The sequence below is a fragment of the Hemiscyllium ocellatum genome, chromosome 16 (genome assembly GCF_020745735.1).
Source record: "Hemiscyllium ocellatum isolate sHemOce1 chromosome 16, sHemOce1.pat.X.cur, whole genome shotgun sequence".
Lineage (NCBI taxonomy): Eukaryota > Metazoa > Chordata > Chondrichthyes > Orectolobiformes > Hemiscylliidae > Hemiscyllium > Hemiscyllium ocellatum.
This window is the reverse complement of record NC_083416.1, coordinates 52,328,398-52,472,576: the sequence shown is the minus strand read 5'-3', so window position 1 is coordinate 52,472,576 and position 144,179 is coordinate 52,328,398. Positions and strand designations below refer to the sequence as shown.

General features: G+C 40.8%; 1 protein-coding gene across 2 annotated transcripts; it reads right to left on the bottom strand.

The window, feature by feature from the left end:
• Positions 1–53,927: 53,927 nt before the first annotated feature.
• LOC132823212 (core histone macro-H2A.1) lies at positions 53,928–97,296 on the bottom strand. 2 transcript variants are annotated; one of them, XM_060836819.1, is made up of 9 exons: positions 97,194–97,296; positions 85,896–86,089; positions 79,765–79,871; positions 77,590–77,790; positions 75,242–75,352; positions 67,714–67,813; positions 58,779–58,868; positions 57,287–57,461; positions 53,928–54,602 (listed from the first exon to the last, which is right to left on the bottom strand). In XM_060836819.1, the coding sequence occupies exons 2-9, from the start codon at positions 86,065–86,067 to the stop codon at positions 54,437–54,439; spliced, it is 1,122 nt and encodes a 373-aa protein (XP_060692802.1). In that variant the 5' UTR covers positions 86,068–86,089; positions 97,194–97,296; the 3' UTR covers positions 53,928–54,436. The 2 variants fall into 2 exon arrangements, with proteins under 2 accessions (XP_060692802.1, XP_060692803.1); XM_060836820.1 differs by lacking the exon at positions 67,714–67,813 and adding an exon at positions 66,592–66,682.
• Between the last annotated feature and the right edge of the window lie 46,883 nt (positions 97,297–144,179).

Here is a 144,179-nt window from a genome sequence, read left to right as displayed (position 1 = left end):
TGAAGTGGGATAGATTTGGGAATTCTCAAACTCAGTGCTTATTATAAAACTTTACTGTAGAATTATTGGTGCTCTTGTACTGCTTTGTGCTTAAACTGGAAGTATATTTCAGAGGCTATGACATACCTTGAAAAAATACACTTTCAACTAGATATTCACAGTTTATTCACAGAGGTTGTGGTTAGATTTCACTGTTCAGTCAGGAGAGCAATTTATTTGCAGTGTGTTTTATTTTCATAAAGTCATAAAGGTTTACAGAACAATGGAAGACCATTCAGCTCATAATGTCTATATCAGTTTTTGAAAGAGCTATTCAATTAATCCCACGCTTGTGCATTTGCCCCTGCAACTTTTCACTTTCAAGCATTTACCTAATTCCCTTTTGAAATATAGTATTGAATGTGTAAGCTTTAAATTTTCTAGCAGTCCGCAGAACTTGTAGTCTGAAAAGATACTTTTTCATTCACCTCTGGCTTTTTGGACCAGAATTTTCTATGTTTTTTTCATTTCAACACTTCTGTCACCCGAAATAGATTTCTCCTTATTTATTGTAGTAAATGCTTTACAATTTTCAAAACCACTATTAAATCACCCATTTAACCTTATCTGATCTATTGGGAACAATTCTAGCTTCTCTCATCTGTCCTAGTAACTGAAGTTCCTCAAGTCTGGCACTGGATAGGATGGAGATGAAGATCATCTGCATAAATCCTGAATGTCAGTCCAAATGGCAGGCACATCCTTTCCTAGTTCATGACTTCTTGAATCCTGTCAACTGACACATCAATAAAAACTGCTCCAAAGCGCGTACAATACAGATAGATGCTATTTGGCCCAATGAGTCTGTGCTGACCCTCCAAACAACATTCCACCCAGACCCAAACCCCCATAACTCCACCTTTACCATGGCTAATCCACCTAGCCTGCACATTCCTGGACATTTTAGTATGGCTGATCCATCTAACCGGCGTATCTTTGGACTGTGGAAGAAAACTGGAGCACCCAGTGGAAACCCATGCAAATACAGGGAGAACATGCAAACTCCACACAGTCACCCAAGATTAGACTTGAACCCAGGTCTCTGGTGCTGTGAGGCAGCAATGCTAACCACTGTGCCATCATGCCACCCATATTTATGCAAACAAGATCAAGGACATCTCCAAAAATTCCCTATGATTTCAAAAAACATGAAATTACAATTATTTTTTGACCATCAAATGCCAACAAACTCTGGACATTTCACACTGGTATTGGCCCTTAATTGACCCAAGTAATCTCATGTAAAAGATTCTGTTATTTTGCCCATGCCTTAAACTTCAAACGATATTATTTCTCTTTGATTCCTTTTCCTAAGATATTTCAATATCCCAATGTTCAGGAACTATCTTATTGTGCTTGTGCCACATTTTTCATCTCTATGTGCTAAAACCTTCAAACCTTTCCTAGCCAGAGATTCACTAAGCTTTATTTAGAACAGTACACATAGAACAGTACAGCACAGATACAAACCCTTTGTCCCAACATGTCTGCACTGATCATGATGGTTTTCTAAACTAATCCAATCTATTTCACATGGTCCATATCCCTCCATTCCCTACCTATTCATGTGTCGGTGTAAATGCCTCTTACACATTGCTATTGTAACTGCTTCAACCACCTGCCTGGCAGGACGTTCCAGGAACCTACCACCCTCTATGTAAAATGTTGCCATGCACATCTCCTTTAAAATTTCCCCCTCTTGCTTTAAACTTATGTTCTTGGTATTTCATGCCTTTCAGAATTTTGCATACTACTATCAGGTTGCCCTCTCAGCCACTTTTGCGCTGGTGAAAGCAACTTAAGTTTATCCAAACTCTCTGTATAGCTAACATACTCCAATCCAGGCAACATCATGTAAACCACTTTTGCACCTTCTCCAAGGCCTCCACATCATTCCCATAGTGTGGCGACCACAAAGACATGCAATGTTTCAAATGTAGCCAAACTGAAGTTTTATACCAATGAAGCATGCCATGTGCCTTCTTTACCACCTGTGTTCCACTTTCAGGAAGTAATGGATTTGCACCTCAACATCCCTCTGTATATCAATGCTCCCAAATATCCTGCCTTTTACTTTTTATTTTCCTCTTAAAGTTAACCTCAAAATGCATCATCTTACACTTGTCCAGATTAAACTCCACCTGCCACTTCTCCAACTTTCCAACTGGTCTATATCCTGCTCTATTGTTTGCCAACCTTCCTCATATCCACAACTCCCCCAACTTTCATGTCATTTGCAAATTTACGAATCAGACCACTTACATTTTCATCCAAATCGTTTATGTATATTACAAGCAACAGAGGTCCCAGCACTTATGCTTGCAGAACACTGTTTGTCACATATTTCCCACCAGAAAAACACCCCTACACTACTACCTTCTGCCTGCTTTGACCAAGCCAACTTTGTATCCAACTTACCGAAGCACTGTGCACCCCATGTGACTTAACCATCTGGACTAACCTACCATGAGCGAACTTGTCAAATGTTTTAGTAAAGCCCATGTAGATAACATCCACTGCCATGCCCTCATCAATCATCTTCATCACTTCTTCAAAAGGTTCAATCAAGTTTGTCAGAGAACACCTTCCTAGCATGAAGCCATACTGACTATCCCTAATAAGTCCATTCTTTTCCAAATGTGAATAAATCCTGTCCCTAAGAATCTTCTCCAATAATTTCTCTAACAATGATGTACGGCTCATTGGTCTGTAATTTCATTTTGCTCTTCCTAAACAAAGGAACAACATTGGCTATTCTCCAATCTTCTGGAACCTCACCTGTGACAAAAGAAGGTGCAAGGATCTTTGTCCAGGTCCCCAAAATGTCTTCACTTGCCTCCTTCAGTATCCTGGGATTGATCCCATCAGGCCCGAGGGAATTATCTACTATAATGTTTTTCAAGACACCCAACATCTCCTCCTTCTTAATATCGAAGTGCCCTAAAACATCATGTACCCTTTGCTAATTTTACCATCATCTATGATCTTTTCCTTGGTAAAGATCGATACAAAATATTCATTTAGGATCTCACCCACTTATTCTGGCTCCTTTGGGTATACCTACCCTTTCTCTAGTCACTCTCTTTCTCCTAATCTGTCCATAAAATGCCTTGGAATTGTCCTTCATCCTATTTGCCAAAGACATTTCACGGCCCCTTTTAGCCATCTTAATTCCTTGGTTAAGTTCTTTCTTGCGTCCTTTATATTCCTCAAGGGCCTTTTCTGATTTAATTTTCCTAAACCTTACATATGTTTTATTTTTCTTTTTGCCTAAACTTTCAATATCTCTTGTCATCCAGGATTTCTAAATCTTGTTATTCTTATCTTTTGTCCTCACAGGAACATGCTGTTCTGAATTCTGATCAACTTAAAAGACTCCCACATATCAGATGTGGAATTATCTGCTAACAGACAACCCAAATCTAATATTTCTGCCTCCTACCTCATACTGTTGTAATTAGCCATCTCCCTATTTAGCACTTTCACTCAAGGCCCAGTCTTATCCATAACTATCCATAACTACAATTAAACTTACATAATTATGATTACTGTTCCCAAAATGCTCCCCCACTGAAACATCGATTACCTGGCCAGGCTCATTTCCCAATACAAGGTCTAAGAGAAATGACGTTGATTATGTCTGCTGAGAGTTCATTTTATATTTTTACTATTATGCAATTAAAATCCTTCCAATTGATGAAGATTAGCAACCTTCTTCCTTTTATGTCTTCAAAGTCTAAGTTAAATAGCTTTATTGCCACTAGATATCATCAGGAAATCGAAGTTTAAGTGACATAAACAAAATAGACAATTTGATTGTCACATGTCAATATTCCCAACTGAATAGAAGTACCAACAGTTAGTTAATTGCTTTATACCTGTGACATCTACTGATTCATTCAGGTACATCAATCTTTGAAAGGCAAATGCCTGAAACTATTAACTCACTTCTACTTTCTTCCAGTTAAGTACCTTAACAATTCTGTTGGCCTTTTGTATTTTGTATGCACCTGGCATGAAGCAGAGGGTCTGCAGCTCTACTGGGTAACCTGCTTGAGGGATAGTTACTCCTGTCTGACGTTTGAATTATCTCTAATCCGTTAATTGCTTTGCTTCATCTACTTCTGCTTTGAAGATTTCTGCCATAAACTGAAGAGACAATTGAAAAGGCAATTTGATGGCTTTGGAGTTAGCAGCAACCCAGTGCTGGACTTGCTTAGCTTTCATTATCAAGTTGTAAATGGACTGCAACAATCATTAGTTCCCTTACGCGTCATCTTTGATCCGTGTAAGAAAGGCCACCAACCTAGATCACGCTGTCAATCAGTTGATCAGTGTTATTTTTTAAATACCTTTCTCCACACATATTTTCCTTAATCAACAAACTATGTAAGAAATTTTCCCCTCTCAGGAAGATTTTAGTCTATCCACTCAGGAGATATGCAATATATTCACCTGACTACATGCCAGGAAAATCTGAAAGCTGTTATAAATGCATTAAGCACTTCTAAAGGTAAAAAGAAAATTCATTGTGAAGCCTGAAAACTGCTGATGGATTGAAGATGGTCACAAGTTAGCAGTGATATGAATGTTTTTGGTTGACTACAGATTTCTAAACAGGCTTAGCTTCAAAGTGTACTGGTAACGTTGTTTGAGTACTGTGATAAGTAATACCTAAAGATAAGCGTCTTGTGCAGAGGTACGTCACGTCATATTTATTCAATATAGTCACAATTGAGACTTCCATGTGAAGTTATCCCTATTAATGATTAATCTGTCCTTTAAGATTGATAGCTGAATAGAACATCCAAATGTGGCTAACCATGGGAAATTACAGTACCAATGACTCTCAAACATTTGTTATGCTATCAACATTAAATCCTCATAGGTTCCCTCTATAACAAAGAGGGAGGAGACGGTGACAGCCCTTGATATCAAGGACACATTCAACCAGGCATCAAGGACCCCAGCAAAACTGGATTCAATGGGTACCGGGGGTGCGTGCAAACTCTCTGTTAATTGGAGTCACACCTGGTACACATGAGGATAGTCATATTTGTTGGAGGTCAATCGTCTTAACTCCATTATATGTTTGCAGGAGTTCCTCAGGCCCAACCATCTTCACCCACTTTATCAATAACCTTCTTTTCATTATATGGTCAGAAGTGGGGATGTTCACCAATGATTGTACAATGTTTAGCACCATTTGCAACTCCTCAGCTACTGAAACAGTCCATCTGACAATGTCCAGCCTTAGCTGATAAGTAGCAAGTAGCACTTGTGCCACACAAATACCAGGCAATGACCATATCCAGCAAGAGACAACCTAGTCACCATCCCTCAACATTTAATGATGTTACCATCACTAAATCCCCTTTAACAGCATCCTGGGGGGTACCATTAACCAGAAACTCAACTGGATCCGGTACATAAACACAGTAGCTACAAGAGCAGGTCAGACGCTAGGAACACTGCAGTGGGTAACTCACCTCCTGCTCCCCAAGGTCTGAATACCATCTACAAGACGCAAATCGGGAGTGCGGTAGAATACTCCCCTTTTGCCTGGATGGTTGCAGCTCTAATAACACTCAAGAAAAAACAGCCGGTATGATTGGCACCACATCCACAAACATCCACTCCCTCCACAACTGATGCTCAATGTGTACTAACTACAAGATGCACTGCAAAAATTTACCAAAGATCCTCAGACAGCACCTTCCAAACCCATGTCCACTTCCATCCAGAAGGACGATGGCATCAAATGCATGGGAACATCACCATCTGTAATTTCCCCTCTGAGTGACTCACCATCCTGACTTGGAAATAACTTGCTGTTCCTTCACTGTGGCTGGATAAAAATTCAGAATTTCCCTTCCTACAGGCATTGTGAGGCAACTGACAGCACATGGGCTGCAGTAATTGAAGAAGACAGCTCACCACTACCTTATCAAAGCCAACTAGGGACAGGCAATAAATACTGGCCAACCAGCGATCCCTGTGTCGCACAAGTGAATATACAGAAAAACACAGCCCCCTCAATCACAGTTCCTGTTTCTCGGGATTAAGGTGATTTCAGGGAATCATAAATTGTGCACAAGATGTTTCTTGTTCATCCCATTACAAAATGCTATAACTTTGCACACATCTGTATGAATTGAAAACATTTTATTGTCTACCTGAAACTGTATTTTAAACTATCCAGAGACCATTGTTTGGCATCTATCTTCTTATTTTCATCCTGATTGATCTTCAACCAATTTTCATTGTTCTGAGATTAAACTGCTCCATTGGTGTAAAATCAGATGAAGATTTTATTTAAAATTAGCCAGTATTTATGGTGCATGTACAGACAGCAGGTTGATACAGTTTCTTCCAATATTAATTATCTCATCTCTTCAGCAGTTATGTCTTTAGATAATATCTACATCTATGACTTGATACCAAAATTATTCAGCTAGTGTCATCAAACTTCAGTCAAATAGTATCAAGAAGATACATCTCTATCACAAGATTAAAAGTCTGGGACTATTGCGGTACATTATTAATTTTAAAAAGGGAAATGTTGCTGTAATGATTGTATTGCTGCAGGCTTGTTCAAAAATGTATATTAAAAGATATCATATTAAACAACAAATAAAAATTGTAGAAATAATAGCCAGCAGTGTGTTGCAGGGCTGTAAAACAGTTAAGCAAAGGGGGTCTTCTCTGACAGAAGATTCTGAATTGCCCTATTTTGAAACACGCATTATTCGTTTTGCTCTGATCTGTACCATGGCCAGAGGGATCAAGTCATGAGCACAATGGAGCAGTTTTTAATCATGCAATTGAGACAGTATCATATGATACAAAGCTTGTTCAATGTAAAATATTTTAGATTTTACAAGAAATACAATATATCATACACTACAATGTCAAATACATAAAGAGACCCAAAGTCAATAGTAATTTAAACTTTATTGCCCAAAGCACTTTAAGCAGCAAACATTTTGTGGAATGTAAACTGTATATGCCAAATAAAAGATAAACACGCAAAATAATTTACATAATTTATATGCTTTCTTATCAGATTCAGTACAGGTATTATCTCACACCAGACCTTCAATAATCTCACAGCAGTTACACTGAAGGAGTTAAGGAGAATGAAATCTGTTCTCTGGACTTTTGTTATTATTTTCATTGCCAGATACATGCTAGTGTTTGTCATTCCCTGGGGCCTGTTATCTGTCTGTTAGATTAGCATGGCTTCTTATTTGGTTCCATCAATCTATTTTGTTCTGATGAAGACAGAAAATGAAATTGTGATCTTTTAAAATTCAGCTTCTTTCATTGTTATGTTTTGCAGAAGAGGAAGAATGACAAGGTGTTGTCATCCTGCCTGATTCTGAGATTCTATACTTTCCAGGTCTCAAGCTGTGATAGTCATTCTTTATCAGGACAATGGAGTGCATTTTTATTTGGTATTGTCATGTGCCAGATCTGTTAGGATGGTGCATTTACAGCTCCATTACACTGTCTTTCCAGCATTCAGAATCTTAAAAGACCATGCCACACTTGTATAGGCTATTCCACCAGAGGGAAAGTAGGAGCCCATAATTAGAGTCACAAAAAAGTTGGACCAGATGAGGATAACAAATTATTTTCCTAAATAACAGCTCCCCTTCCACAATTTTCCTTTCAGTTTTCTAATGTCACAGTCACCCAACTGCATGACCTCTCACTTCCCCTCATTCTCCCCATGCCCCCTCATATTCTCCATTTCTCTCATAATCCACATGGCGCCTCCATGCCCCTCATATAAATATTCATCCTCCAGGGCACACCCCCCTTCCCACCCCTCACATATCCTCCATGGTCACTCAGCCAGGATCCACCATAGAAGACTTCACAATGTCTTTAACTTGACCTCCTAACTCTCACCTCCTGCCTTTAACCTTTAAATTATTTCCCCTTGTGACTGTCTGTTCAGCTAAGGGGAACAGCTGTTTTCAATCCACTTTTTCCATGATCCCCTTATTCAAAGCTAAAAATCTCTGAGCATTTAAATATAAAAGGGGAGTTTCCCAGAAATTTTGTTCCCCGGGTTTGAATGTGCTCTCGCACTTCCTCTAATGGTGAAATTTATAGAGCCAACATTTAATGCTCCAGACTTCTCAGTAGTTTTCTTCCAGTAGTCATGAGCTGTCAAACCTGGTGAGTTTTTTTTAGGATATCCAAAGTCTCTGTGAGTACAAGAATATATAATGGAGAAGGAAATTCACATTATATATGCTCATCACAGTCATGGCCCTAATCTCAGAAATGGTGCATTGGAAATGTATGTCCGAGTGTTTCCTGCTTTGTGATAAAGCCACACAAAAATGGTATATGACCATGTAGGCACTGCAACTTAGAATCCTAAATGTCTTATTTTCCAGACTCTATTCCTGCCTCCATTGGGAGATGAAAATCTGTTTCTGACAGCTCCATGCCGAGCTTCTTATCTCTAGTAGTCTCATGAAGATGGGCCGAAAACATTGTCCTGGAATGCTCCAAGTAGTTGGACTACACTATTCCAGCTCATGCTGATTAAAAAGGTTATATACCTCACCTCGTGACTTCCCAAAGCCTGTTACCTGTCTACAAGGAACAAGAGGGGGGTACGATGGAATATTTTCCAGTAACCTGGCTGAGTGCAGCTCCAAGAATATTGTTTTTCTATGGGGAGCTCCTAGAATGTTGACAGTGGAGGATTCCGTGATGGTAATGCTATTGATTATCAAGGGGTGATATCAAACTCTCTCTTGTTGAAGATAGTCATTGTCTGGCATTTGTGTGGCACTTCCCACTCTAAAACGGATATTGTCTAGATCTTGTTGCATATGGATTTCCATTGACTTCAGTTTTGATAAGGTTCCTTGACACCAGAACTTGTCAAATGAAGCTTTGCTGTCAAGGACAGGCACTCTCACCATATCTCTGAGATTCAGCTCCTTTGGCAATGATTGAATTAAGGCTGTAATGAGTTCAGGAGCTGAGTGAGTCGAGTGGATCCCAAAATAATATTTAATGAGTAAGTTATTTGTAGGTAAGTGCTGCTTGACAGCACAGTTAATGACAACTTTCATAACTTTTTTAATGATTGAAAACAGACAAAAGAGCCAGCAATTAATTGGGTTGGATTTGTTTTTTATTATGTACAGGATATACCTGGGCATTTCCCTAAAATATCAAATGTACATCAGTGTTGAAGCTGGACTGGAGAAGCTTGGTTAGGAATGTGGCAAGGTCTGAAGCACAAGTGTTCAGTACTATTGCCAGAACATCATCAGGACCCATAACCTTTGCAGTATCTAGTGCCTCTAGCTGGTTTTTGATATCACATGGAGTGAATCGAATTGTATAATGTCTGGCATCTGAAATGCTGGAGACCCCTTGGGAGAGGCTAATGTGAATCATCCACTCAGCACTTCTGACTGAGGATTATTGCAAATGCTTCAGCCTTCCCTTCTGCATTGACATAATAGGCTCCCCATCTTTAAGGATGGTGATATTTGTGAAGCTTACTACTGCAGTTCTTGAATTTTCTACCACCATTCATGGCTGAATGTGATGGAACACAGAGTTTTGATCAGATCCAGTGTTTTATGGTATCATCTCTTCCTGTCTATTACTTGCTGCTTCTGCTCTTTGGTATACAAGTAGTCCTGTTTGGTAGGTTCATCAGTTGTCACCTAATTTTTAAGGTTTCAACTTAGAAAAGAAAATTCTTGAGGTTAAAAAAAATCTGTAGTCTCTTGGTGCAAAGAGTTTTCTGCATCCAAATTTTGCAGACTGGCTCATTCCAATGTTTACATGATGACTGACGCAGTAAACCATTGTAAAGGACAAGGCAGAAATGCCAATGTCTACCATCCTCCTCCATTGTATAAAGAGAGCCTGGAAACAGTTGGAAAACAGTCAATTATTTTGTCGTTGAACATATGCTGTCAGTATCATATAATTGCAATTGATTTGAGGCACTTCACATGCAGCAGAAAATAATTAACCGTATTGGTAATTTTTGGTAATGTCCAACTTAAATTGATAAGAAATTAAATTTTACAATGCTTTATGAATAATATATATGCTTTGGACTTTAAAATGTCTTCTCTCCATTTACCCACCATTCCAAATTTTTGGTCTTGATTGTTTTTTTAACTGCAGTGAATAAATTTCAGTAGCTAAAAGTTTTATTGTCATAGCTGACCAATTAACTTAGTTAAATAAAACTGCTTGATCAATTGAGATGCATTAGTTTTGCAATGCATTGTTACAACTGTCAATGTGTCCAAGCCACGTATGCCAAGAATCAAACTTTCCATAGGGTGTTAGTATCATTGCAAGTAAATTAATAAATCTTCAGTATCTTCTTGTAATAAATTATGTATGCATTTTTGAAATTTATTACAAAAATATTTTGCTTTAAATTTAAATGTTATAGTCCTCCAACTCTTTTATAAGACTTCCTTGAACAAGCACTAATCTGCAGGTCATGAGCAAGTAAGTGACCTATCAATAGCATTCATTAATTTAGCACAGAGAAATGTTTGCAAGCAAATTAGGTATGACCCATTCTTTATTTTGTGGCATGGTGGCACAGTGGTTAGCATTGCTGCCCAGAGACCCAGGGACACCGGTTTGATAGAGTCGTAGAGATGTACAGCATGGAAATAGACCCTTTGGTCCAACCCATCCATGGTGACCAGATATCCCAACCCAATCTAGTCCCACCTGCCAGCATCCGGCCCATATCCCTCTAAACCCTTCCTATCATGTATCCATCCAAATGCTTCCAGGTACTCCAGTTTCCTCCCACTGTCCAAAGATGTGCAGGTTAGATGGATTATCAACACTAAATTGCTCATAGTATTCATGGCTGAGCAGGCTAGGTGAGTTAGCCATGGGAAATGCAGGGTTATGGGATGAAATGGGGCTAGGTGGGATGCTCTTCCGAAGGTTGGTGTGGATTTGATGGGGCAAATGGCCTATATCCACACTGTATAGATTCTATGATAATTTCAAGATGAATGCTGGTGGACAAGCCCTTTCATTTCATCACAGCTCATTTATCCACAATAAATAAAATATGCATTTCCCCATCATTTCATCTGACTGTGTTTTAGAATTAATCTTGAAACTTTTTTGTCAACATTATCCTACTCAGAAAACTAGAATGCCACATGAATTTATTCTGATGTATGTTATAAATATTTGATTGCACTGATTTAATCTACTCTCATTTGGTGCAACATCCTGGCATACCTGCTCCAGATGTATTCAATTATTCCAATAAGTAACCTGCAAATGTCTCTAAGACTAAAGAGCAAAATTTTATCCAGTCTTTCTGCATAGCTCAATTGGTCTATGCCAGAAATTGAATGTTTGATCTTCTCTGACATATCCTAGTTATGCTTTTTATCATTAAACAGGAAAGTGTTGCCAGGTGATGCTAAATGCCATGTTCCTACAATATGTTTCTCCAAGGCTAATGTAGATGAGGATAATCACTGTCTGGTCTAACTAAAAGAGTAACTTGTAGTAACAGGATATCATTTCTTGCATCTATGCAACAATTCACATGTTGCAAGGATATGAATAGATCATTTCAAAACTGATGGGAGGACCTAGTCTTAGGTTTATTTCCTTCAAGACCCTACAATCCTCATGACATCATCACATTAGGGAGTTTTTAATGTCACTCAATCAATGTTAACTCTTTCAGACCCATATACAACATCTCTCCCAAGCTTTTAGTTCCATTACATTTTTGTTATATATTTGTTTATATGATTACATTTGCCACTATCCATTATTTTCTCAGGTCTTTTACTTTATGAATTCCCCACAAACACTCTTCTCCTGTATTTTCAAGGCTGGTAGTTTGTAACATAGAAATAGTTGTCTCTTAGACTCCTGATGGTCTGAGGTTTGCCTCTGTTGATTAGTTCGCTGTTCAATTAATCCCAATCATTAATTTGCAGAATGAATTGAGGTACTGGCCCTCTTGGCTGGACAAATGATGTATGACCTTCACTGATTCACATCTCCATCAACAATTGTATCTTTTCTATTTAAATCCCTCATCTACATCTGCTTCCCCTTTCCTAACTCTGGCAAATTTCTTACATGGTAATGTTTTTCATAACGTATGGCCTGTTGAATTGATTGGTCTTTATCATTTACCCTTTGGAAGTCATAAAGGTGTAATTGTGGAGCCAATTTCTTAGGCAGATTAGAAGGCCGAGACTTCATCATTCTGCACATCAGTATCTCAGCTAGTGTTGGATCATGTTGGAGTGACAATGATACTGTTGTGATAATTCTTCCTCAAGAGTGACTTAACCAATTTAACCCCACATGTGCACCACCTCCCTACACTCCCCACCCCATCCCAGTTAGATTGTGGATACCATAGTGAGTTTGTGACATGTTCAAATTCTGAAGTGGTTGTGCTGTAGCTGAAGCACTCATTCATGAATGTTTAACATTTTGCTTAATGATCACATTAGTAATACTGTGTTTTGCAAACATGCCATGTAAGAATCATGTCTTTTATGGTCATCATATGCAATTTCTTAACCGCAATTCATTCAGAAAAATAACTGATAACTAATAACTGATGATTGATAGTAATGATTCTCCTTGTTCTGACCTGTTGATGGCTCATGTCAGGCAATTGACAATAATTTCGACAATGTCTCTGGAGATTCCAGGATATTATACTGTTGTCTGAACTCTAGTTCTGCACTTCATGATTCTCAAATGTCCTCTCAAAGTAAAACTAGGATGACCGGACATTTGTTATATACCGGCACACTACCAACGATGTTAAAATGATGCCTGTGTTTGAAGTATTTTTTCATGGTTAAACTATTCGATCTTTGATGCAATCAATTCTTGGTGCATCATTGCCCGATGCCGAGATGTTTCTGGCCTCTCTTGCTCTTGCTGAATCTGGTTAAACTGATTGTGGCCTGATGGCCATTGTGCATTTGGTGCATAATTCATTTTTTTTTGGATGAAATTGACATCATGGCTGCTAAGGCTTTCAATCATTGCTCTTGAGAGCAATTTTATCTGCACATAGGCTGTTTTGTGAGTGAACCTAATGCCTGGTTCATCCAGCAAAAAAAATAAAGGTTAATGCTTTGTTTCAATAAACATGCTCAGATAAATGATGTGATCTGAAAATCGCTTGCAAGTCTCCTTCTTAACCCCTATATATCCTGCTTGTGTAATTCATAACGATGTTGATGTGCCGGTGTTGGACTGGGGTGGACACATTTAAAAATCATGCAACACCAGGTTATAGGCCAACAGGTTTATTTGGAAGCTCTAGCTTTCGGAGCACTGCTCCTTCATCAGGTAGCTGTGGAACAGGATCATAAGACACAGAATTTATAGCAAAAGTTTACAGTGTATGTAATGTCATATTACAGTGTCATATATCATTTAAGTTGCATGATACTGAAATCTTTTGCTCTAAATCCTGTTATCTTGTGATCTTGCTCCACAGTTACCTGATGAAGGAGCAGTGCTCCAAAAGCTAGTACTTAAAAAAAAACCTGCTGGACTATAACCCGGTGTTGCGTGTTTTTAACATAACTCATAATGTTAGTGATCTGAAGATGACTGGTTGACAGCAAGTTGAATAGGTAGGAATATGCATAGCAGATGAAGTATAAAGTGAGTAAATGTGTTATCCACTTTATCATTAATGAATGGTGATAGATTAGAAAGGCGGGGGGGGATGGGGGGTGGGGGGAGGGGAGGGGATTCAATGAGACCTGGTATCCTTTTCCACAAGGCGTTGAAAGTAAGCAAGCAAGTGCAGCAAGTGGTGAAGAGGGCAAATGGCATGCTGGCCTTCATAAAGAGAGGATTCAGGTACAAAAGCAGAGGAGTCTTGCAGCAATTATACAAAGCCTTGGTGAGACCACACCTGGAGTATTGCGTACAGTTTTGGTCTCCTCTACCTGAGGAAGGATGTCTTGGCTATGAAGGGACTGCAACAAAGTTCTACCACACTGATTCATCGGATAATAGTATTGACCTGCGACCTGATTCAGTCAGGACTATGTTCACTGTAAATAGAAGAATGAGGGGGAGTTCTCCTAGAAACCTATAAAATTCTAACAGGACTTGACAGAGTAAATGCAGGAAGGATGTTTTTAATGACTAGGGAGCTCAGAACCAGAGGCAAAAGATTAACAATATGGAGTAGGTCATCTAGGACTGAGATGAGGAGAAATGTCCTAACTCAGAGAGTGGTGAGCCTGGAGAATTCTCTGCTACAGAATCTGGTTGAGGCCAAAATATTGAATGTTTTGAAGACAGGGTTAGTTAGATATTGTTTTTAGGGCTACAGAAATTAAAGTACACAGAGAAAGTGGGAACATGGTATTGAGTTGGATGATCAGCCATGATTATATTGAATGTTGAAGCAGGCCCAAAGGGCCGGATAGCCTACTCCATTCTTCTATTTTAACCAGCTGTTCCAGAAGAGTACTGTTCCTAGACCTACGATTGAGAATTAGCTGCTGCTACTATTCCAAATGAAGGCCTATAGTTTTTTAAGACATTTGTCGATGTCAGCATTTCCTTCGTATTCTGGAACGGATTCACTTGATGAGGATTCCAGCCCACTCCTTGTGTCTCCCTACAGTGTGGAATCAGGCCATTTGGCATATTGAGTCAACGCTGACTTTCCAAAGAGCATTCCACCCTGACCTACCACCCTACCCTATCCCTGTAACCATGCATTTCCATTCGTTAACCCACCTACCCTGCACAGCCCTGGAACTGTGGGCAATTTTGGTTTTCTTGAGGGATTGTCTCATGGGGGCTGTAGCATTTGCAGCTTCAAAGATCCTGGACTAATTATAGATTGGAGAACTCTGTAATGGCTTTCATCTACTGAGGATTGGGCATTTTGTCTTCACTGTTGACAATGAGTCCCAAAAAGCAAATGGTTTATTTGGAGAATTTATGCTTGTCATGAGATGTGAGGTCCTCTTCTTGAAAACATTGTAGTACTGGATGCATTCTCTGATTAAGCTCTCAATCTTTACTCCATGGATTATCCATGTGGCTCACAACTCTGAGAAGACCTTGAAAAGTGTTGTACATAATCCACTGGAAAATGTCTGTGGCATCTGTTATTCCAAATAGAATCATAGAGTTGTAAAGCACACTAACAGACCCTTCAGTCCAACACTGACCAGACATTCTAAATGATCTAGGATTTGCCAGCATTTGGCCCATATTCCTCAAATCCTTCCTATTCATATACCCATCCAGATGCCTCTGGAAGCTCATTCCAAACACACACCATCCTCTGCATGGAAAAGTTATCCCTCAGGTCCCTTTTAAATCTTTCCCTTCTCACCTTCAATCTCTGCCCTCTAGTTTTGGACTCTCCTACATTGAGAAAGAGACCTTGGCTATCCAATCTATCCATGCCACTCATGAGTTTATAAAGCTCTATAAGGTCATCCCTCAGCCTCAGCTCCTGTAAAAACAGCCCAGCCTATTCAGCCTCTCCCTATAGCTCAAACCCTCAAATCACAGAAAGATTCTTGGAAATCATTTCTGAAATTTCAGGTTGAACAACATCTTTCCTAAAGCAGGGAGACCAGAATTGTACACAGTATTCTAAAAGTGGTCTCACCAACGTCCTGTATAACTGCAACATGACCTCTCAACTTCTATACTCAGTGCACTGACCAATAAAGGCAAACATGCCAAATGCGGTCTTCACCATTATGTTTACATGTGACTCCACTTTCAAGGAACTATCTGCCTGCACTCCGAGATCTCTTTGGCAACACTCCCCAGGGACCTACCATTAAGTGCATAAGTTCTGCCCTGATTTGTCTTACGAAATGCAACACCTCACATCTGTCAAAGTTAAACTCCTTAGCCCATTGGCCCATCTGATCAAGTTCCCAAATTAATTTGAGATAACCTTCTTCACTGTTCAGTAAACTATCAACTTTGGTCTCATCTGCAAACTTACTAACCATTCCTCCAATATTCACATCTGAATCATTTATACAAATGATGAAAAGCAGTGGACCCAGGATTGATCCTTGCAGCACACCGCTGGTCACAGGCCTCCAGTCCAAAAAACAATCCTCCGCCACCACCCTCTGTCTCTTACTTTTGGGCCAATGTTATATCCAATTGGTCAGCTCCCCATGGATTCCATGTGATCTAACCTTGCTAGCCAGTCTATCATGTGGAACCTTGTCAAAAGCCTTGCTGAAATCCATATATATGACGTCTACCACTCTGCCTTCATCAATCTTCTTTATCACTTCTTCAAAAAAACTCAATCAAGCTCGTGAGACATGATTTCCCATGCACAAAGGCGTGTTGACTATTCCTGATCAGTCTTTGCCTTTACAAATACATGTAAATCCTGCATCTCAGAAGCACCTCCAACAACTTATCTATCGCTCATGTCAGGCTCACCAGTCTATAGTTTTCTTACAACTCTTCTTAAACAATGACACCACATTAGCCAACCTCCAGTCTTCCAGCTCCTCACCAATGGCTAATGATAATACAAACATCTCAGCAAAGGGCCCAGAAATTTCTTCCCTAGCTTCTCATGAAGTTCTGATCAGGTCCTGTGGATTTATCCACCTTTATGCATTTTGAGACATCCAGCACCTCTTCTTCTGTAATATAGTCACTTTTCAAGACATAACTATTGATTTCTCCAAGTTCTCTAGCTTCCGTGTACTTCTTCACAGTAAATACTGACACAAATTACTCATTTAGTATCTCACCCATTTGGTCGATACATAGACAGCTACAATGATCTTCAGGGGGCCCGTTTCTCCCCCTAGTTATTCTTTTGCCCTTAATGTATTTGTAGAATCTCTTTGGAATCTCCTTAATTCTATTTGCTAAAGCTAATGTGTTGGAGCAAAATCTTCCAAATGTAGTGGCAAAAATGGCCGGTGATGTTAATTATGCACCCAGGTACTGTTAGGAGGACCTTGTCTGGGGTCTGACATGTCAATATTCTTAGTTACTCACCCCACCTGTTCAAATGATATCATCACACTATTAAGTCATTCAGACACCAATGCAACAAAAATTAATGCCCATGACCTTATTAAATGCAAAGCCAACTCTCAAAAAAAAACTATTCTTTCTCCTAAATTGGCTGTTTGTATAACTAACTAGAGGATAGGCTACTCACGTTGAATATAAGACCATAAGACCATAAGACATAGAAGTGGAAGTAAGGCCATTCGGCCCATCGAGTCCACTCTGCCATTCAATCATGCCTGATGGGCATTTCAATTCCACTTACCAGCGTTCTCCCCGTAGCCCTTAATTCTACGAGACAACAAGAATTTATCAATCTCTGCCTTGAAGACATTTAGCGTCCCGGCCTTCACTGCACTCCGTGGCAATGAATTCCACAGGCCCACCACCCTCTGGCGGAAGAAATGTCTCCGCATTTCTGTTCTGAATTGACCCCCTCTAATTCTAAGACTGTGTCCACGGGTCCTAGTCTCCTCGCATAATGGAAACAATTTCCTAGCGTCCACCCTTTCCAAGCCATGTATTATCTTGTATGTCTCTATTAAGTCTCCCCTTAATTTTCTAAACTCCAATGAATACAATCCCAGGATCCTCAGCCGTTCCTCATATGTTAGACCTACCATTCCAGGGATCATCCGTGTGAATCTCCGCTGGACACGTTCCAGTGCCAGTATGTCCTTCCTGAAGTGTGGGGACCAAAACTGGACACAGTACTCCAAATGGGGCCTAACCAGAGCTTTATAAAGTCTCAGTAGCACATCTCTGCTTTTATATTCCAACCCTCTTGCAAGATTGGAAATTTACTGGTTGGAATCATAACAAAAACATATGTCTTTCTACACCATGCATTGATAGATTAATGAGTTTTAATAACCCTACTTCTCTTTTACCATGAGATATTTTTAATAATGTATTATAGCTTATGGTGATCAACTATTGTAACTCTGATACATGAGCGCAGAATATGTTACATTCAAAATAAAAGGCAGAATAAAAAAAGTACTTGCTTTTACTCAGTATTGTGACAAAGGGGTCAGAATAGAATTTATTTCAGTCGTTCTTCAACATTCAAAGTTCGAGTTTAGAACAGACTACAGTAGCTCCTATTAGTGGGCTGCAGGGCTTACAATTAAACAATACAATCCAAGCAATGTTGACTGTTGAAAGTTGACTGACAGCAGCTAATTATGTCGAGTCATTTCTTGCTTGGGTGATTAAACTCCCAGATGAACAAGAAATCAGTTTACCATGTTCTGCAGCTGAGGTCTACTTTGATTGTACCTTAATTTATTCCTCTAAGCCAGGGAACAAGGCGCTTAGAAAGCATAAGAATATCACATTTCTCATTTTCACCATTGCCTGCGCAACATTTTGACAGCGTGTATTTGTGGATTGTGATTACTGGCCTTCATTAACACTGAGGGATGAAAAGGCAAACTATGCTTTATAGACAATTGAAGGCTCACAATGTAATTTTCTACTTAAAAATAATCCTCACCATCAGAATAAAATAAAGCACGTTACAGGCTACTAAGAAGAGTATAAAATGTTTTACCATTTTTAAATATCAATGCAGAGCTAATACAAACTCGAAAGTTAATATTAGTTAGTAAACTTAAGTACTGAATTATGTACATGTCCGAAAAATACACCAAGCTATCCATTTCCTGATATACATGAATAGTATAGTAGATATAAGTTAATTACATTAGTAAAAAGAATTGCGAATATAATTTGACACCGATTTAAATAATTCAGGCCATGAAAATTAAAGAGCTGTTCAGACTTTTCACAGTTGAATCACCTCTTTCGAATTTGTCTGTCGATAGAATCAAAAATTCAATTGTACTAACAGATGTCTGAGTAAAACCAAAGGCTCAAATCACTCTGTCTGCAGTTTCAGTTGTGGATGAGGGACAGAGAATATTTTAGCAACAAAACAAAATGGTGGATGGTGCATTGTCGATGGCAGGGCTTTTGGAATTTAGGGAGCAGGAGAAGGATGAAGAAATGGAATGAAAATACAGCACTTAAGGATGTTGTCTCAAGTCATTAAAATTAACAATTTAAATTCTATTTCCATACTAATGAGATGGGATGTTAAGTTTTCTGAATATTTCCACTTTATTTGCATCCTAAATAAAACAATTAAATGAGTTATAAACAATAAGATTCAGTAAAGTTTAGGTGAAATAAAAAGTTCTAATTTAATTCATGGTGCTAAACTTAACTTTCTCCCTGATTTATCAATTTCAACGAGCCAATCCATATTTTTATAAACCTTAACAAAATCTCCACAATGTCTATTGCAGTTCTAGAGTAAAAAGCTCTGGCACTCTAAGCCTATCATTGTGGAAGTGTGTTTAAACTAATTATTGACCAAGTGATTTTTCTGTAAATCTATTCCAGAATAATTATCTGACATCTGAACAAGGCTAATACAGAAAATAGAGTGGGTTGGAAATTTACGTGCAACAGTCCAGCATTCACAGCTCCAGACCAAAGGGGTAGCCATGGGCACCCACATGGGCCCCAGCTATGTCTGTCTCTTCATCGGGTACATGGAACAGTCCATCTTCTGTAGTTACACAGGAACATTCCCCACCTTCTCCTCCGCGACATCAATGACTGTATCGGCACCATCTTGTTCTCCCCCGAGGAAGTTGAACAGTTCATCAACTTCATTAACACATTCCATCCCAACCTTTAGTTCACCTGGACCATCTCAGACACCTACACACAGGCACGCACACAGACACTCACCCACACTCCGACAGACACACACACTCCCATACTCACACATGCAGCCTCTCACGGACTTAGACCCCTTTACATTCACACACACACATACGCACTGTCTCTCACAGACACTCACAATACCCCCACCCCAGACACACACACACACAGTCCTATAGACACACACACTCCCACACTCACACATGCACCCTCTCACAGACTTAGACCCCTTTAGTCTCTCACACACACATATACACTCTCTCACAGACACTCACAATCCCAACCTCAGATACACACACAAACCCACATGCACGCATACACATATACATTTGTGGGGTGAATTTGTACTTGCAGAGTTACACTGAACTTTGCTCAAAAACTGCGTGAATCCTGTAAGACTGTTAACTCATTTTTTTAGATTAGAATCAGTCTAAACATTATGGCACAGACAACAGCACCAAGGAGAGAACATCTTCAACACATTATCTGGGCTGACACCAATTGTTAAAGTTAACCTGAAAATGTAACTTTTAAAAAAAAATTTGTGATTTATGTATGAACGAAGTGAAACTAACATGGTCATTCTAACAGATGAAAGACTTAACAAACAATCAAGGTATTTTTCAATGTATAATTCCAGTTACATCACACTGTAAACGTTTGTTATAAATTCTGTGTTTTACAATTTTGTACTCCACAACCACCTGATGAAGGAGCAGCGCTCCGAAAGCTAGTGCTTCCAATTAAACCTGTTGGACTATAACCTGATGTTGTGTGATTTTTAACTTTGTACACCCCAGTCCAACACCTGCATCTCCAAATCAGTTAATAAAGTACTCTAAATATGGTGAGGAAAGACTTTAATGAAAATAACTCTTTTTTATCATGATTGGATTCTGCAGAATAACAAGGCAGAATGTAAGTGCACACTCTACTGTGTAAATGTAGATTCAAGCAAATCAGTGAGAGAGAAAATTATGATCATTTCCTTTATGGATAGAGTTTATTGACTACGTGGTCTTTCAGCCTGGTATGACAGGTGCTCCCTACACACACGCTCAGACAATTAACACACATGTTCTGAAGAAGTCATATTGGAATTGAACATGAACTTTGCTTCTATCCTCACAGATGCCGCCATCTCAACTCCTTGTTGAGTGCTTCTAGCACTTTTGTTTTTATTTCATATCTCCTTCATCCACAGGACTTTGTTTTCAATTAATAGCCATGACCTGCTTCGTTTTGATCTTTAATAATGACATTATCAAACCAAACAATGTAATTAACCAGACATTAATCTTTTCTATAAATTCAAACTTTTGATAACAATCTTTCCAAATCCCATCAAAGAAATAAAATGTTTACAGAAGTTCCCCAATGTACAAACATCCAAATTACTAATGCTCGTACTTATGAACATAATATCATACAGGGCTGTATAAAAAATCTATACTGGAGATGCATTCTATTCATATATACAACCATTTTGGTCATTTATTGTGTGAGAAGTGGTTGAAACAGGCATACTGCACAACGATTATAAAAGTGGGATCTGTAGACATCGGTCAGCAAGGACTGACTTGACACTTTCTGTGTAGTAACTTGTTCTGTCTCCCTCTTCAACCAATGAACTGCATCCTTATTGGGGCATGGAGTCACCTCCCTGATGGTAGCCTATTTCCTCATCTTAGGATAGTAGTCTTTCTCCATGATCCAGTTGATGTTATTACATGCATAAAAAAAATACATTTGTGGCTTGTTACTGTTAGGTTTTGTTTTAATTCACTCTTGGGACGTAAACAGTACTGGCTGGGCTAGCATATATTGCCCATTCCTAATTGCCCTTCGGAAGATGGTGGTTGAGTTGTCTCAACTCCATTCGGGCATCATTATCATTCATTATTTCAGCCAGGTAATTCTTCAGCTGTATATTGCTGGTTGATTTGAAGGAGGGATCCAGAAAGATGATACAGTTGAACAACTTCACCATCTACAGGGATACAAACACCAGGCTCCATCTCACCAACTTGCTTATACTCATAAAACCTCTGCTGCAGCTGGGATAAGTGACTATTGTCCCCAAGTACCCTTGTCTCTACCTCAAGATTCATCATAGCTTTCTTGGCATCTGTATTTCTCTCACTATTTCCCAAAGAGCTTTTCCCCATAGATACCCCAATGTAAACATCATCTTCTCCCACTCATTAAGGTCCCTGGATGCCATCACTAGCTATATGTTCTCAATCCAGCTTTCAGCCACTGGGTCATTGGATGTCTCTGGTCTTTCCCTGTTCAGGTTGGCAGTAGGACACTGGTGATGAGATAGTCTAGGTTTCCTCAGCTGTGTCAAAGGAGAGCATAGTGGAAGCTGCATTTTGATCACCACTTTGTCTCTTAGCTTCATCAGCTGGAGCTGCAGCTTCTTTAGACTCTCTCCCTGATAGGACCAGTTCCAGTTCTTCCACCTTTGACACGATATCTACCAGGTGCCTTTTCTAATTCAACCACTTTGATTTGATATCTGCGCTGTGGAGTCCTGCTGACTGCATCAAATTATAACAAGTTGTTTAAACATACACGCTACATTAAAATTAGAAGAGAAGTGTTCTTTATTTCACTGACAATGAATCTTTATTAGCGTTAATGGAAAAGAATAGCTAACAGGAATTAATATTTACAATGGATATTCACCTGACATTGAGGAACCATCAGCTTCCTAGCCACTATTGGTGGCTGTAGTCTGCATTATTTATGGTTGTCCTGTCTCTTCTTCAGTGTGGAACTCTGTTTCAGTTCCTGACTACAGTCCTTCTCTCATATCCACACACTTTCAATTCTTTCTCTCTCTCTTTATCTCGCTCTCTGTGACCATCCTCTTGAGGTTGCTCCAGCATGCCTGCTCCAATTCCCCTTTCTGAAATTCTAGCCACCATCAGAGGCTTCCCCCTACAAATCCTGGTCTTCTCTGTCTTCTTTCTTTGTTCCATGTCTATGGCCTCCATCCTTACCTTCCCATCCTGCCAAAGACACTGCTTCCTGCAGGTGAGGACATAGCATGGAAGATAGACCATTTCTTCCGGGACACCTGGGTCCAGTCGTCCTCCACTCCCAACACCTCCCCACACTTCCATGACACCTTCCCATGCAATCGCAGAAGGTGTAACACCTACCCATTTACCTCCTCTGTCCTCAATATCCCAGGCCCCAGACCGCTTTCCAGGTGAAGCAGCAATCTACCTATACTTCACTCAATCTAGTCTACTGTATTCACCACTCTCAATGTTGTCTTCCCTACATTGGGGAGACAAAATATAGACTGATGACTGCTTTGTAGAATACCTGAGGTCTGCCCACAGAATTGGTCCTGACCTTCCAGTCACCTGCCACTTCAACGCACCACTGTGTCCCCACGCCAACAGCAGGCCTGCTGCAGTGCTTCAGTGAGCCTCAGCACAAACTCAAAGAACATCACCTCATTTTCCACTTGCGGACCCTGCAACCTCTTGGACTCGGTATCAAGTTCAATAGCTTTAGAGCCGATTCTATCCTTCCATGTTTTGTACCCATACCCATGTACAGTCCTGTCAATACATGGGTTGTTCTTAGCAGAGTCAATCCATTTTTCACTCACTCAGGCCTATTCCCACATGACATGCTTTGCTTTCAGCATAGCCTACCCACTGCTACTCTCAGTTTTCATTATCACTTATTCAGCTTCTCTTCTGTTCTGGCCTGTGATCCATAATTTCCTCATTTATCCACACTTTCCCAACTCTCTCTCTCTCTGTACTCCATTTCCACCTATCAGCTCACCTTTCCCTTCCCTACCCCACTCTTCAGCCCCTCCTTTAGTATAAATGCCACTTTTTCCCAGCTGCTATCAGTTCTGATGAAGAGTGACTGGATTTGAAATGCTAACTCTGCTTTCTTCCCACAGATGCTGCCAGACATGTTGAGTTTGGCAGCAATTTCCATTGTTGTTTTAGGTTTACTATTGCAGTTTATTGCAATTTGAACACATTTTTTATAATGGAAAATAGTCAGAAATGTATGTATTTATATTTGTAATGTGTTTCATTAGATGCACCCTAACCTGGTCAACATACACTTTGAATATAATCAAAAAATTACTTTAATAGTGTCTGCATTGTACATTAATTTTGCATTTTATGACAAACTTGAGTTATGCCCCAAGGGAAACCTTTTTTTATAGATACAACAAGAATTTAATAAAACTAAGTTTAAAATGAGAGGTGTAATGGGGAGGGTGAACTGTTAAGTAGAACAACAAAAGAGCAAATGCTTTAAATGTTGTTTCATTTTCAGGAAATAGCTGGGAAGGTGTTTCTATTTTATTGGGATTAGACAGCTGCGGGGCTGTATCGTTAGATTTTCTAGAGAAAAATGAAGATTTAAGAAGTTCTCAGCCACTCTGCAGCATCCTCACTTCTGGTTTACTTGTAGCTTTATTTAGATTGTCTCACCTAAGGGTTATATTTGCATAGGTTGCAATGGATAATAATATCCTTCTTGAGCAACAATGAAACATTTCCTGTGACTTCCAAGGTCACAAAACCATTAAAGGAAAGCTCTTGCTGCTGGCAACAATGAACAAGCTAACCCAACATTCTGATGAAAAAGATGTGATAAACTTGATTTTATGAACTCAAAGAAGACTGGGTTTTATTTTACTGTTTGTTACAATTAGTAAACCAATGTATTTGATTTATGTTGGGTGTTGTCTGCATTGTCTATCATATATCATATACTCAATAAAAACTTAAGCAGTAAATATAGACCAAAGATTCTTCAAATGCAGCATCTATTACAGTACTGAATGTTACTGACCTGATCTCATTTATCATCCCTGATGAGGTAGCTACTGAGTGAGTACTAAATGTTGTATGATTATCCCGAGAATATATGACAAAGAAGAGAAGGCCAGCAAAGTTTTATTTTTAACCAATATTCAATATTCATTTTGGTGCATGTGAAGAAAGAACTGGACTCAGCTCAGGTGGTTTATCAGCTAATCTTGATATCAAATCTATGTTATGAAGAATGATCATTGTGCCAAGATACTGCAGGGTGCTGGCACTGTTGAAGTTGTATTCCAGTATGATTCATCACCAAGGTGATTAATTTGCAGTAACTAAATAAGCAAATTGCACCTTCCATTACATGGGGCTCAAAGACCTCACAGTGCTTTGACTATTGCAATGACTGATTTCTTTCTTTTCCTTTTCAAGTTAAGGCCACTAATATTTGCAAACAGATGAAGGTGAACTTTCATTTCTTAGGATAACATTAGTCATCTGAATTTTACTGTTACTTCGATGATCATACGCTATGATTCTGTTCATTTTCCATGTAAATTGCAATTGACGCTTTTCTGGTCAATAATTGTCATAATTGTATTGAGATTAATTCAAGGCACATATTTTCAACCCAATGCCTGATTTACATCAAAAAGGCAATACAATCAATTTAAAAATATAAAAATATGTGGCAGTAACATAATTTAGCACATTCAGCAGACCACAGATATGGTGGACAGGATATTAAAAGAAGGACCATTGTCTTAAAATGATATCAAAATTACAAACTAATATATGATCCTGACATTACAGGTACTGAGGTACATAAAGATTTTACCATTTGTGAATTTCATTGAGGAGGTGAATCCTATAAGAAATAGGGTTACATCAATAACTCCGACCCTATATCTTACAGGATTGAATTTTGTTGTACTTCTGAGTTGCCTTTCTTACTATGGGGCATGCTGGTGAAAACCAGTTCTGAAATTGAGTAGACTGCATGTGAGATTTTCCAAATTTAGTTCAAATATTAACTCTTCGTACTTGTAGAGTTTCAAGCTTAGTAACAGAAAGGTGATATCATTTAACTGATAGTGGGGACTTAATACTAGTCTCAGTGCACACTTTGGTTATCTTACTGGTTTCATCATGTGCAAAGTTGGGCTGTCGTAAGCCACAATGCTTTCAGCTAAGGGATGGATGTAGCTCATGTTGATTGAATGTGAAAAGAAAATCTGAAAGAGATAAGATATCTGAGAAAGAACTTAGTTGTTTGTCTTTCAGAGAGTAGAAAAAAAACACTGGGATCATTACCAAAAATGTTTATTACCTATTTTACTCAATTTAGTCTCACACTGTAAAAAAGGTCTCCATCCATAGACATTTCATAACAGCTGTTTCTTTGCTCCTTTCACACAAACAATGCTTGTGCTCACCTGTGAATAGACGTCTTGCTTGTAATGCATCACTCATGAGGGCGTTGTCAATGCTAAGAACTGCTGAGCTAAATAACAAGGTATTAACTAAAGCAAAGCTGATGATGTTGGATATGTCATGTTTGTGTGAAAAGCATACAGGAATGGACATTCCCAAGTCAAATGACAGTTTTTACATTTTATTTTCATTTCTGTGTAGAGGCTTCCAAAATGCAGGAGCTAGACAGTCTACAATGATGAGCAAATATATATGAAAGAATAACTAAATAATAGATTCTGATTTGGCTGTCATTTAGGTAAAGATGCAATATTTTTAAATCTAGATTCAATTTTCATGGATGATTTAGTTATTGAGAAAATCATCAGATTTTCCAGAACTTGCTAAATCAGCAGAAAATTCTGTTGCGCTCACCTGATAAGAAACGCCATAACATCCCATGTGTCATGATCCTATTTATAATATTACAATGCAAAATACTGGATGACATTGAGTCTAATTCACATCATTGTCACTTTGAACCATAATTTAGCAGATTGATTTGTCTCTTCATTCCAGAGCCCACTGTTGAAATCAATGGGACACAACATTGACAAGTGCTACAATAAGTTGGCAACATATTTTTCCAAATTGCACATTGCAGACCAGATAGTGAGATCTGTATATTCCCTGATGGCATTCTGATTGAAGATCCATTTGAATATCTTTTGAGCTATTGATATTTAAATGTTTAAAACTGCAACTGAAATGCATTTGTAGAAAAGATAGCTTAGATCACTTGGAGTAACCAACTGCTGGAGAAACTCTGTAGGTCTTATTGTATTTGTGAAGAGAGAAACAGAGTTAATGTTTCAAATCCAAGCTGACTCTTCACTGAAGGGGGATGAAAAATGATGCCGTCCATGTTCTTGACAAAGGGGAGAAGGTGCAAGTCTAACAGATGGCGATGGTGCCCAGACCAAAAGACAAAGAGGGTGCTAATAGTAGCAGAGAAATTCAGAATAGATGTTAAAGGTAGACATTAATAGTAGAAAATAGGTGAGCTCTGCTGATAGCAAACCCATGCTAATGAAACAATGTGGGAAAGGGGTATTATCAAAGTGGAGCATAGTGTTCATGGTCTGAAGTTATTGAACGCAGTGTTATCCAGGAAGCTATAAAGTGCAGAAGTGAAGCGCTGGTCCTTCAGCTCGAGCACTACATCAGGCCTTAGACAGAAATGACAAGACATTCCTCCCATGCTAACATTTCTTTCCTCGGTCTGCTGCATGGGCTTGATTTCAGCACAGCTGACCTACGTCACCCACCATTAACATTTATTCTGCATCTAAATTACTCCGCTACTTCTTTTTTATTCATTCACGAGATGTGGACTTCACTGACATTTATTGCCCATCCCTAATTAGTCAAAGGGTTGTTAAGAGTCAGGCGTATTGCCGTGGGTTTGGAGTCACGTTTCGGACGGATATGGTAAGGACAGCAGTTTCCTTCCTTAAAGAATATTAGTGAACTGGTTTTGCACTCTCCTTATCTTTTGCTCTGGGCACCAGCACCACTTGTTCCTCTTGTCTCTCCCACTTTTTCAAAAGCATGCTTTCCAAAGAAGAGTCGTGTTGAATTTGAAACATTAAGTTTATTTCTCTCTTCATAAATGCTGCCAGATCTGATGAGATTCTCTAGTAGTTTGTTTTATTTCAGATCTCCAACATCCAGTATTCTTTGCGTTATTAACTTGAGTCTCTTGTTTACAATCAAATTTATATAGATATCATGCACTCACAAAACAAGTGAAGAAAATTTTAACCACAAAGTAACCAATTAACATTCTCTCGTTAAAAAAAAACGAAAGAGCTGCAGATTCTGGAAATCAGAAACTAAAACAGAAATTGCGGGAAAAGCTCAGCAGGTCCGGCAGCATTTGTGGAGAGAAATCAGAGTTAATGTTTTGGGTCCAGTGACCCTTCCTCAGAGCTCTCTGTCACACTGCTTTGTTAAGTGGTTTGCAGAAAAGGCCATGAGAACAAATCTCTCTAAGAAATTAGTAATTTATAAATATTTCATCATGATTTATCTTTTCTGATTATTGGATGTACTCTCCATTTTGTCAATATGATGGCAAAGAGAAATCTTTGTGAGCATGAAGAAAGTGAATGTACTATTCAAGATAAAGTTGAAAAATGGTTAATAACAGATGCACAAGTTTTAAAGTATCTTAAAAGAATTAATAAAGAAACCAAAGGCCTGAAGTTGTATTAATCTGCTTAACATGATTTGACCACAGTTGTTGAACTCAATGTTAAATCCAGAAAATTGTAAAGTGCCTAAGTGCATATATAAGTCAATTCACTAGAGATACTGGATACTTATGGGAATTTGAACCTATGGACAAGTGTTACAGCGGAAAGTGTTGCTCACAAATATTCCGCCAAAAGGAAAGTCAGTCTCAGACAGACTAATCTAATCTGATTACCAGGTAGCAATACCAGTAGTAGTTGCGCCAGAATTCAGAAGGGAGGCGCAATTGCAAGGCAACTAATTAAATTCAGTGATGGATCCCAAACCAAGGTAGAGAGCTTTTATAAAGTCTAGTGAGGGAATAGTAATGGGGTTGGGGAATTTGGTTTTGGTGGGCAGGTGGCAAGTGAGAAAGAGGAGGTAACATCTTGCAGGGACCAGTGCCTTCAAAGGACAATGGGCACCCTGCTCCCCTACCTTAAATGCCCTCAAATTCCTGTCCATTTGCCAACACCAACTGTTTTAGAGTGTGGGTAGAATAATGTCAATTGTCAGTTATGTTTTTTTCTCAATGACTGACCAGACTTCAAATTTGTTGTGTATTTGCTTACTGTTTTATACAGATGGTGTTGGAGGCAACAAGAAGGCAGTGAGCCAGCAGCTGATAACATGCTGGTAGGGAGGGTGAATAAAATTCGCTCCATGGGTACATTAACTCAAGATGGCTGTACATAACGATTCTGAGTTTACCTGAATTATTTCACTTATAACCTTTTCAGTGAGGAGAGGAGACCTCGCTCCATCAATCTGAAACAAATACACACAATGGGTAGAATAATATCAATTGCCAGTTTTTTTTTCTCTCAATGACAGACTGGCTTTCAAATTTGTTGTGTATCTGCTTACTGTTTTATAGGGATGGTGTTGGAGGTAATGAGAAGGCAGTGACCAGGTCAGGCAACATCTGTGGAGAGAAAAACAGAGTTAACATTTCAAGTCTGCTCTAACTCTTCTTCAGAACCTCAAACTCAACTGCTGGAACTGAAGAAGAGTAGGTCACTTGTCAGTCAATCATGCCAAAGTCCTACTTACCAACAGAAGTCAGTGGCTGATATTGGTTCATTTTTGGTTTTCTTTGTACCTTTTGAACCTTTGTAAACTTGTTTGAAATCTCAGGTAAATGAATGCTATATTTGGATTTCTGTCATTTCCTCAGATATGATCGCATATCTAGAGAATTGAGGACTAAGGGAGTGTTGCAATGTTGGAGGTGTGGTCTTTCAAATGAGACATGATGGGCTGAAGGGCCTCTTTCCATGCTGTGATATTCCATGTCTCTATTAAACTGAAGCTTTGTTCTGAATTTTCATGTGGACATAAATTATATCTTGACGCTGTGCAAAGAAGAACAATGTTGTCTCCTAACTTCCACACCAACATTCCTGTTTCAACCTATAACACCAAAAGCAAATGATCTATTCTTGATTTATTTCATGTCCTTGAGATCTTTACTGCTGCTTTATTGACATAACACCTATTGCCCTTCAATAGTAGTCGATTAGCTATAAAAAATGCATTGGGTAATGCAGAGGACCTGACAAAGCTCTAGATTTTTATTCCCTTCTGCTGAATGCCTTTGAGATAACAATTTATAGGCTGAATATGTGTACAGAATAAGCCTGAGCCTCGAAATGATTGTATTATAAACCTAAATGTTATCTTTCATGTTTCTTTGTAAGCATGGCTTCCAAGTAGAAAAAAAGATATTGTCAACAAAGTAATAGTTAGGCAACTAAAATAAGATACTGCATCTAAAAATAATATTGTCATAGCATTATAGAATGCTTAGTGGAAGCTGAAAAGAATTTTCAAAATAGAGCACTGCATTAGTTCATTGGGGAATGGAGAAATTAACAATAAAATTCCTGCATGGTTGGTGTTTAATTAGGAAAACATGAACTCTACAGAATGAGGGTATAGTTTACGTTATCTAATTATCTTCACTCCTATTGACTGAGTTTGAAGTCCATAAATACAAAATATACAAGATTCTGAAGTTTGGTGATAGATAATTTTTTTTATTCGAGTAAGCACGGGAAATGTAAGAGATATAGCAATTGAAAATAACACATGACCCCTGTCTGAACTTCAACTTCCACCATAATATATGTATTGGGACCTGTCTGCAGCAGGAGATGTAAATCATTAATTGTTCGGAGTACCCGCAGCTGTGATACTTGATAGGTGCTCAGTGCCAGCAATTGTCATGGACAAGAGCTGAAACCTGACACAGGCTTTATTTTTACGGTTTCCAGGGTAATCTTAGAGCACCAACACCATTGCAAGTTCAGTATACATTTATCTGAACTCACCTTAATTCTATAATGAGTAGTTGTGATTATTCAGGCACATTAATATTAATGTTGATCGGCCCATAAACCATAATAGTTGTTTCCCACAGTACAATTTCTTCCAGACAACAAAGCAGACTTCAACGTAGGTGGGAAGCTTAAATGATGGAACAAGCTTTAGCTGTAGGTGCATTTTTTGTAAGTTCAAAAAGTCAAACTGATGATTGCTAAATTGAACCCAAATTTGCTAAATTCCTTTTCAATGCAGAATTCAAGTGAACCATGGATTTCTGCCAAACTCTTTCATTGCATAAATCAGTCACATGAGGATTAGATTTAATAACATAAATAATCAGCTTTATATGATGCCAAAATATCACCAAATTATGCTTACTACAATTAGAGGCACATTGCACATCAAAAAATGATTGCACTCCCAACTGGTTACATAGCTGATACTGGATTTCAAGCTTATCCATGGTACCACAAAGAAAACACTTGCTCAGACATCAACTCTGAATCGCATCAGAAAATATTAATTGACGTCAGTCTCACTGCAAGCCACAAACCTTTTTCACAGAGGTAGCCTCAAATGTTCCAGAATATCTAGCAAAGACTGATGTCAAAATTTGGATGCATACAATTTTTAATATTTGCAGGGTGTAGATTCTGCACCTGAATAGTTTTAGGCTTTAGGCCTTTCTTTCTTGAAATAAGTGAGTTGTAGACAGTGATGGCAGCTCACCTAGAAAAAGAGTTTGGAAAATTAGGGTTGTTGTCACAATAGAAATGGTCACCAAGCACATGAGGAAAGGCTGGAGATTTGCTTGTTGCAGTAGGACGAATAATTGTTGGGGATAGTTAACATCTGGGGAGGGGATTTATGGGTAAAATGGAGGCTTTGATGGAAGGATCAGTCAATCAGGAGATTTTAATTTGGATTGGGAGGAGAAATAATGGGGAGAGGACAGAGTTTTTGGACCTCAGGCCAAGAACGTCACTAGAATGAAGTGTGATTGGATCTGATGGGAGGCCTTTAATGTAGACCAGGAGAAACACTTGAAATCCTTCTAACAGTGCGTTCATGGTAGTACAAGAGCCTTCCAGCCAGTTAGCATTACACTGTGCTGAACAAATTCTGCATAGGCCAAATGAAAAGCTTGGATGATCAAAAATAAGAGTGAACCTTGCAAGAAGTGCAGGGCCTTATATAAATGGACTGCTTCTGTCATGTAATGTTCCAGACATGTGCTCCTAACTCCAGCACTGCAAGATTATTTGATTTGGCAGCATTAAAAGTCCTGATTAATTCTTCAAATTAACCTGTTTTGGATACACCCACCACCTTAAACATTCACTCCCTCAACCACTGGCACACCATAGCTACAAGTGCTACCACCGACAAGATGTAATGCAGCAACTCACCATGGTGACTTTGCCAGAAACCTTCAAACTACCTAGAAGGACAAGGAGACTAAATGGATGGGAGCACTGCAGACCTGAAATGTGCCCTCCAATCCACACACCATCCTGACCTAGAACTATGTTACAATTCCTTCAATCATCAGATCAAAAGTTTGGAACTCCCTTTCTAATAACACTGTTGGTTTAACCTCTATTGTTTGGACTGCAGTGGTCGCAATTAGGAAGGGGTGATAAAAGTTGGCCTTGACAGCACTGTTCAATATATATTTTATTTTTTAAAAAGTTCCATTTCTCTCGCCAATGCAGTTTGGTTATGAAGCAGTCTGGGTCAACAGCATAATATCAGCAATAATTTAAAACAAAACTAACTTTCCAATTTTACTAAAATTTGAATGTGTGATGGAGGATGCTGAATTTATATGGAAAAAAGGTTTTTTTTGTGACAGGGAAGAGGGTATGATGGATAACCCATACCACATGACTTGAGAAATAAAACTCAAATACTGAAGCTGCAATATGAGTGAAAATCAATAAATGACAAAGAAAATACAAAACTATATAATTGAAATGAAAAGCAATCTTCATTGTTAAAATATTTTAGGTTTTGCAATGTCCAGGTTTACACAGACATGTTTAGCTGCCATGGAATTCAGTAATGCCTGCAATCGCCCTGCCACTTTATTTCACTCAATACTCGATCACAATCACGATCTGGACTGGTGGGTGAAGGTCTGAGATGCAATGGTTTAGGGAATTTGGGGGTTAGTGAAGATTCAGCTCCTTGTCCTCAGTGAGATAGGGAAGTGAGATGGCAAGTGACTGCTGAGAGCCTTGTATCAGTTCACTCTGAAAGCTAACAGCTTGGACTGTATTGCTCACTCACAGAAAGTGGGGAAATCTAAAAGTGTTATTAATTTTTATGATATTTCCAACAAAAAATTCAATAAAAATTCAAAGACACTTCTAAGTCAATTTTTGAGATAATATTTTGATCCAAATTTCTCTCTCTCTCTCACATACACACATACACACTTTCTTTCCCTCACATGCACGCACACACACATATAAGTCTATGGGGTGAATTTGCATTTGCAGGGACATTGTATTTTTCTCAAAAAGCAAACAATTTGCAGGTTTTTTTCTCAAAAAGCACACAATTTGTTATGTTTCTCAATTTTGGCGTATTGATGCAATGGTCTTTCCACACCCTGAAAATTATTTTGATATGTTATTTAGTTCTTTTCAACAAAAAATGTTGATCTGCCATGTCGTTGCTCACAGACTAAACAATTTTTAATGTGGTGCTTCTCTCCCTGTCTCTTTGTTTGTCTCCCATCCTAATTGTTTTGATCTCCATCTGACATTCCTTCTGTCTCATTTCTCTCACAATCTGAACCATATTTTATTTTTTTGTCCCTATCTCCATTTTCATCCACATATCTTTTTTGTGTACTTGCTCCATTTATGTTAGTTCACAGGATATGTCCTGTTTTTCTGGTGTAACCTCATTGGAAAATACGTAGAAATTCCAAAATGAGGGATCTAGATTTTCAATCACTTATGGGACTGAGGTTGGGTGTATGTGTGCTCTGAAAGTATGACACTTCTTGCCAGTGTTCTGATGCCTCAGTGACACATTGGAATGTTTAAAGGGAAGGTGTGGGTTAAATGGTGAACTGCAAACCTGCGCGCCTCCAATTATTATGCCATGCAATGCATTGATGGGCTTGCTAACAGAATAGTCAGGGACACAATCAAATTTTCAATGTTAGCAATGGTAAGGGTAAACTCTCTGCAACAGGTTGGTGACAATAACTGGGAGCAAAAAGGAAAATCATTCTTGATTGAGGTTGCTGATGAAAAATCTTAGTTAGAAGAGCAATATTCAACTAACATGCCCATGCATGACACAAAGTAACCAGCTCTTAAAAAGTGCAGCTTGAGTTTTTGGAATATGAGCATTTGGCCAGTTGTGTCAATTGAGATTCTACTGGTGTTCTGCTGTCATGTCTGCTCCACTCCTCAAAGCATTTACATGCCTACCAAGCATACATGTACGTGTGCACACATGTGTGCATGCACACACTTACACTCTCTCTCTCTCTCTCACAATCACACACACATGCACACTTTGTCTCCCTCACATGCACGCACACACACATATAAGTCTATGGGGTGAATTTGCATTTGCAGGGACATTGCATTTTTCTCAAAAAGCACACAATTTGCAGACCCTGTCAATGCAGGCAGTCAATCCATGTGACATTTTATAAATTCCTACTTTGGAAATAGAAACAGTCTGACTCAAGGTTGGAATACATACAGACTCTAACCTTACAAACATAATGCACTGTTTGAGTTCAGATGTCACCTTTTTCTACAAAATATTAAGTTATCTCAGAAATGTGACTTGAAAGAAGTTCTGGGATTTACATATTAATGAATCGAAACCTGCAACCCATTTTAAAAGATGAAAGACTTAACAGCAATCTAGGTTTGTTCAATATATCGTATCAGTTGCATGACACTATGATCTTGTGCTATAAAGTCTGTGTCTTATAATCCTGCCCCATTAGCTGCCTGATGAAGGAGCAGTGGTCTGAAAGCTAGTACTTCCAAATAAACCTGTTGGACTATAACCTGGTGTTGTGTGATTTTTAACTATGCCTAGTAATGGCTGCCAATTGCTTTTGTAAAATCACCATCAAGGATTAGTTTCTACCTCCTCCCTGTGTTTGCTCAGTTAGACATTGAACTTGCCAATTAGGGACTTGCCTTTTACAAATTAAAACACCGACGTGATGCTAGGTTAGGACCTAAAAATGATCTGACACTGGATTGAAATTCCAACCCATGATCTTTATATATTTTTGAGGGATTTTCATGACTCTTACATCAAAATTATAATTAATGAGCAGGAGACTACCTGGAATAGCAACCTCATTGAATTTTCTCTATTTGAGTTGACTAGTTTTACATATTTTACATTAATCAATATTAGGATTTTGTTAGTACTGCTGTGCTATTACCACAGATAATTTGAGGATCATAAAAATCATATAAAAAGACAAACTTACAAAGAATTAATATCATAGGTATGGGGCTCCATTTTGATGCTTTGCAATCATGCAATTTTGAATTTGGATTACTTGTAAAAATCAGTCAAAGCATATTATTTCATCAGTGCATATAATTGAAAGGCCATGCTAAATTAAGTATTTGATGTTTCCTTGCATTTGATCTTCACCTGATGTATCAATCAAGCTATATTTTATAACTATCTTTTCCACCTTCATTCCTTGAATTCCATCATACATCAGGGATAGTTAGTTATTGACAATAATTCCCTAATATTTATTTTTATTCATTCATGGAATATGGGCATCACTGGCCCAGTCAGATTCTTAATAGCCCTGGAAAAGTTGGTGGTAAGCTTCCTTCTTCAACTGCTGTAGTCCCTGGGGTTTTGGGGATACCATATAGTTTTTTAGAAAGAAGTTCCAGGATTTTGACCCAGCAAAAATAAAAAAGCAGCAGTTAATTCCAAGTCAGGCTAGTACATGGATTGCAGTGGAATTTGTAGGTTGGTGGTGTTCCCATGTATCTGCTGCCCTTGTGGTAAAAGTCGTGGGTTTGGAAGGTGCTATTGGAGAAGCCTTGGTGAGTTATTGTAGTTTAACTTGGAGACGGTACATCCTGCTGCCGCTGTGTGTCAGTGGTGAAGGGAGTGAATAATGAATTGGCTCATTTGCCCTGGATTTTATCAATCTTCTTGAGATCTATTGGAATTATACTCATCTAAGTGAGTGGAAATTTTCCAAGTGCACTCTTGGCTTGTGTCTTGTAGCTGATGGATAGACTCTGGTGGGATAGGATGTCAGTTGCTTGCTTCAGAATTTCTAGCCTTTGGCATGCTTTTGTAACCACCATATTTCTTTGGCCAGTCCAGTTGAGTTTCCGAACAGGATGCTGATAATGGATTATTCAGGGTCCATATGCCATTTAATGTCAGGGGAGATGGCTAAATTCTCTTTTGTTGGAGAGGTCATAGCCTGGTCCTTTCCTGTTACTTACTAGTTATCAGCCCAAGCCTGAATCCTGAATAGGTCTTGACGTATATGAACACAGGCTACTTCAGTATCTGAGGAGCTGTAAATGGTGCTGAACATTGTGCAGTTATCAGCAACATCCCCACTTCTAATCTTATGGTGAAGGTCTTGATGAAGCCGTTGAAGGTGGTTGGGCCTAGGGCACTACTCCAATAAACTCTTCTGTGAGATCTGTGAAAATGAGATGATTGAAGTCCAATAACCACAATCACATTCTTTTGCACGAGGTGTGCTTCCAACTAGTTTTCCCTCAACTCACACAGACTTCAGTTTTGTCAGGGATACCTGATGACACACTTGGTCAAATGCATTCTTGATGTTAGCAGCAGTCACTTTCATTCACTTCCGGAATTCAGCTCTTTTATTGATATTTGCACCAAGATTACAATGAGGCTAGGAACCAAGGTTCCCAACTAAAAGCCAAAACCAAGCCCACTTCACCGAGCGGTTCATTCCTTTGCAAGTGTGGCTTTATAGCACTGTCAATGAACCCTTCCATCAGTTTACATTTATACATATCTGTGGCTTGTTCACAAACAAGTGCTACCTTGTCAATAAAAGCAGTGCTGAAAATACCAAGCAAGTCTGGCCATATCTATGGATGGAGAAATAAAGTTAACATTTTGAGTCAAATATGACTCTTCTTTGGTCAAGATATCCCAATCAGGGTTAGGAACCCATTTCCGATGCTGGATGGATTAAACAACACCCACTCACCGTCAGATGAATTCTGTGCCAGAGATTCCTAGACAGGGGCCTTCCATTGCAAGTCTTTCCAAAAATCCAACAGCATAGAAGATTATCAAAGCCACATTCTCTTTAACAGCACCAACTGCAAAGTTTAAATGTCCAACAGATCCTTTAAAAGCTACAGTGACAGGGTCAATAAGGCAATTGAAAGGGTAGGTTTAAAGTGGCTGGGGTGGGGTAAGGTAGTTAAGAAGGTTAGAGTACAGGTGGGTAGGGTGCCATGTAGACAAGAGGATAGGGTGCCAGCCAGGTGAAGTAACTTGACTGCCAGTTACAAAAGGGACCAGATAAATGGCTGAAGGCTTGGGATAAATTGCAGATTTGGGTGTTGGGTGGTGCATGATGGGGTAATTGTTGAGTTGGGTTGGAGAGGGGTTGTCTGTTCTGGTGGAATCCCATTGGTGGTGGGAATATTTTCAGGCCTAGGTGGATGTGATTGATGTCATATTGATGGTATGTCAGGAGTCGTGGGGGGTGGGGGGGGGGTGGAGTTGGGGGCTGGGGTTTAGTGTTTAATTGAGGGTTCAATTTAATACTTGCCCAGGAATTATAGAAATCTTTTTAAACCTCTAACATTTCCTGATTAACTATTATTTTAAGTACAATGGCACATTTTGAAGTCTCTGATCTTAAGGGCTTTTCATGAAGGTTCCAGACACAGGGGAAGTGTAGACTGAAGTTTTCAATTTCCTGAAAATCAGCTGCATTAGGAATTCCATATGATTATGATGCACATCTCCAGTCTACACTGTTCCAATGACTATCTGGCCGTCAGAATATTTAACTCTGTTTCTTTGTCCACAGGTGCTATTAAATCTATTGAGTACTCCCAGCAGTTTCCATTTTCCTTATTTTGGATTTCCAGAATCTGTTGTATTTTATTTTTATTGTTGATAATGATGGAATTTTAGTGCCACCTGGTGACTGAGTAACATACTACAAGATTCTACATCTGAAGGTTCACAGCAACAAAGAAGAATCTGAATTGGCGAGATCCAACTAATCTTTGGCGAGGTGGAATTTTTACAGAAAGCGAATTTGAAATTAAGATAAACCTTAATCACATTTTTAGAAAAAAAACATAATTTTGAGATTTGCCTACAGTCCATTAATTGGTTCACTGGTGAGCTGGTCTGTTACTTACATCACTTCAGTGCTATGTGTACAGTAATTTAAACAGAGTATCAATGTAGTTTGTGAATAGCCATTAAACACTAGTTTCACCAGCACTGTATTAGCACCAATATTGATAGTACTTACCCACCTGTTTGTAAATGAAATTGTAAGATGAACATAGTTACTATGTTATCAGCAACAGAGAGCAATAAAACATAGGTTTGCTTTTCCTTTTACAGAATACCAGATCTGCTTTCCTTCCTCAAAGTGAGGTATAAAGTCAATGGGGATAACAGCTGAAATGATCAATGATCCAATGTTAGTGGTTTGGATTTTCCTGCAGGCACAATGTACAGTCTTTCTCCTTTGTCGAAGAGTGTGGTGCTGGAAAAGCACAGCCGGTCAGGCAGCTTCCGAGCAGCAGGAGAGTCGACGGTTCATAAGTCCTTCATCAGGAAGGGCTTATGCCTGAAATGTTGATTCTCCTGCTCCTCAAATGCTGCCTGACCATCAGTGCTTTTCCAGCATCACACTCTTTGACTCTGATCTCCAGCATCTGCAGCCTTCACTTTCTCCTAGTCTTTCTCTTTGTAGGATAAGTGAGGCTTTCTTGAGTTGCTCTTCAGAAAATTGTTAAAATTTCACAAGTGAAGGAAGGGTTATGTTCCCTTGCTTCCTTGGAGACCAAAATGGGGAGAATAGGCATAATTCTGCAAATACTTACAATCTGAAATAAAAACAGAAAATATTGGAAATACATGGCAAGTCAGGCAGTATCTGTATAGAGAGAAATAGAGGTAACATTGCGGCTTTCTGACCTTTTATAAGAATGATTTCACACAGCAAATGTCGCAATGAAAAGTCTACATTCTTATTTATCAATCAGAAAGTGATGGATTCAAGCCTTAAGGATATCTGATTACATCAGACAACAGGGCAAGATCTGATCTGTCCCACATTATGTTAGAATTGCAGTGATGTGCTTTTGTTTTCAGCAAATATTTGATAAGGTGATACTCCAGTTAGTTTCTGTAGATAAGAACTAAAATTTAGAATTGTGATACCAGAAGATTTATTAGGTATTTATTACAGGTCCTGGTAACTACATATACAGTACCGCAATCATAGGTACTTCCATGTCTGGGCTAGTATTGAGCAGTGGAAGTCATCCAAAAATTAAATAGTGAGAGTGCAGAGCCAACACGTTACTGTAAAAGTGAAGGGTGAAATCAACAAGTTGAGGGAGGACTGTATGGCAAGGAACGTGCAGGATTGAATAAGGGAAAAAATGGAAGTTTATGGCTGATATCAAGGATGCAAAACAGAAGGCTTTAAAGTGCTATTTGCTACTTCAAATTAGCAGAGTGAAAAGGGTGCATAATAAAACATTGGTGAGTAAAACAAAGAAAATACCAAATTCATTTTATAAATATAAAAGTTTAGGGACATGAGGATAACTAGAGAAACAGTAGGGCCCATAGAGTCCAAAGTAGCAACATCTATGTGGAGCTAGAAGATGAAGAAGAGGGTTTAAATGAATATTTTGCATCTGTATTCATTATGGAGAAGGTAGGTATGGGAATAGAAATCAGGGAGATGGACTGTGATTTCCATGAACAAATCAGTAATGGTTCTAGTCGGCTGAAAAGTGGATAAATCACATGCCCAGATAAATTGTATCTGATGTTACTGCAGGGAAGGCAAGGGGTTGTAGGGGTTCTGATGTTAATTTTCAAACTTCACTCAGAGGTGAGTTTTCAACCAAACATCAATCACGGGGAGGAGCGCGAGGGAAATCATTCTCAGATGCAAAGCTTACAAAGTGCAAAACAACAAAAAACAATTTGCAAACATGTGATTGGTTCCAATGAGAATATCACAGACATGTCCCCTCAGGACACCCTGTTAAAGGGGCATCACCGGCTTTGATCCTATCATTCTGTTCTGCTCTGGACAAATCATCAGTCATGACATTATTTCCACGGCTAGAAACAACATATTTCATAAAGGTGAGGTATCCCTAACCCACAAATTGACCTTTATGTGAAAAGATCAATTAACTCCTTCTATGATAGGGCTGAATGGATGTTGCCTGGAGTTATTGATTGTGACAACGACCATTTCCATTTCTTAATTAGATTTCCTGATAGTCATCCGATGTCAATGCTGTAATATCCTAAATTTGCCTAAATTGTAGATAGGTGCTTGATGACTGAAACAGACACACTATTGTTATGAAGTTGAAGGCATGTGCTGTACCTTTAAGAGAGAGTGAATGCTCTGGATGTAAGCTTTCTTGCGGAACTGGAAGGTTCGTTTTCAGATGTTTTGTCACCATACTAGGTAGCATCATCAGTGAGCCTCTCGTGAAGCACTGGTATTGTAACCCACTTTCAAATTATGTGTTTAGGTTTCCTTGGGTTAATGATGTCATTTCCTGTGAAAATGTCATTTCCTGTTCTTTTTCTCACACCTTATAGAACGCCACCCATGAACAGCTGTACCTCCTGCATGAATGCCTAAGGAAACAGGTACTACCTAAATGCCTTAAGTACAAACCTCCCCTTAACACCCTACTAGGGAAAAGTATAGAAGAGCAAAACAGCTGAAGAATGCTTAGAGAAATGAGTAACGGTACCCATGACAGCTCTGTAAATACAACAGGGAAATTTTGCACCAAACATTTTATTCACTAACGCAACAGACCTTGAATGGACAGACACAGTACAACAAGCCACAGACATTAGACAGGAACAAACACAGCAAATGAAACAAAAAACTAGACCTACAGAAAAACTAGACAAACTCACACTAAATAACCCTCTGAGAAAATGAACAGGAAATGACATTACCAAGGGAAATGACATCACCAACCCCAGGAAACTTAAACACATAAATAGAAAGCAGGTCACAATACCAGTGCTTCACCAGAGGTTCACTGATTATGCTGTGAGAAAGTGAGGACTGCAGTTGCTAGAGATTGGAGTAAAGAATGTGTTGCTGGAAAAGCACAGCAGGCCAGGCAACATCCGAGGAACAGGAGAATTGATGTTTCAGTTATAGAGTCATAGAGTCATAGAGATGTACAGCATGGAAACAGACCCTTCGGTCCAACCTGCCCATGCCAACCAGATATCCCAACCCAATCCAGTCCCACCTGCCAGCACCCGGCCCTCATCCAAACGCCTCTCAAATGTTGCAATTGCACCACCCTCCACCACATTCCCTGGCAGTCCACCCCATACATTTACCACCCACTGCATGAAAAACCTGCCCCTTAGGTCTCTTTTATATCTTTCCCCACTCACCCCAAACCCACGCCCTCTAGTTCCAGACTCCCCGACCCCAGGGAAAAGACCCTGTCCATTTATCCCATCCATGCCCCTCATAATCTTGCAAACCTCTATAAGGTCACCCCTCAGCCTCCGACGCTCCCGGGTAAACAGCTCCAGCCCATTCAGCCAGCCTCCCATAGCCCAGATCCACCAACCCCGGCAACATCCATGCAAATCCCCCCTGAACCCCCTCAAGCCTCACAATATCCCTCTGACAGGAAGGAGACCAAAACTGCACGCAACATTCCAGCAGTGGCCCAACCAATGTCCCGCACAGCCGCAACACGACCCCGCAACACCCGCACCCAATAATCTGAGCAATAAAGGAAAACATACCAAATGCCCTCCCCACCATCCTATCCACCTTTATTGGAATGAGGCTTGTGAGCTGAGAGGTTAGAGAGATAAATAGGAGGGGGGGGTGGGGCTTGGAGGGAAGGTAGTTGAGAGTGCAATAGGGAGACAGAGGTGGGAGTAATGGAGAGGAGGGTGGAGTGGATAGGTGGGAAGGAAGATGGACAGATAGGACAGGTCATGAGGGTGGTGCTGAGTTGGAAGGTTGAAACTGGATAAGGTGGGGGAGAGGAAATGAGGAAACTAGCGATGGTGGCTGGACCGGATGCATGGCTGATGGCAGTCAAGTGGTTCTGGAAACCGGGAGAAGCTACTGGAATGGTTGAGGAATCTGGACTATTGAGGTAGGTACATGAAAGTACCTATTTCACCTGGGCAACTTCTGACACCTCCCTCCCCTTCCTGGACCCCTCAATCTCCATCAATGGTGACCAACTCAACACTGATATCTTCTACAAACCCACTGACTCCCACAAATACCTGGATTACACCTCCTCCCACCCTGCCTTCTGTAAAAACGCTATCCCTTATTCCCAATTCCTCTGCCTCTGCCGCATCTGCTCCCAGAAGGGCCATTTCCACCACAGAACACACAAGATGGCCTCCTTCTTCAAAGCCTGCAATTTCCCCTCCCACGTGGTTGATGATGCCCTCCAATGCATCTCATCCACTTCCCCCGCACCTCTGCCTTTGAACCCCATCCCTCGAACCATAAAAAGGACAGAACCCCCGGTCTTCACCTTCCACCCCACCAATCTCTGTATATATCGCATCATCCTCTGCCATTTCTGCCACCTACAAATGGACCCCACCGTCAGAGATATATTTCCCTCCCCACCTCTAACCGGTTTCTGTGAAGACCATTTCTTCTGTGAATCCCTCATCAGGCCCATGCCCCCACCAAGCCCTCCCGGAACCTTCCCTTGCAAAACTTGTGCCCACATCTCCCCCCTCACCTCCGTTCAAAGCCCCAAAGGAGCCCTCCACATCCATCAGAGTTTTACCTGCACTTCTGCACACATCATCTAGTGTATCCATTGCTCCCGAAGCGGTCTCTTCTACATTAGAGAGGCAGGATGCCTACTTGCAGAGGGCTTCAGAGAACATCTCCAGGACACCTGCAACAACCAACCCCACCGCCCCATGGCCGAACACTTCAATGCCCCCTCCCACTCCACCAAGGACATGTAGGTCCCGGGCCCCCTCCATCACCACACCCTAACCACCCGATGCCAGAAGGAAGAACGCCTCATCTTCCACCTTGAGACCCTCCAGTCACATGGCATCAATGTGGACTTCACTGGTTTCCTCACTTCCCCTCCTCCCACCTTATCCCAGTTCCATCCTTCCAACTCAGCACTGCTTTCATGACCTGTCCTACCTGTCCATCATCCTTCCCACCTATCCGCTCCACCCTTTCCTGTGATCTATCACCATTACCCTCCCCTCCATCCACCTATTGCACTCTCAGCTACCTTCTCCCCAGCCCCGCTGTGCTCCCATTTATTTCTCTAACCCCTCGGCTCACAAGTCTCATTCCTGATGCAGGGCTCTTGCCCAAAACATCGATTCTCTCGCTTCTCAGATGCTGCTTGACGTGCTGTGCTTTTCCAGCAACACACTCTCTGATGATGTTACCTGGTTTGGAGACAAAATGTCTGGAAGCAAATCTTCCAGCTCAGTGAGCAAATTTACATCCATAACTTTAACCTCAGCTAAAAATCATCTCAAAACTTGCACAGAGTGAATGCTGTTCTTAACTGAGAGATTACAAGCACCTGTGTATATGACTAGTTGGCAGTCTCAGAGTGTACTGGAAAATTGAAAATATATAACATTTGGCTGTGAAATGGATACCTGAGTTTTGGTTGCTGTTTTGACAACAATTTGAATTTAACCAATCAGTTTAAATTATTGCCCAGGATACTAAAACCCGATCAAGCTTGAATTTATTATTTTGCCAACATTGAACTAATGAGACGATCCGATGTTGGGGATATAAAAATGTGGCTATTTTGAAAATTAGAGAGAGAGAACAACTGCCACTGAGATAGATCCAAGGAATTTGGAAACACTTTCTATCAAAGGTACCTTTCTCATATGAAACATACTTGCAGTAAAAAGAAAGATGGCCCAGTGAATTCAGCAGCTTGAAGAGTGAAGCCACAGAAGATCAAGGCGGCTGTGTGGTTTTGAAATTGAGTTGATATAATTTTAATGTGTCTTAATGGAACACCACATTGTCATTGATTGGAGTTAAGCAGTTAAGAGAAAGGTGGGGGGGGGGGGGCTTAGAGATGAGAATAGTAGTTGTTTAATATTCACTTTTAGAGTTAAAAAAAATATTTTCTTTAAATTGTATAATTTGTGAATTACTGTCACTCATATTTTAACAGATTGGGGCAAGATGAGCTTTTCTGTGTGTTTGGTTCTAATTAACAGAGGGGTTCACTGCCATATTGTAACACTATGGACTGAAAGGCCTCTTTCCAACATCAATCTTTTACAAAAAAAGACTCACAGTTACATAATTGCATATAAACACTTTTTCTCAATTCAATAATTATGCAAACAAGTAGTACAAAGTTGACATGATTAGTATTTTAAATTTTAATAAAAATGTTCAGAGAATTGACAACTTGGCCTGATCTAGAGAGTTTTGTGCTCTAGTATCAGTTACTGTTAGTTGACGAGGTCATTGCTGTCAGTGTTATGGGCTTTCTTCCTCACTTATTGCACGTACTATATCATGTATTTGTCTGGGGTGACTTCTGTTCCTTTGCAATGTAGCACCATGATCAGTAATTACTTTGTACAAACTGGCTTGGTTGCATATTTTAGAAATCTTTATTTGTATCCAGGGATCTGTAAGTGGATTTTTGACTCTATGCCCAGTATGTAGTTGTATGGAGTACATATCGCTCAACTCACTTGCTGATTGTGCTCCTTTCAGTTTCCTCTAAATTGAAGAGCCATGTGGAGAATCAGAATGTATAAACAATTGGTTGCTAGTCAAGGTAATTTGCATTGTCTTCCAGGTATAAATTGTGCTGCAGAAGATAGTCCCTTAATTTTGTTCATCTCCACTCAAAACTTCTCCTGAATGTCCAAACTGCACTTTGTTGAGAGATCAATAAAGGAAAGAGCATTATCTCTGAGATGTGCTGCTGCATGATACATGGTATTGCTGATCATGTTAAATCAGTCTAGGTAAATGTGCTTGAAATCATTGAATTACTTGATTGTGCTATATCTGATCTGTTCCAAAATAGTAGGCACTGGTTGGATCTTAAGAATTGTGGTTGTATTGAAATCTGTGCATATTTGTAATCCTAACACTGTTCAATTGTTGTTATCTACCAGGTAGAAGCTTCCATGAAGTCAAGCTGATTTTTGGTTGGCATTGCAGTGTGATCCTGAACTGCACGGAACTGTGGTGATTATATATTTTAAAATCATTTCCTGTGAGCTGTATCATGAAATGCCACTTGTTGTAGTATGTTGGCACTAGCTCCTGTGTTGATTTTGGCTTTTAAGGTTAGCCTTTTAGAGGGCAATGACACTAATGGTCATACCATTGACATTGGGTGTGAAGTTGTCAGTCTGAAAATCTTGGTCATCTTTCAGAATGATGCTTTTACTTTGTTGACTGTGCTCACTTTTGTCTATGTGCATGTTAAAACTGACCTTGCTACTAGTGGTATCTTACATCTTAATGGTCTCCTGTGTCTTGTTGGAGGATAGACCTTGGCTTATGAAATGAGATTTTCATATATGTAGGCCCACTGTTCATTGGTGCCAAATGCTTTGCAGATATGAAGAAAGAGTGGACTATTTTGGATTGGTGTGACAAATTCTCACATCTTTGACAGATCTTGCACCTTTCTGACCATTGCATAAGGTGTTGTTTGCACCTTAAAATATATATTAACATACATCTTCAAGAAAGACATTAATGATGCGGTGATTAGCCTGCCTGTCAGTTCTCCTTGAGAGAAATCACATCATGCCCTTTGTTTCAAGATATTGTTACAAACTGACCAATAGACTAGGCTTTTTGTTTAGAAGACATGAACTGGAGTCCATTAATCCTGAACTAACACATTTGAGCTGGTTTCCAAGGGCTTTGCCGATCATCTTTGGGTTTGTTTATTGCCCTCAGAAAGACCAGATGTGTTAATTCTGCAAATCCCATCCATGCCAATAGCAAGGAAGATCTCCACTCAGGATCATGCATTGCTTCACCCATTAAGTCGATAAAAACTGCATGTGTTGCTCAAATAGCCGTAATTCAGTGAAGACATCATTTGCTGCCCAATCCATAATTAATTGTTTATTCTTGAAAGTCTTTTTAAGTAGAATACCTGGGTTCATTTGCTCCTATCCTTATTTTTCAGTGCTGCCCTTTTATTTTGCTGCCTTTTGTTTCGTTCTTGCTTTATTTTACTCTGGGGTAGCCACTACTATTAGTTTTGATGACTTTGCAATTGTGTCTTTCAGAAACATGGGGTCTCTAATCGGTTTCAGCCACTAAGGATGTTTGCAACAAATATGAAATCATGACATGACATAATCCCTCAGCGTTTGCATTGAATTGGGGAGATTTACAAGAATGATCCTGGAGATGAAAACGTCAGTAGAGGAGCGGTTGAGGACCCTGGGTTGATATTCAATGGAGTTTAGAAGGATGAGGGAGATTTCATTGAAACCTGCAGAATACTGAGAGGCCTGCATGGACATGGAGAAGATGCCTCCACTAATAGGAGAGACTAGGACCTGAGCACACAGCTTCAGAGTGAAGCAATGATCCTTTTGAACTGAGGGGGGGGGGGGGGGCGGTTGGATTTCTTCAGTGAGAGGCTGGTCAATCTATGGAACTCTTTGCTGCAAATGATTGTTGAAAGCAGGTCATCGAGTGTATTTAAGAAATACTTAGATAAGTGCTTAATTAGTAAGGGCATTAAGGAATACGTGGAGAAGGCAGGGGAATCTGATAGAAAAACATGTCAGCCATGATCAGATGGTGGAGCACATTTGATGGGCCAAATGGTCTAACTCTGCTCCTATGTCTTACTGTTGCGGTCAGCATAGAATGAAATCTGTGTATCTGTTTTGAACATATATTTTAAAGTGTTTGAGAGCTAGTGATAACTGAAGTTTCATTCTGTACCCTGGAATACCAGCTCTGATGTTTGTTTTGAAAGTTTTGAAGAATTACCTGATTGATCGATATGAATTTGTCTCTCTGATAAGAGAACAGCCCCATAACCAATGTTACTGGCATCAATGGCTACTTTAAGTGCTTGTTTCAGGTTTTGAGCTGAAACACAGGTTTGTTTGTTAAAATAGCCTTCAGCTTTCCAAAAGAAGTTTGGTATTTCTCATTCATCTACCTTTGCTTTCTTCTCCAGGTCTGTCAGTGGTATGATCACTATATGGACATTTGGGAATGTGGCTTTGTGAGATTTTTTCTGAAGCATCTCCTGATTTCTCACATTGTGGGAGTGGGCGGCTGAGACTGCTTCTACACTTGCTATCCTGGGCAGTGCATACCCACAATGCGCCTTAGGTAGAGCAATTGTACATTCCAATGATCTGACTTAGTGATCAGTCTTGAGTTCAATGAGGCCCAAATGAACTAAGTCAATTTTCCAGATGTGAGCACACATTAGATGTCATTTAAGTACACTCAGCGATTATTTAAGCCTGCCACTATCTGGTTGATCAGACTTTGAAAGTTGCCAAGCCTTTTGGAGTCCAAATGACACTGGTTTAACATGTCTGGAGTCATGAAGGTAGAGTCTTCCTCATAAAAGCAAATTACTACAGATGCTGGAATCTGAAACCAAAAGAGAAAATTCTGGAAAATCTCAGCAGGTCTGGCAGCATCTGTAAGGAGAGAAAAGAGTTGACGTTTCGAGTCTAACTGACAAAGGGTCAGTTAGACTCGAAACATCACCTCTTTTCTCTCCTTACAGATGCTGCCAGACCTGCTGAGATTTTTCAGCATTTTCTCTTCTGGTTTCAGAGTCTTCCTCATGCTGATAGTCAACGCAACCTGCCAGTGCTTTTAAGTAAACCTGAGGAGGCTGACCTTATTAAGCAAACTTCAGGCAGGAATTGGTTCTGGTCACTGCATTAACTTTTCACTAGCTCCAGTTATTGCTGTTAGACTCTGTCAGTTGGTGCTCCATCATGTAGTTAATCACTGCCTGAACCAGGACCAAATTTTCTGGGCCTAGCCAACTGGGGTGTCACCTTATGGGAACCTCTCTCACATCCACATGTTGTGGATGCAGGGCGATGCTGTCTGTAACCTCAGTGTCTTTTCACTACACTGCACCTTGTTGATTTCTGGTGGCTAGTCAGATTTCAAACCTCTGTGTAGACTTTCCAGCAGGTTGAAACAACTTGGTTGCTTGCTCGATCACTTGAGAGGCTACTTAAGAGTCAACTACTTTACGGTAGTTCTGGAGTTATCTGTGGGCCAGACTAGGTAAGAGCCATGGATTTTATCCTCTAGAGGACATGAGTGAACCAGATTGATAATTTTCTCTTGCTAGAGAGAAGTGGGTACTGAACATGATGGTCTACTTTAACTATAGGCTTTCCCATGGTGCAACATACCATTAATGACATTTACATTCCTTTGCAAATGCTGTCTGCCAAATTGGATATTTGTCAGAACTTAAAGGGATTCCACACATTCAACATGCAGCTGGTGTGTGACTGTAGGCAAGGATTCATGTCGGCCAATGTCCCTGTGGCATAATGAATTCACTATGTGACTTGACAGACCACTGGTCTCAGCACGATTCTGGAGAAGATCCTCCAACAATCCAGCTTCTCTGTTTTCCATTACTGGTGCCAGTGTTGCATGTATCAAATCTCACTCCTCCCACAACAATCACAGAGCCATGCATTTTCACTCTCTCAATCTTATCCCAATTTGCTCAGGGATCACAGGCTCTGCTTGTCGATTTAGCTCCCATTTGCTCATAAGCCCTGAGCTGAATTTCTTTCTTTGCCCTACCTATAATCGATGGTTCCTGAATGAACCACAACAATTGAATCCTCCCCGATGTGTTGCAAGTTCCTTTCTGGCTCTGAGCAGATGTCCTCAATCCTGGCACGGGAGAAGGAAAGGAGCCTCCGGTCACTATTACCATTACATTTTTATTAATTTCCTCCTCCCATTAAACAACAATCAACCCTGTGCCACAGTGGCATGTTCAGTTTGCTTTTTTTAAAATAATAATTGCAGCCTTGCTTTTGTCCAGACAAGCTGCAAGAACAATGAACCTGATAGACATTTGCAAAGGCTGAAGCTCTGCCAGTATATTTTCCTGTACTGTGTGGACTGGAGGACTGTGCATGGCAGAGGTTTCTGGAAGTGAAAGCTCGGGACTGGCAAACCAACTGGTGGCCGCGCAGCTGAGGGAGAATGTTGCTCAAAGTCACGACCCTCCATCCCCCGATTCTAGAACTTGTCTCTAATGCAAGGAACATGGGAGAACAGATTCTGCACTCTGCCTTCATTGACTGACCAACTACGGCGACAATCCCTGTCTTATCTTCTGGATAACACTAAAACACATCCCTTTATCCCAACAGCACCTTGTCAGAAAAGAAGTCCAAACCCACTGATTCATATTTTCTTATTAAGTGTGGGATTTCAAAATAAAAATCATGTGAGCACTCTACATACATCAAAACAAATATTTGTTTAAATGCATGATAATGGGGTTGAAGATTTTTCAGAAAGGTGGTCCATCAGAATGTACAGACGACAGATTCAAAAACACAGCAACGGTTCTCCTTCGAGATCCTCCGCTCCACACTCACAGCCATGCACCGGCACCTAACCTCTCTACAGTCTGCCTTGCCTCAGCTGAGGGCCACACTCTCTCAGATTTGCAAAGGACCCCTCCTTTAGTATATCCTCAGGAGAATTCATACTCTCAACAAACAGTATTTCAACACCGTCTCAAATATCAAAAACTGTAAGTACAACAAACTTTTATCTACCCACCTCCATAACCAGCACTCCACAAACATTCCAGTAGATTCCCCCGGCCTCTGGAACTGCAAGGACTCCATTAGCCATGCGGCTACTGCAGCCACCATCCCCACAGATTGATGACGTCACTTCCGCCCCCATCATAGCTGCGTCCATAGCTACTTCTGCCCCTCACAATTCCTCATGCACTACACGTGACATCACTTCCGCCCCTCACATCATCACCGATGTCACACGCTCAGTGACTTCCGCCACCCCCTCCACTGCCGTGTTTGCCACTTCTGCCCCCAACGCCACTCACTTGCATTCTGCTGACATGCCCCCTCCGATCCCACTGTCACCATCCCTGCCCCCTAGAACCCTGAGGGGAACACCTCCCCTGCTCATGACTCTATCCCCATTCCTCCCAACACTACACCCACTCCAGTTACAGGCTCCGACCCCTCCCAGCTCCACATCCACACTAGATCCCAGCTCCCAGCCCTGCTGAGTGTTCACCATCCCTCCAGACCTCCCCCTCACTGAGGACGAATGATCAGTCCTTAGCAAAGGCCTCAACTTCATCCCCCTCCGCCCATGCATCAATGAATTTAATACACGTCATGATGTCGAACATTTCTTCTGCCGCCTCCGCCTCCAAGCTTACTTTCAAAATCAGGACACCCGCCCACCTTCCAAGGACCCCTTCATTCGCCTCCAACACACTCCATCCACCTGGACACACGTGCTGGCCTATTACCCACCCTCGACCTCTTCATTTCCAACTGCCACTGAGACATTAACCACCTCAACCTGTCTACCCCTTCCCCCACTCCAATCTATCACCCTCACAACGCGCAGCCCTCCACTCCCTCTGCTCCAATCCCGACCTCACCATCAAGCCAGCAGATAAAGGGGGTGCAGTGGTAATCTGGCGCACTGACCTCTACACCACTGAAGCCAGACGCCAACTCAAGGACACCTCCTCCTACCGCCGCTCGACCATGACCCCACCCTTGATCACCAAACCATCATCTCCCAGGCCATACAGAACCTCATCATCTCAGGAGATCTCCCGCCCACAGCTTCCAACCTCCTAGTCCGGGAACACCGCTCCACCCGATTCTACCTCCTTCCCAACATCCACAAGTCTGACCACCCTGGCTGACCCATTGTCTCAGCATGCTCCTGCCCCACAGAACTCATCTCCACGTACCCCGATACGGACACCACCCAGGCCCTCCACCTCCTCCAAGACTTCCGTTTCCCCGGCCCCCAACACCTCTTCACCATGGATATCCAATCCCTCTACACCTCCAATCCACCATGACTAGGGCCTCCAAGCCCTCTGTTTCTTCCTCTCCCTACGTCTCCAAAAGTACCCTTCTGACAGTCTCATTCGTTTGGCCGAACAATTTCTCCTTTGAATCCTCACACTTCCTCCAGACCAAAGGGGTAGCCATGAGCACCTGTACGGGGCCTAGCTATGCCTGTCTCTTTGTTGGCTACATGGAATAGTCCATCTTCCATAATTACACCGGCACCATTCCCCACCTCTTCCTCCGCTACATCGATGACTGCATTGGCGCCAGCTTGTGCTCCCGCGAGGAGGTTGAGCAATTCATCAACTTCACCAACACATTCCACCCTGACCTTAAATTTACCTGGACCATCTCTGACACCTCCCTCCCCTTCCTGGACCTCTTCATCTCCATTAATGACAACCGACTTAACACTGATATTTTTTATAAACCCACCGACTCCCACAGCTACCTGGATTACACCTCTTCCCACCCTACCTCCTGCAAAAATGCCATCCCGTATTCCCATTCCTCTGCCATATCTGCTCCCAGGAGGATCAGTTCCACCACAGAACACATCAGATGGCCTTCTTCTTTACAGACTGCAATTTCCCTTCCCATGTGGTTGAAGATGCCCTCCAATGCATCTCGTCCACATTCCACACCTCTGCCCTCAGACCCCATCCCTCCAACCGTAACAAGGACAGAACTCCCCTGGTGCTCACCTTCCACCCTACCAACTTTCGCATAAACCAAATCATCCGCTGACATTTCTGCCACCTCTAAACGGATCCCACCGCATGAGATATATTTCCCTCCCCACTCCTTTCCACCTTCCGCAAAGACCTTTCCCTCCGTGACTACCTGGTCAGGTCCACGCCCCTACCCCCCATAACACACCTTCCCATCCTGGCACCTTCCCCTGCCTCCGCAGGAATTGCAAAACCTGTGCCCACATCTCCTCCCTCACCTCCATCCAAGGCCCTAAAGGAGCCTTCCACATCCATCAAAGCTTCACCTGCACATCCACCAATATCATTTATTGTATCCGTTGCTCCTGATGCAGTCTCCTATAGATTGGGGAGACTGGACACCTCCTAGCAGAGCGCTTTAGGGAACATCTCTGGGACACCCGCACCAATCAACCCCACTGCCCTGTGGCCCAACATTTCAACTCCCCCTCCCACTCAGCCGAGGACATGGAGGTCCTGGGCCTCCTTCACCGTCGCTCCCTCACCACCTGATGCCTGGAGGCAGAACACCTCATCTTCCGCCTTGGAACACTTCAACCCCAGGGCATCAATGTGGACTTCACTAGTTTCCTCATTTCCCCTTTCCCCATCTCACCCCAGTTCCAAACTTCCAGTTCAGCACCGTCCCCATGACCTGTCCTACCGGCCTATCTTATTTTCCACCTATCCACTCCATCTTCCTCTCTGACGTATCACCATCATCCCACCCCCATCCCCCCACTGTACTCTGTTAACGTCCCCCACCCTCCTCGCTGACCTATCTCCTTCATCCCCACCCCCTACTCATCTATTGTACTCTATGCTACTTTCTCCCCACCCACACCTTCCTCTCATTTATCTCTCCACCCTTCAGGCACTCTGCCTGTATTCCTGATGAAGGGCTTTTGCCCGAAACATCGACTTTCCTGCTCCTCAGATGCTGCCTGAACTGCTGTGCTTTTCCAGCACTACTCTACTCCCATCCATCAGAATGTATGTCAAAGGTGATGAGTTACAGTTAATTCACAGTCTGAGTTGCTATGGCAACATGCACATTTACATGCACGTTGCAATCTGGACCTATGGATAATGATGGCTGAAGCTCTAATATTCATTCCATCACACGGCTGACTTGGAATCACGATCATCCACCATTGGTTGGAAAGTTTTGCAGGTTGATACTTAACCTGTTTGGCTACATTCTTGGCCAACAAGTCCTTTGTCAGTTAAGGAGTGGGTGTAATTGCAAGAGAAGATGTGAATTGAGAGGTAGAGGAGGGAAGATGTGAAGACATGAATTGAATCAGTGTGCATTAGTAATATAGTCAATGCGCTGACCCGCAAAATACTGTGGAGATTTATTGGTGGAAAGGTTGCTTAAAGGGAAAATCCAGAAAGTATGAGAGAATGATGTACTACTCCTGCCTGCCTTCAATGAATTTTCACATCTTTCTGTCTTAAATCAAACCCAGATGTGAGGGTATCAGCGTCTAGATTAGAGTGGTGCTGGAAAAGCACAGGTCAGGCAGCATCCGAGGAACAGGAAAATTGACATTTCGGGCAAAAGCCCTTCATCAGGAATGGAGGGTATCAGTGCCTGCTCTCTGCAGGCAATGTTACTAACAACACTGTCCAGCTCTGAGAAGGATTCTCTGATAGCCCATGGATATATTCTGAAAACTCTATTGCATTTCTTCCACTTGGCCCCTAGCATTGTGCCCAGAGGACCTGCTGGCACCAAGGAGCTCCTGATGGTACCAATTTGTTGCTACAGGCAAGAGACGTGGCTAAATAATTTTATGCAAATTACTTATTTCGCCTTTTAGACATCCTTGTTAGTACTGCATAATTCTGCACTCAAATTATTCAAAAAAGATTTAAATTATTTTGCCCCAGGAAACTTATATTGGGAAAAAAGGACCTTCACACCATTACAGCATAACTTCAGTCCATCACATGCCAAGTGGCAAAATTACTTTTTCAAGTTTGCAAAAAGAGAGATGTGAACTTCCAATAGGTTGCATGGTAGGTACTCCTGTGACAATCCACACAGTTCTCTTACTGTCTAATTTTAAACATAACTCTTTGAAAACAAAACACCACAACAAATAGGTAAAAGACAGATGTGCCACCACAGTCCAACAATTTAATAAACAAGTGACATACTCCATTTTATCATAACTTTTGACAATCATTTTGTGGTGATTAGCTGTAATGTAAACAAAATACAGTTTTGTAGCACCATGTGTTTTCATTGAGTTACTCGGTGCACATCAATGTACCACAACAGAGTTACAAAATGTACCTCCCATCTCTCTCAGTTGAGATTTAAAAATGTCCAAACTGGCAACGTTGGACTCCGAGCAATACTTTTTTGTACTTTTTCTGATGCAAATTAAAACCTACAAAATATATACTAAATTACAATGAATTCTAGTCACTTTCTGATAACAGTGCATAATCCGTTTTCAAGCCAAATGTCAGTGCCATTGTAAAATTAAGAAACAAATGCTAAGTAAAAGATTCCTTTGAATTGCTCGCCCTTTGCCATTTTAATAACTTTACTAAAAAAAGTGGGGTGCATCACAACGTCAAGGAATTCTTCATGTGGAGTTGACATCTTTAATTAGCCTCCAGCTTTGCCATCTCCTGGACATAAATCCCTATACTTTCACTATCAAAAAGAACAAAGTAGACAGTTTTGATTGAGGATGACATTGTAGAAACAAAGTAGCTGGAAATGGCTTTCAGGATCAGCTGTGCTGCACTTTGCTTGGGAAACCCATTTCTGTAAAGAAATGAAAAACTGGTTAGCATTGTACTATTTGTATAAATATGTGTACATGGAATATGTCTTTGGGCATTCGACACACTGAGCCCCTTCCTTGCGCAAGACACAATTTGCCTCATTCACAAAACCCACAGGAATGAATCAACTATGATCAAGCTCTATTTTAAAACTCTCGACATTTTTCTGAGCAATTAGATAAATTTCAAAAGGTCTTAAATTCAACATCACAGTCCATACTAGTCATCTCACAATTGGCACATGCAGATGTACGTAAATCATTGTGAGATGAAAATTACTTGATACAAATATGGACATACAGTCAGACGAACAATTACACCAAAGTTTTCTGAAGATATAAAATCTGAAGTGACGTTTACTGCAAGGCTGAGTGCAGAGGAGATCATAGACAGTTTAGTGGAGTGGACAGTAAACAGCAGATGTGGCACGATTCAACACAGGGACAGTGATCTTTGGGGGAAAGACAAATATGGAAGCACTCTAAAAAAGTGAAGGAGAGAGCTGGGGACATGAAACTGATCTACACCAAGAGCACAAATTGACTATATAGTGTTATAAAGATGTATTATTCAAAATATTGATTTATCATGTCATCGGCTGAAGATACACCTGCACTTTTCGAAAGGACAATTTTCAAAGCAAAGGACACTACGCTAGAGCAGTTAAAATGTTGCATTTGTGAAGGACATAAACCACTGAATAGATACAGAGAGCAGGTAGTATGAGAAAGAGGTCACATGACTCAGTTCTTGGGTATTATAAAAATGCTAGATTTTTAATTAAGCCAGAAAGACTACCACAGGACAGTGGGGTGACATTAAAACTGAGCTGCTTTGTGCTTTGAAATCCATCCATCATTAACACAAATTGAGAGTTTATAAAGGACAATCTTGAATGAATACCATCGTCTCCATGAGAATAACTACTTCAAAAGGGCTACTCCCTTAAGAAACTCCAGTCCAAGCAGCGACTGTGGAAAGGAGGCTCCCAGCTGTGAACAAGCCTCCGGAATATCTGCAAATAAATTTCTTTCCGACTTGACTTGATGTTTGGTCAAGTTGTGAGATCTGATACTCTGCAGTTTCACTGCCGTATTTTTGTACAGTTGTGGGGGAGGTGGGGTGGGGTTTGTATGCATGTTGTTTTGTATGAGTGGACAGTCGGACATTTTTGCACATATTGAAACTTTTGTTATTATTTTCTGCATCATTGCCTGAGTGGCTTTTTGCAATAAAACTGACACTTTACTTGTTAGCTTAATGAACCTGGCTGGCTTATTTCTTACATCAAGTAGTACACACCCAGAAGTATTTATTTACTGGATTGTCAATATCACTTCTCTTTTAAATTCAAACTACGTTGCTGAATTCAACAGCAACGTTGCCTGTAACCTTTTTTCCACTCCACGGACCTAACAGGCCAGCAGCTTCTGTGAGCAGAAACCAATGTAATTGGTATGCCAATCAGTGTGTGCAGAACTTCCCAGAGCTATGTGGTCAAGTAGTTTCGAGGAAGTATTGCTCAGCACAGGGAGAGAGAAACAGGAATTTGTTTGCATCTCCAAACTTGGTCATAAAAGTAATAAAATGGCAGCCAATTTTTCACCATCTCCTTTTACAAGATTTCAAATGAATAACATTGGCAATATTTTCCAAAGCAATGGAAAATAAAAACCGTAGCAATAAACAATAGGTCGCTGAATCGTCACGGACCCGTTTATGCTGCTGGCATGGGTTGAGTTTCACCTTCAAGGTATGGAGCTGAGTGCAGAAAATGAGAGATTTAAGGGTATAGATATGTAAATATTTCAAAAAGATGGAGACAAGAAGCAGAGAAAACCATAAAAAATATGCAAGTGGAACTCTAGGTTTTATATGTAGTGCTGCCAAATAGAAAATAAGGAAGTGATGTTTAATTTGTACAGTACACTTGTCTAAGTAGTTTCAAAGTATTGTGTAGACTTCTGACCAAACCACAACACCAAGGTATTAGGAACAAGGATATGTAAATGTTTGAAAAATTGGGCCCGATTTATTAGAGTAGAAGTAGGTAAGGGAGATGTGATGGTCTGAAGACTATTAAAGTGTCATGAAAAATATCTTTGTGAAAGAGGTGTAATGACGGAACTCATCCACGTTTCTGATAATTGTTAAAGAACACACGGACAGCTAGAAGAATTATTTAAACCCAGTGGGCATTTTATCAAGAGTGGCCTTCTGATACAGTCTCATGTGGTGGTGGTGAATATGGACAGTAGTGAATCAACTGCCCACCTTGCCTACCCACCCAATCAATAGAAAAGAAAAACACTGTATAAAAGGTTTACCTGGGATACAATATTGATTAATATCATATTTTAATGGCTTATTCTGTTGAGAGTGTTTGCTCAGTCCAAGAAATTTGTATTAACCATTCAGTCAAGAGTTATTTGACTCAAATAAATGAGTCTATTGTTGCGTCAGAAACGACTAGACACATGCAGATTTGCATTTCCTATTATATTAATAACAAATAAATATGCATCTCAGCAATATTTGAATTCTCATGATAAACACCAACATTAACAAAGCAATTTTTACAGTAAATCAATAGCATTTCAGCAACTTGAAGTAATGCCTCTTTTTAAACAGTACCCCTTTGCAGGATGAAGCAATATTTCATACCTGCCACTACCAATTGAAGGGAAGGCAATGGATTTCAGCTTCTTCTCATCTGCCAATGCCAGACAGTTCTTCACTGTTTTCTCCAGAAGCTCCTCACACTTGTCTGATCCCCAACCAGGGCTGTTGCAATGGATAACAAACTTGGCTGGCAGTCCATGACCTGAGCTTAGCACAGCTAGCAAACAAACAAGACAATGGAATGTAATTAATCAGAGGTAGCATACTTTGAATCAAATCAGCACATCCTCTTTCTCAGTCTGATCTGCCCTGGTAGAAGAGCATAAGGTCAAGGAAAGAAAGGTTGTAGGAACCAAGCCAAGTGTATAGAAGCAGATTGGTGATCTTCAAGTACCAGAAGATCTCTGATACTATCCCTACATGCTGTGAGTTAACTGATTTCTGTCAGGCAGCAGTGAGGATATACCAAATAGCTTCCGTGCCTTCAAAGGAAGCATAACAATTTGGAGAAGCTTGAAATCCCTTACTACTATCATACATCCATGTCAGAAAACAGGATGAGGATGGGTAAGGGTTGGACTTGGCACAGCCAGTAGTCAAAATATTTGCCAACTTCACCATCTTTACTTGCACAACAAAAAATCAGTTAGACGGTTTCTCTTTACAAAGTGGCATTGGTGTACTCCTGCCTGAATTAGTAACATGAAGGAAGTTGAAATGAGGGACCCCTCCCACCAAAACAAAGTACATAAATACAAACTGAATCAAAATAATGTATGTGAATATTGAACTTTAATACTAAAGGAGAAAAAGTGCAAAATGATGTGAATTATTTATCACCAATCCATTAAATCATCATAAACTCCGAATGATTGAAAAAAAATTAGTGTTTTTGGAACAAAAGAGTAAAAATGAATGTGTGATATCCTAGGAAAGTTGCCTATGTATGCATCACTGTGATCCCCACAACGCTGAGAACTCAATCCCAACATCTCCTTGCAGTATCAATGCCTAGGAAGAATAGAGAATTGGAGATGCTATCACGGGCTGCTCTTGCATATTCTCAGCAGTTAGCTCAGACATGCATGGCTCCATACAAGCCCAGAAACATGCAGCTTTGTTTCTTGACACTGTAAAATCCTACTTGGCTTTCATTGCCCTCAAAAAAATATCGCCATCAGTCATAGATCAATCAAGGTTATACTTTGCCTTGACAATCTCAGTGGTCTCAATAGCTCATGTGTAATTCAGAATAACACCAAAAGTATGGGTTTGATTCCTGCTTCAGCTAAGGACCTGCCCTTTGCCCTGTCCCTGAGAGTGCAAGACAATAGCAAACCGCAACTCCCAGCAAGTGCCAAGTGGTCAGCTTGAGACAATCAGTAGATAATGAGCCAAGGACCTGCATTTGAGCAAAGCAAACAAACTACACCATAGTGGTGCATTTCTTATACATAATGAAACTTGATTCTATGCACTCTTTTAAATTATAAAGAAGTGTACTTGCTCTGTAAAGAGTATCAATTGATTATACCTCCTGCCGTATCCAAGGGACCATTCTTCTTACGCAGCTCATTTACAGCCTCTGTAAACTCCTTGCCACCCTTCTTCTCCAAAGCACTTCCTGAAAGTGGAAATTAAAATTTACAATTATGGTATTAGAGTAGAAACAGAACAGAATAGACTGCAGTTGTGCACTGTAAGCATTTTAATGTTTTGGAATCAAAGCATGCACTAGAATTTGTCAGTCCAGTTAAGGGTATGTCACAGAGATTTAATTTAAACAGATTTATCAGGTAGTAATCCATAAACATATTCTATCAGGCATTGAGGGACATCAAGTTCCTACATAGAGCCGGTAGCAGTTAATGCAAAATAAATATTAAAGTTAATGCAACACATCACATCGTTGCACGTCTGTAGAAAATAAAATGCCAGTATACCATTTTTTAAAACCTGAACAAAGTTAAAAGGCTCACTCTTTGGTGATTAACCATCTAATCAGCATTAATTCATTCATTTGGAATCCTCACTTCTGGGCACATCTTGAATGGAGAGATTAATTCTCGAGATTTGCCCATAATAGGATCTTGTACATTTTCATTCCTTTACATAGGACTTTTATTCACGTTAAGTTGCAATCTATCAGTCACTACCTATTTGTGTAGATAACGATCCCCAAGTAGTTAGTTTTGTCAGAGTTCAAACAAAACTGAAAATAACTTCAAATTTCAGGTGGATACTGAAATATTTGAAGTAAAAATTCCTTAAAATCATGCAGCAAAGGATAGTTGCAATGTGCAGACTTTTAAAAAAATAAGCAACTTTATTTTAACGTAAAAGCTGTTTCCACCAAGTGGAACTGCAGAGCATACTCTACATCATACCAAAGCCGTGCTACTCCTTTAAAAGGCTCAATTTCAAAGGTCCACATTGAGAAATGCTGTATGATCTGGCAAGTCAAATCCACATTGCTGTCCACAATGTTGTCTGTAAATCAGCTCATTATGTTGTGTGAGTTGCTTCTCATGAAGAAGGTCACAGTCACCATCTGCCTTAAGTGTAGGAAGTTATAGGGCCGACTTCGTTTCGTGTTTTAGAGGAAAACCACTTCCACATGTATCTAGAAGATTCTTATACTTAACAATAAATAGTTAATTGTGTCTTCACAACTTTCACAGATTAATGTCATAGGTATTGTTATAAAGAAACTGAGGAGGACCAGATGTTAGGTCTTACCCCTTTGGGATTCTGAGCTGTTCTACCTACAAGCCCACATGACACCACCATAATGGACAGTGTTCTTGGCGCTGCTCAGCATTAATCCTTTAGACCTACATATAATTTACATACAACACCTACCTCCAACCATGTTTTCACTATTAATATCATGTAATTGCATATATAATTACATTTGCCACATTTTTATTCTCTCCGACCCAAGCCTCTGCCTTTACAGATTCAGATGATCTGGAGGTTTCGCTATTCTCTGGGAAAGTATTCACTTCAACTTGGAAGTCGAATAGATTGCTGGATGGAAGACCATTGCCCTTGATTCCATTCCTAGTAGCCTAAGGTATATAAATCCCTTTAAACTGAAGAGCCTTTAATCCCTTGGATTTCTTTTGCAGAGGATATCTTTCCTGTTGAAACAGGCAAATTCTTTTCTCTGATATGTTGAAAGATTGGACATCTGTTGACACTTTTCAGTCGTGGTTCTCCAGATGTAATTAGAAGAGTCTATTGTCATGAAGTAGAAATTGCTGACATGCAAAAAGCTATGAGTTATATCCATACGATAGACAGTGTGGCAGAGACAAGATGTCAGGTCTCACTCCTTGAAGATTGTCAGTTGTTTAGCCCAGAAGTCCATATGATATTGTCATAGTACTTTTGGTACTCTTCATATTAACCCTTGCAAATCTATATAAAAGAAGTAATGTTTAAACTTATTACTGGGAGGATAAAAACAGTCACTCTGGATTAAGTGGCCATTTAGAAAATTGAACTGTTGCCATTTTCATTAAGAGGGAATGGAATTACGTATGTAACATGCACCGATCTTCAAAATCATTTTTGTTTTCTCCAGCACAGGTTGGAAATTACCTCCCAAACCTCTTACAGCACCAACTTTGTCACCTCTTCTATAATTCAGTTCAAAGAAAGCGAGTCCATATTAGGAAATGTTCTGGACTGCAATGTAAATGCATGCACTGTAAATATATAAAAAAGCCGAGTGAAGCCAAAGTAAACATGTTCCGAAGGAAATCATGCAGGAAATAGTGGGGATCCAGAGGAGTTGAACTAGTACTTTACATTTGTCTTCAAAGTAATAGCATTCTAAAATTAGGAAATAACCAAAGGACAAAAGGAGCAGATGAAATAAATACAATAACTATGACTAGAGAAAACGTGTTAGGGAAATTCATGGCACTAAAGCCAGATTGGTCCTCTGGACCCAATGGGGTGCACCCTACGATATTAATGAAAATAGCTACAATTATTATGCTGGATGCAATGATCGTACTCTGTCAGGAATTCTTAGACACTGGAAAGGTCTCACAGGATTGGAAAACTGTCAATATAATATTTGTATTTAAAAATGGGAGACAAAAAGCACAGGTAACCATGGACGAGTTAGTTTCATATCTGTTTACAGGAAAATGTTAGATATAATGTAAAGAATTTATAGGAGACCTTTCAGAAGTACATAAAACGATCAAAGAAAGTGAGCATGGCCTCACAAAGGGAAGGAGTGAATGTAATGTACTTGTATTTTCAGAAGGTTTTTTCATAAAGGTACCTCACATCTGCCAACTCAATAAGAGACCATGGCAAAGCAGGTAGTTAATAACATGGATAGGGGGTTGACTAACTAACACAAGACAGAGAGTTGGGATAAGGAGGGCATTTTCTGGATGGAAGTCAGTCTGCCACAAGGATCAGTGCTGAGGTCACGATTCTTTACAAAGCAAATTAATAACTTGGATTTGGGAAATTAATGGACTAAGTTTGCAGATGACATAAACATAGATGGGAAAGCAAGTGGTGAAAGTGTCACAAAGTGTCTGGAGAGGAACACAGACTATGCAATTCAGCAAAAACTTGGCAGATGGAATATAATATGAGAAATGTGAAGTCATCGACTTTGGCAGGAAGAATGAAAATTACTTAAATGAAGAAAGACTGCAGGCCAGGTAGATTTTGGAGTCCTTGTGCATGAATCACAAAAACCTACCATCCAAGTTCGGCAGCTACTTGGAAAACCAAATGGAATGTTGGCGATTACTTCAAAGGGAATGCAATACACAAGTAGGGAGGTATTTGCTTTTAGAAATGACAGGTCGGGACAACATTAAGATTCAAATTGATAAATGTGGATGAATAAAATATCAAGGAACTGTTCAGGGAAAATCACATTTAACTAACTTCCTTGAGGTTTATGTTAAGTTAACAAAGAGGAATGATAAGAGTTTTTAAAATTCTTTAATGGGATGTGAGCAAGCTTGGAAAACAAGCACTTATTTATTCTTAATTGTCTTTGAAAAGGTGGTGGTGAACCACCTTCTTGACTGTTGTGGCCCTTCTGGCGCAGGAACACCAAGTGTTATCGGAAATAGATGTCCGGAATTTTGACCTGATGAATGTCAAAAAACAATGATTATGGTTCAACTCAGGATAGCACATGGCATGGTGGCCAACTTCCAAATGGTGGTGTTCTTATGCATCTGCTGCTCTTGCCCTAATAGGTATTGAGGCCACTGTAGAAGAGACTTTGTTGAGTTACTGCAGTCTGTCTTGCATATTGTACAGTGTGTGTCAATGGTGGAGGGAAGTAATGTTCAAGGCAATGGATGGGATGCTGATCAAGCAAGTTGCTTTATCTTTGATGGTGTTTATATTCTTGAGTGTTATTGGAGATGCAGTCGTTCAAGCAGGTTGAGTGTTTTCCATTACACACTTGGCTTGTATCTTGTCAGTGGTGGACAGGCTTTTGGAAGCCTGAAGGAGAGTTTCTTTTCCCAGAGCTCATATCCTCTGATCTTCTCTTGTAGCCAGAGTATTGACACGGCTAGGCCAGTTAAGTTTCTGTTCAAACTCCGAGGATGTTGCTCATGGACTGAATGTACAATACAGTAATTCAAATCTCCTTTGTTTAGCAGTAAGGTAAGCAAAGAGAAATCCTCTCTCTGGAACATCAAACTAAGAAAACTGTGTGGAACATAAGGGGCTAAGAAAACATCAGAACCATAATAATCAACTTTAACATTCTAAGGCAATTGAGGCCAATTTAGCACAACATAAAAATACAACTACTGTTTAAATTCTAACTCTTTCATTATAATACATCTCAATATTAGATGTACGTTTCATAAGTAGCAGCCAGAACAAATTTAAAGTTGCTGCTTTCTAACCTGCTCGCACAAAATTTTTAAAACTTAGACAAAGAAAGAGAAAATTCATCAAATTTGAAAACAAGGATTTGTTCTCACATTTTGCAACTATGACCCCTCTCCAGTAAATGGATAATCTTACTGATGATTACACAGCCTGATTCTTATTTGTCACACACATTCAGTTGCAATATGATCAGTGAAGAGGTTGCTATCTTCAGGATGATGCAACATCAACAGTTTCAGAACTTTTCAGTGACTTTTTAACAAGGAATCCACTTGCTACTGTAAGTTACATGTGTAGCCATAGGCTGATAGCTACCCCTGAGCACCTCTAATTGTTGTCAAGAAGCAAAGAAGTATTATTTTCCATTAAGATGAAATACGTTAAATTCAAGGTAGTTTAAAATGTTGAAAAAGCTTCAAGTTTCAACATCAAAAATGAACCTGAATGTAACTTCCCAAGGAAAGAATTAAATAGCTTCCAAAGATGCATTATCATGAGCCCCCAGCAAATTTTAGAACAAGTTTGAAGTGCTCAGAGGTTCTGTGTTACTTGCTTTTCTGTTAGAAGCAGAGAAAGCAAATTAAAAACACAGCTTTGCAGTGTGACCATATTTAATGAGTATATTTGTCAGATGAAATAGGAACTTAATTTTAATAAGTTTAATCATAAGTGACATGTTGCATCCATGATCAGGACTGTTTTGTTTTTTAAATTGTGCTTTTGCAATGCTAACCAGGGTATTAGCATCAATCCCTGACATTTTTCTCTGCAGAGTCTTTTAAAGCTTTGTTCTTCAAAACTACCTTCTAAAAATAACAATTGAATCCGCAGTTCTTTGCGGAATAAAAAAATGAAATGGTGATTTTGCAATGACGTGAAGAATATTTCCAGTGCCACCTTCACAATGCAAACCTTTAAAAATGTGGCTCAGATACTTAAGTCCCACCTTGCTCTTGGAAGGATTAGTTGCATTCTTAATGATACCCAAAATGCTTTATAAGCTAAATCTTCTTCTTTGGAGATTTGGTGAAATTCCAACTGGACATCAGATAGAGGCTCATCCGTAGAAGGGAGGTAAATAATTCATTCGAGAATGCTCTTGCACCAACTTCAAGGACAAGACTAAAAGTAAGTCACCTGAGTATTTGCCCTCTCTCTGTAAATTTCAAACAAAAGTATCAAAGGAGAAAATCTCTCTAAGGTGGAAGGTCATTATCGAAAAAGGCAACTTTCAACAGTTTCATCATGGTGTGGTGAAAAATAGAAGAAATAAGCTGAAGTTATGTCTATTTTTACATGGGCAGATGTGCTATCTATTTCTGGAAAAATTCCAAGACTAATAATAATTACTGGTCCTTTGGTGGTTGCATAAACCATCTCCATTTCATTCGCCACAGTCTCCTTCTTTATTGATCTTCTCATCGAAAGTTAGCAATCCCCTGTGATGGGGTTAATCCAGAAGTGAAAATCAATATTTGCTTTAGATTCAGACACACCTCACAAACTATCTCAACCTTGCAGTTTCTCTCTCAGTACGGACTTTGGTTGGCAGCTGATAGAGGTGGTGGTAGGTTGTTTGCTCAAACAGCTGTCCTATCTTTCTCTCACACTTACCATTCTCTCTCAGTAGCTGCTCTTGTTGATTGGAAAGTCTGCACACCATTTTCAACAATGGAAGGTGATTTTGGTTGCGACTGGACATCTGTTTCCTATTTGTCAATGTTAGTAGAGCGAACTCGTAATGGAGGCTTTAAGATTGCCTTTGAAATGTTTCCTTTGGCTGCTGCGTGAACAGGCTCTTATTCTGTGTAAATGTGTCAATGTGACCCAACTTAAAGTAGTGTGAGATTATCATGGCCTCTATACTTGGCATGTGTTTCTTTGAGAACAATCATATTAGTTACTTTGTTCTTCCACTTGATTAACAAGATCTTTTTAAGAAAGCATTAATGTTGTTGCTTTGGGATTTTGATGTGGTGTCCAAATATTCTTGGAGCTTCAGCACTGCAGCAAAATATAGGAACACCACTGCCCAATATACCTTGAGTTTAGCATTGGGTATGGTATGATGATTCTTGAAAATTTGAGTATAGTTTACCTTACTCTGAGTTATTCAGTGGAATAACTTTTCATCAGTGTCAACTTTTTTTGGATAAATGGTTTCCAAGATATGGGAACTGAGGAACATTTTGCAACATTCACATTACAGTTAAAGGCACTGGATTAGATTTATTTAGATGTGAAGCCTACTTGATGCCTGCTTTAAGATAGGATTCTGTAGCGTAGCCATTTTATCATTTAACACCAGCAAGCCAAAATCCTGAAAATCTCTCCCCAAGACCATTGTAGGAATGTTACAAAAAATATTGCGATGATTCAAGAAGGCCCAGTACCACCTTTTCATAACGCTCATCTTTGTTTCATAACGCTCATCTTGCTGGGATCAGCCATTTCTGGTCTGTCAAAGTTCTGATGTGTCCATACAGCACAAGACTTTTATTCCAAAGCTTGAAGATTTTCACTTTCACTCAGGGATATCATCTGTGCATAAAATGGAAAAGCCACGCTGTTGTAGAAAACATGCTCCTCTGAGTTTTTGGTGGAAGTACATTGCTTGAGAAGTGTGCCTATTTCACCGGTGTTACATCTGATCGAGGAGCATTGATGCCGGAATGTGTGCAAGAAATGGAACTGTTCCTTTTCCAGAACTGACAAACATAAAGCTTAAATACATATATCCAGCAGGAGTAAATTTCAAATGAGACTAGAATATGCTGCTATGGTCACTATGCACCACCATTAACTATACTGCCCATGAAAAACCACAGCCACTCAGTGCAATGAGAGTAAAGATGCTATTTGGGCTTCTTCTGAGGCCTAAACCCTCAGTGGAAACAAGATCAAATAGTGTCTTTATCAGTGCATTATTTAAGAATTAAATTAAAGTTAGTTTGTGATTCATTTGATATCACACTTCATCCTTCCAGCTACAACGTGAACTAAGAAACTCAAGGTCTGCACCAATAAGATTAGTCTGACTTAAATGAGACATTCCAATGTCAAAATAAAGGAAACCAATTAAATACTCACTAGCGTAAAAAAAAGGTTAGCCTGAAATTGTAGAGTGCATTCAGGCTAAGACTCAATAGGTTTGGAAGTGCATAAACGTATTCCATGTTGGCTTTTAGAGCCAGCAGAAAGGACAAACTTTCATTCCACCTTCTTAAACTATACAGAAACCTCTGAGCTGCAAACGTTTCCCACCATCTATTAACACTCTGATCACCAAAAAAAGAATTTGCTCTTTAAAAAAAATTTGCAAATGCATCAGATGTTTCAATTAGTTAAACTCAACATGTTGCTGGAAGAATGAAGCACTAATCTAAGTAGCCGAGCAGAATTTGCCATTGATTGACATGCACTCACGGCATAGAATTTTTCATTACCTACTTCCCCACCAGTGTAGAGGTCGGAGTTCGTAGGGTGAACGATAACATCACTGTCAATTGTTGCAATGTCAGCCTGTACAACTTGTAACTATAACAGGCAAACAAACATACAGAACATCAACCACGATGGAAAGAAAACGATCAGATCGGAACATTGGTATATCTTTTAGAGGGGACCCCTGCAAAGAACAACTACAATTTAAATTCAGATGGAGCAGGCAAGTCAAAGGCCTTTCACACCGAAAACTTAACTTGACCATCAGCTGAAATGACCTTGAAATTGAGTCAGATCCAACACAGTCTCAATGTCTGAATCTGCTTTCCTTACTCCAAATCATCAACATATCATTAATTTTATTTTAAATTTGGAAAACCATGTTTCAAAAGATCCTTACATCCCAGGTCAAGCAAAAGTTAGTAATACCTTTGTTTTAATCTATTATTCCAATTAAACAAGGGAAGCAAACATGTAGAGCTTGATGTAAAGGGCAATGATCAAACCTAAAATTGGTTTTCAAAATTGTCATTGAAAATGGTGTGGCTTATTGTGTTTTTTTTTCTGATCTGTGTATACTTTGAAATTTATCTTAAGTGAACAGATCGTCCTGAAAAAGTGCTTTGCAAACTCTTTTGATTTATTTCTTCATGGAAATAAAAAAGGGATTGAGAACATTCAAATTCATATTGGAACTCATTGTTAGGGCAATAACAATGATGAACAGCATTAATGATAGAGAAGGCGAGGGCTATTTGGGGTTGCCAAAGCAAAACAATTAGCTGAACATATTTCGGTGAAACATTTTAATGTTTTAGGGCAGCAATCTTTATAAGAAACATTTTTATTGATCACATGGTTTAAAAATACTTAGTCAGAACATTGTTAAATCCTTTGCTCGCACAATGAGAAGGATCTTTTAAAGCATGGCGGAGTCCACCCACAACAACAGGTAACGGTGAACTGTGGTGAATTATGGAAAAATACTCACTGTCAACTTCCAGAAATCCCCAGTGAGGAAAGAAAACAATAATTATTGTCACATTTAGCCCAGAATCAGTTATTCATTTCAAATTCCATAATGCTCTCAGCCAACGTTACCTGCAATGTCACATTTTATTTACCTAGGTCATCTTTAAGCTCAATGTCAGCACTGGTAGGATTGATAATGGCCTCCACCTCGAAGCTCGCTATGTTACTGAGTTCACTGTGAATGAGGTGCAACTGCAAGGAAAAGCATTGATACAGAAGTAACAGGGTAGAAGGAAAAAAACAAAGGGGAGAAACAAATCACAGCAACAGAGGATAAAGGACCGCAAGCTCTGTGGAAACATTTGCTCTGAAACAAAAAGTCTTCTTATCTTTCCCCAATTTTCTCCCCTGTCCTCCATTACAAAGGACAATCATTCCTACACTGTGGTAGAATTCAACACATGGTAGTGGCTCTCCTTAGTTGGTTTTGAACTTGGGGTCTCTCGCTTAAGTGAAACCGGGGAAATTTATATCCTAATTCAGAGATTTCATTCGATACTTCTTAGTCATATGCAGCCTTTAACAGTTAGTTTCTTCCTAAATTATGGGTAGTTTTAGTTAAATTCTATTATACTGTTACAAATACAAAATTTAAGTCTTTTTTTAAAGTAGCATACGTGGTTTCAATTCGGTAGTCCTTGGGAAAAGGAACTTTTTCTGACATTATAACTAGATAGCACAGTATGTCACATGTTCAACTCTTGGCTTTATAGAGAGGAGAATGCAACTTCAATACTCCTGCCCTGAATTGCTGATCTCTGCGGCAATGCTGTGCTGAAACACCCAAGGATACATCATTACTGAGTGTTGGACTCAATGTTTGATGGAACAATTACCCTATTCTGACCATTAATTGTGGCCTCTCCCATGATTGTCCACCTCAATCTGTCCTGGTGCTAGCTTTCACTGCTATGATCGCTCTCACGAGATTTGTTTCCATGATTACCCACTGGTCCTGTTCTCGCTAGGAGAGCAAGGAGAAGCCAACAAGAGAGGAAAATACAGGATTTCATTGCCCAACAAAAACTATTGCAAGCAAGGTTAAAATTTGTTTAAGCAGACAGGACAGGGTGACAGACAAGTGGCAAGCAGTCAAAACTGTTATACACTGGTTACTTAAGAGGCAAGGAGAGTGAATTGACACGACACGTAAAATCAATTGTGGGGAGCCAACTGTGCGAGAAGGAAACTGCAGAACAGGGAGAAGCGGACAAACGATAGCAACAGGGAGTTAAGTACTAGGCAGGGAGAATCAGCTGGAGACAGGACTAAATAATAAATATATGTTGTGTGAACGTGACCTAAATTGTAAACTTTCCAGAAATAATTGTCTTGTAATATTTACCTTATGTTGGTGCAGTCATGTTCACATAGATAAGGGAAAAAGCAAAAGTAAAAGCTGGGTGAGAAGTGGAATCTACAGAACAGAACATCAGAGCAGCTCTGGTACTAATATATTGATGGAGGACGCTTCAACACTTCTTGCTTAGTGCTCAAGGTAAATTTAACTTCTGAATACAGAAGGAAGAAATGAAGGAAAAATGATGCTTCCTAGCTCTGGTGTAGAGCAACACTTGTAAGGGACACAACTGGGGTTTAAATCATTTGAAATACAAGGTCTGGGAAAAGAGAAGGGCTATTCAAAAATAAATTTAAAAGAAAACAGAATGCTACTTCCTAATTACATACAAGGTGCTAAATCTAGAGTTTTCCACTCATAGCACAATTGACTTATCAAACTGAACCAAACAACTTATTAGCTGTATGATCGAAAACCTATGGAAAAACCTATATGGCTAATGTGCAGGAGCTATTCAAACATCAAATCTCAGTAATTTATTGAAGTCCTGGGTTCAAGCCTCACCTGCCCTAGAAGCGAACAGGTCAATTAAAAAACATCTAAAAATTTTTTAAAAGTCTGAGAGTTATCTTTACGTAAGTAAAACTTTCACTCCACGTTTGGAATCATTATTACAATCAAAATACATTAATCATCCTGTTCAGCGAAAAACATTAAAATATTTTGCTTTTGTTGTTAAAAGATAATCCACCCAAAGTTTCTTTTATTTTCAGTTAAACTACATGGAAGGATTCTTTTTAAAATGATAAATGCAGCCAACTCAGGAAAACTTGAAGAGTCCAACAAAATTGAATTCATTACTTGACCTTTGACTTAGAAATAATTCAGGAAGGAGAATTAGTAATTTCTTTAAAATGTCAAGCGAATCTGTAATGTTAGTTAAAAATATTATTTTCATCAATTGCAAAATGATCATCAGTAATTTTCTTGGATGAAAAGAAATACTGGTCCAAGGGAGCTGACAGCCCTTCATCTAGAGACAGTACTAACGTGATGTACGTTAAGACCTATATAGTGTAGGGCAGTGTAAACCAGCTGCAACAGGGGCAGAAAAAGGAAAAGTATATTTACAAAGGTACTTAATGGATAAAAAAAGTTTAAAATGCTCAACACAATGGATAAAGTCCAGATTGTGAATTGGACAATTCTATACTTGTTTTGATAGAACTGACTCAAAAATTGAATAAGATTTATTAAAAGGAGTCCGCTAAAGAAGCATTTGAGGAATCTATGCCATCAATACTGTCATGAACCTCACTAAGAGAGGTATGCTGAGGTGTTGTTTAGTACCGATAGTCTCTGAGAGACTCAGGAGACATGCAGTCATTGCTGTAGATCATAGTTTAGCCCCAAAGGTCCACAAAAAGAAAAAGGTTCTCTGGTCCATTCATTCAATCTGTGCCAGTCAAAAACAATCATCTACTCTAATCCCAATTTCTAGCATTAGGCCAATAGACTTGTTTGCCTTGGCAATTTAAATCTACATCCAAGCACTTCTTAAATATTAAGAGTGTTTATGCCTCTAATGCCTTGCAGGCAGTGGGTTTCAAATTCCCATCATCCTGCAAGTTAAAACAAAAGCTTACCACATTCTCTCTAAGCCTTCTACCTCAAATCTAAGCCCCTAGTAATTGATTGCACAGCCGAGGGGAAAAGTTTCATCCTGTCTACCCTATCTATGCTCCTCAAATTTATACATCTCAATCATATCTCTCCTTATTCTACCCTGTTCCAAGGAAAGCAACCTCAGTCTGTCAAATCACTGTTCATAATTTAAACTCTCCAGCCCAAACGCTTTCTTGGTAAACCTCCTGTGTACCCTTTCCAGCGCAATCACATCCCTCCTATAATGCAAATTCAAGAACTGTATACAATATTCTAGCTGTGGTCATAGCCAACCTTTTATATTGTATAACTGCCCTGCTCTTAAACTCTATGCCTTGACTCAAAGACACTATTCCACATGCCTTCTTTACCACTTTATCCACCTGTCCTGTTACCTTAAATGGCTGGTGAATATTCATATCAACATTTCTCTGAACCTTACTGCTTCTCAGGATCCTATCATTCATCATGTATCGTTTCTCCTTCCCAAATTCATCACCACAAATTTACCCAGACTGAATTCCATTTGCTACTGATCAGCCCAAGTACATCCTCCTGTAATCTAAGGCTATCCTCCTCACTATTTACCACACCACCAATTTTCGTATAATCCATAAACTTATTGATCAACCCTCCTACATTCAGGTTTAAATCATTATATATATATATTGTTTTACCACAAATAGCAAGGGCCCTAAAATGGATCACTGCAGAATCCCACTCAACAGGCATCCAGTCACAAAACACCTCTCGACCATCACTCTCTGCTTCCTGCCACCCAGACAATTCGCCAAATTTCTTTGGATCCCGTGGGCTCTTATCTTTGCTATCAGATTCCCGTGCAGGATCTTATCAAAATCTTTGCTGAATTCCAGGTGGACCAAGTTGAATGCATTGCTGTGGGCAATGCAGTTAGCACTGCTGTCTCACAGCACCAGAGACCCTGGTTCAATTCCTGCCTCAGGCGACTGACTGTGGAGTTTGCACATTCTCCCAGTGTCTGCGTGGGTTTCCTCCCACAGTCCAAAAATGTGCAGGTTAGGTAAACTGGCCATGCTAAATTGCCCGCAGTGTTAGGTGAAGGGATAAATGGGTCTGGGTGGGTTGCGCTTCAGCGCGTCAGTGTTGGGCCGAAGGGCCTGTTTCCACACTGTAAGTAATCTAATCTAATCAACTTCATACCTTCACACATCTTTAAAAAATCCAATCAAGTTGACTGAACATAACCTCCCCATGCTTGACTGTTCTTAATTCTGTCTCTCAGAATTCCTTCCAATAGCTCCCCCACCACCAAGGTTAGATTGATAGGCCTATAGTTCCCAGGCTTATCCCTTGTCCCCTTCTGAATAATAATGTTACATTGGCTGTCCCACAGTCCTCTGGCACCTCTCCTGTGGCCAGGGAGAAATTGAAAATTATTGCCAGCACACTTGATATTTCCTCTCTTGCCTCAAGGTGACTCAACCACATCATCAACTGGGTGAGAGAAATAAGATATCTCACCTACCAGAGTTGGAAATACTGAAATTGCACATCATGCAACATTTGAGAGAGTAAAAATCTGAATGCCTGTAATCTCATGAATAGTCTTTGTTGTATTTGCTATCCCATGTATAAGTTAAAGCTCATATCTACCATAATTGGCATGTTAATTCAAATTGTTTCTGAAATTCATGCTAAAGTAAAAGTTATCACATGGTAAAATTTTGTTTCTAATTTCTTTAATTGGGGGTTATTTACTAATTTTGGATTATTGCCCCCCTACTGGGATCATAACAATTACTCAATGCAATGTGCTTAAAAATATTAAATCCTCAAATTCAATGGACAGCAACTTTATTCCTAGGTTAAACAAGAACCGTTTGTCATTCCTCCAATCAATTAATACTTTTTAATAGGTTCCTGCATGAGTAGTTCACTCAGATGTCCACAGTGATGGAAAACTATCTTGCTGAGGGAAGATCTGACACTACTGAAATTATGGGGACATGAACAGCTTGTCTATCATGGATGAAAAATCGGTGACCAACCAATGGACTCAGAACAAGTTTGCTCCACAGCCATAATATGATGCTTTAGTGAAGAGTTGGATTTCCACCCATTAGGTGCTGCAAAGATGCAATAAATCTCAGCTTGATGGCCCCATGGTTCTCTCTATCAGGTAAGTAAGGTGCAATAGGCAAGGAAGTTTTGGAAAATTTAGGAGAATTGCAAGTGGATTGGGTTTTAAAGTCCATTGTGGAGTGATTACCCTGAAGCTATACATGACCAATCATTGTTAAATGTGGGGAGGCAGTGCGTCAATGAAATACAACAGCTGGGACGTATAGGAATTGAACTAGTGCTGTTGTCTTTATGCTCCATCACACTCCAGCCATTCAGCCAAATGAACTAACCAAATTCTGAATGCTGTTATGTTGAAAAACTGAAAGCTAAATTACAGATTACGAGGTCAGGCAAACTGCAGTGGGATACATGACCAGAGTCTTTTTAAAATGTTTGTTGAGGAACAGTACTAGATTTTAGAAAAGAGACAGGAAATTTCGTGGTGCCCAAAATTAATTTTTTTTAAAAAAGATCTGTGCAATCCTTCACAACTGTTCACAGACAGCCCCTCTGTTTAACTGCTCAAGACTGTGCAGCACATTGGCAAGAGCTCATCTGGAGTGGGACTTGAACGCAGAGACTTTCTTAATCACAGGTAAAATGGTTAGTATATAAAGAAATTGATTTGTGCAATTATGCCACAGGTTGTTGGAGTATAGAATATGTTGCCAAGTAGAGAAAAAAAAATCAAAAGATATATGGCCATAGAAACAATGCAAAGCAGTGGACCAATTTCAGACTGGTCTGGCAAAGCGATAGCATAGGCACAACACATTTGTTTTTCTGAACCAAATGTTTCTATAAGATTCTACATACAACATGTACACATCAGGAAAGGTGGAGGACGCAATATAGGAGTATCAGAATAGCTGAGCCATCATCAATAGGAACAATGCTTTAGGTTTTGAGAAGAATTGCTCTGGTTGCTACACATATAAAAAAGGCATGATTTTATGGAGCACCTTTCAGGACTTTAAGATATTCCAAAGTACTCCACTGTCAATCAAGTACTTTTGAAGTTTACTCATTGACGTATTGTAGGAAATAGGCTAGTAAATTTACACACAGCAAGCTCCCACAAACAGCAATGTGATATTTACCAATTTACACATTTCAGCTATGTTACTGAAGGATAAATATTGATCAGTACACTACTCCTTTTCAGAAGTTGCCATGGGTCCTTAGCCATTGAGCTGAGCAAGCAGACTCGGCAATGTTAGTAAATGGCTTAAGATGTCATTTGAAAGACAGCATTCTCTCATTACTGCATTAGGAATGTCAGTGTGGATGCTCTATGTTCAAGTGACAGTCACAAAGAGTGTACTTAGAATGTTGCTAAATGGAGCAACCAGTGCAATTCACTTCCCCAAGTGTAATAAAACAAACATTCTTCCAGAAATCTATTAACTTTTTTAATCAATGCAATCAATCAAAACACAAATTGCTGTCATTTGTTCACAGTTAAACACTTCAATTTGACTGAAGACTTAACCACCTATATATGCACAAGGTTTTTATTTTTAGGGCATAGAATGCTGTGATTCTATCTGTATGTTTGTATGTTAATCCTAACATAGACAAAAAAAAAGCAATAAATGCTCAGAGGGTGGAAGAAAAATGGCAAATAGCCTTAATTCTGGTCCAAATGTGCTAAACTGATCAGAGGAAAGGATCCATTTAAGTACTATTGTTGGTGGTATCATCGGGATTAACATTAATTGACACCAATATTCTGCCGATTTATTATCAGGAAAGGGCGGTGGAAACAAATGCAATCGTAACTTCCAGAGATGAATTGTTAAGTATTTCACAGGAAACAATTTAGGGGATTTTGGGCAAAGAGCACAGGAAAAGGTCCACTTGGATAGCTCGAACAGATCTGACACAGACACAATGAGCCAAACAGCCCAATTTTGTGCTGGATCAAACTAGGACACTCTGCAGCTGCTTTAGATTAAGTAATAGACACAGTATTGTGTATTGGAGCATGCTTATTTAAGACAATTAAAGTTTAAGGCCACAATTTTTAAAAATTTCATGGTGGAGAAAGTATTCCTCCTCCAAGATATTTTTCTCACAAATTCATTTTCTTACATCAAGATATCTTATTTGAAGTGCCATATACAAAATGTACAGCCAGGAAAAGGATTGAAAATTAGCTAACCAATGCAACTGCCACTTCCCTCCAGCGAGAAGTCTTTTGGTTTAAATGGTTCTTAACAAGAATACTTTGTTTTTGCCAGATCATGGGAGCACTAGGCTTTGACAACAAATATTTTTGTTGTACATATATGCCATTGTACGTGTGTCAAAAATGGGAGCAATATTGTTAACTTCCCTTTTAAGTGACTTCTATGTACCTGAGATTTCGCAATATATTGGCATGACATTCATGACTGCATCAGGCTATGGAAAGCAGTATTCATGCATTTAGTCTAATCTATAACATAACATTTTCATGCCAATATCTATTAAATATGTGAATATGAAGACAGGAATATTAAAGTCCACTAAGAACCTTGCCATTTCATGTCACAGAGTATCAGTACCTTTTGTCCAAGAAACAGGCTTTTAGTGGAAAGAATGGTAAACGTGTCCCCAGGATTTCCCTCAGTAGTGCTATCCGCAGATGCTGCTTTGCTGACTTCTGTTTGCTTCTTCTGCAGTAAGAAATTTGTTTTTATTTTAAACATTAGAGTTGTGTGTTTTATATGTTCCCAGAACATCTCTTTATCCTCAGATTCTCAGTCTAGCCACTTAACTTCAGAGAATTGATCATGAGAGAGTCAGGTTTTCTGCTAATTTTGTTGGTTCTTGTAAGAATGGCTACACAAATATATTACTAACAATCTGTGATAAGAGAAATTTCCAGAGATTAAACATTCTCCAATAATATACACTTTCATTTAGCTCTGATCTCCATTTCCAATATACGGGATGCAAAAGTTCTGTTTCATTTCAATATGTGCTATTCCTCCTCCAATATCTTCTACTAAGACTTGGAAGCATTTGGTTATTACATCCAACTTCCACAGACAGTATTTGCTATTCCCTTGAAATTCAAATTGGGAAAGGTATCTCAACTCCTATTCAAACCAATTTTGTTATTTCATTCCAAAATATGGGGATCATATAAACAGAGGTATGATATTTTCCAACATGCATGATAATTTGTTTCAGTACACTGTCAGGTGGATTGTCCCTGCACTCAATCTATGCAAGAGGTTTTGTAATTTCCCCCCACCATATTCAAGAGCTGACCATGTAGAAAAGCGTAGTACCTCACATGACACAATTTAAGAATACTCGGAGGGTGAGTGGAAAGAGGGAATCATCAATTAATGTTAATAAAGTCAGGAACAAAATGACACAACAGTTCAAATTTCCCCAAAATACTTCAACTGTATAAAATAAAGATAATGCATGCTAATAACGTGTTTCTAGGAGAAAGCCTATCTTGGAGTTATTCTAAAACTTGTAAATAATGAACATCATTTCGCTCTGCAAAAAACTCTCTCTCAAGTTCACAGTTCTTGCAAATTATTACCCTATTTCTAGCCACTCTAACTTCTCTTAAGACCTTTAGGATGTTGTTGTTTTGCAGCTTCATTTTCATCCAATGTCATGACCTGTTATCTGTCTGAAATTTACAATTAAATGGTGATCCCGGCAGAATGTGTAATTGTCCTAAAGGCCTAATGCCATGTCCTATGAGAACAACACTTGTTTCTGTCCTCTTCAGCCTTTGATACAGCTGACCGTTCCATCCTCCTCCCATTCTAGGCCAGTTAAGTGGAACTGCCTCTGCTTGATTCTACTTTTGCCTATTCAACTAAAGGTCAAGCATTTCCAGCATTTTCCTTCTGTTACCACTGACGGTCCACAAGGTCTTTTCCTGACACTCTCCTCTTTGTCATCTACACGCTGCTCTGACCTAGATTATCTGAGGACGAAAGGGCAGATTGCACACGTATATTGATGATATCCCAGTCCAATCTTTCTGGCACCACTCTTGATCGTTCAATTTTCCATCCACATTTTTAAACAGCCAATCCAGGATGAGTCACATTTTCCTTCAGTGACATTACCATGAAGACTAAGCCTTTGTCTCCAGTTCCTGTCTCAAATATAAATTATTTCATGTTCTCTCCACAACCAATGTCTCAAACTGAATTATGTTGTTATAAGCATAGTGTTATTTCTGACCTGCAACGAGTTTCCTTCATCACAAAGAAAATCTACTTGCACCTCTAATATTGCCTGCTTCCATCCCACCCTCTGCTTATTCAGCAAAACTCACTCATTTTGTTGGCACATTCAGACTCAAATTATCCAAATGCTCTTTCTGGTCCATTAGCATAGACTCTAAATTTTAGCACATCTAAATCTCTGTCGTATGGATTCACACAACTTTATCCTCACCTGTGTTTTGGTGCTTATCAATATCGACTCCTACTATCCCAATACCTCAAATTCTAATTCTTCTCTTTGCGTATAAACCCTTCAAGGTCTTGTCTCTCCATATCTCTGTCACTTCAACCAGCCATTCAGTCCACCTGAATTCTTCTTAGTCTCAGCCTATTTACCCTTTTCTGAATCCCAGCAATGGCAGCCACAGCTTCAGCTGCCTTGGCCCAATTTCCTATATTTTCCTACTAATCCTCTTTTCTTCACTTCCCTCTGACCAAGAAATATATGAAGAAACAGCGTAAAACATAAAATATCAGTTCCTATATTAATCTAACCAGTAAACACTCAGAGCCAAAACTGGTCTTTGATATCAAAATCCCTCACCTACAAAACCTGTAGAGGTTGTTCAGAAACAAAGTTCTGAAGTATTGAGTACTGATGAAGTATCATTACAAGTATCATATTATCATAGCAACATAAGTTGTACCTTAGCCCCTCCTTTTCCTGCTCCCTTTTTGCCTTTCTTTCCTCCAGTTTTCTTGGCAGATTGTGAGGACTTTGCTTTTTTTGCTGGTGGAGGTGTGATGATGGCTTCAAGCTTCCCTTTAGATCCTCGTTTCTTAGACAATAACTCTGGATGAATATTAGGTAGGACACCACCACTTGCAATAGTGACACCCTTCAGCAGCTACAAGGAGAAAATAAGCATTACAGCTATAATTCTACTTTTACAATAATTTGTAAACAGATGTATAATAATATGCTAAAATAAAGTTAAATATAGGTCCATGGAGTGGATTTTCAAGGATTCAGGGAGACTTTGTCAATGGGTGGAAATGGTAGCTGGGACCCCATTTCTGAGGTTTTGTTTTGCAGTGTGACAATTAAAGGTTTGGACTGGCTTAAATCCCAAGCTGAATTTCTGACCTGGCTGACTCCATTGTGAGGACATGCATGTCCCAGTCCTCTTTAACTTCCAAGGAGTTGGGCCAACACTTAAAGGTCGTGTAGCTCAGGGCACCTTATGAATTCAGTGGATGAGCAAGATACCACAGGGATGATGCATGGTGACTAAACAGAATAGACGGTTAGGATTTCAAAATAAAATGAAGAAAAGCAAAAATATTGAAATTATTGGGGAGCAAAATTAAAATGAAGTGCTGGAAAAACTCAGCAAGTTTCACATTATCTGGAGACAAAGACAACATCTTGGACTGTAAACCACAACAAATAAGTAATGAAACCAAAGCATACAAAAGGTTGTCAAGACAAGGTCATCATCATGACAGACAACTTTTAATCTCAATCTACCGACCCACATAGGAATATTGGAATTTAGAGATGGATAACTGAATGAATTCTTGCATATGATAAAGCATAAAACATAACAAACATTGTAATGACTCTCACAGCAAGCAGTTTTTCAGCCTTTTAAACAAGCTCAGATTCATAATATAATTATGATCGCGTGATCAACACTTCAAGGTGATTAGATTACTTACAGTGTGGAAACAGGCCCTTCGGCCCAACAAGTCCACAGCGACCCACCGAAGCGCAATCCACCCATACCCCTACATTTACCCCTTACCTAACACTACGGGCAATTTAGCATGGCCAATTCACCTGACCCGCACATCTTTGGACTGTGGGAGGAAACCGGAGCACCCGGAGGAAACCCACGCAGACACAGGGAGAACGTGCACACTCCACACAGTCAGTCGCCTGAGTCGGGAATTGAACCCGGGTCTCGGGCGCTGTGAGGCAGCAGTGCTAACCACTGTGCCATGGTGCTTTCAAGACTTTTTTTAATACATGAAAGCAACAGTTACCAAGCTGGAATAGAACAGTAATCAGTGACGATTGGAAGTGTGATTAATGCACTGAATTTTAAAACCATCTTAAAACTCAAAAAGCAAAGTAGTAGAGACTAGATACCTCTAAGGAGAACTATCCCAGCCTGTGGGGGGTGGGGCGGGGGGGGCGGTATTTGGTTGAGGTGTGCAAAGTTTTAAGGGGCATACGTAAAAGGTAGACAGAGAGAAACATTTCCTCTGCAGAGGAGTCAGTGAGTGTGGGCACAGTTTCAAAGCAAGGGACAGGATGTTTAGAGAGGATTTGAAACACAAAAATCCCCAGAGGGTTGTGGATATGTGGAACTCACTGCTGAAAAGGCTGAGAGAAGTTGGAACACTCAAGGCAGTTCAGAACTATTTAGACGAATATTTGAAATGCCTTAGCATACAAGGCTATGGGCCAAATGCTGGAAAATGGAATTAGAATAGAAGGATATTTGATGACCAGCACGGAGACAACAAGGCAAAGGGCCAGCTTCCAAGCCGCAAAAACTCTCTGAATATATGAAAGTCAGCTGCAGATGTGCTTCCCCTGACAAATAGAAAATAAAAGTTGAAGTGTCCTATCCAACAATTAGCATAACTATTTCAAGTTTTTGTGGTACATTCAAAGTCAATGATTTAGTTTTTTTTTCCTCCTCCTGCAGACCACCTAAGACTTATGTTCCGTGTTCACATTACTTCTTTGCTTCATCTTCTGAGCTAACATAGTGACTACAACAAAACAGACTAAATCTTAAACATATTTTTTTCCCCACTTGATGAAGAAATCACAGAAAACCTCAACAAGTCTACAGGATACAACATACCTGGTTCAGTTCTTCATCATTTGCAATAGCCAGCAGGATGTGCCTGGGGGTAACTCTTCCCTTCTTGTTATCTCTAGCAGCATTACCAGCCAATTCCAAAATTTCAGCTGGAAGATAATCAGTTTGTTAAAAGTTATTTTACTCTGAACGTCAAATTAAACCAAAAGGAAAGTTAGCATATGTGTCAGCAAGTAGAAGACTCAACATGTAAAAAGTAATTAACTGATTTGTTCAGAGAAGATTAAATTCCCCTCATGTTAATACTGGGGGAGTTTGTATCTAAAGAGACATTTTTATTTAGGCAACAAATAAACTGTGGCTTTGATTAAAGGAAATAAAATAGGAATAAAAATATCCTAACTTCTGTTTATCACATATTATACATAAAATGAATCCGGTGTTAATGCACAGATACTTTCAACTAAAGATCTGTTGTACTCCTCAGTCCCAGCTCAGTGCCTGCAATTTCAAACTCTTCTTAATAAGTTTACAATTGATGCAATAGCAGCAAATTAAACAATGAACCTATTTTATAAGTAAAACTTCATGAATTAATAATGTAATTGATTATTGCTGAGTCAAGAAATAAAACAGTAACTTTCGGTGGTTGGGCTGGGAGGGAAGGGGATTAATATCTCACATTTCTTTTAATTCCATTAGTGCTTCACTTAAAATTTCAAAGCAGGTGCAGAACAAACAAGGTTGATAACCTCTAATTAATAATGGACTGTAAATGTCTCCCACATTTTAGTAACAGGTGAGGAATTCTCATTTCTGGACTCAAATGTCTTCACTGACAGTGGTTGCTTTCTTTAACAGTGAGTGGAAAGTGAGCTAGTAGTAGCATTGTAGCTCAATTAAAAGCAACTTAAAATCCTTTGTATTGTGACAGTGGGTCAAAGTAGTGCATAGAGGAATGCAGTGAGTGAAGTTTATTCAGCTCTTGAGGAGCTGGGAGATTACTGAATATCTCCAACTTTGAGATGAAAATGTTGGATACCTCTGTCGTACTCAACTGAATAATTACCTGGGAAACCTTGAGGTAGGTTAAAACTGAGTCTAGCATCTGGGTAGCTAAACAACTGATTGTCCAACCAGTTCCCCCGTAATCCAACTACATACTGTGAACACCTGCCCACCAACAGAGGTCTACTTCCACAAGCCCCAACCCATACCACTCCAAAATCAAGTCTCCCCAACTACCTCCACACAACCTGTCATTCCCCCCTCCATTCCAACCTGACAATCCCCATAGTCTGACCTGACTATACGCCCAACTACTCTCCTAAACTGACCTGGCAAGCAGCTATCCATTCAATACCATTCAACGACTGGGCCTTTAAATTTATCTTGCAGAAACTTGGACGGTAAAAGGGGAATGGTTTTCTTCATTGATCCTCTTTGCAAGTCTCTGTGTAGGTTTTGCTCAGAGGAAGTTCTTCAGGATGCCATATTAAATTGTCAGAACTTTTATTACGTAACCAGCTTTGCGCATAGTTTTCTGATGCATTGGTTCCAATGCTAATTGGGAGATATGGACTGACCTGTTTGGGTGGCCTTATTATTGAGCTGAAAACTTCCTTATGTAGTGGCGGCACTGCTTCACTATCAGCCAAATGCATGAATCGGGACCTCAATTACTTAATTGATTTGCATATCTATTAAACTGGCAGTTGATCCAAATCCTGGCCTACCTCAAGGTTGAAGAACCACTCCTGCATGGCATTCCATTATATGCCTGTTCTCGCCAGCCTTCCCAAATATTGCCACCTTACCCCAGCTCCTACCTTTGATTCCAGCAACCGAAGGCGCAGAGAAAGGTGTCCCAAGACTTTGAGAATGTTACAACAAAATCTACTTATCAAACCATAAAAAGAAAACATGCCAAAAATATTTCAGTGCTATATCTCATTTCTTGGCACCAGCAATCATTCCACATAGATTATACACTCAAATCACACTCCCAACATCGAAACATTCGATATTTCGGTGTGTTATTTTACATTATGTTTGATCTCTATGGAATACTTGGCTAAAATTTTAGTTTCACACTTAAGTCATAGAGATGTACAGCATGGAAACAGACCCTTTCTTCCAACCTGTCCATGCCGACCAGATATTCTAACCCAAGCTACTCCCACCTGCCAGCACCCAGCCCATATCCCACCAAACCCTTCCTATTCATATACTCATCCAAATGCCTCTTAAATGTTGCAATTGTATCACCCTACGCCAACTCCTCCAGCAGCTCATTCCATACCCGTACCACCCTCTGCATGAAAAGGTTTCCCAGTTAGGTCTCTTTTATATCTTTCCTCTCTCACCTTAAACTATGCCCTCTAGTTCTGGAATCCCCAAGCCCAGGGAAAAGACTGTCTATTTATCCTATCCATGCCCCTCATAATTTTGTAAACCTCTATAAGGTCACCCCTCAGCCTCCAATGGTCCAGGGAAAACAGCCCCAGCCTGTTCAGCCTCTCCCTACCTCCAACCCTGGCAACATCCTTGTAAATCTTTTCTGAACCCTTTCAAGTTTCACAACATCTTGCCAATAGGAAGGAGACCAGAATTGCACGCAATATTCCAACAGTGGCCTAACCAATGTCCTGTACAGCCGCAACATGACCTCCCAACTCCCGTACTCAATACTTTGACCAATAAAGGAAAGCATACCAAACGCCTTCTTCACTATCCTATGTACCTGCGACTCCATTGTCAAGGAGCTAGGAACCTGCATTCCAAGGTCTCTTTGTTCAACAACACTCCCTAGGACCTTACCATTAAGTGTACAAGTCCTCCTAAGATTTGCTTTTCCAAAATGCAGCACCTCGCACTTATCTGAATTAAACTCCATCTGCCACTTCTCGGCCCATTGCCCCATCTGGTCCAGATCCTGTTGTAATCTGAGGTATCCCTCTTCGCTGTCCACTACACCTCCAATTTTGGTGTCATCTACAAACTTACTAACTGTACCTCTAATGCTGGCATCCAAATCATTTATGTAAATGACAAAAAGTAGAGGACCCAGCACCAATCCTTGTGGCACTCCACTGGTCACGGGCCTCCAGTCTGAAAAACAACCCTCCACCACCTTCTGTCTTCTACCTTTGAGCCAGTTCTAAATCCAAATAGCTTGTTCTCCCTGTATTCCATGAGATCTCACCTTGCTAATCAGTCTCCCATGGGGAACCTTGTTGAACGCCTTACTGAAGTGCATATAGATCACATCTACTGCTCTGCCCTCATCAATCCTCTTTTTACTTCTTCAAAAAAACTCAATCAAGTTTGAGAGACATGATTTCCTACTCAAAAGCCATGTTGACTAACCCTAATCAGTCCTTGCCTTTCCAAACACAATATACATTCTGTCCCTCAGGATTCCCTCCAACAACTTGCCCACCACCGAGGTCAGGCTCACCAGGCAATAGTTCCGTGGCTTGTCTTTACCACCCTTCTTAAACAGTGGCACCACGTTTGCCAACCTGCAGTCTTCCAGCACCTCACCTGTGACTATCGATGATACAAATATCTCAGCAAGAAGCCCAGCAATCTCTTCTCTGGCTTCCCACAGAGTTCTCGGGTACACCTGATCAGATCCTGGGGATTTATCCACCTGTACCCATTTCAAGGCATGCAGCACTTCCTCATCTGTAATCTGGACATTTTGTAAGATGTCACCATCTATTTCCCTAGAGTCTATAACTTCCATATCCTTTTCCACAGTAAATACTGATGCAAAATATTAATTTAGTACCTCCCCCATTTTCTGTGGCTCCACACAAAGACCACTGTGCTGATCTTTGAGGGGCCCTATTCTCTCCCTAGTTACCCTTTTTTATTTAATAAATTTGTAAAAACCCTTTGGATTCTCCTTAATTCTATTTGCCAAAGCTATCTCATGCCCCCTTTTTGCCCTCCTGATTTTCCTCTTAAGTATACTCCTACTTCCTTTATACTCTTCTAAGAATTCATTCAATCTACCTGTCTATACCTTACATATTCTTCTTTTTTTTCTTAACCAAACCCTCAATTTCTTGAGTCATCCAGCATTCCCTATACCTACCAGCCTTTCCTTTCACCCTGACAGGAGTATACTTTCTCTGGATTCTTGTTATGTCATTTCTGAAGGCTTCCCATTTTCCAGCCGTCCCTTTACTTGCGAACATCTGCCTCCAATCAGCTTTCGAAAGTTCTTGTTTAATACCGTCAAAATTGGCCTTTCTCCAATTTAGAACTTCAACTTTTCGATCTGGTCTATCCTTTTCCATTTAAATCTAATAGAATTATGGTCGCTGGCTGCAAAGTGCTCCCCCACTGACACCTCAGTCACCTGCCCTGCCTTATTTCCAAAGAGTCAGTCAGGTTTTGCACCTTCTCTTGTAGGTACATCCACATAATGAATCAGAAAATTGTCTTGTACACACTTAAGAAATCCCTCTCCATCTAACCTTTAACACTATGGCATTCCTAGTCTATGTTTGAAAAGTTAAAATCCCCCACCATAATTACCCTATTATTCTTACAGATAGCTAAGATCTCCTTACAAGTTTGTTTCTCAATTTCCCTCTGACTATTAGGAGGTCTATAATACAATCCCAATAAGGTGATCATCCCTTTCTTATTTCTCAGTTCCACCCAAATAACTTCCCTGGATGTATTTCTGGGAATATCCTCCTTCAACACAGCTGTAATGCTATCTCTTATCAAAAATGCCACTCCCCCTCCTCTCTCGTCTCCCTTTCTATCCTTCCTGTAGCATTTGTATCCTGGAACATTAAGCTTCCAGTCCTGCCCATCCCTGAGCCATGTTTCTGTAATCGCTATGATATCCCAGTCCCATGTGCCTAACCATGCCCAGAGTTCATCTGCCTTCCCTGTTAGGGCCCTTGCATTGAAATATCAATAATGGTGGTAGGGATAAACCAGGAAACTGGAGAGATATAAGTCTAACACCTTTGGTAGGGAATCTATTGGAAAATAAATCTGAAGTACAAAATTAATCTTCACTTGGAGAGGCTAGGACTAATCAAAGATGATCAAAACAGCTTTGTATGGGGGAGATTATATCTAACAAATTGGATTGCTCTTTTTTCATGGAGGTGACTAAGGTGTACAAATGAGGACAGTTCAACTGATGTAGCCTACATAAACTTCAGTAAAGCTTTTGACAAGATCTCATATTACTGATTCAGCTAAGAGCCCTTGGAATCAGAAGAATTTGGTAAATTGGATCCAAAACTGGTTAAGAGACAGATAGTGATGGTCAAGGGGTGTTTTTGTGACTAGAAAGACTGCGTCCAGTGGCGAACCACAGATTCAGTGCTGGTCCCTTGCTGTTTGCTGTGTACAATAATGATCTAGACATGAATGTGGCCGTTATAATCAGTACATTTGCAGATAACAAAAAATGGTGGTGTAGTAAGTAACAAAGAGGAAAGTCTTGGATTAGGTGACGATATAGATGAGCTGAACATTGACAAATGGAATTGAATGCTGAAGAGTGACAGGTGATGCATTTTGGGAGGACTAACTCGGCAAGGAGTACACATTACATGGTAGGACCTTGGAAAATACAGAGGATCACAGAGTCCATGGTGCACATGTCCATAAATCTATGCAGGACATGTAAATAAGGGGATTAAGATGACATTTGGTGTACTTGCCTTTATTAGTGAAGGCAATGAATACAAGATCAAGGAGGTTATGATACAGTGTAAATAACATTAGTTTGGAGAAAGATGGAGTATTGTGTACAGTTCTGGTCAACACACTACATGAAGGAGGTGTTTACATTCAAGAAAGTGCAGAAGATATTGATAAAGGACGTTGCGTGTTATTCAGGTTGAAGAAAGACTAAGTAGGCTGGGAGTTTTCTCCTTAGAGCAGAGAAGGCTGAGAGCAAATCTAATTGAGTTCGGAGGTAGATAAAGAAGAAGACATTTTCCCGTAATGGGGGGGGGTCAATAACCAGGGGTCACTATTGAAAGGTAAGGAGCAGAAGGTTTAGAATGGAGTTGAGAATTTTTTTATTTTCTGGAAAATGGGATTAGAATAGATGAATGTCTGATGATTGGCATGGACACAATGGGCTGAAGGGCCTCCTTCTGTGTCATTAAAACTCTATGACTCACCGGTCAGATATTCCAGAACTGCAGCCATGTACACTGGAGCACCAACGCCAATTCTGTATTTGGGGTGTCCTTTCTTTATGTAACGTAACATTCTTCCAACTGGGAAAATAACCCCAGCTTTTGCAGACCGGGAAATCTTGGTCGTTTTCTTCTTTCCACCTCTGCTGGACATGATGTTCGCAAAAGCCTACACTCTGATCAAAAGCAGTTACGTCAAAATTTGTTTCAAGCCATAATGGAATAAAACATGAGCAAGGTACACTCAAAACTACACAATATTGACTGTCAGATGCTAAATATATAAAGCAAAAACTAAACTTTAATTAAAATATCCAAAAACTTAAAACTAAATCCTGTCACCAAAATCTGGTTTTCAATTAATACATAAAAATGGAGTTGCTGGAAAAGTGCAGCAGGTCAGGCAGCATCAAAGGAGAAGGAGAATCAACATTTCGGGCATAAGCCCTTCTTCAGGAATGAGGAGGGTGTGCCAAGCAGGCTAAGATAAAAGATAGGGAGGAGGGACTTGGTGGAGGGGCGTTGGGAATGCGATCGGTGGAAGGAGGTTAAGGTGAGGGTGATAGGTCGGAGAGGGGGTGGGGGCGGAGAGGTCAGGAAGAAGATTGCAGGTCAAGAAGGCGGTGCTGCGTCCGAGGGTTGGGACTGAGAAAAGGTTGGGGATGGGGAAATGAGGAAGCTGGAGAAATCTGCATTCATCTCTTGTGGTTGGAGGGTTCCTAGGTGGAAGATGAGTCGGTCTTCCTCCAAGCGTCGTGTTGCGATGGTCTGGCGATGGAGGAGGCCAAGGACCTGCATGTCCTTGGCGGAGTGGGAGAGGGAGTTAAAGTGTTCAGCCACGGGGCAGTTGGGTTGGTTGGTGCGGGTGTCCCAGAGATGTTCTCTGAAACATTCCGCAAGTAGGCGGCCTGTCTCCCCAATATAGAGGAGGCCACATCGCGTGCAGTGGATGCAGTAAATGATGCGTGTGGAGGTGCAGGTGAATTTCTGATGGACATTGAAGGTCTTGGAGGGAAGTGAGGGGGGAGGTGTGTGCGCAATTTTAGCATTTTTTTCGGTTGCAGGGGAAGGTGCCGGGAGTGGAGGTTGGGTTGGTGGGGGGATGTGGATCTCTCAAGGGAGTCGTGGAGGGCGTGGTCTTTCTGGAACGCTGATGGGGGTGGGGAGGGAAATATATCTTGGTGGTGGGGTCTGTTTGGAGGTGGCGGAAATGACGAAGGATGATCCAATATATCTGGAGGTTGGTGGGGTGGTAGGTGAGGACTAGTGGGGTTCTGTCCTGGTGGCGGTTGGAGGGGTGGGATTCAAGGGCGGAGGAGCGGGAAGTGTAATCTAGGTAGCTGTGGGAGTCAGTAGGAGCACGAAGTAGGTTGAACAGTTCATCCACTTCACTAACACCTTCCACCCCGACCTCAAATTTACCTGGACCGTCTCAGACTCCTCTCTCCCCTTCCTCAACCTCTCCATCTCTATCTCGGACAACCGACACAACACGGACTATACTATAAAGCGACTGACTCTCACAGCTCCCTAGATTACACTTCTTCCCACCCTGCCCCCTGTAAAAACGCCATCCCATAATCCCAATTCCTTCGCCTTATCTGCTCCCAGGAGGACCAATTCCAATACCGAACAATCCAGATGGCCTCCTTCTTCAAAGACCGCAATTTCCCCTCAGACGTGGATGACGATGATCTCCACCGCATCTCCTCCACTTCCCGCTCCTCCGCCCTTGAACCCCGTCCCTCCAATCGCCACCAGGACAGAACCCCACTAGTCCTCACCTACCACCCTACCAACCTCCAGAAACATCGGATAATCCTTTGTCATTTCCGCCACCTCCAAACAGACCCCACCACCAAAGATATATTTCCCTCCCCTCCCCTATCAGCGTTCCGGAAAGACCACTCCCTCCGCGACTCCCTCGTCAGGTCCACACCCCCTACCAACCCAACCTCCACTCCCGGCACCTTCCCCGGCAACCGCAAGAAATGCAAAACTTGCGCCCATACCTCCCCCCTCACTTCCCTCCAAAGCCCAAAGGAATCCTTCAATATCCATCAGAAATTCACCTGCACCTCCACACACATCATTTACTGCATACGCTGCACCCGATGTGGCCTCCTCTATATTGGGGAGACAGGCCGCCTACTTGCGGAACGTTTCAGAGAACATCTCTGGGACACCCGCACCAACCAACCCAACTGCCCCATGGCTGAACACTTTAACTCCCCCTCCCACTCCACCAAGAACATGCAGGTCCTTGGCCTCCTCCATCGCCAGACCATGGCAACACAACGCCTGGAGGAAGAGTGACTCATCTTCCACCTAGGAACCCTCCAAGCGCAAGGGATGAATGCAGATTTCTCCAGCTTCCTCATTTCCCCTCCCCCCACCTTTTCTCAGTCCCAACCCTCAGACTCAGCAATGCCTCCTTGACCTGCAATCTTCTTCCCGACCTCTCCGCCCCCACCCCCTCTCTGGCCTATCACCCTCACCTTAACCTCCTTCCACCTATCGCATTCCCAACGCCCCTCCACCAAGTCCCTCCTCCCTATCTTTTATCTTAGCCTGCTTGGCACATCCTCCTCATTCCTGAAGAAGGGCTTATGCCCGAAACGTCGATTCTCCTTCTCCTTTGATGCTGCCTGACCTGCTGCGCTTTTCCAGCAACACATTTTTTAGCTCCGATCCCCAGCATCTGCAGTCCTCACTTTCTCCTTTTAATTAATACTTCCTGCTTAAATGAGTAGTTCTGCAAGCCTGAACGATGACAAAAAAAATCACAAATCTTTCCTGTCTTAAATGGATACTCCAAAACTTGCTTTTAAAAAGGACTATCATTTAGATGCTGACATACAATATAAAATGTAGAAACTTTGCAGCTACTTAACTTTTGCTCAACGTCCATCATTTTAAACAATTTGACCGGAAGTAATTGGAATTTGAAAACCTCCAACCAGGCCTTCTATTTTTGCTGAATTTAAACAATTGCAGAATTATAAATTCCAAATGTTCGTAAACTCAAAGTCACCTAGTCACATCACACTCATTCTTTCCCCAGCTTATCATCGGTTGTGTTTTTCTGCCCAAGCTGCTAACTCATTAATTTGTAAAGTAATGGTTCAGGTTGGTGAAATAACATCATAAGATTCATGCGTTAATGATGTGTAAATCAACCAGCAACTTGTGACAAAAAAAGATATATCACCCGTGAGTAATCTAACAGATTTCAGGTAGATTTTTGCCACTCCACTGTTAACTTTGCAAAAATAGCATTTTGCCTTTAAAGTCACATGATTATCATGAAGTTGTGCATTTTTGGATTGGTTGTCTATTCAACTAAATGCAAATTGTTCATAACAGATCCAGTATCTTAAAAATGAGCTACCATAAGTCCCTTAGGGACATCAGCAGCAGTAGAATTGCATTCTACCACAATCTTTTCACAACATCACGGCATGCTATATCCTTCAATTTAGCATACATCGGAGTAGATCAAGCAAGCGAAGTCTGACAATGACATGGGATCTCTCTTCCTACATCAAGTCAGGGCATCTGAAAACTATGTTTCTTCTTAACTAACAAGAACAAAAGACTGAGAAATCAAAAGTTTTTTTTCAAAGTTAGCATACGGGTCACTTGTAAACCTAACATTTGTTATCCATTTCTAACTGCCCTCAAGCAAATGATGCCAAACTGCCTTGAACCACTGCACTCCATATCCTGCAGTCCCAGGATTTCAACAGAATGATAAGGAAAAGTAATTTAGTTCAGTCAGACTGGCCCAAAACTTGGAGGGAGTCTTGTAGTGATGGTATTGCCTTGCTGCTCTTGTCTTTTCAGGTTCAGGACTATGGAGGCAACAAGGGGCGGAGTGGGGGGGGGGGAATAATATTAGCTGAATTAGCTAATTTAGCTTTTGCAGAAACATTAAGTTGAAGGGCCTCCTTCTTTGCTGTACCAGTTCTACAATTCATCAGGTGTGCATGGAGCAAGGGAATTTCCTTACTATGCAAATATGCTTTTGTCAAGACTTGTTAGATAGACTTGTTTTTCAACAATGTAATTCTCTTGAGCTACTACTATTCCTGCATGTACAGCACCTTTGTTATTATTATTGCAACACACTTCACAATAGCCTCATTAAATTAAATAGATGAAGAGGGTGGTCACAGTTGGGTTCAAGTAGATCTTTAAATGAGAGTGTAAAGGAAGAAATGAGACATAAGCGCTAGAGGCAAAACGATAATGGTGGAGCAGGTTTGGGCTGAGTGCCATAATTTGGACAAGTTACAAAAATACTGAGGGTTAAGAAGGGGCTGAAAAACAAGAAGAAAATTTTAATTTCAAGAACCAACAACCCAACAAAAGTTAAAGAAATAATTGATTATTCTGAATTGGTATAATTTGGGATTTGGTATAAATTAAGGCTTGTGAAAGGTGAAGAACAGAAATCTAGCAAGGAATCAATGGAATATTTAGTCTGGATGCTGATCAAGCTTTGAATATTTATTTCAGTAGCAGAATGTCAAAGTATTCATTAACTGCGATTAAAGCTGTTTATCAAAAGTGGGTTACATAGTTATGCTGCCCTGTTTATTTGTATTATGTTGATTATTAGAGAAAAAAAATGAACTCAGCTGAGCTCTAGTTCATCTGTGAAGCCAGAAATAAATTGAATAATGTTAAGCACAAATTCTGTCAATTCATGTTGCAACTCAATTCTATGATTTGCACTACAATGTGAGCTCTGTATTTTGAACAGAACTCAAATAATACTATCCATCTTACAATAAAACTAGATTTGTTAAAGAAGATGCCAAGAGTAAACCTATTGTTCCTGCACAAATCTTGCAAAGCTGGAGACTAACAAAATATAAATTTGCTCATGTTACTAAAACAGCTGGGAACATCCAGAAATGGCTTCATTGCCATCTGCCTTAGGATAATTCTACAAGGCTGTCGCAAGCTACATAAAACCAACACATTGTGAACTGCTGCACAAAAGGTGTAACAGTATGCATAGCCCTTTCAATGTGGTAAAATGTCCTAACTTTTCTTCACAGTATTAATAAAAGCAAGTCAAACAAAGCCACATAGGGAATGGTATGATAGTGACCAAAAAGTTGGTTAAAAAGATGGTTTCTAATGGGCAACTTAAAGGAGGCATAAAAGCAGAAAGCTTTAAAGGAAGGAATTCCAAAGCTTGGTACCTATGCTGCTTATCAAGATGTTGTGAAACTTGAAAGGGTTCAGAAAAGATTTACAAGGATGATGCCAGGGTTGGAGGACTTGAGCTATAGGGAGACGCTGAATAGACTGGGGCTGTTTTCCCTGGAACGTCAGAGGCTGAGGGGTGACCTTATAAGATCATGAGGGGCATGGATAGGGTAAATAGACAAAGTCTCCTCCCTGGGGTGGGGGAGTCCAGAATTAGAGAGCATTGGTTTAGGGTTAGAGGGGAAAGATATAAAAGAGACTTAAGGGGCAACTTTTTCACACAGAGGGTGGTACATGTATGGAATGAGCTGCCAGAGGAAGTGGTGGAGGCTGGTACAATTGCACCATTTAAAAAGCATCTGGATGGGTATGTGAATAGGAAGGGTTTGGAGGGATATGGGCCAGGTGCTGGCAGGTGGGAATAGATGGGTTGGGATGTCTGGTCAGCATGGACAAGTTGGACCGATGGGTCTGTTTCTGTGCTATACATCTCTATGATTCTATGACTGTATGTCGGTGCTATAGTGAAGGCTGAAGGCATGTAAAGTTCATGGAGGATTGTAAGTTCAGAAAATTGCATAGCGAAGAGGAATGCCATTGAGGGATTTGAAGACCATCACAAGAATTTAAATTTAATGTGCAGGTGGGCTACAAATCAATATTTGTCAGTGAGCACAGGCATGTTGAGCTAACAAGGACTTATGAGTTAGGATGCATGCAGCAGAGTTTTGTATGAGCTGAAGGGAATGGAGTGTGGAGGAATAGGCGCCAGCCAGGAGGAGATTACAACAGTTCAACTCTAGAAATGCAAAAGCATAAACAAGGGTTCCAGCACCATCTCAGCTGCAGCAGGTGCAGAGATAATGACATTACGTAGTTAAAGGCAGTTTTAGCAATGAACAGGATATAGACATACTGAAGATGGTTGGCATGGATGGCAGTTTCCATGCTGTACATCTTAGATTAGATTAGATTACTTATAGTGTGGAAACAGGCCCTTCGGCCCAACAAGTCCGCACCGACCCGTATACCACCCAGACCCATACTCCCACATTTACCCCTTCACCTAACACTTTGGGCAATTTAGCATGGCCAATTCACCTAACCTGCACATTTCTGGATTGTGGGAGGAAAACAGAGCACCCAGAGAGAGTTGCCTGAGGCGGGAATTGAACCCAGGTCTCTGGTGCTGTGAGACAGCAGTGCTAACCACTGTGCCACCCATCTATGACTCTATGTGGATATACAACTGAAAATGTGTTGCTGGTTAAAGCACAGCACGTTAGGCAGCATCCAATGATGAAGGGCTTATGCCCGAAACGTCGAATTTCCTATTCCTTGGATGCTGCCTAACGTGCTGTGCTTTAACCAGCAACACATTTTCAGCTGTGATCTCCAGCATCTGCAGACCTCATTTTTTACCCGATGGATATACAACTGCCATACAGAAGCAGTTAATGACTTCATTAAAACTGCGTCTGTAAAATCCATTGATATTCGAACAGCTTGTTCCTTCTGACAGCAATGCCCACCAGATCGGCTAAATGGAAAGAAAGACTAGAGAAGTCAAACAAGAACCGAGAATGGTCAGTATAATTTCAGACAACTCTCGAGGCGCAAATGGCATGTAACCTAGGATACTATGCAAAGCCTAATCAGAATCCCAGCAATCTGCTCAGTACATTATTAATATTTTGACCAGCTCTTGTAATTTGTAGGACACCACCATGTGCAAAATTGTTGTTGATTTCATGCACGCAACAGTAATAACTGCACAAAGTAATTCATCATGTGAAGTGCTTTGTCATGCTGTGCAACTGAGAAAGTGAAATTCCATAACTGTTGTTCTAAGGTGCTGTATAAGTGGATGTTCTTTTTGAATTTGAATGGGTTTCAGTTTTTTTGGAACTCAACAATTTTGTTCAAGTTATGCTTTATGAAAGAGTTTCTTTTTAAATTGCAGTTGGTCAGATTCACAATTGTCTCCCTTGAACACTGCAAAATCATTAGCAGTATGCTATAGACATACAATATAGCTCAGTTTACCTTCCAACCATGTCCTAACTTCCGTTTTCATAACATCCCACTTGTTTACAACACTGCACTGTTTTCCAAAATCACAGCAGGAATAACATCAATATCTAATGACGTGAGTATTTCTTTAAAAAAAGTTGGAAAATATTTTGTGCTTATTTATCATAATAATTAGCCAAAATCCACTTCTCATGAGCACAGAAGGAATCTCAACCCTGGTCCTGCAGCACAAGAATAAAACTACAACAGATTGGAATTATTTTAAAAATGCACAGTTTAGCTTGAAGGGAAACCATGACATAACTCTAGTTTAAAATAATAATCTGTTAAGACATTATAGTTGCAACAAGCCATATCCTCAAATGAACAGCATAAACATTAATCTCCTCCCAATAAATGAAACCCGGAGGTCAATGAGCCAGTTGGTCAATTTTTTCTCCTTCATGAAGCAGATGCATTGAAATCAGATCACTGGTGTCTGCCAAATTAATTGACCTTTGCTAGGTTAACAGTTTAAACATCAAATGACCTCACTGATTCAAAGGCATCATGATATTGTCATTGAACTAATAATCCAGATCTTGGAATCCAGGTTCAAAACCCATTATTTTGAGTTAAAGAACAATCTGGAATTAAAAGTCTACTTGATGACCACAAAACTAATGTTAATTGAAATAAAAGAAAATTTGATTTACTAATGCCCTTCAAGGGGAGAAACTTGCCATCCTCACCTGATATGTCCTACGTGCAAATCCGAACCCACAGCAACGTGTTTGACTCTTAACTATCCTCTGAGATATTCCAGCATGCCATTCAGTTGTACCAAACCAATAAAATGTCTCAAAGAAGGAATATAAACACTGACCTAGACAGTGGAAATGACAATAGTAAACTTAGTCCTGTTGACCCTGCAAAGTCCTTCTTGGCAACATCTAGTGGCTTACTGCCAAAACTAAGAAAGCTATCTCAGACTAGTCAATTAACAGCCTGTCACTGTCGTACTCAGGGAATCATTCCTTAAGGACAATGCCCCAGACATCATCACCATCATCCTTGGGTATATCTTATTCCACTGAAAGCATAGTTTGACCAGAGGTGCAGCATAGTGGTATAGAGCTCGAAGGGAGTTGCCCGAGAGTTTTCAATATTTACTGTGAAATTCATAAAGTCTCATGGCATAAGGTATCCTTAATGTACCCATCATCACCACTACTAAACCCCCCATTCCACTCCACCCTCCACACTCAACTGATGAATCAGAACTCCTCTACATTAAGCACAACTTGGAGGAATTGCTGAGGATGGCAAGAGCACAGGAGACTTCATTGTACATCATCAAAAGTGACTTGGCATCAGCACTACTGACCGAGTTGGCCAAGTCCTAATGAACATAACTACTGGATCAGGTCTGCAGCAAGAGGTGAAGAAATCACCAAAGGGAAAATAATTCTTGACCCCATCCTCAATAATCTATCTGATATAGACATCTGTCCACAACAGTATTAAGAGTGACCAACACACAGTCCTTGTGGAAATTAAGTTCCATCTTCACAATGAGATGGCCTTTCACTGTGTTGTGTGGCACAATCCCTGTGCTAAATGAGATTACTGCTAAGAGATGTAACAACTTAATACCAGGTATCCGTGAAACACAGTGGGCCATCAGTAGGAAAACTGCACTCAACACAGTCTGCAACTTCATGATACTACATATCCTTCACTCTACAATTACCATCAAACCAGGGCAAACAACACTATTTCAATTAAAAGTGTAGGAGACATGCCTGGAACAGCACTAGATACACTTAAAAAGGCAGTTTCAACTTGGTGAAGCTGCAACATAGGATTAATTGTGGCAAATGGCACAGCAATGAGTGGGTGGTGGTGGACAATTAAGCAACTCATTGGGATATTTGTGGAGCTTCCTCCTCCAATCTCCCATGTTGGAGATGCCCCAACAAAGCAAAAGGCTGAAGCATTTGCAATACCCGAAGTCATCTCATCTAAAAAAAAAAGGAAGACCATATTTCTTTGGAAAAAAAAGTCTAGAACACACTTATAACAGTGTTATAAATGTCACCAAACACCAGTGCTGTTGACAAAGGGATGGTAGCAGAAAACTCTGCCATTTTTTGTCTATTTTTGCACAAATGTTACAGTTGCTGCTATATAGTGTGGCAAAAATTCAAAATTCAGTTATGTACTCCCACAGCTTCCTGTTTGTTAATCATGACTGTTAAAACTGTACAGAAAACAATTAAAACAACATGAGCATGTTCTGCTGGCTCTTACAGTATTCTGCTTTCTTATATAAAGTTTTGGATAAACTTCCTCGTCTGAAGTTTCAAACCAGCCGTTTCAACAATGTTAGAAGCACAAAAAGCTGGAGTTATAGGAGTTGAAATCACCCTTATTAAAAACAAAAATCACTATATTTAGTAAGTGTTTAGATAAGTTAATTTCTCTGCATTTTAACTACACAGTCCAAACTAGCAGTTTTACATCTGAGCTAGTCTAAAAACTTAGACCTTCAATGAAGAAAATGTGACTTTTTTAAAAAACACACATGTCAACCATATTCCCCACCCCCAGAGGATGCGGTTTATCTTCTCCTGTGCCTGTCAAAACGAAACATGAAACGTCTAAAGATAGTCCAGGAAATTAATCAACGGTAACAAGTGGGGGGAGGGGGATTATTGTGAAGTATCCTATGGACAAATCACAAAGGAGGAATAATTAAATAAATCAGTGTACTATTCCAAAGTACATTTTTACTGTCAATTCATGGGATGATTTATTATTTGCAGGTGCAATATTCCTGAGTCTGCCCACCATTGACAATCGTTGATGATGATGGTTTTGCTTGGGAGACAACGCCCAGGCAGGCACTTTGACTGGTTAATGATTCAAAAATCTCACCTCCCCACCCACCAAAATTGGAAACAAAAAAACAATCCTAAAGGTTTGGCGTGTGAACAGGCAAGGCTTAGGTTTATCTGTTAAAGCCATTCCCTGGGTGTTACAAATTGAGAACGGCACCACAACTTGACAAGGACCTCAGAGGCCACATTTAGATCATTTTCCTCTTTTTAATTCAATGCCTTTCTTGAGAGAAGGGAACAAGTTTGATGCCTGTTGCTAAGTAACGGCCGCACAACAGCTTCTGGAATGTGATTTCACAGCCACTCCGGGAACAATTCTGTGATTAAAAACCGATATAGATTGTAGCAATTAAAGCAATTCGGAAAACAAAACGATGACATTCAATAACAGCCCTAAAATGTCAATTCATATCAAGTTCAATCTGGCCAGTAACAGCGGGCATTAGGAACTATGCGGATTAAACGTCGGTGATGGTATGAAATGACAAGATATATGGTAATGCATCTACCTTTCCAACAACACAAAATACACCATTCCTGTCTATTACAGGAAATGCGGCAATCGGCCTGTGCCTGCAGATAAAATGAAATATTTACAGCCGGATCCCACTCCACTGTATAGAATGGGTTTATTATGGTGCAGTGGGCTGTTCCGAGGGTCTCCACTCTTTTGCGTTTTACTGCCGAGTATCAGAAGCTGCACAATGTACGCACCGCGGGCTGCAACATTAAAACATCAATGGCTTGGCAATTTCCGGGTTCGCACGGGAGGTTGTTTTAAAAAAAAGCATCCGTGTTTTAAACAGTCGGTAAACTAAGCTGCATTTTCTTGCATAAGGGAGATACGGCGGAGTGGCTCTGCAATCGGTAATCGGCAGGGACACACGGTTGCATTTGTTGAAAAAATATAAACAACCGCTGATATAGGGTTCGATCCGCAACCTTAAAGATTACAGTCCAGGTTGCAACACACAACGTAAGGCCTTACATTCTAGATGTCTCTACAAATCGCAGTTTCTTTCCCTTGTTTCAACTCATTTGCAATCTAAAACTCGAAGTGCGCAGTGACGCAACATCAAGATAACATGCTGGCCCTCTGATTACAATGAAACGAAGTGTAGAAACAATGTCAATCACTTACAATGACACAGTAACAATATGTCTCCTTTGCAGAAACAGCAGCTCAGCTCCGAGTGGGCAGTGGTAGACTGGCCCACAATACTGCGCGCTTCCAGCCGAGCTGTCACTCAGCGCCTCTGGGTCATCCTCCCCAGTGCATGTGGTGAACGGAGAGTGCATTCATCCACACCCACATAACACAGAATACCAAACCTAAAAAAATACGTTATCAGTATTGCAGTCGATCTGATTGAATACCGTCGCGCATGTTTTTTTTTTAAAAAATGATTGGCTATCATGCGTTTGACGGTTTAAACTCGCAGCAGAAAGAGTCCAATATGTTATATCGAAAAGTGATGCATGTAATTCCGGTTATCGCCTCTGCCTCTCTGTACAAAACGATACGGATTTCTGTATTTAGAGCTTTTCACCCCCAAAACTGGGTAACATATAAATGGTTCTAATCCCACTCCTTTATGCTAAAAAAAACTTAGTGCAACTTATATCGTACCATAAAATGAATACAAAATTACAGGCTATTATTTAAATGTGCACATGTCCTAACGGTTTGCTTAAAATGATAGTGAATTCCAATTGTATTACTTACAATAAATCAGTACAAACAAGTTCTCTGCAAATTTCTATCATCTCTATCTCTCCCCCCTTTGCAACCTTCTCTTAATTTGCTTCTTTTTGTTTTCTATTGGGCTATGGGTCCCTCAACACATAGTCCTGGAACTTGGAATGTGCCAGATTGCAACCCAGTTTAACTCTTTACATTAGAAGACCAAAATGTTCAGGCATACCAAAGGGCATTTTTCACCCAGTTGGTGGTCCTTCAGGTGCAGACAATGTTGTCTCAATGTGCATCCCAGGGGACAGACTGGAGAGCACCGAGTAACAGAGCTGCTCGGGACGATAACAAAAATGACTATCTCTCTCCATATCTTCTTTGCAAAGGGATATTCCAGAGGGAGATGTATGACTGTCTCTTCACAGCCACATCAAGGGCATCGTGTGATGGCAGAGAAAGACCGGGCATACATGAAGGATCTCACAAGTAGTGTTCTTTTCATCATCAGCCAAGCTATGTCTTGATGTTTGTTGGAAAATTCTGGCAATGAGGTAGTCTGTCAAATGACTTTGACAGTCTGCTCAGGGGGATCAACCTTCTCCTTTTCCCTCAGGGTCTTGAGATGTTATGGGTTGACCACTACCTGATGAATTTGTGGTCAAACCTATTTTTCTTTACAAGCTTCTCCACGAGGGACAGGTGATATGGAATGGTCCAACTACTTGGAGTGCCCCATGAACACGGACTATTTTACAGTTCATGATAGTCTGCTGCACTTAGCTCTCATCTCTCGGAAGTGGGTGTCAATGAGTGTTCATGAAGAAGGGTCACCAGAAACAAAATGTTAACTCTGCTTTCTTGTCACTGATGTTGCAAGGCCTGCTGTGTTTCTCCAGCTATTTCTGGTTTTGTTTCAGTGAGCTTCTGTCTGGCTTGTCACCTCCAAAGCAGCTGACCTCTGTCATGGACAAGGCCAGCTCCCTCATCCCAATGTACATGTTCTCCTGTTCAGATGACTGCTGCTGTTGATCGTGTGCTTTCACCCATCAAACCCACTCATCTTGGGTGTTGTCCCCATAATTTTCCAACAGCACTGCACGTAAAGAGCAAAGACTGATGGCAGGGAACACAGAGCATGGAGGACTTTGTGAGTATATCAGGCCCCAACAGGGCACCAAATGTATGCCACCTCCCCCCAGTGCCTCCATGTACTAGTAGCTTGTACTACCTTGGAAGTTCATTTCTACTCATCCCTTGCTCCCATTGTGGAAGTCTAACCACATTGAACTTCACCTACAAATGTCCTTCCTGCCCCCAAACCTCAGCATTACACCCTAATGATGCCCACCCTATCCCTCTACACTCCCACTGTAGAGACCACTGTGTTGGTCACTGCCAATATCGCTGCCCACTCCCTGAACCTTGCTGGGACAGATTCCTTTACTGTGAGTGTCCGAAGAGAACAACTGAAGTTGGCCAGAATACTGCACTGTCTGTGTGGACTGTGCCTATGACTGACAGTGGCATCCCCTTGACTGAACTGGGTCTAGCCTCACCAGTTTCCAACTTGGCCATTTTATTGAACAAATGTGAAGTATGTTTTCCATGTGGGTAGCTGGTATATGCTGTAGGTCTTAGACTGACATCTCAGTGCATTGCACAGTGATATGTCTCCCGGCCTGGATAGATATCTACTAAGAAGCAGCCTGTGTGTATGTCTATGCTAGAGAGCATCTCAATATGGAAGTATCATTGGCTGAAGTATCATTGCACTAACAGCTTGAAATGACATGAGAACATGAGACAATGCAGGGATGCTGCAAGCACTAAGTGAACATGCACCAAGAGAGCAAGGGAGCAGCCTTGAAATACAACCTGGTTCAATCCGTGAGCCTGTTTATCTGTATAAAGTCTCCATGCAGCAGCCTTTCAATGTTAGTTCCTGGTGTACCATGCAATAAGAATCTGTACTTCCAGGGCAGCTTGCAAGTGAATGAGTGAGGTGATCTGATGATTGTAAGGGGTTGGCAAATTAGAAACCAAAGTGCTTCCATTGTTATGTTTATTTTAGTGACCCACTCTGACTTCCATGCTGAATTTTCTTGATTTCTAAGTCATTTGTGTTTTTAGTAAGATTTAAAGCTGAAAATTACGAGGCTGAGTTGGACTATTAACAAGATGTTTAACATGTAAAACTTCTCCCTTACTTGTCAATTTGCGATTGCCAGGGATCAGAATTACATCTTTGAAATACTTTCGCAAAGATCTTTAGTGCTTGGAATTTTATTTCTGTACAAAATTATTTTGAACCATTTAGACATTTTACCTTTAATAAACAGAAATTAAACAAACTATCCAAAAGGAAAAGAAGATTGAAGGGAAAAAAATCTTTATTAAAACAACAAAGCTTTTGAAAGATAAAGTTTTATTTGGAATACTTCGACGCTATCTAACAATAAATGAAAATAATAATGTATTGTAGAAAATCTTGTTGAAGAAGACAATATTTAATATAATTTATGAACCTTTACAATTTACAACACTAGGCATCAAGTTAATTGCATCTCCAAACACTAAGAGATTTCTACTGCAGCTTTCAAGTAAATCATTTCCGTAAGAGAAGCAGTAAAATAAAATGAGAATGGAGAAAGATATCATACTTCCAAGCAGATTTAAAATCAAATACTTCAGAGAGCCAATTAAACAAAAGTACATGGAAATGGCAAGTTAAGTGATTTGGAATTGCTTCAAGATTACAGAAAATGAAAGAAGAACAGTGAACAGATTTCTTTATTTTGTAGGTTTAATAACAGAATACACTATAAATGTCAGTAGGAACAAAAACAGACAGATGACATTGACACTGTTAGTTTCTATATATTCAGTACCAATTATTTTATGGAGACAATGAGATTTAATAGGAAAGTACAGCTTCCAAGAGAAATTTGTTAATATACTTTGTATATTGTCGGAATTTTGTGATTATAGTGAATTATGAGCAGAACTAACTGACATTTGATTTTCTAATACATTTCTTTTTAAATATGTTGCAATCAAGGAAGAGCTGACAACAGAAAGATCTTTCTAGATTTTGGTACAAGCTGAAATGTAAAAACAGCACAAGAGAACAATGGGAAGTGGAATCGAACCTAGTTTAAAAATATCATCAGACTTTTCAACTATGTCAGGTATAAAAGAGAGAGAAAGAGAGAGAGAGAGAGAGAAAACACCTGAGACTAGGGGAGTGGTTGAGAAGCCTTCATGGTAACCTCAACAGGTGCTAAAGAAAGTGGGGCAATTCCAGAGAATGTGCACAAATCAAAAACAACCGTTGAACCACAGAATAAATAAAGTCTGCAAAAGAAGTTTGTAAGTGACCTTACAACAAGCATCTTTGGAATAATACTGAGAATACGATGTGATACCTTCATTGGAACAAATATCCCAAACTGATGATATGTCACCTTTGGAAGATGTGAGTCAATCTTTTCTGGACGTTGTGCCTGACTTATTTGAACAAGATATGAAAGGACTCAGAAAAGTTAATGGTCATCCAATTAATTTCAAGTTGATATTGGAGTGAGTGTTACTATGTTAGCTGAAAAAGTTATTCAGTTGAAGAGAATGAAACTATAATTTTTTGACAGAGAATTGATCAAAATAAAAAAAAATACTTAGAACAGTTATAAAATACATAGACAAATATGATGCTATCAGATTCTACCATTTCTCACTTCTGAGCAGAAAATCATATTTTGCTTGAAACCTTCTAAAGCATCTTAAAGATGCTTAGCTTGGAAGTCAAACATAAGTTACCAACCTCACTTTAATTCCAAGGATCAGCCACAGACCTTCATGATATCACATACACCTTTGTATCTCAGAGGCCACTGAAGCTCTTCTCTTATATCCTGTATATAATACAGGTCAGGCAGCATCCAAGGAGCAGGAGAGTCAACGTTTCAGGCATGAGCCCTTCTTCGGCAACACATTTTCAGCTCTGATCTCCAGCATCCGCAGTCCTCACTTTATCCTGTATATTATACTCAATTTCAGACAAATGAGGTCTCACAGTCTGCCACTGTGATCTGTTGCCACACTCATTTTGATGGAGCAAATCAGTTAATTAAGCATTTTCCAGCAATGGATGCAATTCTTCCTCATTATGCATTTCCTGCTGCCAGATTCAGCCACTTCTAACTAGGCTTGCCTGGTTTGATAAACTGTCACCCTCCAGAAGAAAGACCACCCTTCCTTCTCTCACTGCTTCAATCAAAGGCTTTAGGTCAATCCCTGTGATATGAGGAGCCCTGTCGCAGATTCCAGTTCTGACACAGTTCCAGCATTGGACAAAGATCTAACCCTAATCCTGGTTCCACCCCTGACCTGGATCCCACCTTGCTCTGGGACCCAATGCTGACTTGCATGCAGCCCTCTGTTTTTGTCATTCCATAACTGTTGCTGCAATTAAATAGAGTACATCAGCTAACATGGTCTATTTTCATTGAGGTTGAACATATTGTTTCCCACCATCATTCCAAGTTAGCAGCCCTTAATTGGCTACCCAACATGCTATTCAGCCAATTAACGATCCAACCCTGTGAAAATTGAGATCTCTGCGTGCTTCCTCCAAGCATGGATCAATGGCACCCAAAAAGTTTCTGAGGACATTTCCTAACCGTGCATGGAAAAGCAGACTCTTGTTTCAGATATGAAATCATCTTTAAGTGCTATGTAATAAAAATAAAACAATGCTGGAAATACTCTTTAGACCTTGCAACATCCTTGTAAAAAGAAAATGAATAATTTTCAATCAACAAGCAATTTTTAAAATGGAAATCCTGATGATCAGTTCTAATGTTGCAACTTGAAAAATTAACTGCTTCTCTCTCCAGAAATGTTTGCTGAATATTCCTAACATTTTCTGTTTTTATTGCAGATTTCAGCATGTGCAGTATTTTGCTTTTGGTTAAATGGACTTGGGGACTTTCTGCAACTGTACAAATATATGCCTCCCGTGATTTTGGTAAATATAAATTGGATAATAAGAGAGCAATTTCCAACTTCTCTGCCTGGATAATATTCTGGATGAGCAGATCATCAAGCAATTATAGAATTTGGCCAACTTTCATCCCTTTTTATTGTCTGAGCAGTGAAGTCTAAGTTTGGCCAGACACAGCTTTAACAAGAACTAAAGTGTTACACTATATACCAGAATGCATCATTCCACTAATAATGTGAAACTCTCTTACATTACCCATCTTTCCCTCTTGTTTTATGATCTTATTCTTCACTATTTTGCTCAGATTTCCTCAGACTAACCCCAAAACTGGATTTTGAGGATCAGATTGACGGTTGTTTTTTGTTGCTCTGGAATTAAAACATGGCATTCCAAAGCTTCATAGAGGAAAAAACATTTATCAAGTCTGGTCAGCAGCCTTCTGTTTACATAGTGTTCCTACAACGTGGAAGCAGGCCATTCAGCACAGAATCCATACCAATCCTCTGAAGATGATCCCAGTCAGACCGACCCTATCCCTCCAATCTGCGTTTCCCATGGCTAATCACCCTAGCCACCAAATCCCTGGACATTATGGGCAATTTAGAATGGCCAATCCATCTAACCTGAACATCTTTGGAGGAAACCCACACAGACACGGGGAGAACGTGCAAACTCCACATAGACAATCGCCTGAGGGTGGAATTGAACCCAGGTTCCTGGTGCTGCAAGGCTGCAGTGCTAACCACTGAGTGACCATGCCGTTTTACAAGATGATGGTTTGTGCTCTGGTGGTCAACGCAGTGTTAAGCTTTGCATGATTTGGCTCAGAGACTCCACTCTGTCATGAAGATTGCTGCAACCTTTTCTCCTGTCCATTCTATGCTATTCTACTATAAAGGAGAGTACTATGGAAACGGATTCAAGAGACTCCCAGATTGTTCTTCTCAGACAGGCTGCTGTTGTTTCACACCCAGTTGCTCATTTTGAACATAGCATCTACAGCTATTGTGACATAATTGTTGATTTTGGCATTAAGTGACAGGTCAATGCTGAGTGATTGTGTAGTTTATATTTATCAAACTACCAATAACACCCAACATCACACTGTCAATGCTGATAGGTGACAGTATGACCATTTTTGGACTGTGACATTTGTCTTCCTGATACTGATAACAAACTAAGCTCTTCACAAGCATGAGAAAGGCAGTTAATTTGTTCCTGCAGGTCATCCTTAGTGTGGAATACCAGAGTAACATCATCAGTGTCGAGCAGCTCTCCGACGAGAAGTCGGTGCACCTTTGTCTTGAATCAAATACGATGACATTCTCTTAGGTGATCTGAAGTCGAATGACAGCTAAGGGAGAACAATACACCGAAAAGTGAGGGGGACTGAACACAGCCTTATTTGACCCCCCTGAAGATCTCAAAGTGGTTTGATGTTTCACTGCCATAGCCGATCTTAGAGAATGATAAAAGGCTGACACCACATCGAGGGCCAAAGGGCCTATACTGTGCTGTACTATTCTATGTTCTATGTTCTGATCTTCGCCATCATTTTGTCAGAGAAAAATGAGATCACATTGAAAAGCTTTGCAATCAATTTTCTCATCCTCTGCTCACATGGTCAAATTTCTTAGTGAAATAAATGAAGGCAACATGCAGGGGTCTGTTTTGTTCACAACATTTCTCTTACAGCTGCCAGATTAGGACATGCACTTTGTAAAGCTTCCACGTTAGAAACTGCTGTGGAGTTTGGGTGTGTGGAGTAAGATCTACAGTCTGGTATGCACAATGTTGGCAAATACTTTTTCCACAATAAGGAAATGCCTCAATATTATTACAAACACTATTGTCGTCTTTGTTATGATGCAGTGCCACAATATTTGCAGCCCTCATATTCTGAAGTTTTGCAACCTCCTTTCACCAGAGACTGAGACCCTCATGCACAATGATGATGATGCATTGATGAGGGAGCCTAAGATGAAGGGTTCCTTGGGATCAGATACCAAAATATGATAGAATTCATGCTGCAGTTTGAGAGGGAAAAGCTAGAATCAGATATAATGGTGTTACAATTAAGTAAAGGTAACCACAAAGACATGAGGGAAGAGCAGGCAAGAGTTCATTGGAAGGGGAGCCTGGAAGAGAAGACAGTGCAACATTAAAAGCAGGAGTTTCTGGGGATAATTCAGGAGGGAAAGCAGAAATTCATTCTAAAGAAAAATAAACATGCTAAGGGGAGGATGAGGCAACCATGGCTATTCAGAGAATTCAGAGATAGCATAAAATTAAAATGAAGGCATACAATGTCGTGAAGATTAGTGGGAAGCAAGAGGACTTTGAAGCCTTTAAAAACCACCAGAGGATAACTAAAAAAACAATAACGGGGAGAAGATGAAATATGAAGCTCAGCTAGATAGTAATATAAGTTAGGAAGAGATTTTTTAGATATATAAAAGATAAAAGAGAGGCAAGAGTGGACATTGAACTGCTGGAGTATGAGGCTGAGATGTCGTGGGAAATGGAGAACAAAGAAATGGCAGAGGAACTGAATAGGTACTGTGCATTAGTCTTCAAGGTGGAAGTGTGATACCAGAAGTAGCATACCAGACCTTCAAGAGAGTCAGGGGGCAGAGATGAGTGTAAGGAGAAGGTGCTGGAGAAGGTAAAAGGTCTAAAGGTCAATAAATCACCCAGACTCAATGGACAACACCCCAGATTTCTGAAGGAGATAGCTTAAGACAATGTAGGGGCATGGTTGGTGATCCTTCAAGAATCACTGGAGTCAAAGAGGATCCCAGAGGATGAGAAAGTGGTTCATGTATCAGCCTTGTTTGAGAAGGGAGAGGAGCAGAAGACAGGAAACTCTAGACCAGTTAACCTGAACTCAATTATTGGTAAGACTTTGGAATCCATTATTAAGGATGCGATTGAGGAATACTTGGAACTGCATGGTAAAATAGGATTGAGTCTGCACGGCTTTGTCAAGGGGAAATCATGCCTGACAAATCTGTTAGAATTCTTTGAGGAGGTAATGAGTAATTTAGGCAAAGCAAAGCTAGTGGACTTGATCTATTTTAGATTTCTACATCACAGAAGAGAAGTCGTTGGAAGTCTTAAAACACATTAAGGTAGATATATCTCCAGGACCTGATGAAGTATATCTCAGAACTTTGTGGGAGGCTAGACAGGAAATCATGGGGCCCCTACTCAATATTTTTGTATTTTCAACAGTCACAGGTGAAGTGCTGAAGAATCAGGTGTGCCAAACATTGCACCATTATTTAAGAAAGGTTGCAAGGAAATCCCTGGGAACTACAGACTGGTGAACCTAACATCTGTGGTGGGTAAGTTGTTAGAGGGGATTCTGAGAGACAGGGTCTACAGGATCTGAGGGGGTGACCTTGTAAATCATGAGAGGACCAAATAAGATATAGTCTCCAACTTCTCCCTATAGTAGGGGAATCTAAAACTAGATGGCATAAATTTAATATGAGAGGGGAGAGATACAAGAGGTTCAGAGAGGCAATTTATTCACACAGAGGGTGGTGACTGTATGGAACAAGTTGCCAGATAGTGGTGGAGGTGAATACAATTTTGTCATTTAAAAAAACATTTGGACAAGTACATAGAGGGGATAGGTATGGAAGGATGTGGACCAAATGCAGGCAAATCGGAATAGATTAACTGTGAAAACTGGTCAGCATGGACAAATGGGCTGAAGGGTCTGTTTCCAGGTTGTAAGACTCAAAAAAGAACTTTTGACAAGGTGTCGCACAGGACACTACTAAATAAGGTAAGTGACGCTCGGGATAGGGTACTGGCAGGTATCGGTGATTAATTGAATGGCAGAAATCAGAAAGTGAGGATAAAGAGATTTTCTTTCAGGATGACAGCGGGTAACTAGTCGAGTTCCACAGGGATCAAGTTGGGGTCAACAATTTCAGGTCTTGACTTGCATTCTAATTTCTAATTTTGGACTACAACTGTTCACGTTTTACATTAAGCATCAGGGTGAAGGAACTGAGGGCATTGTTGCTAAATTTGCAAAAACCACAAATATAGGTCCAGGGACAGATCATGTTGAAAGAGTTGGTTGTGGGGGTGGTGGGGGGGGGAGTACAGAAGGACTCAGACAGGCTCAGAAAGTGGACAAAGAAATGGCAGATGGAATACAATATGGGAAAATGGGAAATTTTGGGAGGAAGAATAGAGGCACAGACTATTTTCTAAATGGGGAAATGATTTGGAAATCTGAGGCACAAAAGGACTTGGGAGTTCCAGGATTCTCTTAGGGTTAACATGCAAGTTCAGTTGGCAGTTTGGGAGGCCAACGAAAATACAAGATCAGAAATGTGCTGCTGAGGCTGGATAAGGCTCTGGTCAGACTGTATTTGGAATATTGTGAGCAGTGTTGGGCCCCAAAAGGAAGGACAGGTGTGCTGGCAATAGAGCAGGTCCAGCAGAGATTCACAAGAATCCCAGAGATAAAGAAGTTTGCTTGTCATATAAGGAGCAATTGAAGACTCTGGGTTAATGGTGTTTAGAAGGTTGGGGAGGCGGAGGTGTGGGATCTCACTGAAAAGCCTGAATAGAGTGGACATGGAACAGACGTATCTACAAGTAGGAGAGATTAGGATCCAGCCCTAATCTGAAGGCATGTCCTTTTAGAACTGAGATGAGGAAGAATTTCTTTAGCCAGAGGGTCATTAATCTGTGCAGCATATTGTCACAGAAGGCCATGGGGAGCATGTTATTCAATGTATCGAAGAAAGAGGTAAAGAGGTTCTTGATTAGTAAGAAGATCAAGGGTTAAGGGCAGAATGGGGTCGAGAAACATATCAGCTGTGATCAAATGCTGGAGCAGACATGATGGGTTAAATGGCCTGTATCTTATGTTCTTTTGCAAATGTTGCAGAAGCATTGGAACCCCATGCTTGATGAGGTTGGTTATATATCATCAGCATCTGGAGATTTTCCCATATGCAAAACAATAGTTTGTTGACTTCTTCATTATGAGTTTGATATCCAGCTCTACCATGATAGACAGGCTTTCCCTTGTAACAGTGATTAGATTAGATTACTTACAGTGTGGAAACAGGCCCTTCGGCCCAACAAGTCCACACTGACCCGCCGAAGCGCAACCCACCCATACCCCTACATTTACCCCCTACCTAACACTACGGGCAATTTAGCATGGCCAATTCACCTGACCCGCACATCTTTGGACTGTGGGAGGAAACCGGAGCACCCGGAGGAAACCCACGCAGACACGGGGAGAACGTGCAAACTCCACACAGTCAGTCGCCTGAGTCGGGAAATGAACCCGGGTAGTGGTGTCCCTAGAATATAAGTCAAGGAGTTAATTCCACCTGTATTTCCAAATATTATTTGCAGTCAGTGATGACTTTCACTGTGTTATGACCAGATCTCGGGCTGTATTCTGAAATTTGTCACAATTCTAAACAGAATGCTCCAAATTGTTAAGCTCCAGGTGAGGAAGAGGAAGAACTGGTTCCCCTTCTTTATTCACCTTTGACTGGGGGTTGCAACAAGGTTAATTTAAAAACGGATCATTTCACTTCTGGATATCTTTTTGCCTGACCCAAATGAACATATGTTTTAAGAGATCCAATTTAACCAAGCTTTCTTGAATAACCAAAAATGTGTGAGAATTTATTAATTACTACATGCAAGAAGAAAACCAACACAACACACATTCACACAGAATTGAATAAGTGGTGGGTCCTAAAAGAGAACAGTTTAACCAGATATGCATATCAATGCCTGCTATAGTATCCTAATTAAGCTCAGTTAAATAGCACCACATTTTGAGATTAGGCATTTTACAGCCTCTAGAACTCAATTTCCAATCGTCACCACTGCCAGCACCAACTCCCGTCATATTTTGTATCTGTCATATTGGCTTTGCTCTTGGCTAAGCAGACATATTTTCTCCTTTTCAAACATATCATTTACACTTTAGATCTCTATCTCTCCTTCATCACTATTAGCACTCCTTTGTCTTTTGATCTGGGCACCCTCACTCTCTGTCCCACCCATTCTTGCTCCTCAGTTAACAGCATAAAAACACAATTTTAATTTATTTCAGTTCTACAGAAGGGCAATATCAACATGAAACATTAATTCTTGTTGTCTACCAAATGTTGCCAAACCTGTGCATTTCTACAGCATATTCTGTTTTATACAAATCAATTTCTGAATTATTCCTGAAGAACAGATGGCTAATGTGCTGCCATTGCAGTGGAGATCTTCAGTAGCATTGCCATTGATGGTTCATACCTCTTGGTTTTGCATATTCATTGAGACTTTGTGGTTCTGATTTCTATTGACCCCAGTTGAGTTCCTGTTTTCAGAGTAAGAGATAATGTTCTTCTTGTCCAGTTTTCTTTTGTCTGGCTGCTACCTAACTGACTTCTAGATTAGCAGGTTTTCACTTGCAACATAAGGGTGACTAGGGGATAGTTCTTTAACTGCGATCTTAACAGCATGCTAACCCTCGAACACAGGGTGGAAAAGATAAGAAATATCAGTCCCACTAGCACACTCCAGTTGAATTGAAACTGGCCTTTTAACCTTCTTTATTCGTGCATTCTTCAAAAGAAAAATACAAAATGCACCTGCAGTTTCGGACATAATCCATCGGGGCTAGCTTGCTATTAAGTGGAGAATTGATGGCCCTACTCTCCTCAGTTTGAAGTTTTCTTGATACTTTTAGGTGTTACAATTGATTGGTTGCACTTAGAATTTACACCAGTCACTCACTGAGTTTATGCCTGCAGTTATTTTGTCTATGTAGGAGTTTTATTTTAAAAGCACATTTTGAAATTAAGAGGTAGAAATGCCCATGGGGTTTTGGGGTTCTGACCCATCACAGTAACAACTGCGACTCTTAATAGAACTTTGCTGCCAATGTTTTTGCTCCTATTCTCCCTCACTACCTTTATGACACTAAAATTACAGTAAATATTTGTCATTGTGCAAAACAAGGATCTACTTAACACACTGACTGCGGTTAAGTCACAATAATATTTATTAAGCATTCATTCAAATCTTACTATCATCTATAAATTTGTCTCAAATCTTTAGAGCAAAGCTTACACCTTAGTCATGCATTTCCTCTGAACTCTTCCCATGTAATGTTCTTCTTTCATTCTTCCACTCTAAGTGAGCTTGATCCTTGTAGAAAACCTGTGTCTACATTCAGCTCATCAGGTTTCATAGCTGTCTTCTGCATGTTGTCAACCACATGTAAGTCAACCCTCTATCCTGTGCATACATTCTTGACCTTCTACCCTGCCAGGCAAAGAAACTGGATTGTTTTTGTTTGCATAATTTATTTGCCTGATGTGATGCGATTCTGTCTACTTGTCGAGCAGAAACTCTTCGCTCAAAGCACCCTTTGAAATAGGCAGACTATGTCAGACATTATGGTCTGCCCATCCTAAAGCACCCATGCTCTAGACCAATTGTTTTGGATTTTTTGCTCATAATTGCTGTCCCCTTATACAGGTAAACAATCTTTTATCCGAAACCCTCCAGTCCAGCTGTCTTTTGGATTTTAGAATTTTTTGGATAAAGGATGAAATGACATTTTCATAGTAAAATAAAGTAAAGTTACCAAACAGCAGACCCACCTGTGATTACTACGAGCACTGGGACAGAATTGACACCTGCCAGTGCTAGGCCACACTGCTACATCACATCTGAGTGACATGGGCCGAATGGGTGTGGAGTTGTGTTAAATGTTTGCACACCAAACAACCTTGTAATGGAGAAAAATTTCCAGGAAAAAATTTGGATTTCAGACCTTTTCAGATTTCAGAATTTCGGATAAAGGTTTGTCTACCTGTATCAGTGCTATGACAAGGTAATTGGAATGCTCTCCGTATGTACAAACCTGCGCAAAACCCATGGAACATCCAAATAGGAGTAGAAATAGGCCATTTGGCCCTAGAAGCCGGCTCTGCCTTTCAGTAAGATCATGGCTCTCATGACTGTAACCTCAAATCCACATTCCTGCCTACCTTTGATAATCTCTCATCCCCTTGCTTATCAAGAATCTGTCTACTTCTGCAATTAGAAATGGACAAGAACTCTTACTTTTAACATCTTTTTGGATGAAATCTTCAAAGAGCTCAAGCCTCAGAAAAAAACTTCAATTCATTTGTTTTTAAATGGGGAAATGCTTATTTTTATCAATGAATCCTAATACTTGATTCTCCCAGAAGAGGAAACATCCTCTTCACATCTATTCTGTCAAGACCACTCAGGAATATATATATATTGTATATTTCAATCTGATCACCTCTTTCTGTTCTAAACTTCAGTAGACACATAGCATATCCAACCTTTCCTCTGAAGACAACCTGCCCATTTTATGCATTGTCTGGTGAAACTTCTCTCAGCTGTTTCCAATGCATGTATATAATTCCTTAATAAGGTAACCAATACTCTACACAGTTCTCCATATGTGGTCTCACCAGCATCCTGTACAACAGGGGCATTACTTTCTTACTTTCATATTCAATTCCTCTTATAATTAATGATAACATTATCTTAGCTTTCCTAATTAATTGCTGTACTTGCATAATAGTCTTTGATGCATTAGAACACCAAGTTCCTTTCAATCTCAGAGCTCTGCAATCTCTCACTATTTAGATAATTTGCTTTTTCTTTTGTTCCTCCTGCCAAAATAGACAATTCACATTTTCCCACATTGAGCACCATTCACCAGATCTTTGGTCATTCACTTGCCTTTCTATACCTTTCTGTGACCTCTTCTTGCCCTCTTAAAGACTTATTTCTCTATCCAGTCTTACATCATAAACAAATTTGGCCACTATACGTTCCGTTCCTTCATCCAAGTCATCTGTGTAAATTGTAAACATTTGAGCAGCGTTCCTTGTGGCACACAAGTTGTTACACCTTTACAGCCATTTAGAATTAGAATCCCTACAGTGTGGAATCAGGCTGTTCGGCCCAAAAAGTTCACACCAACTCTTTGGAGAGTAGCTCACCCAGACCCATTCCCCAACCCCATATTTGTCTAATGCACCTAATCTACACATCCCTGAACACTATGGGTAAATTAATATGGCCAATTCACCTAACCTACTCATCTTTGGATTATGGAAGGAAACCGGAGGACCCGGAGGAAACCCTTGCAAACACAGGGAGAATGTGTAAACTCCACACATACAGTCACCTGAGGCTGGAATCCAACCCAGGTCCCTGGCGCTGTGAGGCAGCAGTGCTAACCACTGAGCCACCGTGTGACCCTATGTTGACCCTCTGTTTCTTGTGAGTCAGCCAATCTTCTATTAATGCTAAAATGCTACACCCTACACATGAGGTTTCAGTTTTACAATAAAATTTGATATTGCACTTTTGCAAATGCCTTCTGGCAATCTAAGTACACTACATCTGTTTCATGCAATCCATTTGTTGAGTTACTCAGTGAAAAAAATCTAAACATCTATAGAAATTACTGTTATAAATCTTCTGTATAGTTTCAATCTTTACTTACTGAACACTTTCCCTATGCAGAAGCCATCACCCCACTGGGGAAGAACACAGATTTTTTTTAAAAATCCACAACAAATTGAACCAAATATCATTGAGTGAAACCAGCCTTCCATTCATTAACTGCATCTATACTTGCTGCTGCTTCAGGAAGGCAACCAACATGATCGAAGATCCCTTTGGCACCGTTCCCTTTTTCTTCAGCAAATTGGAGCAGGGACACCAGCGACCAGCGGCCTAGTGCAGGATATAGCAGCAGCTAGTGGTCAGACCATGTGGAGGCCCCCCTCTGTTGTGGAGAGCCCTTGAAGAGAGACTGTGATATTTGTCTTTTTAATTTTGCTTCTTGTTTTTCTTTCCTGTGTATAACTGTAATGTAAGATTTTTTCTTTATTGCAGTCTTCTGGAACTAAGGTACTCTTTACCTAAGATGGCACTATGTGTTGGTGACATTGTTGCACTGTAACTAATTTTTTTTTAATTGCAAAAACATACTTTATTCATAGAAGGAAATCTTTATGTACCTACACAATTAATGAAGCCATTCAGATCTATACTTTCTTTACTTACAGAGAAGAAAATAAACATTGGGGTTCGGCTGTCTCTATATTTACAATTAAACTACAGACATTTATCTGAGGCATCAGGGGAAGGGGTGTGTATCTGATGTCTGAATGGACCCTTGATATGCTTTGGCAGAAAAACTTTACACAGTGGTCCTTCCCCACTGTGCCTGAGTGGCAGCTGCACTAAGCTTTAGTGCATCCCTCAGCATGTAGTCCTGGATCTTGGAATGTGCCAGTCTGCAACACTTGGTCAGGGTCAACTCTTTCACCTGGAACACCAGCAAGTTTTGGGCAGACCAAAGAGTGTCTTTCACCGAGGTGATGTTCCTCCAGGCGAAATTTATTTTTTTGTCTTGGTGTCCGTCACTGGGAACAGATCGTAGAGCACAGAGTCCCGCATCATGGAGCTGCTCGGAACCAACCTCAACACTCTATATTTGCATAGGCGCATTCCAGAAGGAGGTGTGTGAAGGCTCATCTCCTCCACAGAGAGTCTGGGCATGCAGAAAGAATCTGACAGGTAATGGCCTTCTCGCCACCAGCCAAGCAATGTCCTGATGCTAGTTGGGAAGTACTGGTAATAAGGCATTCTGCCAAATGACTGCCAGTTTGTTCAGGGAACCACCCGACAAGATCAACCTTATCATTTTTCCAAAAGAGTATTGAGGAAATTAGGTGTTGACCATTGCCTGATGGTCAAAGGTTTCCTTACTCACAAATTCCTCCACAAGGGACGGGTGATTCTGGACAGTTCAATTACGTGGTGTGTAGCATGGCAATGAGGCCAGGCCCATCCCTTGCAACACCAGGACAAGCTGAACCTTAGTAAGGGTCTACCCACAGCTTGATGCAGCCTCACACAAAGGTGGCCATCAGGATGAGGGGAGCACTGGTACTGTTTGTCCCTCCCTTTGTCCTTGTTTTATACGTAATGTCCCTTTGGATCCGGTCCATCTTTAACTCCAAGTGAAGTAAAAGATAGCTTGGATCACTGCAATGGTGAAGGTTGAAGGAATAGGCCAGACCTGTACCATGTACAACAGTACCTTACACCTGATGACCAGGGTTTTACCCACAATAGAGAGGGACACATGCTCCCATCTGACCAGTTTCTGCCTCACCTTGGTGACACATTCCACACAAGTTTTGGCGCATATCCCAGCCCCTCTGAACCCAGACTTTCGGTTCATCTGTCCGGGCGGTGAAGGGGATAAGGGATCAGTTGGTCCAGTTCCCAAAGAACATGGCCTCACTGTTGCCTTGATTTCTCTTGGCAACTAAGCCAGTTCGAACTGCACACTGACAGAGAATCTGAGCAAAAAAGGGGGATGTCACCCATGTTGAGGGAGGCTTTGACCCAAAGGCCTCTGCTGTCTGGAATAGTCACCCCTCTCGAACACTTCATGATGGACTTGACAAAAAGTGCTGTGCAACATACAAGCAAGAGAGGAGGGAATGGGCGGCCAAAACTGACTCACAGAGCTGGAGAGTCATAGAGATGTACAGCACGGAAACAAGCACTACTTCCTCTGACAGCTCATTTCAACCACCTTCTGCTCGAAAAACTTGCCCCTCAGGTCCCTTTCAAATCTTTCCCATCTCACCTTAAACCTATGCCCTCTAGTACTAGACTCTTCCCCCACCCCAGGAAAAAGACTTTGTCTATTTATCCAATCTATGCCCCTCATAATTTTATAAACCTTTATAAGGCCACACCTCAGCCTTCAACGCTCCAGGGAAAACAGAGCCAGCCTATTCAGCCTCTCCCTTTCTAAACCCTTTCAAGTTTCACAACATTGTTTCTATAAGAGGGAGACCAGAATTGCACTAAATATCCCAAAAGTGGCCTAACCAATGTCCTGTACAGCTGCAACATGACCTCCCAACTTCTATACTCAATGCTCCAGCCAATAAAGGCAAGCATACTAAATGCCTTCTTCAGTAACCTATCGAAATGTGACTCCACTTTCAAGGAACTATGAACTTGCACTCCAAGGTCTCTTTGTTCAGCAACTCTCCCCAGGACCTTCCCATTAAGTGTATAGGTCCTACCCCTTTCTAAAATGCAGCACCTTGCATTTATCTAAATTAAACTTCATCCGCCATTCCTCGGCCCATTAGCCCTCTGACCAAAGCCCTGTTGCACTCTGAGGTAATCTGCTTCGCTGTCCGCTACAGCTCCAATTTTGGTGTCATCTACAAACTTACTAACTATACCTCCTATGTTCACATCAAAATCATTTATATAAATGATGAAAAGCAATGGGCCCAGCACTGATCATTGTGGTACACCACTGGTCACAGGCCTCCAGTCTGAAAAGCAACCCTCCATCATCACCTTCTGTCTTCTACCCTTGAGTCAGTTCTGTATTCAAATGGCTAGTTCTCCCTTTATTCCATGTGGTCTAACCTTTCGAACCAGTCTACCATGAGGAACCTCTTCGAAAGCCTTACTGAAGTTCATATTGATTATGTCCACCACACTTTCCTCATCAATCCTCTTTGTTACTTCTTCAAAAAACTCAATCAAGTTAGTGAGACAAGATTTCCCATGCACAAAACCATGTTAACTATCCCTATTCAGTCGTTGCCTTTCTAAATACATGTGAATTCTGTCGCTCATGATTCCCGCCAATAACTTGCCCACCACCGATGTCAGGCTCACCAGCCTATAGTTCCCTGGCTTTTCCTCACTACTTTTCTTATATAGTGGCACCACATTATTCAACCTCCAGTCTTCCGGCACCTCACCTGTGACTATCGATGATATAAATATCTCAGCAAGGGACCCAGCAATCAGTTCCCTAGCTTGTCATGGAGTACGAGGGTACACCTGATCAGGTCCTGGGGATTCATCCACTTTTATGTGTTTCAGAACATCCAGCACTTCCTCCTCTGCAATATGGACATTTTTCAAGATGTCTCCATATATTTCTCCACATTCTATATCTTCCATGTCCTTCTCCACAGTAAACACTGATGCAAAATACTCGTTTAGCATCTCCTCATCTCCGGTGGCTCCACACATGGGCTGCGTTGTTGACTTTTGAGGGGCCCTATTCTCTCCCAGGTTACCTTTTTGTCCTCAATGTATTCACAAATTCGCGTTGGATTCTCCTTAATCCTATTTGCCAGAGCTATCTCATGTTCCCTTTTTGACCTCCTGATTTGCCTCTTAAGTATATTCCTACTGCCTTTATCCTTTTCTGAGGATGCACTTGATCTCTCCTTGACATATGCTTCCTCCTTTATCTTGACCAAAACCTCCATTTCTCTAGTCATACGGCATACTTTACACCTACCAGCCTTGCTCTTCATCTTAACAGGAATATACTGGCTCTAGACTCACTTAACTATTTTTGAAGGCTTCCCATTTTACAGCTGTCCCTTTACTATGACGAATGTCCACCACCAACCAACTTTTGAAAGTTCTTGCCCCATGTTGTCAAAATTGGCTTCCTCCAATTTAGATTTGCTCTATACTTTACCATCACTATCTTAAAACTAAAACAATTATGGTCGCTGGCCGCAAAGTGCTCCCCCACTGACACCTCAAACACCTGCCCTGCCTTATTTCCCAACAGCAGGTCAGGTTTTGCACCTTCTCTAGTAGGTACATCCACATACTGAATCGGAAAATTGTCTTGTACACACTTAACAAATTCCTCTTAATCTAAACCCTTAACACTATGGCAGTCCCAGTCTATGTTTGGAAAGTTAAAATACCCTATCATAACCATACTATTATTCTACAGATAACGCAGATGTCCTTACAAATTTGTTTCTCAATGACCCACTGACCGTTAGGGAGTCTATTGTACAATCGCAGTAAGGTGCTCATCCCTTTCTTATTTCTCAGTTCCACCCAAATAATGGCCCTGTATGTATTTTTGGAACATCCTCCCCAAGTACAGCCATAATGTTATCCCCTATTAAAAACATCACTCCCCATCTCTCTTGCCTCGCTTTCTATCCTTCCTGTAGCATTTGTATACTGGAACATTAAGCTGCCAGTCCTGTCCATCCCTGAACCATGTTTCTGTAATTGCTATAATATCCCAGTCCCATGTTCCTAACCATGCCCTGAGTTCCTCTGCCTTCCCTGTTAGGCCTCTTGCATTGAAGTAAATGCAATTTAATTTATTAGTCCTACCTTGTTCTCTGCTTTGTTCCTACCTGCTCTGACTGTATGACTTACTCCTTTTCCCAACTGTACCAGTCTCAGATTGATCTTTTTCCTCACTATCTCCCCGAGTTCCTCCTCCCCCAATTTACTAGTTTAACTCCTCCTGAGCTGTTCGAACAAATCTCTCTGCCTGTATATTAGTCCCCTTCCAAGCCGGTGTAATCTGTCCTTCTTGTACAGGTCACGTTTACTCCAGAAGAGATTGCAATAATCCAAAAGTGTGAATCGTTCTCCCATGCACCAGCTCCTCAGCCATGCGTTCATCTGCTCTGTCCTCCTATTCCTACCCTCACTTGCTCATAGTACTGGGAGTTATCCAGGTATAACTACCCTCAAGAACCCCCTTTTAAAATTGATGCCTAGCTTTCTATATTCTCTCTTCAGAATTTCATTCTTTTCCCTTCCTGTCATTATTTCCAACGAGTACAATGACCGTCCACTGATCTCTTTCCCCTCAGAGAAAATTCTGCACTGCCTCCAAGATATCTTGATCCTGGCACCGGGAGGCAGTACATCTTTCTAATTTCTTGCTGTTGGCTGCACAAACGTCTGTCTGTGCCTCTAAGCGGAGAAGTTCCTACCACAATTGATCACTTGGAACCTGATGGGCCCCTCGTTACATTTGAGCCAGTCTTGGTACCAGAAACTTGGCTGTTTGTGCTATATTCCCCTGAGAATCCATCACCCATTACATTTTCCAAAACAGCATATTTGTTGAGATGGGGACAGCCACACGAAACTCCTGCACCACCTGCCTCTCTCTCCTACCTTTCCTGGATATAACTCATCTACCTGACTGTATCTGCAGTTTTTCTCCCTTCCTATAAATGCCATCCATCACACCTCCTAGATCTTGTAAATTCCTCACTCTCCCTAACTGCCGCTCCCACTAATCTGTGTGATCTGATAGATTCACAACCAAACACACTTACTGCAGACACAACCATCAGTAATATGGAAACTCTCCCTAATCTCCCACATCTGACTGGAAGAGCACATTACTGTACTGAAGGCCATCATTGTATCTTAACAATCTACCGGCCCAGAAAATAGCATTGTCTTACTGCTCTAAAAAAAACACTGCTTTAGTCTATCTTAGTACCTTTGTTTTATATTTTTAAAATTTGATAAAGAGACAGTTCTCAATAAAACAGATAATCAAAAAAGAGCCCACTCTACTCACTATTGCAGAGTTACAAAAATCAGCAAGCTTACACTTAAAAACTGTGCACTTTAGCTGCTCCCCCTGTGCTGTGAGCTCTCCCACACAGGTTCCTCCAAGGTCAGCTGTGAAATTTGCTGTTTGTTAATTTTTCTTTGATGCATTCTGATGTTCAGAGATACTTGAACTCAAACAGCAAAGGCAGTAGCTGTGCAGATTCACTGCTGTGTCAGACTGCGGTGTAGGTTTCTTTCCTGTTTAATTCACTGACTATGTGATCACTGCCTTTCTCTCTCCTCCTCCTTTTTAAAGTGCTTTTGTTTTGAGTTTGTTTGTCCCTCAACATTCCAAAATAATGCAACAGCTTATAAAACAGTAATTATTGCTTCACTAAATTTGAGGAAATCGGTTCCAACATTGAAAATACCTCAAAAACGGAGCAGCTTTTAGAGCCATAACTTTTTTCTCTCCTCCATCTTTGTTTGGGAGAAAGTGAGGACCGCAGATGCCGGAGATCAGAGCTGAAAATGTGTTGCTAGAAAAGCGCAACGGGTCAGGCAGCATCCAAGGAACAGGAGAGTCAACGTTTCGGGCATAAGCCCTTCTTTTCCTGAAGAAGGGCTCATGCACAAAATGTCGATTCTCCTGCTCCTTGGATGCTGCCTGACCTGTTGCGCCTTTCCAACAACACATTTTCAGCTCCATCTTTGTTTATCCAGAACTGATTGAGAAGATTTCAGATTCCCACCCATTGATTGTGACTGCACTACTGATATTGGTGTAGAGCAGTCAGATCCAATTGCAGATACCCTCCCAAAAACCTATTTTGGAATGTACGCCTCATGTTCATGTGTAAAATTCTGTCAAAGGCCTTCTCCTGGTCCAGGCTGATGAGGCAGGTGTCCACCCCCCTGTCCTGCATGAAGGTGATAGTATCCCTGAGGAGTGCAAGGTTCTCAGAGGTTTTCCTGACCAGTACAGCACACGTTTGGTTGGAGTGAATTATCGATCCCAGAGCAGACCTGACCCAGTTGGCAATGACCTTAGTCAGGATTTTGGAACGCACATTCAACAGTGAGATTGATCACTAATTTCTCATTTCCTCCCTCTCCCTTTTTTGCTTGTAGATGAGAGTGATGACACCTTTCCTTATGGATTGGCACATGGTTCTTGCCAGAAGTCCTGGCCAATCAAGTCCAAAGAGCAGGATACAACTTGGCCAGTAAGCCATTACTTATGGGAGTTTTATTCTTTTCAAAGGACCCAACAACCCTGGTCAGTTCGTCCAGAGATAGCGGTTGGACCAGCCTCTCCCACATGCTGTTGTCTGAGGCCTCCGTGATAGAGGACAGGAATGACAGGGAGGCCGTGTTGTCATGGGCTTCATGTCATTCAGTCCGGCATAAAAGGACATGTTGATCCTTAGGATATCAGACTGAGGTGATGTTACTGAGTGATCTTTCTCCTCAGGCTGCTGAGCACAGAGATCTTTCCATGCACCTTTGGGAAGAAAAGAATGCAAGTATGTCTCATCCTGCTCCCCCGAGCACACTCTGAGCTGGAGGATTATCTTGGAGGCCTCTGAAGCGAAGAGTGAGGCTTGCTAGCTCTGGGGATCCGCTGTGTTATCGACCCCTATCGTCTGCAGAAGGAACAGGCTCTGCATACTTTTCTGGAATTTTGACAGTTTTCCCTAACTCTCTCTTGCCTTCTGAACACCTTTGAGGATAAAGAACCTCTTGATGTTCCCTTTGACCATTTCTCATCAATCTGCTGGAGCCTCAAAGAGGGGCTTTATGGTTCTCCAATCTGGGTACTCCCTTTTGAGCTTCTCTATCCTTTCTGAGGTCAACAGCTTCACATTCAGCTTCCACATTCCCTTGCCAGCCCACTGACCATCCTGTAGATAATGGTCGGCCAGTAGGAGGCAGTGGTCAGAGAACACTGGCTTGACATCGGTGGATCTGACTGAGAACACTCAGGAAACAACCAGGAAATCTATCCTTGAGCAGATAGACTCATCTGCACTGCAGTCCATCTGCTGAAGACGTCGGGCAGCTTTAGCTATTTCCACTAGGGCTGGCATTCAATTTGCTGTCAGATCCTCCAGATTGTCCATCCGCAGCGATTATGCAATTGAAGTCTCCAGTCAGTGACCAGTCTGGACGTAGCCAACAGCAGTGGGAGCTGCTGCAAGACGGCCAGCTGCTCATTCTGTACCACTGGAATGTATGCATCAATTAGTCTCAGAGGAACAATCCTATGCATGACGTCTGTTACAAGGAGGTGCCTGCCCAACACCTCCTTAACTTTGGAGATAGTGTTGTTGCCTTTTCGCAGCAGAATACCTAGGCTGGAGGAGTAGCAATCGTTGCCCCCATGACCAAACTGAAGACCCCTGGGCACACAGGTTTGACTATTTCCTGTAGCTGCTGAGCTGCAGTATCCTCCAATCCTGCAGAAACAGGAGGTCTGGTCTGATATTGGCCAAGTGAGCCAACGTGGAGACATGTTATGTCTTTCATGAAGCATGTTAATACTCGCGGTTTTTAAACTCATTTTAGATTTATATAATTGTTAGAACCCGAAATCTGAATAGCTAATGTATTACCACTGGGGCAATCCCTGCATCCCCGTGGTGTGGGCAAACTGGTGGACCTTCACAGGGCTGAGGTGGCTGACCTGTTCCTCTCGGGGAGCATTGCCCAGTTTAGTGCCATCACTCACAGACTGGGGACACACTCACAGACCGGGAACAAAGTCAGGAACATCTGGTTCAGAGTCTGACTGAGGGGCTGTCATTCCCTGCTCCTTATTCAAAGTCTCGCTGCTCCTGGATGCCGAATAGTTAAGGGTTGGATTTCGCCAGGGTCTTCATGACATCCAACTTTCTGGTTGAGGGGTGCTCCTCTCCTTCTTTCCGATGGTCTTGGTTGTCGTTTTCTGCCGATGGCCCTCTCCCCATAAGTCCTCTTTGTCAGAGGCGCTGTGGTGTGACCAGCATACAGCTGCCTCTTCCCGTTTTGTTGTGGGCCTGTGGGGCCTGGTGTTGTTTTCTTTTTCCATTTTTGACACTGTTTTCCACTCCCTCATCTCCTTCGTCACCTCCTCCTCCATGGACTCCAGTTTCTCAAATGGAGGTTGAATCTGTTGCGGGCCTGTTGCACTGGCTTCCTGTCTCTCCTCTCTGGCCTGTCTCTCCTCATTACTTTTTTGATTCTGTAACTAAGGATTGCACTTTGGTTCTCTGTACCTGAGATAATGCTGTAAGTGGAGACTTATAAACTTTTCACTGTATTCATTTGCGTACAGATGACAATAAAGCTAACTCAATTCAATTTAATTCAAATCAATTCCCACCCCGGTTGTACTCTCTTCCACCCTCTTCTGTTGGGCAGAAGATGTAAAAGTTTGAATACATTGTACGATTAGATTCAAGAATAGCTTCTTCCTTACTATTATCAGACTTTTGAATGTATCTCTCAAATGTTAACTCTGATCTCTCTCTCTCTGCACCTTCTCTGTCACTATGACACTGTATTCTGCACTCTGTTCTGCTACCCTGATGCACTTTGAATGTAAGATCTGCCTGTATGGCACGCAAACAATACTTTTCACTGTATCTCCATACGTGTGACAATAATAAATCAATCAATCAATCACTGAATACAACAACTGTGATAGGGTTAGGGTTAATATTAACAATATTATGATATGTTACCTATAACAAAAACGGCAGGAGGCAAGCAATCCAAGTGCTGTTAGTGCGGATTGAAATGCATTCCAGCAAATGGTGCTCACCTCTCTTTAAAAACTTCAAGGTCACTGGTTGATAAATACGTGCGTAAACATTGCTGCAGAAAGAACTCAGATCTTTTTTTAAAACTTACAACAGTCACTGTGAAAGGATTTGAACAGTTGCCTACAGAGTATTGGTCGAGGCCTCTGGTTTACTAGTCCACAGATGATACCACTACGTCACTGACTCCTCCCAAGAAACTCGTCCCTTATTATTTTCATTATCCACTGCCAAATCACCCATTTCACAACTGAGACTGTTTCCCCTTTTCCAGTCCAAACTGAGCACCCAAACATTAGGCGCAGGGGGCTGAATTTCAACAAAAATTACAGCAAAAGTTTACTTAACTAACTAAAATGGGGGTGTAGCCCACAGCCAATCTGCAAATAAGAAACAATTGATATCAAATGGAATTAACCACTGGTTGAGACGGCCATGCTCGCCAGCCACCAGTAGATGGCAGTGTTTTCTCTGCTGTAGAGATTCAACGTGTTAATGTCGTCAGTTTCTCAAACTGATGTAGATTTATTTGGTCAAAATTTAAAGTCATTTAGTATTTAGTGAATCTTTCATCAATTCCCTTTGTCTTTGGTTGGTGATATATTTTAAAGGATCACCCAATTGTGGAAGTTCCAATGGTTTGCTGTCCACCTTAATAACTGTGGACCTTAAGGACTGAGTTCCCCCAGGCTCAGCATCTTGGATTAGAGCATTAAAGCACTGGGAAAGAAGGGGGAGCTGCACCCGAACAGTTCCCTTATGCATTCCTGCCACTGGAGAACTTAGAAACATAGGAACAGGAGTAGGCCATTCAACCAGTTGAGCGTGTTCTGTTGATTGGCATATTTGCTGATCATTCAATTCAGTGCTTTTTTCCGACATTATTCACGTGTCCCTGATGTCATTATTATTTAGGGTTGGAATGGGAATTGGATTCCCTGCCACTGAGAGAGATTGGTTTTGCTGAGGCAGTTCAGGAGCTGGGAGGGGCGTCATCATGGAGTTTTCCGATGTAACGTGCTCAACGAAAATTATTGCAGCCATTATTAAGGGTGAGTTACCAGTCTTCAGCCACATTTGGAGAGGGCTAGTGAGATGGAGACAGCCCCCTGTGGCAAAGCAGGGAGCTGTTGGAGTCCTGGCTATTTGATAGTTGGTGTGCAGAGCAGCAAGGAGGCCTATATGTTGAAAGACCTCACATTTTTAAATATGCTCCAGGAGCACTGACCTCTCCTTAGTGGCTTCTTTTACATTCCCTAGAGTGTGGAAACAGGCCCTTCGGCCCAACAAGTCCACACCAACCCTCCGAAGAGCAACCCGCCCAGACTCATTCACCTGCATTTACCCCAGACAAATGCACCTGACACTACAGGCAATTTATCATGACCAATTCACCTAACCTGCACATCTTTGTGACCGTGGGATGAAACCAGAACAACCAGAGGAAACCCACGCAGACACGGGGAGAAGGTGCAAACTCCACACAGAGAGTTTCCCGAGGCGGGAATTGAACCTAGGTCCCCGGCACTGTGTGGCAGCAGTGCTAACCACTGAGCCACCCTACTGCCCTTTGTGAAGATCATTCCACTGGCGGCACTTTAGGTAACTATGGGCATAGGTCTCCCATGTGATGTGAACTTCAAGGACCCAAAGCCCATGATAAATGCTACTCTTTATATCCTGACAGGAGGAAGTGTCAATTAATGTTTGTTAATTGGGGGAGGCAATGGTGTAACGTTAATGTCACTGGAATAGAAATCCAGAACCCTAGGTTAATGTTCTGCAGGCAAAAGTTCCAATCCTGGCATGGCTGAACTCATTTGAAGTGTGGAATAAAAAGCTAGCCCAATGTCAACCATGTAAATACCGTTGATTGCTGTTTAAAACCCATCTGGTTCACAAATATCCTTTAGGGAAGGAACTTTCTGTACGTGTCTGGCCTGGCCTACGTGCAACTCCGAATCCACAGCAATGTACTTGAGACTTAACTGCCCCTTTAGGCAATTAGAGATGGGCAATAAATGCTGGCCTCACCGTTTCCCATCAATGAATAACAAAAAAAAATGGCTGGGTTTCATTTAAATGCCACTGGTCAGCTGCTTCAGTTCATGTCAGACAATGGCAATGAGCTGCCAGGGAGAAGGACAAAATTGAATGCCAAGAGAGGCATCATGCCAGTCTCAGTGGCTGGCTCACTGCAGCACATTAATTCTGGAGTGTGTATTTAAAAGGTCATTTGGTTTGTATGTTGATGGGGCTTATTGCCTGCCACCAACCCAACAGCAGTAAAATGACAGAGCAGTGGGGATGGAAACATTCCATTTTAACTGGACCATATTATTTTGACCACTTGGTGGGGTATGGTGGGGGGAGTAAAATAGCTCTGATGGGTGAAGAATTGTGAACACTGCTGTTGCTGAGTTATTGTGTTTTAAGTTATGTCTGGAAATGGGACTCAATTTCTGTTAGTATCTGGAGAGGGAAAAATTAACCCTAATTCTTCCCATAAATGTACACTTGTGAATAACAATTAATGGCCTAATGGAACACTGTTATGTTGTTGCCAAGGCTGAATATCTCATCAGCAGTGACTGTCCGCGTTCATACATGAAAACTTGAGAAGGATGCTCATGTCTGTGGTTCTAAGGCCAACTTGATTCAATAGTCCAGGTTTCCTCTTTCTATAATTGCAAACTTTCTTTCCATTAAAAAGTGATAAGAGCAGGAAAGGAAAAGGCAGCAACTCCTGTCTCATGGAAAAGAGAGAAAAAGAAATGAGAAACTTATTGTGGCATTTCAGAAATGAAAAATTATCCACTTTGTGACAGAATATGGTGACATGCACATAGTGTGACAATTTTGGGTAATTCAGTGCTCAGTAACATCTGATCTCTGCACTTTAATAGGGTCCCCAAGCTACCATAATAATGTCATTTATTCTGGGCAAAGTGATTATGGCTGTGTAATTGAGAATGTTATAGCTCTATATTCATATAAGTTAGCCCTAGGCTTCCCAAATGGCTGGATTCAGTCCTGGTATTGTCATTGTCTTCATGCAATTTTCAAATCTAAGAAGTATCCCCAGCAGACCCTCTGCCCAATCTGTAACGTTTTTATTGTAGCTTTCAGGAAAATTGAAAACCTTTTACAATCACATTGTTTTGCTCACTTAGCTTTTTTTAGTTTTTGAGTGTTCCAATTTAAAATAACCAGTGGACAAACTTAAGTTTTAAACAAAATCTGAGGTTAGTTTATTGCCGAAAGTTCCTAAGTCAATTATGATACAGTTACTCAATAAAAATAGATGAAAAGATTAAAAGTCAATGCAGATAAAAGGAACTCTCATTGCATGCCTGTCACTCACTTGAATATTCTCTTTTGAAGTGAAGGGTTGTAAATTTGAAGTCAGAATTCAGCAGCTATGATGGTTTCTGTCGTTGAGTAGTTGGTGGTTTCTTCCACAGGTAGTCTGAACGGAACAGGCTCTGGGAATGCATGCTGGCTGTTTTATTTCAGTTTTATGGCAAGTTATGGCCCTAAGTAGCCTGTTCAGCACAGCAGTCCTTTACTGGTTTGCTTTTATCTCCTCTCTCCTGTTGATAACCCTCTCTCTGATACCAATTCTCAGCTGTTTGTGGCATTCTTTTCGATTATCGTGAGTGGAATTTTATCAGCTGTCAGCCAAGTGTCAATTTCAGGGAGTTTCATAGAAATTTCTACACAAGAGCCTGAGTGAGTTTTTTCATTCTATTCTCTGCAGCTTGCGTTGTTAGCTATCCACCGCATCTCTCTGGTGTTCCACTTGAAGTAACACCTGCTCAGCAATGGCAGAAGTATTTGCCACTGCCAGAGTCACCAGGATTCCTGGCATCAGTGCCACTTTTAAAGCACAGCAGTGCACTGAGTGAAACCCTGCCAGCCAGGAGCTTGCCTTCATTGTTCATAAAGGAATGAGAATCAAAAATCGCATCTGAGGGCACATAGGTGGCATGTTTGACAATTTGTTATAAATATACATGCATATTCATAAATGTATTGCAATTTTATGTCATTACTCATCTGATCAGCAGTCGTTGTAACTGCTATTATAAGAATCAAGCTACAGGTAAACTGCCTTAGAGTTATCCCTCCTTAGAACCTGTCTAAGGGAGTGCTATAATTTCCCTACTGCCTACTTCTCATTGTTCAGTCTGTGGGCATCATGGAAAGCTAGAAATCTTTTACTTTTATTCAGTAATGGCAAAAGCAAAAAAAATACATAGAAAAACAGCATTTTTTTCCAGGAACAAATAGGGACTGTTTGCCTTTCAATCAACACATATTTACAATCATTGAATAGTCACAACACTCCACACAAATCTACTGGAACCAAATGCCAATGCAGTCTTGTTTGGCTTGTTGCACTTGACACTGTACTACTCTATCATGCTAAAGGTGATGTTCTTCCTGCTCAATGCCCTCACCTTCCTTCTCAAAAGACTGCTACAGCCCTCCCAGCTCTTCACTGTCCTTTACTTCCACTCCTTGCTTGCTCCAGTCATGCAGAGGACAGCATGCTAGAATTATGTTCTATAACCTGTCTGAATGGTACCTTCCAGACCAATCCAAGCATCAAAGCCAGACCCATTGCTAGCTCCATGATGGTCTGGTTAAAAACAGATTGCATTGCACCTATTCTGCCTCAGTCAGGGAATTGCATAACAGTCTTTGTCTCCTAGCCACCATCCTTGAAAGGCAGGGACATGGAAAATCTCAAGAGTGTAGGCACCATTGCAGATCCTGGCATTTCTGTTGCAGATGTAGAGTCATAGAATTCTACAGATAGAAACAGACCCTTTGATCCAGCTCATCTATGCCAACTAGGTATCCCAAATGAATCCAGTCCCATTTGCCAGCATTTGGCCCATATCCCTCTAAACCTTTCCTATTCATGTACCCATCTGGATGCCTTTTAAATGTTGTAATTGTATTCGCCTCCACCACTTCCTCTGGCAGCTGAGTCCATACGTATGCTATTCTCTGCATGAAAACATTTTGCCCATTAGGTCCCTTTTATGTCTTTCCCCACTCATCTTAAAACTATGCTGTCTAGTTTTGGACTCCCATACCCAGGGAAAAGGACATTGGCTATTCATAGAAATCAAATATGTGTAGCTGATGAACATGAGTGACTTATGCATTGCAGGAACTGAGCTCTTTTCTGTTGATGAAAACAGCTGCATTTTGAAATGATTTGGAGATGCCGGTGTTGGACTGGGGTGTACAAAGTTAGAAATCACACAACACCAGGTTATAGTCCAACAGGTTTAATTGGAAGCACACTAGATTTTGGAGCAATGCTCCTTCATCAGGTGATTGTGGAGGGCTTGATCGTAACACAGAATTTATAGCAAAAATTTGCAGTGTGATGTAACTGAAATTATACATTGAAAAATTGATTGTCTGTTAAGCCTTTCATCTGTTGGAATACAGTGATAGTTTCTCTTCTTTCATGTGTAAATCACAAAACCCTTCTTTTTAACGTTGCATTCTCGGGTTAGCTGCTAACCATGGTGATAGCTAGACAATATGTGAAGGTGTTAGCCCCCTGTCTTCTCTGTCTATGACCTGATGTTTAGATTGATTCTAATCTAAAAAGTGAGATAATAGTGTTTTACACAAATTCATGCAGTTTTTGAGCTCAGAGTTCTACATGAATGTATGCAGTTTTTGAGCAAAGTGCAATGTAACTCTGCAAGTACAAATTCACCCCACAAAATATATGCGTGCATGTGGGTCTTTGTCTGTCTGTGTGTGTGTGTGTGTCTGTCTGTCTGGGGTGGGGGTTGTGAGTATGAGAAAGTGTGTGTGTGTGTGTGTAGTGAGTGCAGAGCGTCTTAAGTCTGTGAGGGGGTGCATGTGTGAGTATGGGAGTGTGTGTGTCTGTAAGAGTGTGTGTGGGTGTCTGTGTGCGCGTCTGTGTGTACCTGTGAGAGTGTGTGTGTGGGGGGGAATATCTGTGCGTGTGTAGTGCAATGGTGATCACCTGTAATGTGACATGAACCCAAGGTCCCGGTTGAGGCTCTCCCTATGGGTACCGAACTTAGCTATCAGCCTCTGCTCGACCACTTTCCTCTGCTGCCTGTCCCTAAGTTCACCTCGGAAGATGGTCACCCGAAGGTCCGAGGCTGAATGTCCTGGACCACTGAAGTGTTCCCTAACTGGGAGGGAATCCTTCTGTCTGTTGATAGTTGTGCGGTGCCCATTCATCCGTTGTCATAGCCTCTGTTCGGTTTCCCCAATGTACCATGTCTCCGGGCATCCTTGCCTGCAACTTATAAGATAGACAACGTTGTCTGAATCACATGAGTACCTGCCATGTACAAGGTGGGAGGTGTTCCCACGCGTAATAGTGGCATCTATGGCCACAATCTGACATGTCTTTCAGCGTCCACCATGACAGGGTTGTATGGAGTTGTCCTGAGAGCCTGGCAGTTTGCTACGAACAATGATCTCTTTGAGGTTTGACGGTTGTTTAAAGGCAAGTAGTGGAGGTGTGGGGAAGGTCTTGGTGAGGTGCTCATCCTCATTGATAATGTGTTGCAGGTCACGAATAATATGGTGTAATTTTTCAGCCCCTGGGAAGTACTGAACAACGAAGGGTACCCTGTCAGTTGCAGCACGTGTCTGTCTCCTGAGGAGGTCATTACGGTTCCTTGCTGTGGCACGTCAGAACTGATGGTCGATGAGTTGAGCATCGTACCCCATTCTTGTGAGGGCATCCTTGAGTACTTCCAAGTGTCCGTCACGTTCCTCCTCATCTGAGCAGATCCGGTATATGCGTATGGGGAATGGCTGTTTTAATATGTTTTGGGTGGAAGCTGGAAAAGTGTAGCATTGTGAGGTTGTCTGTGGGTTTGCAGTAGAGTGTGGTGCTGAGGTGTCCATCTTTGATGGAGACGCACGTGTCCAAGAATGAGACAGACAGTCGAGAGTAGTCCATGGTGAGTTTAATGGTGGGATAAAACTTGTTGATGTGACTGTGTAATTTTATCAGTGACTCCTCGCCATGTGTCTAGAGGAAGAAAATGTCATCAATGTACCTGGTGTACAATGTTGGTTGGAGATCCTGCAGAGAGAAGAAATCTTGTTCGAACCTGTGCATAAAAATGTTGGCATATTGGGATGCAAATTTGGTCCTCATGGCTGTTCCGTGTGTCTAGATGAAGAATTGGTTGTCAAAGGTGAAGACGTTATGATCGAAGATAAAGCGGATGAGTTGTAGGATGGTATTTGGAGATTGGCAGTTGTTGGTGTTGAGTACTGAGGCTGTTGACACGATGCCATCATTGTGGGGCATGCTGGTGTAGAGTGCGGAAACATCCATTGTGACAAGGAATGTTCCCGGTTCGACTGGTCCATGGGTGCTGAGTTTCTGTAAGAAATTCGTAGTGTCGCGACAGAAGCTGGAGATCCCCTGTACAATAGTTTTCAAGATGCCTTCCACATAGCCGGAGAGATTCTCACATAGGGTCCCATTGCCCGACACAATGGAACGTCCCGGTGTGTTGACTTTGTGTACCTTTGGAAGGCAGTAGAAGTCGCCTACACGAGAAGTACGTGGGATGAGGGCACGTAGGGAACTCTTGAAGGACTGGATCCAAAGTTCTGATCAGTGTGTTTAATTCCCGGGTGTGTTCTTTGGTCGGATCAGCTGGTAGTTGCTTGTAGTGTTTCTGGTTGTTCAGTTGTCGTACACTTCCTTGCAGTAATCTGTTCTGTTCTGAATGACAATGCTCCTTTATCTGCTGGTTTGATGACAATGTTGTGATTGGTTTTGAGAGCCTGGATGGCATTGCATTGTGAACGGGTGATGTTTTGCTCTACCTTGTGGGTACGGCTGATGAATCTGGCATTTATATATTTCCTGACAGTTTGAGCATACATGTCAAGCCCAGGGCAGTGGCCCTCCGGTGGGGTCCATGTTGACACCTTCTTTGGTCGCTCCTTTACAGATCCCTGTGATGACTGTTCTTGTTCATCAGTGGACTCACTGGGATCATTGCAGGCACCTTGAAATAATTCTAGATAAAACTATACAGTGACATTAACAAGTTTCATTCCACCATCAAACTCACCATGGACTATTCTCAACTGTCTGTCTCATTCTTGGACACGTGCGTCTCCATCAAGGACGGACACCTCAGCACCATGCTCTACCGCAAACCCACAGACAACCTCACAATGCTACACTTCTCCAGCTTCCACCCAAAACATATTAAAACAGCCATCCCCTATGGACAAGCCCTACGCATACACCGGATCTGCTCAGATGAGGAGGAACATGACGGACACCTGGAAGTACTCAAGGATGCCCTTACAAGAAAGGGGTACGATGCTCAACTCATCGACCGCCAGTTCTGACGTGCCACAGTAAGGAACCGTAATGACCTCCTCTGCAACTGACAGGGTACCCTTCGTTGTTCAGTACTTCCCAGGGGCTGAAAAATTACACCATGTTCTTCGTGACCTGCAACACATTATCAATGAGGACGAGCACCTCACCAAGACCTTCCCCACACCTCCACTACTTGCTTTTAAACAACCACCAAACCTCAAACAGATCGTTGTTCATAGCAAACTGCCCGGCTCTCAGGACAACTCCATACAACCCTGTCACGGCGGACGCTGAAAGATGTGTCAGATTGTGGAAATAGATATCACTATTATGCATGGGAACACCTCCCACCTTGTACATGGCAGGTACTCATGTGACTCAGCCAATGTTGTCCATCGTTATGTTGCAGACATGGATGCCCGGAGGCATGGTACATTGGGGAAATCGAGCTAAGGCTACGACAACGGATGAATGGCACCGCACAACAATCAACAGACAGGAGGGTTCCCTCCCAGTTGGGGAACACTTCAGTGGTCCAGGACATTCAGCCTCGGACCTTCAGGTGACCATCCTCCGAGGTGGACTTAGGGACAGGCAGCAGAGAAAAGTGGTCGAGCAGAGGCTGATAGCTAAGTTCGGTACCCATAGGGAGAGCCTCAACCGGGACCTTGGGTTCATGTCACATTACAGGTGATCACCATTGCACTACACACACACACACACACACACACACACACACACACACACACACACACACACACACACACACAGATATTCCTATACACACACACACACACAAACTCTCACATACACATGGACACAGGTACACACAGACGCGCACATAGCCACCCACACACACCCTTATAGACACACACACTCTCACACTCACACATGCACCCCCTCACAGACTTAAGACACTCTGCACTCACTACACACACACACACACACACACAGACTCACCCACACACACACACTTTCTCACACTCACAACCCCCACCCCAGACAGACACCCACACACAGACAGACAAAGACCCACATGCACACATATATTTTGTGGGGTGAATTTGTACTTGCAGAGTTACATTGCACTTTGCTCAAAAACTGCATACATTCATGTAGAACTCTGAGCTCAAAAACTGCATGAATTTATGTAAAACTCTGTTGTCTCACTTTTTAGATTAGAATCAATCTAACCATCAGGGCATAGACAGAGAACACAGGGGGCTAACACCTTTAACATATTGTCTAGCTATCACCATTGTTAACAGCTAACCCGAGAATGCAACTTTTAAAAAAAGATTTTGTGATTTACACATGAAAGAAGTGAAACTATCACTGTATTCCAACAGATGAAAGGCTTAACAATCAATTTTTCAATGTATAATTTCAGTTACATCGCACTGCAAATTTTTGCTATAAATTCTGTGTTACGATCAAGCCCTCCACGATCACCTGATGAAGGAGCGACGCTCCAAAAGCTAGTGTGCTTCCAATTAAACCTGTTGGACTATAACCTGATATTGTATGATTTCTAGCATTTTGAAATGACACTTTCAATGTAGCGGTGTCTATAGTGTTCTATACTTGGGGGAAACTAACTATGTTAGCAAAGTCTTTTGCAGTACAGATCATTCTGCTATAACATGCATTTTGTTAATGCGAATTTGCTATAACATGATTGATGAACTGGGGACACTGTTTCAATAGTGTAAATTTTTAAAGTGCATATTGGTTATAGCATGATTCCAGCCTCATTAGTTTAAATGATGCTGCTATTACACAATTTTCTTATAACACGGTATAGCATGATAATGAAGGTACCCCGCAGAAGCGATTGCATAGGGAAATGTGATGAATCAGTGTGATTTGGAACAAATTGGCAAAAGTAATAGCCTTGATACATGCGTGGATTGAAGATTGTGAGATCCCACAGAGGTCCACAGTGGATCCTTGGAAGCAACCAATTTCATAAAAGTTTAGTACAACTGTCACCTGACAGCCATGGGGATAAAATGGCCGCCCATTGTTTCAGGTCACAGATCCTGCTCCAGCAGTTGGCATACTTCTGTGACATGTCCATGGCATCTGTTGCCCTTGGAGCATGCCCTGAGATGTTTGGCATGGCTCAGAGGAGCAGGCATCGAGCTGCCAGGTATCTGTTCTGACCTTCAATGTTGAGAATCTCATTTCTGTTGAGCTCAACATATTTTCTTAACTGATTCAGCAATTTCCCATGTTTTTCAGGGCTGGGACATTTCTGTCCATGGCCTGCCATATGCAAATTAAAACTAAAAGTTGTCTACTATGTTAACTCTGATGAATTACTGAACAACAAATTAAAGTCAATTATGCCGAATTCCCTGTTAGGTCAGTGAGGAGGATGGGGACAGCAGAATCACATTACCCCCTGAGACCGTCAACTTTGGTTAAACCTAATCCTGAAAATTTGGTCACGTGTTGGTCACAACAGTTTGCAAATGTTAACCTGAACTATGGCTCAAAGATCCTTCTTTTCAGGAGAACATTGATGGATTCTACAATTTTAAAGTCTCTCTCACCTCTGCTGGGAAGATTGTCCATCTCCACTCACACTTCACTGCTCTGATCCTCTCAAAATCTGTGTAACATTCTCATAAAGACTTCTAATTCTGCTAAACAAAAGTAGCTGAGCAGGTCAAAGGGAGTGAGAAAAACAAGTGATGCACAGGGTAAAGTTGTCATGATCCCACTTAATGATACTACTGGTCAAGTCAGATCCCAAAATGTAACAATACTTGTAAGAAACTTTTGTTAACATGGTGGCCATTCACTGAAAACTACTCATATGAGGCTGCAGGGTTTCCTTAACAACAGAGCACAGGTTTATGAAAGGTGAAAACAAAAAAAAAAGACAAACCAAGATATTTAGTTACAAAACACAGTTTGAAAGATCTTAAAACAAACAGCAAAACAAAGTCTGATCCAATTTCCCAACATTATCTTTTACAGACATGCAAATCTGGAGAGACTACCCCACTACAGCGTCCCACCCTGTCCATTCCAGGTGTGACCATAGCCATTTTCCTTCCCATTGCACACTTTCAATTTCCAGTATGATGGAAGCTGACAGTGAGTACATTTTAGCCAGTGGCTTCCAACCTTTGCCTCGAGTTGTTAGTCAGATTTTGAACATCTAGATTCCCTTCCTGAGAGCCCTTCCCATGAATCCTATAGGCTTTACACTTACCCAGGTCCCCACCCAACCCTTTGAGTTTGCAGCATCCCTGATTTAGCCCTGCAGGTTTTATTCATAATGTAGCGCACGCAGCAAAGTTATGGGCGGCACGGTGGCATAGTGGTTAGCATGCTGCCTCACAGCGCCAGAGACCTGGGTTCAATTCTCGCCTCGGCAACAGTGTGGAGTTTGCATATTCTCCCCAGGTGTGCATGGGTTTCCTCCCACAGTCCGATGTGTAGGTTAGGTGAATTGGCCATGCTAAATTGCCCATAGTGTTAGGTGAAGGGATAAATGTAGGAGAATGGGTCTAGGTGGGTTGCTCTTTGGAGGGTCGGTGTGGACTTGTTGGGCCGAAGGGCCTGTTTCCACACTATAGGGAATGTAAAACAAATGCCGTTGAAAATTATTGATCTTTAAGGATATGTCATTCCATTCAATACCAGTGGATGGCGCCACATCTCTGTCTGGTTATTTGGCAAATCAGTATATTTTTGTATATTATCAAAAATAATTTCCAATAAGAAACTTTGGAAGCCATAAAAACAGAACTTTTAAGAAGAATAGATTTCAGTGAATCCCTTTTGTTGACCAAATTAGATTTATCAATGCAGCAGTTTGTGAAACATATCTTACTGATTGCAGACCGGTTCCAATGGTTGGGTTTTGTAAGAATGGTTTCAAATTATTTTATGTGTTAAATGAGAATGAAATAATGGCTCAAACTGAGCAATTAAACACTTTCACAATAAGAATTTTAAAAGAAAAGAGGGAAAGGAGGTGAAGAGTTTAGCTCAATTTTAGTCACAGTTATTTTAAACCTATTGGCACAAAGATTTTTTTTTGTTTATTGTTCTTTGCTGTATCATGAATTTGCAAAGAAGATGGGATCATCATGCATGGCTGACTACTGTTGGAAATTAGGATCACATGCAGGATTACCTTCACTATAAGGATTGGAATGGTTCAAGGAGGCCAACTATCATCTTCTGAACTCTGGCTTGGCAGTGAGTGTTGGCTCTGACAGTGTTCCATTTCCCGAGAATAAGTGTAACAAAGAGGTAATGTATGACCATCAACCTCCTTCCAATGTTTAGTCACTGCAATAAAAAATTCACATTCTTTTTACCATGCACCTATAACTCACTCCAATTAAAATGTATTTAACTCTTTCACCAGAAACAGAATAAGGAGATAATTATAAGGGCCTGGAATTTCCCTTGGCTGGCCACTCAATATTCCTCTGTAGGTAGGGTTGTGCATGCTGACCCGTGGAATTCTCATCATCGCACAATCTGAAAAGATTGCCCAAGGATTTGCATGCTCTGCTATGTAATTCCTCAATGCCTTGAAGGCTGCAAAATACTCCATAAAAATCAAACGATTTGGAGGTTCCCAATGAAATAAAGTAAAGCAGTTACTCAAGAACAGTTAGTATATGGAATATATAGTGTATCTCCTGAGCAATTACTCAACCGACCCTTTACTTATCTCACACACACCTAATTCCAGACCATTTACAATGCCTAGACCCACTCCCAAAAGTGCCACGACTTGACCTGCTTTTCTACAACACTTCCCCATCTTGCCTCCACCACCTCCGGCTGAGGCTGAGACATCCCATCCTGACAGATGAGACCCAAACCAACAACCCCGCTACTCCCCATAACTCCAATTAACCTGGCATCCTCCTCCTGGCACTGAACTCCCTCCACAGATGGCACCTGTCCCATCCAGCACCTACTTAACTGGCACCCTACCTACTAGGCATCAAGCTACCTGCCCATCCAATCATCTCTACCCATCTGGTATCCTACCCTCTCAACACCTGAACATTACACTTACAGTTTGACAGCAGAATTGAAATTTCAGAACATGGCAGCTGTAGAAAGAGGGTAAGTAGTTTGCACTGTGTGAGGACTATCAAGGTGGATATCTAGCTCTACACTTCTGCAGAAGCCCTCAGCAGAATCTCAGCTCAGAAATGCACAGCTCCCCCTTTCAGAAAAAGGGCCAAAGTGTGTGAGTCTGCTGCTTGTCCAAAAATGCAGCCCAAAGTTTCCTTCTACATAAGGATGGGCTATTTTATTGAAAATTAATCCAATCAAACACATGTACAAAGTTTAAAAAGGACATGTTTAACAGAAAATGGAAGAGCAAAGAATCCGGAGTTTGAAGTTCCTGGCTGTTAGATTTTGAACTGAGACCACGGTCATGAGCATCCTGGATCAGCAGCAGTGAGCACTCAGGTGTTTCCCTCTGTTGTGTTGTCTGCCACTGTTTTGTCCTTCTGGAGCAGGGAGAGGACCACTACTGATTCTGCTGATCACCTTGTCGGAGATTGTGATAGCAGTCATGGCCAGCTTAAGGTTGGTACAATGCTGCCAACAGCAGGAAATATTTTCAGAAGATAAGTGACTTTACCATTTTAAGAACATTTCTGCTTTAAGGAGACTGAAGCGTTCTGTCAACATTAGCGAGCAGTTGGACAGACAAGCAGTCAGTGGCATTTGTGGAAGCAACAGCAGAACGAAGCTGCAGAGCACAACTGATAAGAGGCACAGGAGAAACAACCTGGGTGAGATAGAGAGTGAAGGCGGAAGTGGGTACTGCAGATGCTGGAGATTAGAGTCAAGATTAGAGTGGTGCTGGAAAAGCACAGAAGGCCAGGCAGCGTCCAAGAAGCAGGAAAATCGACTTAAAAAGTTTGGTAATTATTCAACAATCTTTGGTCTTTCCCATCTCAATTCACAAATAAAACAACAAAAAATTTAAAAGATACGTCTTTACTTTTTGAAATTTTAACTTTACCCACAGAGTTCCAAAAATATGCTTCTACAAATCCTTCTTCTGTCAGGACTGTATTACTTCACTCTCTTTCTTTTGCCTGAAAGGGCTTTTGCCCGAAAGTTCAATTTTCCAGCTCCTCAGAAAGTTCAATTTTCCAGCTTCACTCTCTTTCTTTTGCCTGAAAGGGCTTTTGCCCGAAAGTTCAATTTTCCAGCTCCTCAGATGTTGCCTGACCTGCTGTGCTTTTCCAGCATCACTCTAACCTTGACTAGAAAGAGAGTGAAGACTATTCACATGGGTAAGTAATACAGTCCTGACAGAAGGAGGATTTGTAGAAGCACATTTTTGGAACTCTGTGGGTAAAGTTAGAATTCCATAATGTAAAGACCGTACCTTTTTAATTTTTTGTTGTTCTGTTTTTGGATTGAGATAGGAAAGACCAAAGATTGTTGAATGATTACCACACTTTTTAAAAAGCAAGCAACCTGTTACTCATTGTTTCATCAGTAATAGGAGCCTACTTTGCAGATGAGCTGGGCCCAAGGGACGTGGACAAATGGAGTTTTCGCTGACACCAAGTAGCTGATTGGTCTGTAGTGAACAGTTATTGATAACAAAGACCTTTGCCAGCCAACAGCTATGTGATTAGCTCCCAGATTAGCTGAACAAATTGAGGGTGTGAACGTTTTGGTCGAAAACTTTGGACCTGTGGAGGAGTAGGAGCTGGCCTGCTCTGCATTAAATAGCATCACCAGCCTAAAGATAGCCAGTTTATTTGTCCTTTCCATTTGTTGTAAGCCATGACTTCTAATTGATGAGACAATGACTATAAATGGGAACATCTCACCCTGTAACTTTTGCAAACAAGTGAAAGTATCTGGAGAAAGAAGATCAAGAAGTGACATTCTGATCAGCACAAGAATCATCTCAGCAAACTTGTGGTAAAGGATCATTCCCAGACTTTCCCTCCATCCATTACACCTATGTTTCCTTTTCTGTCTGTAGGTATGTACAGTAGGTGAGTTTATAAGAGGGTTAGAATTTTAACATGAGATTTATATTTCAAAATAGCTTATCTATAACAAGAATCTATTGATTTTTTTTAAAAAAGCCTTCTTGTTAAGTAAAGAAATCTGTATGATGCTTTCTGTCACCGGGTCTAAAAGAAAATGGGGAGGTGATGGCCAAGTAGTATTACCACCAGATTGTTAATCCAAAAAACCCAGGTAATGTTCTGAGGGCCTGAGTTTGAATCCTGCCACAGCAGGTGCTGGGATATTGAATTAATAAAATATCTGAAGTTAAGAGTCAAATGATGACCGTGAGTCCATTGTCAGTTGTTGGGGAAATCCCCATTCAGTTCACCCATGTCCATTAGGAGAGGAAATTACCATCCTCACTTGATCTGGCCTACATGTGACTCCAGGCCCACAGCAATGCAGTTGACTCTTAATTGCCTTCTGGGCAATTAGGGATGGACAATAAATGCTGGCCTAGCCAATTATGCCCTCATTAATGAATTTTTAAAAATTAAGGAATTTTGCATACATTTATAAAATATTTAACTTTTGTGATGACTCTGGCAGTAGCAAGGCTTGAGTTTCAATGTCTTACAACAGTGAAGTATAACGCTAGTCATCCTGGCGAGTAATAGAGTCCTGACTAATCCTGAGAGGAGAAGGACAACCTTAACACAGAACAGCAATAGAACTGAAGAATCATTGAGGAAAATTTTAGATAATAAAGTTTGTCTGAAGAAGCAAACACTGAGAACAAAAGTGAGTTGTACAAATCACTTGAGCTCATTGATGAAATCTTAACTGAAGTAATTCATATAGCAAAGCCAGCTGCTGATCAAATTGATAGAGCAGAATTTATTATGTTGCCATATGACAAGCCAACACAAGTTCAAGTGCAACATTTCAATTTGAGAAGAATAATCAGCAGAAATTGCAAAAATAAGCATAAGTAAGCAGCACCATTACCACAAACATGTTCACAGAGAACGAATAAACATGTGCAACTGATTCAAGAGCTGAAGATACGTTAGCACAGATATATCAGAGGATTGAAAGACATGGAAATGAACTGCTTTCAACTCCATGGAAGCTAGACCAATGTCTGTAGATTCAGAACACAGTCACGAAGAAGAAACTGCTGGGTCTGAAAATATAGGCTACTGGGAAGGATAAAGCAATTCTTTCAACAAAGCAACTATTTCCCATGACAGACATTCATGACATTGACGGGTATCCAGATAAGCGTATGGGACAATTATCTGAGTTAGCAGGGAAAGTTGTTCTGCAAATAGAATTTAGAGGATTAATGATCCTTCACGCAATATAATGCACCAACTATCAGCTTCAGCAGGAACAAAATCCTGTGTGACGGACATTCAATTGATAAAAGATCCTCCATTGAAGGAATAATTTACACAAGATTAGAATCAAGATCAACAGTTCTCAAGAGAAAGGCCTACCAATCTTCCGATCTGAAGGGAACACGCTGAAAGATTTATGGAACCTTTAGACCCCCTGAATTTGTGAAGTCAGAGACCTGGGGTGGAATTAGGGTGGAATTAAGGTGGAACTGGGGTAGTATTAAATGTGAATGAAGTTATATACCATGATGTATAAATGTTCGTTTAGGGAAAAAAATGTACTTGAGTTGAGAATTTATATAAGTTAGTAGTTTTGGAAGAATTAATGTTGAAGTGGCATCAAGCTCCACCTAAGCTGTTGATGTCACACAATGTTTGGGTGGAGATGAAGGTATCTAGAATGAGGTCATGGTGGAGACAGGCAGATCATCTCTGTCTATTGCTAGTCTTTGTGATTATACCTAACTAGACAATGTAGTTCATACCTATTGCAATTATGTAATAAGCTACAACACTTTCTTAAGACAAATTTTTCTTCTTGATCACACTCAATTTACTTTATCGTCTATCACTGTTAATTATATAGACCCTAAGACTTAGTAGACAAAGGAGAATTTCATACTCCCAGTCTTTGGACAATAGACAGGGACAGGTAGGTCAGAAAATCTGCTCTTGAGGCTGGTCAAGGTGACTTTTAAAAAGTCCACATGGTGAGCTATGGAGGGTGTGATTGCACTGACAGCCTGCATCTCTCCAATAGTTATGTTCCTGTTATGAGTGCAGTGAATAAAACAATGTGAGAGAAGGGGAAACAAAACTCCCAGGTGACCACTCCATGCCCATCACAGGTGTCATGGAATCTGCCATACACCTCAGTTCTCCCAGGACCAATGCACACTCTGGAGGCTGGGAGTAGTCATCACACCCCAAAGAGATATTTTCTTCCTTCTGCTCCCATTTTGTCTAAGTGCAGTGCTGTCATCCACAGCTCGGATTGAAGGAGCCTATTCTGTAATCGGCAATAGTGAACTTTTTAATTATTGTGCTCAGGGTTAATGAGCATAAATATGAGGCAGATCAAACACTCAGATAAATGATTAGTGCAATTTTACTGTTATTCTCTAGTTATAAAATGTTGCAAAAAATGAAAACTGAAGGTATCTATTTCAGACTTGTCCAGCTTGGAAACATACCTGAGTGTGATACTGAAATGTTAGCTCCAAAAGCACACAATAATCATTTGAGTGTGAAAAGAGTAGATGTGCAGAAACAAATTGTTTTATCAAAAGTGCTCAACCTAAGAGGTCTAGTTTGACAAGATTGTTTAAGAAAAGTATTTCTTCTTCACTTTAACACCGAATCATGAAAACTGCTTTATGGGTATTATATGGCTCAATGGTTAGCACTGCTGCCTTACAGCACCAGGTACCTGAGTTTGATTGCAGCTTTGGGGGACCGTCTCTGTGGAGTTTGTATGTTCTGCCTGTGACTGTGTGTGTTTCTTCTGGATGCCCTGGTTTTCTCCCAAAGTCCAAAGATGTGCAGGTCAGGTGGATTGGTAAATAGTCCATAGTGTCCAGGATATGCAGGCTAGATTGGTTAGCCATGATAAATGTAGAGTTACAAGGGTACATCTCGGTGGGCTGCTCTTCAGAGGTTTGGTGCAGACTTGATGCTCAAATGGCCTCTATCTGCACTATAGGGATTCTATGAAACTCAAATGACCCACAAATATTTTTGCCATCAAGCATCATAAGATATTTAATGGAATATTGACTGTGATTTTAATTTTCTTTTATTTTAACATATTTTTGTCTTTATTTTCAAATTCCTTGTGGTTTTGTTCCTATCCTGTGTAACGTCTTCCAGTCCTACAACAATCCCAGATGACCATATTCTTCCGTTTCTAATACAGCCTCAATGTTAATTATAATTTCCCCAGTGCTGATCATCTTGTCTTCAGCTCCTTTGGCCTTAAACTCTGGAGTTATTTTACAAAACTTCTTGGCCTCCATCTTTCACTCTTCCGACATGATGCTCCTTAAAACTGTAGCACTGTGAAATCTATATTCTTGTGAGTGAACAGCAGCTAGCTCTGCTGAACATAATTATACACAGAGGACAGGAAGGGACCACAGATATCTGGAGGTCTATAGACTCAGGCTCAATTCCATGTCATTTGATGTAACTATGAAACGGGCTATTTTGCAAATGCTCAGTCACAAATTAGAGCAAAGCTATAATTCTCTTCACTATGAATACACCTTTCACCTCTGCAATTATTTTATGTTGCACTGTTTTTGTACGATCAACATACAGCCACGAACATTTAGCTCTGTACTACATCTTCCCCCCAACCCCATCTCACTCCCAAGTCCCTTTTTCTTGAGGGATTAATCTCCAACAGCATTCTCTTTACTCTTCAAGAATGTGTAAGATGACAGTGCTCTCTTATTATGTCCTTGGAAAATGAACACATTGATAGTGTGGAATGACAACTTCTGACAATGGCTGGTTCTTGAGTTGGGATACTCTCAAAGGTTTGAATATAATAACATCAGTAAAGACCAATGGAGGAAAAACTGGCTTGAAGGAATAAATTCCACAAGTGATCACAGTCTCTTGAAAAGGAAAACAAGCAATTGAAATTTTGCTCTGCCTTCCTTCTCCTTTTAGAAATAAATCTGATCAAAGGGCTTTTTGAGGACATTGTAAGAGGTGAGCGAATTAACACTTTTCCACTACTTCCAGTGAGGGAATTTCTCTTTCTGTAAGTAATGGCATCACTTCAGCACTTGCTGCAGTGTGAGGCTGCCAAACTACAGACATTTTAGAGAATCTACAGAAAATAGAATGGTACCATTATTGACAATGGTGTAAACTGCTGGACCTAGATCTATAGCACGTTCTTTTGTAATGGTCTAATCTGTAGATTTACCTGAAAGGTCAACCTCATTACGCACATGATCTCTGTCATTAAATACGGGAACAAAGGTACTTGTTCTTTTTCTCTAGGTTTGCGTTTGAGAGTCTAGACCATTTCTCATTATCTGTAGCAGAAAGTTTTCTGCAGTTAATTATCCACTGTGATGAAGTTCTGAACATTGCTGCAGCAGAGAACTTTCTCTTCCATCAATATACCTCATTGTTGTGTCAATTGCAATGGAACATTGACTGTCAATGTGCAAGAATTTGAAAAATCTTCCACTCTTGCAAGGCTTGATTATGTTGTTTAACTACTGATAGCTGAACACTTAGTTCTGTAGTCTCGCCGAATTAATTAGTCACTGCCAATTTTTGTTTTGAGTTTTAATCTGTTCAAGTCCAGTCTAAGGTCAAACTTTAAGCTTTGATTTTTGTTTTGTCCAAGCTCAATTGTTTGGTCTTCTAGGTTTTGTCTGAAAAAAAACTTTCATGTTTCCATGACTTCTTGATGTGCTTCCCTTGCAGCATCTCTGCAGAACAACAAATTCAGCATGTCTAACATTGACATGATCAATTTGGACTTAAGGATAAGCTTTTTCTCCACATAGAACTTTAGTAGCTACTTGTAGTATTTATACTGCTTCTTGGCAGGCCATTTCTGCTGACTGAAGGTTTTCTCTAAACAAGACAAGCTCATATCGATCTCTGTGTATGATTGTAAAGACATGCTGCTTTCAACTTCCTTCTGTCAGTGCACATGGAGCACTATCCCACCTGCCGCCTGATGCTTCAATGGTCCTAAATTTGTTTTGGAGTTTTGAGACCTACTTTGAGCACAATTGAAGATCTCTTTCTAATGCATAATCTGAGAAATTTCAGATTGTATAGTCATTTTACAGGCTGTAGAAACTTTTGATGCTTTACTTGGTTTCAATTGTGATCGAAATAGTGTGAGGTATAGTTTTTCTGTACGTGAAAGCGAAGACTGCAGACGCTGGAGATTAGAGTCAAGAGTGTGGTGCTGAAAAAGCACAGCAGGTCAGGCAGCATCCGAGGAGCAGGAAGATCGACGGTTTTCTTTGCAGCCCCACCATGGTCCTGTACCATTGGGGGAGTTTCTAAGAGACTGTCACATCACCCAGGAAATGGTTATCCTGCATCCTCCCATCCCATCGCATCTCACACTGCTGAGACCCTTGTAGACTGAGGGAGTCTCTCATTCTCTATACTGCCACTGCAGCTGTGCCCTGCTGTCTCTCTTTGCACTCATGACTCTCTATAAAACTGGTTAGATTGGGCTCTTGCTGATGGTGTTCCTTTGTGGCACGGACCTAGTTTCTTTGTGCACTTACTATTGGTGTATTTTCTGAGTTTCTTCAGCAACTCTGTAAGTACTTTTGCTTCTTGTCATGCTTGGCTTATTCCTGATACTTACTGTGTAATCTGTATAGAAATTCTCCTCTGTTTTTTCAGCCTTTGCACAAGTTTTCGCACTCCACTGTTTGGTGCCTATATACGCCATCACTGGATAAGCCATTCTTCACTGTCATTAGCTAGCACTGAGTTTCATGCCAGGTATTTTCCCTGCTTCACAGTTCAGATTGCTGGGCTGGCCTGAATGTCTCTTCCCAAATTGCAAGAATTGCCACTGTGTATTGCTTTGAGCTTTTTGCACCATTTACAAACGTACAAAACAGGAACAGAAGATGACCATTTTGTTCCACAAACTTATAAAGATTACGCTGACCTGTTTATGGTTTAACTTTCACTTCCCTTTCTACCCTAGTAAGGCCTGACCTCCTGCTTAACAAGATTCTACCTACTTCTCTCTTAAAAATATTCAATACCCTGTTTCCATTGCCTTCTGAAGCAGAGTGTTCCAAAGTTGCACAATCCTCCAAAAGAAAAAAAATTCCCATCTCTTCTGAAATTGAAATTTTAAAACAGAATTATTAAGTTCTGACTGACCCACAAGAGGAAACCTCTTTTCCATTTTCACCTTGTCAAGATAATTTACAAATGCATACACTTCAGTCAAGTGACCCCTCACTTTTGACAAACTCCAGGGAGAAAAACATGGCCTGTCCAACCTATCCTTTTAAAATAATCCCCTAATTCCAGGTATCAGTATAGGAAAACTGCTCTGAACCACCCCAATGCATTCACACTCTTCCTTAAATAAGGAGACAGTATTCAAGATGTGGTGAAAGTAAATTTGGGGTTAGCACTGCTGCCTCACACTGCCAGGGACCCAGGTTCAATTCCAGCCTTGGTCTGTGTGGAGTTCGCACATTCTCCCCGTGTCTGCGTGGGTTTCCTCAGGGTGCTCTGGTTTCCTCCCACAGTCTAAAGATGTGCAGGTTAGGTGAATTGGCCATGCTAAATTATCCATAGTGTTCAAGGATGTATAGGTTAGGTGCATTGGTGAGGGGTAAGTGAAGAGTAACAGGGTAGGGGAATCAGTTCGGGTGAGATACCCTTCAGAGG

Excerpts from the sequence above, each read along its gene's own strand:
- LOC132823212 (XM_060836819.1), bottom strand. The coding sequence starts at position 86,067 with ATGTCCAGCAGAGGTGGAAAGAAGAAAACGACCAAGATTTCCCGGTCT. Across the intron at positions 75,353-77,589 it reads CAGGAAAAGGAGGGGCTAAG|AAGAAGCAAACAGAAGTCAG; the intron begins GTACAACTTATG and ends TTCTTACTGCAG. Across the intron at positions 58,869-67,713 it reads TGAGCTTAAAGATGACCTAG|GAAGTGCTTTGGAGAAGAAG; the intron begins GTAAATAAAATG and ends TTCCACTTTCAG.